The following is a 144179-nucleotide window of genomic DNA, read 5'->3' as shown; positions in this document are numbered from 1 at the left end:
GGTAGTTATAAAGCAATGGGAAGGGTTTATGCTAAATACAATACTGGCTTACAAAAACAGACCACCCAAATGGATGTTGCAGCAAAGGCAAATGTGTTTATTAGAAATATTTTCCATACATTAATGATAGTACAGCAGAAAATGACAAGCCCCTCTGTTAAAAGTTTGGGCGGCCACAATGAAAAACATTTCTGTTTGTTGGCTAAAAACTTTAAGGGCAAACTGCAAGTTCGAGACGAGGAGGCACTTGGACTGTTGTGGTCATGATTGAGGAAAACATCTACTCAAATAATTTCCAGACATAATACACTCAAAGGTAGATTTAATTAGCGGCAGAAATTGATGTTATTAAAAACTGGACATAAACAGAATTAGTATCTATACAAGTGCACCTGTCTCTACTCTGGTGTATTGAATTACATGAGAGGGACATTATTAGAGAATGAATTATCTGTCCATCTATTTTACGCTCCAATTATATTGGCAGGGCTGCTGGCTAATCCCCCGCTCGGTCAGGGATGTCACTAGAAGGGAAAGTGGTTCAGCCCTGTGATGAGAAGCTTTACGGACCTTTAACATCGATCTGAAACGCGTCAGACTTGCTGTTAAATTCTTCGTGGGTTAACTCAGTGATCAGAGTTGTGGTGACGCGGCTCTCCTCTACAGCTTGGCTTTGGCTGGCTGCAGCTGCAGGCTCTGGAGCTTCATGGCCATGCCCATGTTCCCTGTGATCTTCAGCTTGCCCTGGAAAAACGCCTGTGAATTAGAGAAGGGGGGGAAAACGTCACAAATCTGAATCAGGAGTGCTGTTCGGCCTGTGCGGGAGAGAACTACATGCTGCTAGATTCACGAGTTACCGTGAGAGATTAACTCCACCCAGGGAAAGTGGGGCAATGGCAACAACAGCTTATGAAATGTCAGGAGTGCGTGGCACAGAGAGTCAGAGGAGGGAGTGTGTATGGAGTGGAGTGACAGAGGAAACAATTTGACAGAGGTGGGAGAAGTATACAGATCATGTACTTCAGTAAAAGTAGAAGTACCACAGTGTGGGAATACTCTGTTACAAGTAAAAGCCCTGCAATCAAAATGTTACTCAAGTAAAAGTACAAAAGTATTAGAATCTGAATATACTTATGGCGCATTTGCACTACAGCGCGGAGCTCGCTTTAAGCGTGCCGAGCGGGGCCGTTTTTGGTTGCGTTTCCACTTGGCGTAGTACTATTTCACAGTTTTTCTGGCCCCATAAAATCGAGGTTCTTTCCGGGCCAACAAACAGGGCTGAGTCGGGCTGAGTATGCTAAACTAGAGAGAGAATCGCTGGCAAGGGGGCTACAACTACAACAAGATGAACATATTTGACCGTGATTTAATTGTAATACACGTTTCAAAATGATGCCGAAGTAACAACATACTGATACCGGTTAGGGAAAACCATGAATTAATGCTTTGACAAGTCTGCAGACAGACGGCAGGCGAAAAACCTTTTAAAATGTGTGTTGTCTAAATGGAGATCGGCTAAGCTAACGCAGTATATGCTCCGACCATCCACACTCACAACAACGGCCTACAGACATAAATAAACCAGCGACTGTATTCTCCATGACACAGACAGTCTGTGGTTTGTACTTGTTTAACTTTTGTCAAGTTTCTGAACAGATATGAGGAGCTGTGGCTCTGAGGGCTAACAGCTAACGGCTGTGTTGTTTTTCTGTGGTTCTCATTGAAGATGACGTCACGGCTCCGCCTACACTGCGTTACTATAGATACTGCCCCAGCTACTAAACTGTAATGGAAATGCGTCATAAAGTGAGCCTGGCCTAACAAGGCATAACGAGGCCGAGCCATACCGAGCGAGGCCATGTAGTGGAAATGCGCCATTAGAGTACTCATTATGCAGAATGGCCCATTTCACAATCATATATATTATATGTTTTGATTATAATTATTGATGTATTTATATTTATATATAAAGGTGGAACTAATTGTATTTACTTAATATACTGCTTGGTAGCTTTTGAATGTTACTCCAGATGTTACTAATGTCGTATTTAAGTGTTGATCATATTGTTTATCATTAATCTGCAAAGTAACTAAAGGTACTAGAGAAATGTTGTGGAGTAAAAGTACAATATTTACCTCTGAATTGTAGCAGAGTAGAAGTTCAAAGTAACATAAAATGGAAATACTCAAGTAAAGTACCTCAAAATGGTACTAATTGAGTAAATGTACACCACTGCAATTGAACACTCCGAGTGAGCAGAGAAATACTAACCCTTGCACCTCATAGGAACATTGATCAATGTTCAGTTACTTTGATGTGTTAATGCACATCACATACATTCTAGCAAAGGTGTGTTTTTACTGCTATTTTGAAAATAAGTCTATAATACAGAGTAGCAAAAATGCAGACACCAGAAAGACCACTTAAGGCAGGAATCCTCAAAGTCCGGATCCGGACCGAACCACAACTGTCTCTGGACTCTGAGCAAATGATACTTTTCATATGTATGATCTGTATTATCTGTGAGACATCGCCACAACGCAACGAGTCAAAATTCTCCGCTATGTCCACTGCAAACAGCGCTCTGCATGTCCGACTGTTCCACTGTCTGTGTGTATCCGTCAACGCATTGGTCCAATCACATTCAGCATCCCGTCAGCATTTTTTCCCCCCCTGGGACTCCCAGCAGCTGCTACTGAAGCCTTCCTCCTCATCACTCCACCGCAACCATGTTTTTTTTTGTGTTGCCATAAGTTATTCTCTCTCCGTTGGTACGCTGGGCTAATGCTAATGTTAATGCTAATAATACTAATGCCAGCAAATACAATGGCGGCTGCACAAAACTTTTTCAGAGTTTTACGGGGCGTGGTTTGCAATTCGCACAGCTAATCGAAATTGGTACTTTTTTCTCCCCAGGAGAGTACCACCTTTCTAGCAGGCACTAAAAATGGGGGTAAAAGTACTAAGTACTCTTTTTGGTGTGAACGCAACATAAGGGGTACTAACGGAACTAAGCGGGAAAAGTACGGGGAAAAGTACTCCGGTGTGAACGCGCCTATTGAAATATGGCCCACAAATTAAACTTGTGCATGTCTTATATTGCACTTCTTAAACATATGTGTTAATAAGCCCACATTTTCTAACAAATCTAAGTTTGAAAAGTAGTGAATGATATTGTTGAAGGCTTGGACGCAAAGAGCTACTGTGCTGCCCTTTTTATAGACTTATCCAAGGCATTTCATACTGTGGACTAGTGTTGCACGGTGTACCGATACTTGAAAGGTACCGCGATACCCTGCCGTTAAAAACGGTACGATTCCTCCGTTTCATTAGTATCGGTACTTTAAGAATGACGGGGAAAAGTACTCCCGTGAAAAAGCGCAGTTTTAATAAGAGCCGCGTGTGTTCAGCGCTATGCTTCCACTCCCTGCACTGCAGCCGTGCTTGCAGTCCCGCTCCTCTCAAGCACGTTCTAAGTCCCTCCCATTTCTCGTGCACGCGGCCACGTGCTAGCTGCCAGAGCATGTGAGAAAACGAGAAGCATGGCTGCAAGTGGGAGTGCAACTGCCGCTGCGCCTCGGCTTGTTGACAAAAAAGACGCCAGAAGTCTGTGAACGGGCCGTTCAGGTGTTCAGAGCAGAGCTCCCTGTCGGAGCGGCAGAGCGTGATATCGCAGCAATATTATCGTTGAGCAAACTTAACTAGCAAACTAGCATCACTATCTGCTAACGTTAGCGTTAGCCTTCGTTTTCTATTAGTTTTTTTCATAGGCTATAAACGGAGGTGGTATAAGTATATATCTTGTACTTGAGTAAAAGTAGAAGTACCCAGGTCTTGTACTTGAGTTAAAGTATTAGTACCAGAATGTAGGAACAATCCTGCAATCAAAATGTTCCTCAAATAAAAGTACAAAAGTATTATCATCAAAATATAGTTAAAGTAGCGACAGTAAAAGAAGAAGTACTCAGGTCTTGTACTAGAAGCACCAGAGTGTAGGAATACTCTGTTACAGTAAAAGTACTGCATTCAAAATGTTCCTCAAGTAAAAGTATTAAAGTAGCGACAGGAAAAGTAGTCGTTGTGCAGATTGGTCCATTTCAGAATAATATATATGATATGTTTTATAATGATTGATCATGAAAGTGTTCTCAAAGCTGGTGAAGGTGCAGCTAGTTTGAAATACTTTGTAGACTGCAGGGTAGCTGGTGGATTTACTCCAGGTGGAACTAAAGTCTGATTCAACACTTGATTATATTTCACATCATTCATCCACATCTGTGAAGTAACTAAAGGGATTAATACATGTAGTGGAGTAAAAGTACACCATGTACCTCTGAACTGTAGTGGATTAGAAGTACAAAGTAGCAAAAGAAACATTGAAATACTTAAATAAAGTACAAGTATCTACAAATTGTACCCAAGTAGTACTTGAGTTTATGAACTTAGTTACTTTACACCAGTGAATATAAAGATAGAAAGACTCAGCCTTGCACAGAGGCATGAAAATACATTTTAAAAATGCTCAACAGTGCTGCCAAAATGTTAAACTCACTGCTACACAATTAAAATAAAAGCTTTTATATATATTTATATTAGATGTGACTCTTGGCGTTTCTGTTATTATTAACACTGCTGTTTTAGTTGTTCTGACTGCTAAAATCATGTTATTCCTAATTTTAAAGCCGATATTCCGTGGGGTCAGGGGGCTCGGATCCTTGTCACCTTTTTCATACCTGATGAGTTTGCATCCCTGATTATATTTAAGACTTTTTCCCTTTTTTTAAGAAAAGTATCGAAAAAGAATCGGAATCGCAATTCTTGACTTGGTATCGGTATCGAAACCAAAATGTTGGTATCGTGACAACACTACTGTGGACCATGGTATTCTATGCCAGAAGTTATCTCATATAGGCCTGTCTGACCAAGCTGTTGGTTGGTTTGCAAACTATCTTTCAAATTGCAAGCAATGTGTAAAATTCAGCGGTCTCTCCTCAAGCTTTCTTAATGTGCCCAGAGGTGTTCCTCAAGGTTTGGTCTTGGGACAGACCCTTTTTACTATTTATATAAATTATGTGGGTCAAAGTATTGAAGCCTCTGTACATCTATATGCAGTTGATACTGTTGTGTACTGTTGTGCTAGCACTGTTGCCCTTGCATTTGAACGTCTGCAGTCTGCTTTTGACACTTTTCAGTCACATCTGATAATTCAGATAAGACAAAAGTCATGTTGTTTTCCAATAAGAAAAAGTTACCAACTGTTCTTCCCTGAATCATGTCTGCATTGCACAGCATAACCCCATTGAAGCTGTTAAAACCTAAATACTTAGGCATCACTATAGATGAAAATCTCTGCTTCAAACCACATATTGACAATCTCTTAAAAGGTAGGGTAGGTCATTATGGAGAAACCAGCTTGAGTGCGCTAGAATTTGAAAGTACGCAGCCGAAAAAAATCTGCCCCTTCCTTCAGACTTCCTTACAGAGCCCCTCCTCCAACACACACCAACGTGCACATGACCAATGAGGGCACGAGATAAGTTTGTGCACAGATGGAAGGCTGACAGGCAGGTAGGCCATCCAGTTATTTTAGCCGGGCCAGCTCAGATGATTGGTCGTGCTTTTTACAGCGCCACGGCTTCCACAGATGAAATATTTGTATGTATTTATTGTTCATTGCTATCGGGATGTGAAGAGCATTCCATGGAATATAACAAAAAGTGTTTCGGAAGTGAATTACCTACCCTATCTTTAAGGAAATTGAAATTAAAACCGGGATTCTTTTTTAGAAATAAGGCCTGCTTCTCCACAAGTGCGAGGAAACGGCTTGTAGCTGCCACATTTTTGCCATATCACACAAACAGTACAGCTATAGAATACGATCTCAAAATTACATCACTCTGTCCGTCCCCTCAGTACGCACGGTGCTTGGGAAAAAAGCCATATCATACTCTGCCCCCTCGACCTGGAACACATTTCAGCAGGAACTGACCAGTTTGATACCAATCACGGATTTTAAACTAATTTTAAAAAAGCTGGAGAAATCATCTGTGGGTGTTTGCACCTGCTATATCCGACTACTGTAAATTGATTTCAATGACTAATTTTTTTACAATGTTGTATCAGGGTATATGCAGGAATCCTGAAGTCACATTTAATACCTTTTAAGACCTTTTTTAAGACCCTTTCCATACATTGTAAGACCTCATCGCAACTTCGAGTTCTAACCGGTTACATTGGCGACACACTTTACCTCACATTTACTATATTGATTGTAAGATAGCACAACTAAACAGAGTGCAGACAGAATACTGAAGCCTCCTCTCCACATGAACTGCAACCTCTCTGTGAAGGTCAGGGTTAATGCAGTATGCTGCTTTGTTGCTTCTGTACTCTGTGCTCTTTCATTCCAGTAAAACTCCTCAGAAACCATTAGAAACCAGTATTTGACCAATAAACAAAACAATTGACAAAACTTTGAACTATGAAATATATTAAACTTTGGTGAGCTTCAGGACGTATAGGCACATAGGACGATGCTCTGACGTCATCCCCCTCACACATTTGTCATACGTTTACAAAAAACGATATATATATATATGTTAAGACTTTTCTCGTTCTTAATATAGACTATATTTAGGGTCAATATGTGTTGACCTTACTTTAAAATAGCAGATCTCTGTGACCGGATATAGTTTGGCTTAGACCCCGGCCCCACGAGGGGCCTCATACAGTAAAACGCAAATGCAAAAAAGTCTTCCGTTCACACACATTCGATTTATTAACGCGTCCGTTCACACTAGACCGCTGGAAACGCTGTAGTACATATGCCAGGCCTGTAAGTGGCGCTGCTGCCGCCACAAAATACACCAAAAGCAGCGAAGAAGACCCCGGAGCATGGTTGTCCTTCTGTTTATTCTCCGCGGTGGACGGCGTGTTCTCCTGCTGTATATCTCTCAGGTAGTCCACCAGCAGATAAACCCCCCCCCCCCCCCCCCCCCACAGAGCGGAGCAAGGCAACGAAACTTAAAATAAGAAGCAGCATTTTATGGCACGCTATGCATGGGGCCACCTTGAGGGGGTTTCCCTACATGTTGTTTCAGTAAATTAAAGGGTGTTTCATGTTGTCGTTGCTGTGGACCTTCTTAATACCTTGGAAAATGCCGTTTAATACTTTTTAATAGCCTTAATTTTCGCTAAATTGATTTATCAACTTTTAATACTTTTTAAGACCCCGCGGACACCCTGTGTATTTTAGTGTTGCCTCTGTGTTTAGTGCAGGCCCGGTTCCAAAACAAAATTACTCAGGGTGCATCTGAGATTAGAGAGGGTGCAGTGGTAAAGTGCTATTTTTATAAGTGTGGAGTGGACCTAACACCCTCTAGGGGGGTCCGGGGGCATGCTCCCCCGGGAAGATTATATATTTTTTAAGTTAAAAGCATCAATCTGGTGCACTTCAAAATGAAGAGATCTATGGATACTAGGGGTGTTGAAAATAATAGTTTCTACGATGCATTGCGATGCGGACGTAGACGATTCGGTCTCGATGCAGTGACGGAAGATAATCGGTTATAGCGTAGTAACGTTGCTTCCTGATATTCCGACCGCGGCTTTACTATAACGTTTTTTTTTCTGTCACTTTAATATCAAATCGGTCGGTGACGCAGAGATCAGGGAACATACGTGACAGCGGCACAGCAACACCAAACACGGAGCAGTCTGCTTTATCCACCAACACAAGAACACCAGTCCAGAACCCACAGCAGAAGGACCCGCTCTGAATCACTCCGTGTCGCTGCGGCTCAGAGACACAGACAGGGATTTATGTTTTTCAAAAATAATCGCGTTACAATCATGTCAGGTTTTTGGTGGATTTAATTAAGTCTTGGATTGCAAAGTATGAATGTCCTCTATCAATTATCAGACGATATATACGTGTGTGTAGTTTGTGAAGGCAGGAGGAAAAAAGCTTCCGCGATCACCGTCTCCTCTCCGTTCCTCCAAGCCCCGCCCCCTCCCTGAAAATAATGAGTGACAGGCTGATAGTGACACGATAGAAACTTTGTTATTCACTTAATCACTGAGATATAATGAAGCTAATTTAATCTCATACATTAATGGGATTTGTGTAACAGTAAGACAGAGAATGTGAGTGTGCACCCACATGCAGTATTTTAGTTTGTATATGCTGTTGTAAATACTCCTGTTGTCTGCTGTGTTCAGACTCAAGTCCTGTGTGTGATGCCGCAGCCACATTCAGGACATTCAGTGTCCTTTCTTAACAGAAGACTGTGGCTAGAAGCTGCAGCTCGACTGCAGAAGCATTAGCTTTATGTTTTTGAGAATAGAACAACTTCACACACGGAGGCTAGACCTATACAATTCATTTATTTTGGTTTATAAATTAATGTCAAGACATTTATGTTATTGATTTCTGAAGCACTTTCTAAATAATAAAAAGAGAGTTCATATGTATTTACTGCATGTATGCATTGATGAAAAATAAGCCATGTGCAGTAATATAGAAAATTGAGGATGCAACGCATTGGTATGAATCGTGATGCACCGTGATCCACCGGGATATCGAACCGAATCGTTGACAGGATAATCGTAATCGAATCGAATTGTGAGACCAGTGAAGATGCACAGCCCTAATGGATACATCTCTCAACACCCATATGAAACATAACTGTAAGCAGATTTACTATTTCTTTATGGATATTTCACAAATCACTGCCCTTTGAAGACCGAAATGTCTACATGCATAGCAGAAGATGGCATCTTTTTTACATGAATATTCCAGCCAATCTCTGTTTTGAAACCATGAGCTGTGTGAGACTGACCGTTGAGCGGCCCGACCAAGCAACGAGGCGGAGGCAGAACGTTCAAATATAACCCGGTGTGGGCATTTATTACTCCTTGTGGTACATGACACAACCTCAATTGCTGTCCACCTGAACACAGTCAACAGCCACAAGGATCTCACACCCACTACCTGTCCACTGACAGGGAAAACAGAGCCTACAGTAAATACACACACACTAATCAGGCCAATAAGACACAGGTGGGGGGGGGAGGAGACAACACAGGGCACCAGGTGAACACAATCACCAGACAATCACCAGCCACAGACAAAATGAGAGGGGGAACACTTTCAAACTAAACCACATGTGCAATATTACAAGGCCCGAAGCCGTCAGTCCACAGTGACGAAGTTACCTTCGTCACAAGCTGCAAATTAGCGCCTTACCCCACTGTACAGGCGAGTTGGGTACTTTTTTTAAATATACCTTGGCAGGCTCTGTTTTGCCGAGGTCCTCTGGCACTTGCGGGCCGCCGAGGAGTGGCGGTGTTTGGGGCAACGAAGACGGCTGCGGCTGCTCTGCCTCCGTGGGCGAGGCGGGCAAAGCCGGTGAGTTGGGCGGGAGGACGTTAGTGTCCAGGACAGTGGCCGCGGGTAACGTAATGTCCCCATGATCTGAACTGTTATTACCTGCAGTAGATGCAGTGTTACTGCTGGCGATAAGGGCTGGTTGTTTTAACCATTTTCTGATGTCCATCATTGACTGCTGTGTCAGCACCTTGCAGATGACGAACGCGCAGGGGCACAGGTCACGCGCACCTGACATAATAACGTTACTTACCGTTTAAATTGATCAAATAAATGCAGCAGACAATATTATTTAACCACAATTACAATTTATTTTATTTCAACTATATTCTTATTACTACTATTATTATTATTATATATGTGACCTGCTCCATCGAAATCAGTCGCATTGACCCGAAGACACATTTTGAGTTGTATACACTGTTGGAAAGAGGATATTCCTAGCTTTCTAATGATATCAGGATTGTTGTTGTACTCCAAATATTAAGCGAAATATGTCATATTATATAATGACTCTCACCGAGTCATCATTTTGAGAAAAAGGCCTTCAAAGTTTCCTCTTCTCTGGAATCCATCGATCTGATTGATTATTAGCGGAGCAAATTATCAAAATACTACGGAGGGAAGATATTTTCGTTTGGAGGGGAAGCTCGTGTGTGTGCGTGCGTGCGTGCGTGTGTAATTTTGCATTTGTTTCCCGGGGAAAACACTCACTTGCTGTGACGTTAAATTACTCCGTTCTCCGCTTGTAATTATGCCGTTACAAGCTTCAAAGCTGTATTTATCATCTGAATTTACCGAAATAAGTTTAAGATTCTGAAAGCCAAGACTTTGTTTAATTGAAATCAGATGAAAACAAACTGTAACGGACCCTGCCGTGTTATCTATGATTACTATAATCTTGCATTCATAATTTCAGCCGGAGGGAGAGGGGCGGCGCTGCGGAAGAGCAGATTGCGAGTGAGAGGTGCCTGTCTTCGTCACTTTACAAGCTTCAAAAATATATTTATCGTGTGATTTTGGAAATAAAAGTTTCATATTCTGAAAGCCAAGACTTTGTTTGTTTAAAATCAAACAAAACACCCGAACCCCGAAAAAATTGTTTTTTACGTAAATCCACGTTTATTTTGAAATGAGCCGTTGCGACTTCCGACTGATTTCGATAGAGCGGGTCACATATGTAATATTTTTCACTTTTAATTAATTAATTATTTTTTCACTTTTAATTTTTTTTTCTTTTTTTCACTTTTAATTTTTCAAATGAGGGTGCATAACGACTCAATTGAGGGTGCAATGCACCCTTATGCACCCCCGTAGAACCGGGCCTGGTTTAGTGTCCTGTCTGTCTGTAACTTTGTGTGGTAGTGTTACCACTGAACAGGTCTCTCTTGAAAATGAGACCTTGTGTCTCAATGAGATGTTACACCTGTATAAATAAAGGCTACATTTAAAAATAAAAATAAAAAGTTGATAAGAAAAAAGCTCAATAATTTATTTACATTTATTTCATATTTCCTCTTATTATAAGCAATCTGAAGCTTCTGTTTTAAGGAATGAGCTGCCAACAAAATAAATGAAACCCTATGGAAAGCTGTGATGTAACCTTTGTTTGATTTGTTAGAAAATTTAGTAGTTTGGACTCTCAACACTTTCCAACTTCCCCTACCATTTCTGGCTCTCAACAAATAGTCTGAAAAGGCTAAAATCCCAAAGTTCCCTCCAGAGGGAGTTTCTATCCCATACATTCCCCTCCTTAAATGTCCCAATTTGATTTGTTTCCTTCTGGTACAAAGTGACATCACTATGTAACGATTGCGCTTCTATTGGCTAGCGCACCAGACAGGGTTTCCGTTAGCCGGTAATTACCGGTTTTTAGCTGGTAAAATTTATTAAAAACCAGTAAATGCAAAACCTGCCGGTCAAAATGTCTGGTAATAATTAGGGAGGCTCCGATCGATCGGCCACCGGTCATTATCGGCCGATATTCACTCAGTTTGATCGGTGCTCTCTATAAAGGCCGATCAGGAGAGCTGGATCTGATCGATATGGACATAAACGCGAGTGAAGTATAACCGGACGCGAGAGAGAGATCAGATCAGCTGCTGAGTCAGACCGAGACACGCAGCTCTGCATAATCACCTGAAGCCCCGCCCTCTGTTTAGCGAGCTGCAGGAGCTGCATGAGAAACTGACGTGCTGTCAGGAGAGAGAGGGAGGGAGAGAGGAAAAGAGAGGATCCGTTTCTCCCGTGTTATTATTCAAATGTAATGTAAACTTTTGAATAATGTACGTTATCTACTACAAGTAGATTTTTTGAATGTAATAATTATGTTGTTTGTTGTTTGTGGAATAATTTATTGAAAAATGAATCTGAATTTTTCGATCTGTTACGATTATAAACTGAAGCAATATAAAAATGAGCCCCGTGAACTGAGTGAATATGAGCATATCTGCTCATAGTCCGGTAATTACCTGCTAACGGAAACTCTGCTACACAACTCTTATTATTATTATTATTATTGAAATATGACCGGTAAGTTTCAAATTTGTCCGGTAAAATAAATTCTGCCCGGACATTTGACCGGCGTGAAAAAATCCTAGCGGAAACCCTGGCACCAGAGTAAATAGGTTAAGTTGAGGTAAATGTATTTAGTTTATCTGTAGAAGATAGTATGAGACTTTTGTATGTTTTTGTATGTTTTCTAATAAAGTTAATGGTCATTTGTAAATGGAAAACTGTGCACATGAGAGTATAGATGGATATATAAAGACCTCTTAACATCTTGGTTAATAATCAATACTGAATGTTAGAAATTAGGCCGCAGATGTACAAAGTCTCTTTTCACCCTCTGTCTGAAACCAGAGCCCAGTCTGCTCTGATTGGTTAGCTGGTCGGCTCTGTTGCGATTGGTCAACCGCTTAGAGATGTCCCACCCTATCACGTACAATGGGAGGGACTGAGTTTCATTGCCTAGTCACTATGTTACTGAAGTAAATAAACGATTCCAATAAAGGCGTTTCAGGCAGAGTGTGTGGGAGAGAAACTCCCTCTGGAGAAAACGCAGGGATTTTAGCCATTGCAGACCATTTATATGCAGAAAAAACCTATATAAAAGGAAAGGGAAAACCCCAAAAGCATGAAAGGCCATCATTTTTTTTACTGAAAAATAAGGTGTAATTTTCATTAATTTTCTGTTAATGAGGTCAATAAATCCCAAAAAGGGCAGTGTGGGGGAAACTTCTGTGTAGCAATGCAGGAGAAGTCACCAATTCAAAGGAGACACGGGGAGAGCTGGAGCTTTGATGGCAAACACTGACTGTTTATTTGGAGCTTCGGCCAGAGAATTCACAAGACATGTCACGGGCCACGGACTGAGCACACGGTTGAGATGCCACAATCAATTCTGAAGAACTCTTCTGTAGCTCGAGGTTTTAACTAGTTCGGAGTGTAATAACCAACATTCTTTATCAGCGAGACTAAACTAATATGGAGCCTGAATCTAACTAGAGCTCTCGTCCATAGAAAAGAATGTGCGCCAGGGAACCTACGTCCCAGAGACAAGAAGGGCTTCTAGATGTCCCTGAACAATAAACTATCTCATGTCAGCTTGTGCTCGGTCATAAGCTGGCAACAACAATGCGCCCAAGCTGCCCCTCCTTAAGAGAGATAGCAGCAATACCTAAGGCCGTAGACCTATGCCATGGGAAAAGAGACAGTAAAGAGAGAAAACGATGAACTGGGTTGAAAGTTGAATACCTAATCAAATGATTCCCAAAAGGGTACAAAAGGGTTGACTGAAAAGGTGAATTACAGATTTGGGTGATTTCAAAACAGTCAACACCCCAAAAATCCTAATAGGGCCCCTTTAATAAATGAAATACTGACATGATAATACAAAAAATAAATTGTACAAGTGTGTGCCTTATCTGATAATCTGAATGATCAATACTATATACAAAAGAGTTTACTCAATACTCACAGTCTGAGGGTTCATCTTCCCCGTCATAAGGGACAACAGGTCAGTGTCTGACATGGAGATGGTGCAATCTGCTTTCTTAGCTGCAGGCAGAAACACATGTAAAAGTTGAAACACACGGGCAGGGCAGGGCAGGGCAGGGCAGGGCAGGGCAGGGCAGGGCAGGGCAGGGCAGGGCAGGGCAGGGCAAGTTTATTTATATAGCACCTTTCAACCCAAGAAAATTCAAAGTGCTTTACAAAAATGAAAGACATTAAGCAAATGGTATTTAAAAACGTCAGAGAGCCCCGATAGTGTTTTCCTACCTGTGTCGTTGTGGACGCAGCCTCTGCCGTTCTTCACGTCCACATACCAAACGGCCTCCTGACCATTGGGGCCGTCTTTTACCTTGAAGGCAAACACCCCCCCGATCTTCTTCACAAACTGCTCCCCTTCCTTATAAAAGAGAGTGAACAGACAGGCATTTAAAACAAGACAGGGGATCTTTCAATCAGCAGTCTACACAGATGATATGTTTTAAGCTGAACAAATATTGTGTATATTTAGAATACTTAACAGCTGAATATGTATCACATAATAAAAGGTAGGGATATGACCCAAAATCTGCCTAAAGAACTGAGAATCCGAAAAATCCACTTTCCACTCAACATTGACCTATGGGAATACAAAATTGGGACAAAATATTCTCACCACATGCATTTGCACTGCATCTAAAAAATGTGTCTGATCATTAGCCTGAGATATTAAACTCTAAACTAAAATCCATTCAGCTCTCAGGTTGCCTTTTCCTCATTGATGATGACACTTTATTACAGAAATAGCACCGCCATAGGACTCACGATGATTCTTGTATGATTGAGGTTGCAGAAAGTCAACTGCCTAAAAACAAAGACTCTTGAAAGAAAAGCATTGAGTCAAAATAACCTTGAATTTGTGTCTGCTTGTGTCTCCAAAATACACATAAGGCGCAGAGCTGGAAACAATGTATATGACTTGGTGCATGGATATTTGCTTGCAGAAAATGTATATGTGGTGGGCAACAAATTAAAGCAAACCTAGTGAGTGTCGGAGAACACATACCAAGGGATACAAATATAAAGCCACACAAGTCTGCCACAACTAACAACATTGTCTCTTATTTTACCTCCTGGAGCTTCTTGTTGATTTCCTGGAACACCATATGTGCCTTGAAGCCCTCCAGTCCGTCACTGGCACTGGTGTAAATGGCTTGAATCCTTGACGGAGACAAAAGGAAAGAAAGTCATAGGGTTAGCAACAAAAGAAAGTGATGAAACAACGGTAGAGAAATAAGGTTGAGGAAGACAACAAATGTTCACTGATATTTTTTAATACAGTCTTGTATTCTTAATAACTGTGTCTAGTCTTTGAATCACTTTAAAAACACACATTTTTATAATAGTTTTTATGTGATGTTATCACTGTGCTATCACTTAATTTTCTTTAACTCTCTCTGTTTAAGTTCCTAGTTTGTAGTTCATTTCATTCGCTGTGTTTACTCAACCTTTTCAGTTTACATTAACGTTACTTTTGTTTGGAAAGGTGCTCTATTATATATTATATAAATAAAGTGTGTAATTATGTTTAGTGTTATTATTATATGTGTACCCAATCTGGTATATTTATTGCAGGGATCTCAGTGTGTGTTCACCTTTTTCAATGTCAAATTATGAGGTGTTATATCATGTCATCAACTCTGAGGTGACACACGAGTCCAGTCAATTATCACTTTCACAAAATGGATTACGGAGCATTAATAATGTCGCCTCCACAAAACAGCCACATCCTGCTAGCCATGGATGTATAAGGAGAACTGCTGCTAACTCAGGATGACACCATGTTAGCACCGGTTAGCTTGCTGAGGAGAAGCTGTCACCGGACAACAAAGTAGCCGAAACCCGACTGTCACTGTGCTTTCATTCCCCAAACTGCTGTCAAGGAGGATATAATATCGAGAATGTACGCACAGTTTTACGTGATTTAAAAAAAGGTTACATCGTTAGTTTATATGCTAGGTACTTTGTAACCAATGGCTAGCTATGCAGTAATACATCACAGTACTGAGTTCATTGACTTCATAGCTAATTCCTGTGATGTTAACCGAGGACAACAAGGGTGACCTCAATAAGTGAGGGGTCACTTAACGTGTCAAAATTATATCCTACAATATTTAGTACTCTTACCTTCTTGTCTGTATTTCAGGCATTTTGCTATAACGTTAGGGAGACACACAGAGCCGCAGGTACAACAGAACGACAGCTAGCTTGCACTTTGCCTGTCTAGAGTGCAAACTACACTTCCGTGTTTCTTCCTCCTGTCACCGATCTTCAGACTCGATAAGTCAATGTCAGATAGATCAGTGAGTGTGGTACATTTTTTTTAAATTCTAAATGCTGGAGTACTTCTCTGAAGGACAAAGCCTTGAACTGGTTGATAAACTACTTGATTTTGTTGAGCAGAAACGTTATTCATAAGTGCAAGTGTTTAAAGGTTAAGCCTCATGTCAATAGATGGGAGAATGAAAACAAAATCTCCGAAATATCACCTCAACACATGAAGGACAATAACAACCTGAAAACGGCTTTCAATATTGGATTTATTAATCTTGCTTGAAAGGACCCTCTCCTTTTGTTGAATCAAACATTTATTATTTGAAGTATTGTTTTAATTTGATTCGTACTGTATCAACACCATTTCACTTTCTGGACCACATATAATTGTGCCTTTAAGTTTTCTAACTGAATCCTGTAATAAAAACATAGTTTGAAATACATTGCTTTTTACATTATTACGCACTAGTGGCCTTCTCAGTTAAAGTGTTTTATTTTATTTTTTAAACATAGGATTAGCATTGTTTTGCATTTTTAGCCATGCCACTTGAACTTACTTTCATAACATATCATAGACAACAACTAACATTTCTGCAAACCCTGCTGCTCTCTTTTTGTTGGATCTGTGGATGTTTCTAATCCTCACAAGAAGCAATTGGTTTCCATTCTCCTTTGGTATGTAATGGAGATCAATAAGACAAACTCTTGAAACTCTCTTGAGTTGTGCAATCCAGTGATTCTCAACATGGGGCCTCTCTGCATAGGGTCCGTGAAGAGTTTTAAGATTTTCATGAACATTACATTTTTTACAAAATGCTTATAGTTCAACAACTAATATGGACATTTTCAAATCTCAAATAGTTCATAGATCATTGTTCACTTTCAAATCTAACAAAATGGTATATTTTTTAATAACATTACCAGAATCTGTATACATTATTTGGCCTTTGTTTTCACTGGCAGGAGAGGTACTGATGCAATTCCTGTGGTTATTTCAAAGCCATATAGATACATCAGAGTTCTTGTAAATATATCAAAATAACTTCCTTCCTATGCACTGCAGTGTACACTATTTTCCACAGTTTTATAGTATAGCTATATGGATATTTTCAAAAAGGTTTAAGTGAAAACGGGGGAGGGGTCTGTTGTGTTATCTGCCTTTCAGAAAGTGGTGTAACCTGAGGTTGGGCATGGCAATCCTTGCTGCCAGCGGCGTTCACATTTTGAAAAATGAGTGCTGACCCGAGCATGTTCTATCACATAAAACATTACAATGCATAACTGACACAGAAACAGGTAATGGTTAACTGTTACCACATGTTCCAACAATGTTCTGTCAGTTAAAGTATACAGACAGTCGTACTTGACTGACAAAATGTGAGGGAATACATATTCAACATTTCCATAACTAAAGTGAATTCCTCTCAACAGCCGCTCTATACAGTTTACATTTCAGATTGGATTCAAAAACTGAAGATAAAATGAATAACTGCTGGATTTAATTCATTGAGACTGAATAATTGTGTTTCTTTACTTTTGAAAGAGGATAGTTTGGTAAATGAGTGAAGGTAAAACGTCAGGAAATCTCATCAGTCTGGTGGGTTAGCTGGGATCAGAAAGTGAAGTCAGGCGAAGCTATTCTGTTATTATTTAATATTCTGTCTGCTCCTCTTTCTGTAGTCTAATATGTGTGGCTTAATAAAGCTCTCAGTTTAGTGAATTTAGCTCTATAACAGCCACTAATCAGGAGAGGACTGCCCTCTGCTGGTCAGAAAACCTCATCATTATAATTAGAATAATATACTGCATCAGTAATGGATGGTTCACGGCCAGTCACCCATCATTTCAAGTTTAAAGTATATCTGCACAATGCATTACAAATGTTATAACATGTTCTTACAAATCCGTTGAGACTCAATATAATAGTATTCACAGACTACATACAACCCCAGCTGTTCAATGTGAATATGTTCGAATCATCCTAGTTCTTCATTGTTATGCCTGAAATGTAAAAGAAGCTCTTGCACAGTTATGTACGGAGCTCCTAAAGGGACATGTAAAAAAATAAAGAGAGAGAAAAAAAAAGTGTTGAGATAACGGCTTAAGAGACATAAAAAGAATATGAGAAAAAAAATAAAGTCAGGGAAACTTTTTTCTTGCCTTTTTTTTGTTTTGCTTTTTTTTTGTTGAGAAAGTTACCGGTGCGCCAAGGAGGGAGTGGAGAACACAGGAGACAACCATTTCATTGCAGACTGTTATGTTTACGTGGGGAAATGACAGTGCATACATTATTTGAGATATATTTCGAACTCAGACTTAATTTGAAGGACATTTCGGCCAGAGGGGTGTGTTTAAAAACGTAGCAGCCTCCGGTCACTCCAGGAGGCAGCGGGACGTTAGACTCTGAGAAGAGCAGCACCAGCGCGCAAAGAGCTTTTACGCACCACCCATGGGCGTAATTTCCACTGGGGACAGGGGAGACATGTCCCCCCCACTTTTCAAAATCCCATTTGTGTCCCCCCCACTTTTTAAATGTGTAGGGTTATGTTATTTAATTCTTTTGGGGGATCCAGCCCCTAGGATTCGAAAATGTTTTTGGGGTCTGTGTAACTCAAACCATGCTTAACTGTGTGATACACTGATGTTACCTCACATGCAGCAACTTTGTCTTGTTCTGCAGTTGAACTGCAGAAAAATTTAGTTATATTTGATGCACCTTTATTTTGTGTTGCTCGCTTGTGCATTTCTGTGCCAGCATGCTGTTTCAGGTCGTTTTCTCCACCGTGACCTATTGAAAACTCCCTCCGACACAAGGTGCAGAAGACCCGAGACAGATCTCCACTCACGGGCTTTACCCAACTGTGTTTTTCTTCCCACTGTATGTTGTAAGGCACCAGCAGGGCCGGCCCTGACCAATTTGCTGCCCTAGGCAAGATTTTAGCTGGCGCCCCCCCCCCCCCCCCCCCCCCCAAATGCAGACACTTACACTTACTATGACTCGCGCATGCATGGTTGTGGCATTACCACCAACACAGAAAGATATGGACACAAGATGTGTGCAACTGTATTTAGTTTCCTATCCATCTGAACATGATTTAACTGGGGGGGGGGACCTTACCTCCTCTAGGGGGGTCCGGGGGCATGCACCTCCGGGAAGACTTCTTTTTTTTTAATATTGAAGTTAAAAGCATCAATCTGGTGCACTTTGAGAGCAACATTAGGAGCTATATGGATATATCTCTCAACACCCATATGAAACAGAACTGTAAGTAGATTTTCTTTTTATTTATGGATACTTTACAAATCACTCCCCTTTCAAACTGTATTCTTGTTTATTAATAACAACTTTTTTGTACTGTCATATATTATTTTATACCTGTTTTTCACCTATTCTCTTATTTTTTTATAAAATGTAGTGGACATTTTTATTATATCCTTATATGCTTAAACCAAATGCTTCTCATTTCCTGTTTTCTTCCATCTACTCTACTTGGGGTTTATTCCCAGGCGCTTCAAGGCCACAGAGCTGCTTTGGCTACTGGGAGACTCACACACAGTCACACAAGAACGTCCCTACTCTGAGAACCGTTATGCTATCTACAACTCAAGGACAGAAGATGTCTAATAACAATGTGACCGTGTGAAGACAGATTTCTAACTTTCCCACTCCTTTCCTATATAAGCTTTGCTACCACATTGTATGGCGCACACTCACGCAGACTATGCTATGCTCTGTGAGACCTGTGTCTATTTTTTCATTGTATCTTATGTTATTTGAAGCTTCAAATAAATAACTAGAAAGACGGTTCTGTCTGATTCACCATTTATTTGTTTTGATCACTTTGACTTGTACTCTCCACAGTGTTGGGTCCTAGATTTCCATAACAAACTATAATGATCATATAAAGGTGTGCCTTTACCTCACTGAACTGAGGTTATCAGAGCCTCTCAGTCTTTCATGAGAGAGCTCTCTAAAGCTCTCCCCCCCGCGGACGCTTACACAGTAAATGCCAATGTTAATAAAAGCACACAGAAGCTGTGTAAGTTTTTTGGGAGTTTGATTTATTTTAAATTAACACAAATACAAAATTAAAACCTATAATTGCACACTACCATTATTTCAAAAAAATAACAATTTCACATAAACCTCTGGTTTTTACTGGGGCTGGGGCAGTTCAACTTGATTTTGGGGGGGTGGGGTGTGCCATAGTTTATGAGCGCTGTACGCAATATAGGCGTAGTTCTGTTAGTATAAGATAATAAGATGTACTTTGTTGATAACAAATCGGGAAATTGTGTTATGAAATTTTCGGCGCCCCCTATGGGTTGATGCACCCTTAGCATTCGCCTATACTGCCTATGCCGAGGGCCGGCCCTGGACACAAGTCTTTTCTTTTTAGAAGGGCCAGGGCCCAGAACCACATCCTCTCTCTTCTCCTCTTTCATTATCACCTCCTCCACCGGCAGCGCTCATTTTCCCACACGACTGAACAGGCTGACATGCCACACAAACAATGATGCCGCGACCGCGGCCCACCGGAGAAAATCTCACACACACACGTGCGAGCACTGTGCTTGCCCTGTCAACTGAGCGGTCCTAGCGCCCTTCCCATACAGCACACAAACACACAGCCAGACACACTGCATTGCGCGCAAACAGAAAAATATTTTTAATTTTTCCCTTTACACAGGAGTCCGGGACAAACAAAGTCCCGTACGGGACACGCCCCTTTTGGCTCAAATACGGGACGTCCCGGCTAATACGGGACGGTTGGCAACCCTAGCTAACGGAGATTAGTAGCTGTTTCAACAATAAGGCATTGGCGAGCCGTCAGGGCCCTCTAGGCCAAAACGTTTTTTTAAAAATATTTTTTTGTTGTTACATTTTTCATTAGTTTTACCAAAATATCTTGATTTAATTGTATTTCAAATAATATTTCCAAAGAAATAAATCCTTCGAATCTGCCTGTTCAGTTTCTGTTGGAATGTGAAGGGTTAAATGCTGTCTCTGCGAGTTATGTGAAGACGGAAGAGCTTGTTTGTCCCTCTCTACATTCACAGAGGGCCAGCTATAGTAACTCAACGAGAGAGTAATGTCAAATGACAGTACAATTGACCAATCATATCTTCCCTCTAAATGGGCGGGCTTTATTTTCGCGGACTTTATGACAAGTTACGCCCGCTGTGAGGTCTATGCAAGTGGTGCAGTGACGTGTCCTAAAACCCGGAAGTAAGCTTCGCTCGGATTCCCTCGACAGAAAGCAGTGGGATTTCTCCATAGGATTTTGGAAGATAGCTCGAAATAAGGTCTGTGGAAAACGAACCTGTTAGATAAATGCACGTTTTGTTCAGCCGGATAATGTCCACATGTCTACCCTACTTTTATTATTTTCGAATCCTAAATCTAAACGATAGATTTATGATCGTGGCTCACTTCAGTGATAGTGATGACATCGTTGCGAAATTATTAACAGAGTCATTTTCAAGATTGAGTTACAATGATAAACTGGAGTGGCAAAGGATCAGCTGAATGACCCGCAAGTGCTTCATCCAAAAGGACAGGAGGATGGACTTTGTGTAGTGATTTGATCAGGTAGGCCTAAGTAATTTTCAATGTGGGCCGCCGTGCCGACTTAATTCATTTGTAATTGTTACTTGGCTGTGGGTGCCCTGTCATGATAGGTGTTTATATAAATGGTGTTGTTTTGTGTGGTAGAGGGTCGCTGTCATTGATGCGTTTTGCACCCCGGGTCGCGGTTTTGATATTCCGCTGAAGTATACGCTGTGACGTAATATCTCTTCTTTTTTTTCTCGAGGGAAGGGGGGTCAGAGGGCCTAGGTAGAAAAGTCACGGCTCGCCACTGCAATAAGGAGAGGGAGAGCTCTTTCCTGTCGGATTTTGAGAGAGAGAGACGGGGGTTGTTGTTAGCATCTGGTGCTAGCTTGGAGCTAACGGAGATTAGAAGCTATTTCAACAATAACAGGGATGCAAACTTGTCACCTTTCGGCGAAATTCGCCGAATTCGCGGGCTGTTATGTGCCATCAAGACACGCATGGTGTTCTTTTTTTTTTAAATATTTTATAATGAAGCGCGAGCTGTGTGCTCGAGTCTTCCTGCCTGTCGGCTCTGCTCATGGATGTATAATAAGGCTCTGCTGCTCCGCGAAGATGGTCTAGCTTCAGCAGCTACATTACCTATGAGTGCGTTCGTTAATATTAACTGTGTGGTCCGGAGTCACTGTGGCACAGACTGGACCGCTGGTGAACAGCTGTTAGAAAGGGGCGTTCAGGTGTTCAGAGCAGAGCTCCCTGTCGGAGCAGCAGAGCGTGATGTGAACTGAAAAGTCTTTCTGTCGCAATATTATTTAAGGAATCGTTGAGCTAGCTAGCTGATGTGGTTCTGATGGCTTCATCGGTCTGCGACCTTCAGCACTCACTGGATCGGTTCGCAACCGAGTGTGAAGCGGCTGGGATGAGGATCAGCACCTCCAAATCTGAGGCCATGGTTCTCAGCAGGAAACCGATGGACTGTCCACTCCAAGTAGGGAATGAGTCCTTACCCCAAGTGAAGGAGTTCAAGTATCTCGGGGTCTTGTTCTCGAGTGAGGGAACAATGGAGCGTGAGATGGGCCGGAGAATCGGAGCAGCGGGAGCGGTATTGCAGTCGCTTTACCGCACCGTTGTGACGAAAAGGGAGCTGAGCCAGAAGGCAAAGCTCTCTGTCTACCGGGCCATTTTCATTCCTACCCTCACCTATGGTCATGAAGGATGGGTCATGACCGAAAGAACGAGATCGCGGATACAAGCGGCCGAGATGGGTTTCCTCCGCCGGGTGGCTGGTGTCTCCCTTAGAGATGAGGTGAGAAGTTCGGTCATCAGGGAGGGTCTCGGAGTTGAGCTGCTCCTCCTTCGCGTCGAAAGGAGCCAGTTGAGGTCGTTCGGGCACCTAGTTAGGATGCCACCTGGGCGCCTCCCTAGGGAGGTGTTCCAGGCACGTCCAGCTGGGAAGAGACCAAGGGGTAGACCTAGGACCAGGTGGAGGGATTATATCTCTTCGCTGGCCTGGGAGCGCCTTGGGATCCCCCAGTCAGAGCTGGTTGATGTCGCCAGGGAAAAGAAAGTTTGGGGCTCTCTGCTGGAACTGCTACCCCCGCGACCCGACCACGGATAAGCGGGAGAAGATGGATGGATGGATGGATGAGCTAGCTAACTAGCATACATTGTCACCATCTGCTAACGTTAGCTTTAGCCTTCGTTTTCTAATAGTTTTTTGTTTTTTCATAGGCTATAAACGGAGGTGGTATAAGTATAGATATTGGACTTGAGTAAAAGTAGAAGCACTCAGATCTTGTACTAGAGTAAAAGTAGAAATACTCAGATCTTGTACTTGAGTAAAAGTAGAAGTACCAGAGTGTAGGAATACTATGTTACAGTAAAAGTACTGCATTCAAAATGTTACTCAAGTAAAAGTATAAAAGTATTCTCATCAAAATAAAGTGAAAGTAGCGACAGTAAAAGTAGTCATTGTGCAGATTGGTCCATTTCAGAATAATATATATGATATGTTTTATAATGATTGATCATGAAAGTGTTCTCAAAGCTGGTAAAGGTGCAGCTAGTTTGAATGACTTTGTATACAGCTTGTGGATTTACTCCAGGTGGAACTAAAGTCTGATTTAACACTTGATTATATTTCACATCATTCATCCAGATCTGTAAAGTAACTAAAGGTATTAAATACATGTAGTGGAGTAGAAGTACACCATGTACCTCTGAACTGTAGTGGAGTAGAAGAACAAAGTAGCAAAACATTTAAATACTTAAATAAAGTACAAGTATCTCAAAATTGTACCCAAGTATAGTACTTGTTGAGTTTATGAACTTAGTTACTTAACACCAGTGGCTACCTATACAGATAGAAAGACTAAGCCTTGCACAGAAACATGAAAATACATTTTCAAAATGCTCAACAGTGCTGCCAAAATTATAAACTGACTGCTACACAATTAAAATAAATGCTTTTATATATTTCTATTAGATGTGACTCTTTAGCGTTTCTGTTATTATTACCACTGCTGCTTTAGTTGTTCTGACTGCTAAAATCATCTGTTATTCCTCATTTTAAAGCCGATATTCCGTGGGTTCGGGGGGCTCGGATCCTTGTCACCTTTTTCATACCTGATGAGTTTGCATCCCTGAATAAGGAGAGGGAGAGTCCTCTTCTGTGGCACTGAGAGAGATAACGTCAGCTCAGGGAGGTAAAGGACTCTAATTTATCTCAGTGGGTCTCCAAAGGTTTGGTCATCTATGTAAACAAATATTTTCATGTAGGCTAATATTAGTTGTATACAGTGGCGTTTTTATATGTACTGTTTGATGTTCTCATAAAACGAGTAATGATTACCATAGAACTTGGTTTAATAACCTTAATAGTGACGGAGCAACATTACATCCACATTGCAGTTATCACAACATTACTCGGATCCCGCCTGTCAACACACTCTCACTCCCTAAGCATCCAGGAGCGACGTTTGGTCAGTGTCCGTGGCGTCCAGTTGTGACGCTCCTAAGCTCCTTCAGCGTCATAAAGGGACGCAAACAGCTTTCAACTGATTGCAATGTATTCCCATCTGCGGCGGGATTTGACGCTCATGGAAGCACGGCATTCGTTTGTGTCGGCTGCCCTTAAAGGCAATGTGAGCATCCATTCCCATTGAATAACGGAGAATTGTACACCCGGAAGTAAGTATTCCTCTTACTGTCGATTGATTTTACAGTGATATCTGCACTACTCATCGACTAAAAAACACCAGATTATCCTTGTTAATTACACAACATTGATTGGTTTAAATTGTGTACAATGCTTTTGTATTTTTCCCCTTCGATTCGGAGAAACAAATATTTTTTCGGAGTAAAGGATGGCAGAAGACACTACACTACCCAGAATCCCCAGCTATCATTTAGGACTACACCATGTGCTCTGTTTGACAAACCCCATTTTTTTTCACCATTCATTCCAATGGCTGGCGTCTATGTCACGTGATCTTCAAATTTCTCCCTGCAGAAAAAGAAAACATGGCCGAACTTCGTTTTATTCTCGGTGGAAAATGCCTATTTTAAAGTTAGTTTGGCCATTAAAATGCGTTTTGATGTCATTTGATGCGAGAAATATGAGTTGTTATTTCAGATTATGTGTGCAGTGGATGTACATGATCTTTAGTTTGCTAGTTATTATGAAGATTACTTACAGGAAATCGCGACGTTTTCATTGTTACCAAGGTGGTTGCTAGGGACGCTGCTATCGATATTATTTCTGTTATGTTGTGTAACTGTTTAATGGTGTTATCTTTATTTCTACCCCCTTCCCCGTCAATGTATAGTGTTGGTCCACAGCGCAAACATATTAGTTTAACAAAATCCGCATCTAAAGATAGCCTACATTATTTTCCCCTGTGCAATTCCAGTCTCACATCTCACAGCACATCGTCATTAACAAATACCGGAAACAGACCGAAAACAGTTTAAAAAAATTAAATAATACTTTATTCCCGAGTGTGCTTGCTTTTCTCTTTGAAAGTCATCACATAACGGCATTGTAATACACGGTTCGGCTGCATTAAATATTACATATCTGCCGTAGTTCTGTATTTATAGAGCCCTGATGAGAAGACTTCTAGACAAACATGAGGAACTGAAAACGTGACGTGGATCATAAATATATCAGCCATTAAACAACATCTTACATTTCTTTTCACACAATACGTCTCCTTGCAGTATCAACACTAATTTGGCTGACTTTTATATTTGATCCAATTGGTAGATAGGCTGTATTTACACCATAAAGGTGCACAGCTGATATAAAGGGACACCTAGTGGTTAAAGCATGTTATTGAATTTCATTATTTGTATTATTAGATATTAATAGGATTCCTATAAAGTATATTCATTACTCGTTATTCTCTACTAATAGTTAATTAAAGACCGTACATACGAGACGTAACCTTCGGAGCGCACTCTCCAATCACAGAGCTTGAGGACTATCACAGGGTTTGTCAAACAGAGCACATGGTGCTTTCAGAACAAAGTAACACAAAACTAAAATGGCATTCATTTTTTTTAAATATGTCGTAGTAAGAGATTTATTTATTTTTCTTCTCAAGAGAGTACCAGAATGTGTATTTTATGTTAGTATTTCAAAAAATCTCCTGGGGGAGAATCCCCCCAGAGCCCCCTGCAGGGAGATGGGTCTGGATCGGTCTGGATCCTATGGTCTGGATGCAGACCGCAGGCAGGGGGCGGTTCCTATAAGGGGAGGATCCTATAGGGGGCGTTTCCTAAAGGGTTATGAGCCACGTGTTTACTTGAGAGTTCCTAGTCACCTGTTCTGTCTGTTAATAATAATAATGTATTTGTTGTCGAGAGGGTAATGGCGTAGCTCGTTTTAATCATACTTACGTTTAAGTCCTGCATCCTCCACAACTGCACAGTGCTGCATATGTTTTCCTATAAACAGACCAGTGCTTAAGTTATGGAACGCTGCGGGGAAAAGGAGTTACGCCTTCCTAATCAGCTCTCTCCTTCCGCTGTCATCGGACACAATGGGCTGATGTCTTTATACTTGAGTAATTTGTGCATACAAATATTGTGTTTCTAGGCTTTACATGTTATACAAAATAAACTTTTATACTTCTCTCATATATTTGTCCTTTTTTTCAACAGTGCTAACTGCTCTTTGTACAGCCCAGGATGCTGATGTAAATCGTATGGTCTGATTCTATTACACTGTTGAAAATTAAATAACCTTGTATTTTAATGTTTCAGATAGCAATGATTTTTAATAGCAATCATTGATGTAAGATTCAGAAAACTGTCTTGCCTGCCACATTTTGAAGGGACACATCATCCGCCTAGACAAGTACACAAAAACAGATACAGGTCAAGCTGTTCACTTAAACATTTGTACCGGGTAGATATGTAACTGTGCTAAAGGACAGACTATTACTACTTTAACACAGAATAACAGACAACAGGAGTCAAAGAATAGGCAAACATTTTTGCACTGTCATACACGGGAGCGTACCTACAGTCAGCCAGCCCTATGTTCCCTCAAAACTATCTTTACCCCTAGCCCCAAGCCTAACCCTAATTAACCCCACAAGGGACACTGATCTGTGTCTCTTGTTTTAACACATTGGAGGCCAGTCTAAGTGAGTGATTGTAATATGCGTGTATGTGTTTTAGTCCTACACCATGGGTTCTGAAATCTTCCTTAAAACACTTCCTATTCAGAGCAAACTCTGGTCCTTCTGTATAACTGTATAGCCGATTCTAAAAACACCTTCTAAATCCTACATAAGTGTTCAGAACAAGAGAATGGAGACACTTTAATCCTACTACTGCTGAATCCCACATCAACTGCTTCATTTATGAGCATCAATGAGTTCCTATAACAATAATTATAGTGTTATAAGCTGATTATAATACATTATAAGTATGATGCATAGCCAGTATTACCGCTTCATTTATTATGCTCTAATTCTTCCTTTGAATAAGATGAAGGTTTAAGGGGAATTTGTGTTATGCAATTATCTTATGTGTGTTGTTCCTTTCCATATATGCGTTGATGAAAAACACAGCTTTTCTCTCCTCATAAACAATATGTATTTATTAAAGCCATGTGGTGTACGGTACAGTAGTTTCCCTTATTTATAGGCTCAACTTATCCAAAGCCAAGTTATTCATCTTACCCCTAGACTATTTGGTCTGGAAAGAGGCATACAATTGAAAAATATCAGTTATCACTGGAGATTATGAGACAGGGTTTAAAATGCTATATATTTTTATCTCACAGAGAAGCACTTCATTATGGTTGGTTGAAGCGTATTATGGATCAATCACCCAACATCAGGGGACTGGAAGCTATTGCCTAAACTATTTCTCAATTGATTCGGAAAAGACCTTGATTTGAACAGAGATTCCTTCTTTCTATCAATGTGTCATTCAAAGATGGGCCAGCAGGCAGAAAGCAGGGGGTGGAACACTAAAGGAGCCGTACGGGAGATGAGGTTGGAAACCAGACCATTTGGGGATCTAAGTATATAACGGATCTTAGAGGAAATTCATTAATGTATCAACATTGGATTGACTCAGGTATAATTTGCATTAAAGATATGCCATAAACTTCAGGATAAAAGGAATTGGGTAAGTGAATTATTCATTACTAGAAAGGCAATCCCTAAAAAATGGCTCCTGCTTCTAAATAATAGAAGAAAAACCCAAAGATTACATTGACAATGTACACATGGCTCTGACAGGATGTAATTGTAAAACAATATACAAGCAGACATCATACTGTACATACAGACATACTGGGAAGCTGCCTCATAGTCCTGTTCAGTAAAGCAAGCTCACACCCTACATAAGAGAATGGAGACACTTGAGTCCTACTATTGTTGAATCCCACATCAACTAGTTCATTTGAGCATTAATGAGTTCTCATAACTATAATTATACAGTGTTATAAGCTGATTATAATACATTATAAGAATGTTCATAATGCATCAGACATTGGGTGCATAGCAAGTATTAGTGTATTACCGCTTCATTTATTATGCTCTGATTCTTCCTTTGAATAAGATTACATTGACAATGTACACATGGTTCTGACAGGATGTAATTTTAAAACAATATGAGCAGACATCATACATACAGACAGACGTACTGGGAAGCTGTGGTTGACAAACAGCAAGTCAAATAATGTATGGCAGCTACAGACAATTTCTCAGGAGGGGCAATTGCCAGAATTCAATTTTCAAATATGACTTGACATTCTTCCAAATATGTAAAACCTGTACAAATGGAAGCTTGTCCCTACTCCTCTATGTGCTGTGTGTTTGGTCACAGAGGAGACAGACCATTATGTTTGTTTCATGTCAATACTTGGGCAACTCAAGCTGCTGCCCTTATCTTGTCTCTGTTCAAAGTGGAATTTACACAGAAATAGCCAAATATATCTCTGGGTCTTAACACACCCCATAGTGAAATATATAGCCTAGTGTAAACCTTATACTAATAATAGCAAAATTGTCCATCTACAAAACTTGGATGATATTCAAAGATGATCAACAAAAGTTGTATAAGGTAGACAGTGTGTTTTTCTTTCTGAGTTCATGTTAAATATCAAAATTGATCTTTTGGTTGATGAAGTCAGAGATAATGAAATCTGGGCACATATTTTGTGGTTGCTGAATTAGAACACCCAATAAAATGTTTATGTTTAATGAAGACTTTCCTCTTTGTATGTACTGTATATTTTCCTTTGTACAATGTATTGGTATGTGCTATACATTTCATGTTTATTATTTGATGAGTATTGTAATGTTTCAAAAATAATAAATACGTTAATTAATTAATTAATCTTACCACCAGACACAACATGAACAAATGAATGATACACATCAGGACAGTAACTTCAACTTCAGTATTTTAGGTGTACAGAAACCTCTACTCATGTTGTTAAATGATATACAGCAATATCTTCCATAAAACGTAGTTGATTGATTTGAATAATAATTACTACCACTGCACAAACAGTAAAAAATGATATGCCTACAATTTATGAGTTTAATGTATCCTATCCTATGTTATGATAAACTATCAAATTGACTCTGTATTCATTATGATCTGTCAATAGGTCAATTAATTTGTCTTCTCTGTGGGTTGTATACTCTTCATTCTTTATGTAAATTAATTATAATTATTATTTTTCAAAGTTCGTTTATGATTCATTCAAAGCATTAAAATAAATGAGAAACAGAGCGTCATATACCTTTAAGAAATACGTGGGGGGCGGGGCTCATAACCCTTTAGGAAACGCCCCCTATCCTATAGGATCCACCCCCTTGCTGTGGTCTGCATTCAGACTCTATTGCCTGCAGGGGTTGGGTTTTTTTCAGCATGTCAACTCTTTCACTTGTGGGGAAATTGCAGGATTGGCTCCAGGTCGCCCTTTTTATTTACTACAAGACAAATGTGCCTTTTTATTTCATACAGTTCAATTTGGGTTGAGACAGGGAAATAATCTAAACCTCACGCGTGGCGTTTCACTGTCAAGAGGAGCGTGTATGTAATTACATTGCAAATACTGACTTGAGCCCCACCACTGTTTGGGTTAGCCCTACCATAGATTACCCAACAAAAATACTCTGGAGCCGCCACTGTATATCATCATATCATATAAAAATATTTTAAGTGATACTTCTGCTTCTGCTCCCCGGCTACAGGCAGCAGAGCCGTGTGGGAACCAACCTTCGCTTTAGGATTAAGTCGGACATTTCTTCGGTAACTCAGTGTTTGACCTTCTACCGGAAGTGCTTCCTGTCTGAAATCCATGGTTGCGAACATGTCTTTAATGAAGTTGTGTACACTGCCCAGGCTTCTAGCACGGTAAGAATACTTTTTGAACATGGAGGTCATAACTATATTTTTGCTCCATGTCGGTAAAGATGTTCTGCCGCTAACAATGCTAATATCGAAGCTAACAGACGTGTCCCTTCAGCCTGTGTTAGGTACAGCAGACTTGTAACAGTGACTGTATTGAAATGCATTTATATGTGTCTCTCGTTAAAAAGCGCTTAAAGCAGCAGTCGATAAGCAAATATGTCAAAGCTATAATACACTAAATGGCTGGGGACATCTAGCTAAGGTCTCTTTACTCAGAAATGCAATTACTTTGTACTATTGTCTTCCCTTGTCATGTGTTGGTGTTTATTATAGCTTGCCTATTTTAGACCATTGTTAAACTGAATCAATGAAGGACCATTAAGTGACAAGATTAGAGTTTTCCATTAGATTCTTTATTAGGCTATTGGTTTTTATAGCTTGTAATGTTTTTGTATAAAACATGAACTCTCTCCAATTCTGAAGTCTTAGTAATGAATATTCTAAATACTTTCTGTTTAGTGTCTGATCCCCTTTTCTAAAGCTTTGGATATGTATTCAAGGTCTCCCATATCACATATCTTCAATATGTCTTATGATCGTACTACATATTTCAACTGTTTGTTTATGAATGATGAATTGAAACAGGAAAAACATTGGCACCATTTATCTTGACCTGCTAAATGATGGTAAGATATGCAAGTGGCTAATAAAAACAATGCAAATCTATCAAAGGGCTGGTCATATTTTAACATTTACGAGCTATTTGACCAGCATGCAGATAAGATTACATTTTGCATCATGACACTAAGGTCTCATTTGGTATGTGTGTGCAGGTGTGTGTGCCCTGTGTTCCCGCGCCTCGGCCAGGCCTCTCTGCTCCACTCTCAGCCTCCTCAGCTGAACTCCAACCGGACGTCGGTGGTGCGCTGCGGCCGGCAGAAGTATGAGAGGGCGTTTCCTGTGATTTTAGTGCGACCTGATGGAGCAACAATCAACATTAGATACAAGAACCCAGACGCATCCTGATGGTGAGAACTCTCTGCTCTGGCGCTATACACTTTCAATATTTCTGCTCATGGCAATCCGATTGACCACACAGTTTCATTATTGGACATTTGTATCTAGCGGTGAGATATGAGTCATGTCGTGTGGTATATGTCAATAGGAATGGTTATATTACAATTAGGGATGCCCGATAATTATCTTGCGTGCGTGCGTGGGAGCTATGTGCAACTCAAGGCATATGCTCGAACCGGAGCTGCCTGGACGCTGCAATCATGTTGTGCACTATCCGAGCTGAGTGTGCTGACTTTTCGTACAATGTCCCACTGTCTGGCTTCCTGCATCAATTCAAGTGCTCGGCGCAGTTGTGGCGAAGTGTCGCTCCTCTGTTTTCATTTAAACAGCTCCTTATATCCGTTAGCGCAGATAGCTAGCACCAGATGCTAACAACAACAATGCATGTAAGGTCTCTCTCTCGCTCGCTCGGGCCAAACATACACACACCCTCCCGGTCCTCCAGATGGCCAGTCGGTGCCTGCCGGTGAGCGTGGAAGTGTGGTCTGCCACAAGCGGGGCTGTCAGCATCAGCTTGTAGATGGTATTTTAAACTCGATGCGCTCTGAAACTACGGGGCGGCCAAGGGGAAAAAATACACATGCGTTAATCGCGTTAAAATAATTAGTGGCGTAAATCTTTTTTTATTATCGGTTATCGGTATCGGTCTTGAGAAGCAGGAAGTTATCGGTATCGGTTTCAAAAACCCAATATCGTGCACCCTAATTACAATACATTGGAACAAAGTCGTTTTGAGTACCTTTAGTCAGTAAAACAAAAATGACATGCCACAAAGCAACAGTGAAATACAGCTCCAGAATAAGATCGATCAATCAATCAAAGTAAAAAAGGCATATATTGTCTAATACAAAGACATCCAAATGACCAAAATGATAATGTGAACGTATAAAAACAAAGATGGATCCAGGTGCATGTCAAAAGTCTTCCAGACGTAGCCAAAAGTCATGATTTAGACGTTACCTGCCAGGTGAGAGACAAAATGTCTGAGGACGATAACCCAGATGCTAAGCTAGTAACACACATGTGTGGGACATGAGAGCATACAGATTAAGAGAAAAATAATTAGGGAAGAGAGGTGAAAAATGTTAGACCAAACACTGTGTAACACAATTACTGCAGCATGCCTACTTATTGGGCAGTACTTGCCATTATGAATGAAACAACATCTTGCTTTATCACTTCCCATCCCAACCCTGGTATTACTGACAACAGCTCCAAAATGACATCCTTCCTCAAGATAATAGGATGAATTGTTACTGTGGCATGCCTGTCTATAAGTATGTTGATTCAGAATGTCATGATTCTGTCAGTTTATTGGATTTTCTCTGTGTGTTTTGAAAGATGCCAGTCAACCTGTCCACTCTGTCTGAAGAGGAGCGTCGAGCGCGACAGAAAAAGAGAGCCGTGAAGAAGACGAAAGAACTAACAGCAGTCGACTATGAGGACGACTTCACAGCAGACAAATACAGCAAATTCTGGAAGAAGAAATGATGAAAAGAAACAAGACATTGCAGATCAGAATAGAAGATTTAATTTGTCCATATAGTATGTTGTGATTGTATTGTATTATTGCCAAAAAGGACTTGGTATAAAAACAGAAATGGCGGAACAGTGACTCTTTCGTATGGCAAAGAGACATGTAGCGGGAACTCTGAATCCTTACAGTCTCAACAACCTGCCGAAGCTGGAATCCATAACATGTTAAGTCAATAAATTGGTTTGAAGCTGTGTATCTCGGGTGTTGAATTTATTAAAACTCACGGAATATTTAGAGTATGTTGATGGGCTTGATGTTTTGCACATGCCCTGATTGATTGATTGATTTTAAATACAAAAAGTATTTTTTTGTTACTTATATGGATGAAGAATCAGTTAATTTGACACTAAAGTGTACTTATTTCAGACCTTTACATATATTGTTGAATAAACCTTTCTAGCACAAAGGTTAGGCACAGATTCATGTTATCTCTTCACAGTCCAGCAGGTGACATTGATGCAAGAAAACTTGCCATCAAAATTACGTTTCTTGCATTTCATGGATGTGAGCCTGTGAGGAAATGGTAAACATGTGTTATTCAGATAGGGAAAAACTGAAGGAAAGGGTTGTAGAAATGGCAAAAGAATGGAGCCCAAAAGGGCTGTCGGAAGCAGTTTCAGGTTCAAAGGGCCTTGTTTAAATGTTTAACTTATAAAACGGATAGGATATACATAATATAGTTAACTTGTTTATTGTATTTGTATTTATATAAGACATTGGTCTTAATGATAACAAACTCCGACACAGAATGTGGCAGCATACACATCTAACGTTGGTTTGTAGTCCGCCATTAAAACTAAAGAAGAAGAAAAAGAAGACGTTTCTCGCGAGAACTCCAGATTGCGTCCTTGCTAAAGCCGAAATGGGGTACTGGGACATACCAGAGGGCACTGCCTGCGTCCAGAAAACATGGATCAGTACAAAGCTAGGCACAGCTTTGGGTAAATATCAGCATTGATAAATAAACTGCGAGTCAATGTGGCTGTGAACGCTGGGGCGCGAAATATAACGAACAGTAGCATTCATGTTTGAGCTAATGCTACCGCTAACGTTAGCAAGTTAGCCCAGGTCTTGTATCTGCTATGCAAGATGTTTTCAGGTCAACTTTCCAACCAAACTCTATGATAAACTACTTTGGTTCCCATAAGTCAATGTATAGGCAGTGAGCTAACAACACACATTTACATTGGAGTTATGTGGAGTCGCATGTTCATTTGACATCTAAAGTGGAACTTATGTGACTAAACTGATATCGGGTTATTGATAAATGAATTTCAAAGAAAACTTTGAACCAAGTTTTTGGTCATACTTTTGCCAAATATCAAACCTTTCCTTTGTAAAGACGACAATATAACGCTGAGTTTTTAAAGGCTTCTTATCACGTATACATCTCACCTTTCTGTCAGCTGGACTTACACCTGCACGTTATCTACTGTAGCCTAAATGTTTCTATATCTACAGTATGCCTAAGTATCTGAGATAGTTTCGCGTGAAAATCCAGTAGATCAGTCCGTCTTGCACCATGCTACGTTCAAAGTCACTTTGTAATACTATTAAAGACCTTGGGATAGAGATGAGAAGAACAATATGACTTCAAAGGTTTTCCTTTTGCTATAATAATCACCGCAATGAATTACAGTGATAGCACATAAACATTGTTTTCCGCATATGTATAAACACATACAAAAAAAAGAATAATTATTAATAAGTGTAGATCTTTCCCCTTTGTTTTAGAAGCCTCTTCTCCCAATATACACTGTAATATTCATATTATTGTGATGCATTAATGACTGATGCTGGAGTATTATTCCTGTTTTCAAGATGCATGTATTTTATTTGCATGCTTTTTGGATAAAGCAATCAGAATGGAGTTGGTGTTAAAATGACAAACAATGTCCAGTTGTTTACATGGTGTCATGCTGACGCTGACTGAAGAGCTGAAAGAGTACACTCAGCTCGATTAGAGTTTGACCTGTTCTTGGGACTTAAGGTCCATTTGACAAGCCCTTGAACCTTGAACTATTTGTTAAAGTGTGTGGTACTTTGTGTGTGTTTTCAGGCATGGTTGGTTCAGCCTACCACCTTGTGGCAGTCCAGCCTGAATCTACAATGGCAGGGCTACAGAGGGCCACCAACATAACTGTAACCATGGGTAAATATTCATGATTTAATGATTTAACATTTTAGAATCCGTCTGATTTAAAACACAAGAATAAGACTTCTTTGTGACCTCAAAAAAAGACCACCCATTATCACTGATGAACCCATAGCCGTTCAAACAGCAGTTGTCCCCTGTTCTCCTGCTGCTCACATCTTCAGTAAACCTCTCAGAAAGATGCTCGAGATGTCTATAGGTCAGTTCTTGACCAGGTACCTAAAGTCTGCTCCTTAAATATGTTTTTTTCCACCAGACGTTTGGTTACTAACAATATCCTCGAGCTGGTGGGCACCGAGAGGTTTTTCTTTAATTAAACGGCAGACAATTTGTGCTGTAGAACAGTGATTCTCAAATGGGGGTACGCAGACCCCTGGGGGTAATCTTAGTAAAAATAAGTTAAATAGAAAACACAATTTTATATAAAACATTCCTAGAACCACCAAGGGGGTCCTCATATAAACATGTCAAATGTGTGTATTGTATTTTATAGTTTTTCACAATAACATATTACTTAAATTGAAAACTCCTTGGAAAAATCTGTTTTATAAAAGTGTTGTTATTTTTTTTCATGCATAAAATGAAAATATCCTTAGTTTGTTGTAATGCATACCACGAAGGGAGTTAATACAATCACACACTGAGGGAACATCACTATATTGTAATTATTTATATAGGCTTTTTCGATCAAAAATGTTCGGGATCGGTCAGGCGGTACTTGGCTGAGAAAATGTTTCAAAGGGGTACATTATTGAAAAAAGCTTGAGAAGCACTGCTGTAGAAGATATACCACTTTGTTTTGGTTACTAAAATATTCTTAAAAGCAGAAAAGTCACATAATGACAACAACAGTATTTGGCAATAGGATATCAAATTGTAGCGTGGCATTCAGCCCAACATGAGATTACATTTCACAACCATCACTTCCGTTCCTAAGAGGCCGTGTGCTCTGGCTGTTATTTCACACTTGGTGCACCTGACATTGTGAGAGTTATTAAAAACTATTTTCTCAGACTGTAACTGTAGTGTGTGTGTGTGTGGTGTGTGTGTGTGTGTGTGTGTGTGTGTGTGTGTGTGTGTGTGTGTGTGTGTGGTGTGTGTGTGTGTGTGTGTGTGTGTGTGTGTGTGTGTTGTGTGTGTGGTGTGTGTGTGTGTGTGTGTGTGTGTGTGTGTGTGTGTGTGTGTCACCAGCCACCATGGGGGCGGTCTTCGGCATGGCGACTTGCCTCAGTGCTCAGGCTCGTGACGCTCCAGATGACCCTTTCAACTACTTCATCGGGGGGTGTGCCTCTGGGATCTTCATTGGAGCCAGAAGTAAGTGAAATCCTGACGCTTATTTAAACAGTTCTACCGATCCAGCAGCTCACCTAGCATTAGCATCACTGCAGCTACCTGTAGTTGACTATTAACATGACCCTGACAATCTGTTTCCATGCTGATCAATGTCCAAATCAGAATTTAAATGCAGCGTTTCATTTTGTCTTTGAAATAGCCAATACATTAAGGGATAGTTATCAGGATTTAGGGAAAGACAAGTGCACTGGGCGACATAATTATGGAAAACTACAATTTCCCATGGATGGACTACAAAAAGCACATATATATATACTTCGAGCCGTGCGTGGTTATGATCTTGTTTCATGCAGGCTATTAAGGTGGATAACTGTGAGAATATATTACTCCATTACCGAGGTTTGAATACAAATATAAGTGAAACTCAATGGTTACTTGCGCTCACCCTCTTTGTCAGCTTATTTATTGAAATGAATACCAATTAGTGTTATTGTATAAAACACCATTGAAACATGTTCGATTAAGGAAAAAAGCTTAAGAAACACCACTCGACTCAGGAAACACCTTGAAAGGTTGACTTATTTGATCATTTTATTGTATTTGGCGTTATGTTCCTATTTCGCCTTCTGGTTTAATAAACTATTGAAAGTTCAAAACATATAAGCTCTTTGGCAGGTTATGGCATAGGATGCAAAATGTTTCATAAGCACCGTAACGTATAAGTCTGTTGGCTCTTATCATGGCAGCCACTCGGGTTCTTTTGGGTCATTTCAATCATACAAGCAAAATAGACAATTCGACTGCAACCCAGTTATTGGAGTTATATGTTGGTTTTGGCTACACTCTATTTATTTGTTAATTCATTTGTTTATCGCCCTATATCCAGCACGTACCAAGCATGATGTAAGGTATCTCAAACTAATGACCTATTTGCAGTGGTGTAAAGTAACATTTACATGTAATAATAGTACAACGACGCTTTACATTTGGGAGGGAGGGTAGACAAACAAAACAAAAACAAAGCCATAAAGAAACAAAACAACTGGAACAGGGTGAGGGACTCAGACTCACGGAGGTATTGGGGGAGGGAGTTCCAGAGCTTCGGGGCTGCCACAGAGAAGGCTCTATCCCCGAAGCTCCGGAGTTTGGCCTTGGAGATGGAAAGCAAACCGGCTGAGGTGGATCTGAGGGACCGGGGTGGTTGGTAGAGGATGAGGAGGTCAGTGAGGTGGGGGGGGGCAGATGGTGGAGGGCTTTGTAGGTGAGGACCAGGAGTTTGTAGTGGATGCGGTGTGAAACGGGGTGCCAGAGGAGTTCTTTGAGGCCCATGTGATGCCATGATTTGGTGTGGGGGAGGAGTCTGGCGGCTGCGTTCTGGACACGCTGGAGTCTACTGGGGGATGTAGTGCTGATGCCGTAGAGGAGTGAGTTGCAATAGTCAAGGCGGGAGGAGATGAAGGCGTGAATGAGTCGCTCAGCTGCAGGGCGGGTGAGAGAGGGACGGACTTTGGCAATATTGCGGAGGTGGAAAAATGAGGGTTTTTTTACTGTTTTTTTTAATACATTTTTTTATTTACTCAAGTACTGTACTTAAATGTGACTAAATCAGATTGTTGTTCCACCTGGAGTAAATCCACCAGCTACCCTGCAGTATACAAAGTCATTCAAACTAGCTGCACCTTTACCAGCTTTGAGAACACTTTAATGATCAATCATTATAAAACATATCATATATATTATTCTGAAATGGACCAATCTGCACAATGACTACTTTTACTGTAACAGAGTATTCCTACACTCTGGTACTTCTATTTGACTTAAGTGCAAGATCTGAGTACTTCTTCCCCCCTGGTAATTCAACCAGTTTTAAAACTGTCATTACTGAATTGAAGTCTATAAAACAAACCAGTCTCCTCTGCTCTTCTTCTGTGTGTGGACCTTAACCCCCCCTCTGTGTGTTTCCAGCCCACAGTGCTATGACCGGGACGTCAGCCTGTCTGGGTCTCGGTGTGTTGGCCTTCTACACTAAAGTGGGCAAGATGGAGGGATGGAAGCTGGCAGGAGCTCCCGTACGATGAGCGGAAGATGCTACGTTTAACCCTGTTGTAAAAATTGTTTATGTAATAAAGTACTTCTGAATTGACCAGTTATTGATGTTAGTCGTATTACAGTAATATTCTACATTACACGTAGATTAAAACATATATGTAGAGTGACATGCAGTCACATGTAGGAGTTTCACATAGTGTGTGGGTATGGAGCCCTGGTCCTGTGTTCTGTAGCCGGCTGTAAAGATGTTCATTCATGCTGTAAAAGTGTGCCTTTTAACATGGATGGCCATGGAGATTGACAGCACACACCTACCCAAAGTGGAGCTAGCAAGAGATGTGTGTACACAGAACCAGTGGGAATACACATGTGTGCAAAACAAATTATCATTACAAAAACGCCCTCGTATGTAACCCTAACCCATCCTTAAATAACTTTTGCGGCAAAATTAACCAAACAAAAAAGTTCTCCAGAGGGAAAAATCAGTTCATCACATTAATTACTTTTTTATTTTCAGCACGTGGACTCGTGGTGAAAGACACTTTTTCCAGTTTCATCATGATTTTCAGATGTGCAGTTACCTCAACTTCACAACTGAAACTTAGGATAGCTTACGTTGTGTGAAAATGTCAGTCCTTGGAGCTTCACATATATGGAGATAACTTCCTGCCATAACTCCACAAACTAAACATCTTTTACAAATGCCCTTTGATTCACTAAGAAACATCGTGTGGTTTGCAAATACAAACCACCATCCACAAACTAATGCATTTAGTTTTGCATTAGGTATTCTGATTCTGAGTTGCAAATTAAAAATGTACCTATTTTTCCAGGTACTTTTTTCTAATAAATCATTTCCCAGAAACAAACAGGATTTTCTCACAAATATCCTGAGTGAGTCTTCACAGCAGCAGAGGGCGCTACTGAGTCATTTAAACGGAGGGGGGTGGGCAGAGCAAGTAACAGCCCTTGCCAGTCTGATGACAACGGTTTGTCTCGCGTTCCGATACCAGACTACATTTTACAATATTTGGTGAGTTTGTTGTTGTTTCCGGTGAAAAATATAATGTTAAATAAACTAAGTTACTGTTTTATGAGTAGGATGACATATAGCAGACCGCAGGAGCTAGCTTACACTAAGCTAGGCTAATTTTAATTTATATATATAATTGGTATAATATAACTCCTGCAGCCTGCTTTTATCATCCTACTCATAAGACTTTTTTTTCAGCAAAAGACATTACACTAACACATTATCCCCCAAAGAAGAGATACAGCAAACTTACAATAAAAATAAATGAATACTTAAATTAACAAGGGCGTGTGGCGCAGTGGGTAGAGCGTTGGTGTTCGGATCAAGGGAGCACAGGTTCAAACCCCACTGCAGTCAGCATGTCGTTGTGTCCCTGAGCAAGGCACTTCACCCCAAATTGCTCGTGTGGGCATTGCCCACAGTATTGAGTATGTAAGTCACTTTGGATAAAAGCGTCTAACAAGTAACATGTAATGTAATAACACACACATATACATGTTGACAGTGTTCGCTGTCAAAATAATTCAGAAGAGAAAACTCAAATCAACATTACACACCTTTTCTTTCTCATCATAGGTCGGAACTAACATGGTGGAGTATTTGGAGCAAGCCAAATCGTCCAGGTCGTGCCCGTTCGTGCTACTGCTTCAGGATGGGATGCTGTGCTTTCAAGCCTTTGTTGTGATCTCAGGCAAGGCTATTGAGACTGAGACGGCTCTCGCAGCTGTGGATACCTGTTTCAAGAGTTTTTATGTCTTTGACATAAACTATACAAATCAGTGTTTGCCTACTTGGTAATTTTTACAGGATGTTGTTTATGAACTCGAGGGAACTGTTTCCCCAGCAGTGAAGTTCCTGAAAACGCAAATACATGCTTGCAACTAGACTGGCCTGCATCCCCCCCACCCATCTCTTCCTTTCTCTCTCCTCTCCCTCTTGTTCCACATCTCTCCATTGTATCAATAACCCTTGTGTGAGGAACTGGGAATTTTATTTTTTGATGTGTTTTGATTCTGTGATTTGAATTTTAATAAATCATTATTGTTACATTGGTGTGAGAATATATTTGATCAAGAAAACAACCGAAGGATCAGAGGTGAGTAAATGCATCACACAATTGTGATAATTTTGTTAAATTGATGACTATCAGTTGTGCCAATGAAATGTCAATTATAAAAGGGAACAACCCATTATAATTAGTAATAATTCATAATTAATTATACATTAACAACTAAACCCAGCAGTGTAGTCAATGTGAACCCTTCATTGGGTTATATAACCAACCCAATGTGTTGGGTACTATTATATAACAAATTGGGTTGGTTATATAACTTATATAACCAACCCAATTTGTTGGGTTAAATTAACCCAGCGTGTGTTCTGTCCAATATTTAACCCGCGCTGGGTTGGGAAACTACCCAGATTGGGTTGTTTTTAACCCAGTCGTTTTAAGAGTGTAGGGAGTAAAACTCTAAAACAGAAAATACCTCCCCAAAACGCCTCGTTGGAGATACGTCACTGTCCATTTGATTCTTCCGGGAACATCATGATGTCATGTCGTCCCCGGAACGAAATGGACCAATCCGTGGAGTCGTTACGTTACGTCCGCGGAGCCGTTACGTTAAGCCCCCGCTGATTGGTCCAAATTGACCAATCCACGGACTTCCTCACACACTCAGTGCAGGCAGCTCTGCTGATTTCTCCTCCCTAACTGCAGGCTGATAACAGACAGTTGGGATCGCGGCGAAATTCTCTCTGCAGACCCATTCTCACAGCGTTTATCAACCTTTTTCTTCCTCAATATCAAGCCACACTTATTGTTTTTACTTCGGCTGTGACTTTGTGTGTGCTCAGGGTGAGTTTGGCTGTGTTTCGCTGTGTATCGCTAAACAAGGAAATCACACCTCCACGGAGCTTAGCGCGATTCACAACGTCCCGACTGGTCCCGACCAATCGGAGCACACTGGGCTCACATGGAGGGGGGGGGGGCAAGAGCGACAACGAGCCGTTTATTGGAGAGAGTGAATACACATACTTTACAGAGATGCTGTATGCGAAACCAATGTGAGTTTGGAAAATTGCACAGTATAAATCTATTCTAGTAGACCTCAACAATTGAATTATGATCAGTGGAAATGGCCATGACATGTGACCTTTAACAAATCGTATTAAATAATCTGATGACAGAACTGTAAACAGAATAGCTGAAACTTTAACAAACTAAATAACTCAGTTACCTTTAATCATTAATCCATGTTTGTATAATTGAGTTAACTCTGTGTGTTTCTGCTAGCATACATAACACCTGACGTGGAAAAGTTACTCGTGGACGGGGCTACAGACTACAGAGCTACTAGAAAGACAGTCGAACCCGGTACATTCCTCCGTCTGAATGTGGTGCATTTTTGCTAAATGTTTAGACAAATTGCTCGTGTTACCGCCCTTACATGCTAAACACTAGTGCTGTAGCGACGCGTCGACTTCAAAATATCGTCGATGACATATTTCCGCGTCGACGCGTCGCTACACACGTGGGTCACCCAAAGCAACAAGCAGTTCGCAATCGCACTTCAAACACAATGGAGACTGAAACGGCTACCACCTCCTCCTCACAGGATTGCGCACGAAGCCCTCAAACGAAAACATCTCGCCCTAGGTCTTCAAAAGCATGGGAATATTTTAAAGTTAGTCCAAAACGCAAAGATATTGTCATTTGCAGTCTTTGCCAAATGGAGTTGGCATATCACACAAGCACAACGGCTATGTTGGAACATTTAAAGCGGCAGCTAGCTGTGGTGGCTACCATTATCAGCTAGCATTTGCTCTCCGATTTTTACATAAAAATGGAATTATGGATTATAAATTCAATCATTTTTTTATACATAGACGTTAAAAACCTATGGATTAACCGATTCAGCCGCGTTTTTTCTCATTTTAATGCCATTGAACACGTCTTTTGATCAGATTGACAGCTACGGTGGTGAGACGATCTCCCTAGAAGCTCTGTAAAGGTACGTGATGACTGTATTTGCTTCCCCTGTCGCGAGTCCGAATCACTCAGTGATGATACTATATACCTACATAATCTGTGGAGTCTCAGCTTTAATCGGATATCTTGTATGTGCAGCTACGATGAGTAATAAGGGTACTTTTATCTTGAGTTCTGTGCCAATGTCCGTTAGCATTTTTCGCTCATGGGTCATTTAGATGCTTCTTATGAGACTTGTGTTTTGTTTTGGTAAACATGGTTTGTATCGACAGTTAGCTGAGATTATTGCCGTTAATCTGGTATAACACATTAATAGGTTCTTAAATATTAAGATCCCCAGAGACACAGTATCGCGGAAAAAAAATGTTTTACATTACGTTTTTTATTAATTGAACAACAGAAAAATAATCGTTAGATTAGTCGACTAATCGATCAAATAATCGCCCGATTAATCGTTTTCGAAATAATCGTTTCCCCCCAGCACTACTAAACACTCTTGGCAAGGAGCATTGTCCACCTCAAGACGGGTAACATTTAACCACACCTTGGAGCGCTTCTCTCCGCCATCCCCGCCGTGTGTTGCTGCATGTAGCAGCTGCGTGTGTGTAAACTGCCCCGCCCCCTCGCACACAGACGGGGGAGAGAGAGATCTCGTCTCGATTGGAAAGATCAAAAATACACCGAACATAGACGCATTTGTTTGTCTTTTTGCATGTTAGAAACGAGTTGGCGACAATAAGACTGCGAGATAATGTTTGTGTAGCAATAATACATGACCTTTCTCAACTCGCTACTCGGAGGGAAGTCGCTGTCATATGCCTTGTGAACACTCCGATAATGCCTCTCCACGTTACCTTTCTTTGGCAGAGCGACGCTTGCTTTACAAATAAGGCAAATAACCTTTGAATGTGACATCACAACAAAATATTCTTCCTCCCATTCTGGGTGGAAGTGGTATGTCTTTAGCTTCTTGCTCGGTCCCGCATTCATTTTGTTGTTTGTCTCTTGAACTTAATTTGAGTTTCGCCGGCACTTGACTGATTTTGTATCGCTTTGCATTCTGGGTTAACAGACTGGAAAGCGATAGGTCGCTTTTTCTGTCAATCAAGTAAACTCCTGAATTAAGTGGCAGGGAGGCCAAGGAAGGAGGGATCAAAACCTGTTTTGTCTATTTTAACGGAGCTGGATTTTTTTTTTTTATAAATGACTCGTGATCTACCAGCATTGCCCCCGGTCGACGTACTGGACACCTCTGCTCTAGCGCGTTCTCACTACACACAACACGGAACCAACTTTTGTCTTATGATGTTAGCATAAGCACACATATTGTATAAATAAGTATGTAAAAAGGAATAGTAGATAGGATTACTTAAAATATAGTACCTTATATTTCATCTTTTTTCCCTTTAGACCCTTGCGGTTTATTCTTAAAAATCCTTAACCTTACACACCCCCCATTTTCCCTATGCTGGTCTATGGCCTTGTAGAGGGTAACGGGGTACAGAGTCGCTTAGATAAGCGGGGGAGTGCATCTGACGAAGAGATAGGTTGTTGTGCTCCCTATCTCTGTTTCTTATCCTATATCTAATATAACTGCTCGGGTCTTGATAGATTGAGTGGGGAAGTTCATGAGATCTTTCTAGAGGGTTATCAAGAATAACTTTTATCCAATGACCTTTTCCCTCTCTGTCTGTGTCTGTGTATTCTCTTGTTCCGATTAACCCAGCCAAATCTTTTTTCTTGTTTTGTATCTATATCTACGCCGGGATCCGGAGTCGAGGCTGATCCTCTTGCTGTAGTCCTGTGTCTTGGATCCTTTATCCTGAGTTCTGGATTAAGTCGTGACTGAACCTGTCTCTGTGGTCCTGCCTTGGGTCTCGTCATGCTGCTTCCCTGATGGCTTCCACAGGATTGTAGCTGACATCCTCGTGGATTCATCTTCTTATTACAGACACATGCATTTCCTAACATTCGGTCTATATGCTGTAAAATGTATTATCTCTTCGATTTACACACAGCATCTATTGCACGTCTGTCCGTCCTGGGAGAGGGATCTCTCCTCTGTTGCTCTCCCTGAGGTTTCTCCCATTTTTTCCCCTTAAACTGTGGGTTTTCTCTGGAAGTTTTTCCTTGTACGATGTGAGGGTCTAAGGATAGAGGGTGTCGTTTTTCTCATACTGATATTCTGAACAATCTGTGCTGTTGTATTTGCTGTAAAGTGTCTCTACTGTAGGCTATTTTTATTATATGTACAGCACTGTGAAGCTGACAATTGAGCGGCCCAGACCAAGCAAGGAGACAGAGGCACCACGTCCCAAATATAACCCGGTGTGGGCATTTATTACAGCATGAACACAATACACACAGCCTCAATCCTGCTGCTGCTGTTCACATGGGCACAGCCTGCAGCCACCAGGATCTCACACACACTACCAGCCTCAAACAGACAGGGCAACATACCCTAATGTAATTACACACACTAATCAGCAATTCGACACAGGTGGGGGGGAGGAGACAACACAGGGCACCAGGTGCACACAATCAACAGCCACAGCCATGGGGGAAGGGGAACACTTTTAACATGAAACCAGGAAACCGAGACAGACAAACTAGTTACATAAATTACATATATTCCCATGCTTCCTGTGCAATGTTTTTAGTGCTATATTACCTGTAACGGAGGCCGAGATCTATGGGCCCAGAGATCACCTCCGTTACATTTCCTTACCCCTCTCCCCAGGAAATACAATGTCTTAGGAATCTTGGCTTCCTCAGGGGGGGCCGTGAAGTCGAAAAGAAGCTTCCCTTTCTTCCTCTCCATGCGCTCCTGCTGGTTCTGCGGTCTGACGTGCTCTCTCTCCTGACGGACCTTCTCGGCTATCTTTGCGCTTCAGTTTTTCCCGCTTCTTCCTGCGTCGGAGGTGCCGGTAAACGTGGAACTCCCCGCTGCCTGCACCGGCGCTGGAACCCATCACCTCCCGGACGAACTCCGGAGTTTTGGCAATTATCAAAAGCTGCGACTCCTTTCCTCCAGGTTTCCTTGGTTTGTTATTCTGCTGAGTGTGCGCCGCCATCTTTCCAACCGTTCTCAATGCTTCTGCCTTCCTCTCTTCTTCCCTCTGTAACCAGAGCTGCTCCTCTTTCTGCTCTTGCACCAATCTCTGGTTCTCCGCCTAGATCTCTGATGCCTCAGTGGCAGAGCCAGCGCCCGTCGAGCCTCCAGCCAATCTGCCGTCCTGCCTCCGGAGTCTCCATTCCTCTTCCCGTGCGAACTGCTGCAGGAGTGACCTCATCATCTCCCTCAGTTCCTCCATCCCTCTCACCTCCTCACTTGGTCAATCCCACTTCTGACACCAATTGTGAAGCTGACAATTGAGCGGCCCAGACCAAGCAAGGAGGCAGAGGCACCACTACCAAATATAACCCGGTGTGGGCATTTATTACAGCATGAACACAATACACACAGCCTCAATCTTGCTGCTGCTGTTCACATGGGCACAGCCTGCAGCCACCAGGATCTCACACACACTACCAGCCTCAAACAGACAGGGCAACAGACCCTAAATACACACACTAATCAACAATTCGACACAGGTGGGGGGGAGGAGACAACACAGGGCACCAGGTGCACACAATCAACAGCCACAGACATGGGGGAAGGGGAACACTTTTAACATGAAACCAGGAAACCGAGAGAGACAAACTAGTTACATAAATTACATATATTCCCATGCTTCCTGGGCAATGTTTTTAGTGCTATATTACCTGTAACGGAGGCTGAGATCTATGGGCCCAGAGATCACCTCCGTTACAAGCACTTTGGCTCGACCAAAAATCGTTTATAAATGTGCTATATAAATAAAACTTGATTTGATTTGATTTGATTAAACACCGTGGACCTAACCTAGGGGGGCATGCTCCCCCGGGAGGATTTTTTTTTTAAATATTGAAGTTAAATGCATCAATCTGGTGCACTTTGAGAGCAACATTAAGAGATCTATGGATACATCTTTCAACACCCATTTGAAACAGAACTGTAAACAGATTTTTCTTTATGGATATTTTACAAATCACTCCCCTTTTAAACTGTATTCTTGTTTTGTCATACAGTATTTCATAACTGTTTTTCATTTATTCTCTCTGGCTGTCCATCTCATAATGTTCATATAGAAACTAGCTGTCAATAGGAATATTATTCAGAAGAATTAGACTTTCATGCAAAAATCTGTCACAAAAAGTGGTTGCACATTTAAATTCAGGTGTTGTTATGGCAACGTCAGTGGCCAAACAGCCACATTTACTGCTGCAAATACGTTCAAACCATAGACATATAAAGAGTAGACGCCGCATTGGCTGCTGGGGCGCAAGAAATACGGCCGCTATCTTGGACCGGTCATCTTACCCATATTGTACAGACATTCTACCCATAGACAGCAGAGGTTCTAAGATGCCAGAGCACTGTGCGGCGTATTGCTGTGCAAATCGGCGGACGATTGCGAACAGGGGTCGGGGGATTACTTTTGACAAGTAAGATTCAACATTATTATTGGTTGTATTTTGTAAATAGAATATTATTGTACTGTATTGATGTCCGCCAGCGAAATCGTAGCCAGCAAACATTATGTTTATGGCCAACTGAGACTTTAGAAATCATATGCTGCTGTAACAAGTGAATTTCCCCGTTGTGGGATGAATAAAGTAAAATCTAATCTAATTTATCTAGGAAAAAGAAGGAAGAAAATAAGCTTGACCTCCTTCTTAAAATGTTTTTGTGTTGACTCTCAAATCTCCCGTTTTTATTTTGAAGGTTTCCCAAAGACAAAGATATGAGAAAGAAGTGGGAAGTTGCTTTGAGGAGGGAAGGGTTCACTGCAAGCGAGTCATCCGTGATTTGCAGTGAGCATTGTAAGCAGGACGAGTTTGACAGGACAGGACAGATTGTCCGACTCAGAGATGGTGTTATTCCCTCCATCTTCAGCTTCCCGGTTCACCTCCAAAGAGTAGGTGTATCATCATCATAAGATTAGCATTCATAAATGTAAATATTCAATTATCAATAACAGGGCAGGGTGAAATACCTATCCCTGTGTGTGTGTGTGTGTGTGTGTGTGTGTGTGTGTGTGTGTGTGTGTGTGTGTGTGTGTGTGTGTGTGTGTGTGTGTGTGTGTGTGTGTGTGTGTGTGTGTGTGTGTATATATATTATATATATATTCTTTTCAAGTATTATGCTTCTTCACTTTAGCCAGAAAAGGGCAGGACTACGTCTACTTCCAGAAAAGCTGAAGAGAGCCTGTCTGTGGCCCCCCTAGCTTCAACCTCACACTCACAACCTCAGCCTAATGATGTGAGTATTTCTGTTTTCAACATCATATCATAATGGTCCTAGACAAAGTCAAATCTCTCTTGTTTGCTGCCACTCATATTAAACACACTCACAAATAAACCCATACACACACAATTGAAGACATGTTGAACATGCATTCCTGGCACACACACACACACACACACACACACACACACACACACACACACACACACACACACACACACACACACACACACACACACACACACACACACACACACACCACACACACACACACACACACACACACACACACACACACACACACACACACACACACACACACACACAATGCTGGCAGTGGCTTTGACAGGTGATGACTATAAGAAAGAATGTGGGCCATACTCTAGTTGTGTCAAAGTGATGTGTGTGAAGTGAAACATCACTCAAACCATGTTCATCCCTCTTATAGGATCATAGCTATGTCTCGCCTGCTTCTCCTACTGCTCTTAAGGCCAGACTCAATGAAGCTTTAGCAAGAGTGGAGAGCGAGAGAGGAAGAATGTCATGGCTAGAGAAAAGAGGGCAAAGACCACAGTGAGGAGTCTTTTTGGGGATTTGAGGGAAAAGAACCTCATTAATGAAGAACTCAAAGAGAGGCTTGATTTCTACTCAGGTAAAATGAAATTAGCACTTTGAAATTCATGTACATCTTACTCTTACACTCTTTATTAAACTCCTTTGTTATTATATGAAGGGGACTTATAGAGTTTGCCCTCACACTCCATCTACATGGTCCAAAGGCATACAAATACCCCAGAGAGACTAACAATGTTCCCCTCCCTCATCCACATACATTACAAAGGTAGTCTTAATGTTGTTCAATTTAATTTTTGGAAATTACGGTTGCAAATACGTTAAATAGCTACTTCTCAATTTTTTTACAGGTGGCAGTGTTCGGTGGATGCCAAGCCTGGTAATGGGCAAAACTTACCGTTGATTGACGCGCCATGTCAGCGGACTGGTAGCGACACAAACCGTTAGCGAACAGTTAGCCCCGCAGTCATCCGGTTCGACCTGACTGTGACTGTGTGACTGACCCAAGCCTCGTTGTTCTGATAGCTCCGCCCCTTCGCTCCAACCCCCCTCCCTCCCCCCACATCTACAGGTGAAAATTACTTTTGCGACACATTTATCGCTAGAAGTGTAGCAAAAGTCAAGACCGCAGATTCGTCGATTTATACTGCCACAGAGCAGATTCGTCAAGTTGTAATGACTGATTTGAGAGGTTGTAATAAATAAAGTTGCAGTTGTAATGGAAAATATATTTTAAAAATATGTATTTTTCTGCAAGTGAACATTTCATCACTCAGTTCATTTTTTTCTACAAGCTTTTTTTTTTTCTTCTGTGACTTCAAATTTGGTTCACAGTTACGTGGATATTTTTTACAAGTGTACATTTGATTCACAGTTACGTGGATATTTGTATACAAGTGTACATTTGGTTCACAGTTACGTGGATATTGTATGTAAATGTAAGCACACAAGCTCAGATTTATTTTCTGCAAGTGCTCACATCAGGTTTTACACGCGCTCACATTTTGCACCATATCTACCTTCATATTTACTGACATTTACATACCTTGTTTACCTGGCTCAAGTTGACTTGACCACTGGAGAATTGTCGTCTTTTTTAAGAAATGTTTTTCTTATGTCCATCTTCAAAAACTCTGAGTCCGACTGACAGTTTATTTTAAACATTGTCACAGCTCACAGGATAGATACCTGTCAGCCAATGAGACAGATGTTTATTTCCATTCAACTCTCTGGTTGGTCTGGTGTCTTGCCTCTGTTGCATTCGGGAAATTACACGCTGCCGTCCTCTCTAGTGTCATGATGAGGTTCAGGTAAAGCACGGTTAATGCATTATATTATTGACTCAATAATATAATACATGACTTTGAGAGTAGGAAATCTAGGCATATTAAGAAAACAAAAACAATTAATTAATTAAAAAAAAAGTTGTCTTCCCCCTTATGCACCATGACTCCAAATAAAAAGTTGATTTGCAATGGAAACATAAGGAACCATCAATCGAACCTAACTAGCTGACAGGTTTCTCTTTCATGAAAAACACAAGCTTTGAAGACTTTAAACACGATATTACGCAGAAGTTGTAATCAAATGAAACCACTCAGGTTCACAGGTTGATAATAATAATAATAATAATATATTTAATTTCTATAGCGCTTTTCTTGAACCCAAAGACGCTTTACATTTGGGAGGGAGGGTCGACAAACAAAACAAAAACAAAGCCAAAAAGAAACAAAACACAACAGAAAAGCAGTCAGGAGGAAGTTGGTTGAGGGGGGGGGGGGGCTTATGGATACAGAGTTGAAGAGGTGGGTTTTGAGTCGGGACTGGAACCGGGTGAGAGACTCAGACTCACGGAGGTCTTGGGGGAGGGAGTTCCAGAGCTTCGGGGCTGCCACAGAGAAGGCTCTGTCCCCGAAGCTCCGGAGTTTGGCCTTGGGGATGGAAAGCAAACATAAGTAACAATAAGTGATAAGTGACAAGAACAGCAGCCAGCAGAGTTATGTTTTATAATTTAATCTATTTCAACATCATCATCATCAGATCTGCATATAATAATATAAAAATTAGATTTTTGTTAAAGACTGCATCCACAGCGCTGTATAATGACAGCTGCGGGTAACGAGGTTGCCTGGCAGCCAGATGGCCACCTCGACCTCTGATCATTGATGACATGATATCCTGCGGTGACCGGCCAGTGTCCATCATCACCATCATCACTGGGCCTTTACTGTGTATATCCATCGTTGGCACAGCTGGTTAGGTGCTTTCAGTCCAGAGATGTGTTCTGCTATCACACTGTCTTCCTACATTCAGAGTTCTTGTGGAGGCTGAAGCTGGTTATGTCTGTGTGATCACAAGGCCCCTCTTCCTCTGGATGAGTTTGGAACAGATGCAAACTGCATATTTACTACAACTATAACCAGAATAGAAATCACCATAACGTGGCATCGAACTGGTTCCGGAGCTCCATGAAAATAAGTCTTGGTCCATCTTGCCTTGGTTTCAGTGTTGTAGATAAAAACATGTGGTTAAGACTGGTCCTGTGGGAAGGCTATGGGGTATATTTGGTTGTAGTGTTTCACAAAGTGGACCTCCAGGCCCTCGCTGATGTAGTCCGGCAGGTCAGAGAAGTCCTTCTTGTTCTCTTCTGGCAGGATGATGCAGGTCACTCCAGCACGACGGGCCTAAAGGGAATATGCAAAATCCAGGTCAAACTATTGAGAAATACTAATTCAAAAATGTAAATTATATCTTTAACCTGAGAGAAGTGGGGTTGAAAGCTTTTTATGACAGGTTGTCAATTCATCCAAAATCTTAGCCTACAGAAACATCTGTGATTGGCTCAGCTGTTTCAGGGCGTTGAGATGATTGATGTGATTGGCTGGGTGTGTCTTGTACTTACCGCAATAGTTTTTTCTTTGATGCCTCCTACTGGAAGTATTTTGCCAGTTAGTGACACTTCACCTGTCATGGCTACGTTCTGACGCACCGGCCGGTTGGTTGCCAGGGACAACAGTGCTGTGACGATGGTGCAGCCGGCGCTTGGTCCGTCCTTAGGAGTGGCTCCCTGGAAATAAGTAACAAGTGTTGTTGTCAAACAGATAAGATGAAGCATTGCTGCCAGCTACTGTGGATTTGTAATACCATCACAGGATTTTCAAATCAGGTCAATCTGAATAATCTTCCGCCCAACGAAACTCCTATCAAATTGTATTTCTACAACACTGGGTCCAGAAAACATCTTAAGCCAAGTAAGATCCATCTCATGCAAAGACTGCTCTCTACTGACCTTGCTCGCCTATAAGTAATGATAGCACGGATGCACCGTTATGAGTGAATGAAACTATCAATAAATATTCTAAATTGGAAGAAAAACAAAAACAAATATTAGACATTCGACTATGAAAATGAAACCCATAATACTAAGATGTTTTGTCATAGTCTCCCTGTATGCTGACGACCTAGGCCTCTTTTTGTCTAACCCCGAGCAATCAATAACACACACCAACTCCCGCTTTTAAACTCTGTTGCAGACCTCTCAGGCTACACGTTTGATTTGCAGCTGATTCACTGCTGACAGTAAGAAATATAAAGGCTTTAAAACAATTGCTTGGTATGTCCTTAATCTGAAGATTGTGTGACTTCCACACTATGTACAAGGCAGCAGAAAGAGTGATTTTGGCCATGGCTAATGAAACGTTGGTGTCTACATGGAGATAAGCCCCGCCTCCTCCCTTGCGCTAGTTTGAGAGACGCCAGTAAACACAAATCAAACTTGCGTGATGAAATGCTGCACAAATAAAATGTATTTACCTGCTACTTGTCGCTAGTAATGTATCAGTAAGAATGTGGAAAGAAAACTAAGAACATATAGTGCAGTAGCAGTTCTCCATGGTTACCTCAGGGACATGCAGGTGCAGGTGGGAATTGACCAGGAAGTTATTTTCTGGTTCCTGGTTCATCAGGAAGGCTCTGGCAAAGGTTGTAGCGATCTTTGCACTTTCCTTCATGACTTCGCCCAGCTGACCTGTAGAGGAACAACAGCACTTTAAAGATGCTCTGTTCAGCTGAACATAACAAACCCCCCCCTGTACAATGACTCACCGGTCAGCTCCAGAGAGCCCTCTCCTTTAGGGTCAGAAGGGCGCCGTAGAGAGGTCTCGATGAACAACGTCGTCCCCCCTACAAAAGAAAAGGCAGACCTTCAGCATGTTGTACCTTTTATTGGCATTGGTTTGATGTGTGAATGTGTGTGTCTCTCACCCATAGAAGTCCAGGCCAGCCCCATAACCACTCCAGGTGGCGTGACGTCATACATTCGATCCACTGTGAAAATGGGTTTACCCACGTAGAGCTGCAGGTTGTCAGGGGTAACGGTCACCATGGTTTGTTCACCGCTCACAATGGAGAACGCCACCTTACGGAACACCTAAGAAACGGACGGAAAAGGTAAAAAAAAAAACACTGGAGGATGTGCCATTGAATAAGCAATTAACTTAAACTTAAAAACAACTCTGCATTAGAAAATAGAGTACCATCAGTGTTCACTAAAATAATGTATTGTTAAGGTTTTCACAGTGTCAGCATCAGGGACCGGGTCAACACAGCACCTTCTCAAGCGCTGCACCCGACCTCTATTTTCTTAGTGCTACACCGTTTTAGCAACTGTTGGATTCATATTTCACCTTTTGAGAAAAGCGCCGGTGACGTCACACGGGAAATATGAGAAGCTTGGTGTTGACTGTGTCTTTTAAATAGAAGCCGTCATAACAAAGACCGGAAGGCCGGTATGTGGAGCAGATCAGCCGGGGGGGGGGCACTGAGGGGTTGCTGCCGGTGAGTGTTTTTTACTTTCATCTTCGTTCGCAGATCATGATCCTATAACAAAACGCTGGGAGATGCCCAGCACCCTGCCAAGGCGCTCTGTGGACACGGCCGTAAGATGTGTGTGTTCACAGAGAGGACAGGCATGCCTATCATAGTGTGTAGCACGAGTTAGCACAATATAAATACATTGGGGTGAAAATTGAACACAAGCGGTCAAAACAGTATAAAAACTACTGTGAAAATTAAGTAGGGCCTCCCTGATAAGGGTGGGGACTTTTTTTCAGTCTGGGGTCCCGAGCGAACTTTGGGCATCACATTCTGATTGATAAATGTTGATGAGGTCTGTGATCGTATTCTGGCTCTGAAAACAGCTCGAGCAGAAGAAGCATCTTACCTTTTCTATTTGTTTCTGCAGGTTCCTGACTCCAGACTCCCGGCAGTACTGCCTGATCAGCAGACTGAGGGCGTCGGGGGAGATGGAAACCTTTCCCTCAGTCAGACCACACTGAGAGCGCAGCTGAGGGACCAGGTATTGCTGGATACACAGACAAAAAGTGATGTAGTACATTTTCTACAAACTACTTCTTACCAAATCTATGAGAAAACACCACCACCGTCATGACAATGCTATAACACTGACCAACAGCACCAGGCAAAATAGCATGAAATGAGGAACTATGAATATATATCCGTTGGTGTTACCTCAGCAATAGCCAGTTTCTCCTGGGCCACATATCCAGACACATTGATCATCTCCATCCTGTCTCTGAGGGGCTCTGGGATGGTGTCAATCACATTGGCCGTGCAGATAAACAGAATCTTGAATGGAGCAGACGAGAGAGGCAGGCTTACACAACGTTGACCCTTTCACTTTGCTCTGAGGAAACCTCCACAGGAGCTTCACTGCGCACTACGGAGCAGTGACTTGGGACATGTACACAAGAGGACACGCTTTTACCTTTGACAGATCTACAGGAACATCCAGGTAGTGGTCCAGGAAGTTGGCGTTCTGTTCGGGGTCCAGCAGCTCCAGCAGGGCAGAGGATGGATCGCCCTGGTAACCGCGCCCCATCTTGTCCACCTGGTAAGGGATATGTTGGGAACCAAGTTAGTGTTGCTAGGGATTCAAGGGAGTCATTTGTCAATGTTGTTCTATTTTGACATGCAAAACGCTCAATATCGATAAACTTGACATAAACAAGGTCCTGTGGTGAGGATGCAGTGTTTCAGGGCTCTGCAAACAGTCATTGACTCCCGCTCCCGTGCTGCTGAGAGCTAGATAACTGACATGTTATACTGACCTCGTCTATGAGCACCAGAGGGTTCTCGGTCTTGGTTTTCTTAAGGCACTGGATAATCTTCCCTGGCATCGCACCGACATACGTTCTCCTGCAGACACACCCACATCACATGTAAGATAAAGCATGCCCCCATATTTCATTTTCAAGGGACTCACATCATACTGTGAACTGTATGTGGATGATACATATTGGATGTAATTATTCTTGCACAATATGATGTTAAATCCACCAGTAAGGCAAGCAGTAACAGCTGTTGATGAAACATTTACTGAATAAGCAGCACATTAACTCGCAGTAAGCTTGCTGTCCCCTTTTATCAACAACCAATATGTTTCACGCAGCCATACCAAACTCATTATGCTAATACTGTGGCTAATTTGCAAGCAACCAGCTTCTGGTCCTGTCATCTCTTAACCACAGCTTTAGCAGAGAGGAGGAATTTAAATAATTTATTTCGTAGCCTGTACATGCTCGTTTATAAAAAGACACAGCCTGCTCTTTATTAGTTAACATATTAGAAATACATATATTTTCAAATGATGTTATTTCAAAATAGGTTACATGTTACTTTATTATAGCGGAGGTGTAGTCTTTCTTAAAATGTAAAAGAGGACAGATAATGCTCATTTTCAGGTTTATATTTGCATTGTGTGTCTCTACTGGGACGTGTCTCCATGCTTTAATGTTCAAAAAGCTCTTTATTGTTCTCATACTGCCTGTGCTGCAGCACCTCTCGTCACCCTCTAGAGCCCAGTCTGCTCTGATTGGTTAGCTGACTGGCTCTGTGCAGAACATTTACATGCACATAAACCTATATACTACAGAAAAGAGAAAACCCCTTAAAGCATGATGGGGCCTCTTTAACATTTTGCCTTTTCTTAGTGCATCTGTAGTTGGAACTCATCACATCCAGTTATTTCTAGTCCTTATCCAAATGCTCCCCCATTGAATGACCCAATCCTGCCCAGAGAGGGAGCCATGCGTGTGACACTGACAGTGTAAGCCATCATTAGGACGTTCCGTAATAATAAAAGCAGTTTAGCGTTCCACACCTGTGTCCTTTGATCTCGGCCACATCAGTCATGCCTCCCACGCTGAACCTGTAGTACTGCCTGTTGAGGGCTCTGGCTATGGAGCGGGCGATGGAGGTCTTTCCTACACCCGGGGGCCCGTAGAAGCACAGGATCTTCCCCTGGGTGGAGCCCCGCAGCTGGCTCACTGCGATGAACTCCTGCAGAGAGAGAGGAGGGCATGCTCATCTGCATCAGAAAAAGCTCTGATGTGTGGATATGTTAACGTCTTTTGGATGCTATGTGTTTGTGTGTTGCTAACCAAAATGCGCTTCTTGACATCATCCATCCCATAATGGTCTTCCTCCAGAACGTCTTTGGCTGTTGCCAGGGATAGGTTCTCTTCACTGTAGGTCCCCCAGGGCATGCTGGTCAGCCAGTCCAGGTAGTTACGGGTTACACTGAAACACAAAGCAGTTGTTGAGGTTGGTTTGTTTATCCTCATTGGTCGTTTATATTGACAGAGCTACAGCGGCATACTAATGATGAAGCTAAGCTACGTACATTTCAACATTAAAGCTTCCCTGTGGAATCTTTTTTGCAATAATGACCCGTTTACATGCATCCAAGTTCTGTCTACTGTGCGTGTTTCTCTCTCAAACACACCCTATGTACCCTGGCTGCACGATTAAAAAAAAAAAAGTATTTACCTGAAATTATTTATTGATTTATTTACCTGAAATTGCAATATAATACTTCTCTTTTTCATAGAATAAGTTATTATGGTGTGATTTTTTTTAAATAGGATCTGTACCGAACATCAAAGGATACAGTTGGTAGGCAGGAATACCTCTGCAACTCCACAAAACTTTATGAAAATTGTATTTTAATTAGGGCTGTCAATTTAACGCGTTAATAATAACAAAAAAATAACGCCACTAATTATTTTAACGCGATTAACGCATGTGTATTTTTTTTCCTCGGCCGCCCCGTAGTTTCAGAGCGCATCGAGTTTAAAATACCATCTACAAGCTGATGCTGCTGACAGCCCCGCTCCTGCCGCCCGCTTGTGGCAGACCACACTTCCACGCTCACCGGCAGGCACCGACTGGCCATCGGGAGGACCGGGAGGGTGTGTGCAGGGTTCATACACTTTTTCACCAATGATTTTCAATGACTTTTCCATGACTTCTCAATGACCTTTACCTCATTTTCCATGACCAAAAAAAAATGACCACTGAAAATAGTTTATTTTAACATGGAACAGGAAAATAAGGTCTGCATATGAAACATGTAGTGCCTATCTAAAAACAAATCCAATAGTAGGCTTACTAGCTTCTACACGCTGAAGCAACTGTAGTCAGGGATGCAAACTCATCAGGTATGAAAAAGGTGACAAGGACCCGAGCCCCCCGACCCCACGGAATATCAGCTTTAAAATAACAGGATGTTAGCAGTCAGAACAACTAAAGCAGCAGTTAATAATAACAGAAACGCCCAAGAGTCACATCTAATAGAAATATATAATAGCATTTATTTTAATTGTGTAGCAGTCAGTTTATAATTTTGGCAGCACTGTTGAGCATGTATTGTCATGCCTGTGCAAGGCTTAGTCTTTCTATCTTTATGGCATCTGGTGTAAAGTAACAAAGTTCATAAACTCAAGTACTATACTTGGGTACAATTTTTAGATACTTGTACTTTATTTAAGTATTTCAATGTTTTGCTACTTTGTTCTTCTACTCCAATACAGTTCAGAGGTACATGGTGTTCTTCTACTCCTCTACAGTTCAGAGGTACATGGTGTACTTCTACTCCTCTACAGTTCAGAGGTACATGGTGTACTTCTACTCCAATATAGTTCAGAGGTACATGGTGTACTTCTACTCCAATATAGTTCAGAGGTACATGGTGTACTTCTACTCCAATACAGTTCAGAGGTACATGGTGTACTTCTACTCCTCTACAGTTCAGAGGTACATGGTGTACTTCTACTCCTCTACAGTTCAGAGGTACATGGTGTACTTCGACTCCACTACAGTTCAGAGGTACATGGTGTACTTCTACTGCACTACAGTTCAGAGGTACATGGTGTACTTCTACTCCAATACAGTTCAGAGGTACATGGTGTACTTCTACTCCAATACAGTTCAGAGGTACATGGTATACTTCTACTCCAATACAGTTCAGAGGTACATGGTATACTTCTACTCTAATACAGTTCAGAGGTACATTGTGTACTTCTACTCCTCTACAGTTCAGAGGTACATCTACTCCTCTACAGTTCAGAGGTACATGGTGTACTTCTACTTCACTACAGTTCAGAGGTACATGGTGTACTTCTACTGCACTACAGTTCAGAGGTACATGGTGTACTTCTACTCCACTACATGTATTTAATACCAGCTACCCTGCAGTATACAAAGTCATTCAAACTAGCTGCACCTTCACCAGCTTTGAGAACACTTTGATCAATCATTATAAAACACATCATATATATTATTCTGAAATGGACCAATCTGCACAATGACTACTTTTACTGTCACTACTTTCACTATATTTTGATGATAATACTTTTCTACTTTTACTTGAGGAACATTTTGAATGTAGGACTTTTACTGTGATAGAGTATTCCTACACTCTGGTACTTCTACTTTTATTAAGTACAAGATTTGAGTACTTCTACTAAAGTACAAGATCTGAGTACTTCTACTTTTACTCTAGCACAATATCTATAATTATACCACCTCCGTTTATAGTCTATGAAAAAAACTATTAGAAAACGAAGGCTAAAGCTAACGTTAGCAGATAGTGACAATGTATGCTCGCTAGCAGAAAAACGTTTCAGTTCACATCACGCTCTGCCGCTCTGATCTAACAGCTGTTCACCAGCGGCTCAGTCTGTGCCACAGTGACTCCGCACAGTTAACGAACGCACCGTAGATAATGTAGCTGACCCTCATCCCGGAGCAGCAGAGTTCAGCCGACAGGCAGGAAGACTCGAGCACACAGCTCGCGCTTCATATATTAAAAAATAACACCATGCGCGTCATGATGGCACATAACAGCTCGCGACCGCAGATTATTTCGACGATTAGATTAAATGTAAATTATATTTGACGCAACTTTAGTTACATTTCCATGACTTTTCCAAAACTTTGGGAAAAATATTGTTTTCCATAACTTTTCCAGGGCCTGGAATTTGCATTTTGAATTTCCATGACTTTTCCAGGTTTTCAATGACCGTACGAACCCTGGTATGTGTGGCCCGAGCGAGCGAGAGAGAGACCTTACGTGCATTGTTGTTGTTAGCATCTGGTGCTAGCTAGCTGCGCAAACGGATATAAGGAGCTGTTTAAATGAAAACAGAGGAGCGACATTTCGCCACAACTGCGCCGAGCTCTTGACTTGATGCAGGAAGCAGACAGTGGGAACATGATTGCAGCGTCCAGGCAGCTCCCGTTCGAGCATATGCCTTGAGTTGCTCATAGCTCCAACGATCCAACACGCACGCACGCATGCATGCATGCATGCAATGTTGATGAATTGTGCAACCACTAGCAAACCTGCTGAGAAAAGTGACTTCCTCAAAACATTATGAAAAAATAAAGCATTTCAAATCTTCCTTGCCAGTCAAAATTGAATGTAGGATTTATCACATGTAATCATGTCAACACCTGGAATAGGGTGAACCCATTTGTAACAATTAGAATATAACAATACAAAAACAAACAAGAACTTACGAATATAAACGACACTTTAAGTTTACCTAGAGAGGTAGTCATGAAGTATCCAGATGGAAGTCAACCAAATGACAGAATTATTCAAAGACTGTCTTACACTGATTGGACAAGAAATACACAACACCCACTTGAACTCTGAGGAGTGGTTGTCCAGCAGCCCCAGTTTGTTGAGCTCTTCGTTGATGACGTCCATGATGTGCTGTGGGACCGTCCTCTCTTTGAGCCTCTCTCTGAACTTCTCCTCGATGGCTTCTTTGTCCTCCTTCTCCAGACCCAGCTCCTGCTCACACACACACACAGATTACACACATGAAGCTGCAGGTCTGAGGAACACAGTGACGGACAGACGGACGCTCTTCTCTACCTTCTTGATGATCTTGAGCTGCTCCTGCAGCAGGTACTTCCTGTGGGTCTGTTTGATCTTGTCCTCCACCTGTGAGCAGAGCAGGGACACACATTAAGGAGTGAGGGGGGTGCAGCAGAGCGGTGTATGAAGCCTCCATGTTCAGTGACGAGCCCCTACCTCTCGGCCCAGCCGCTGCTGCAGTTTGCTCAGCTCGTACTCCTTCTTCAGCAGAGACAGAGCCTTGTACAGGCGCTTGGGGATCTGCAGAGACACACAGCAGCTTTCACAGCATGTACACTTGACACATCAAGAAGGTATTATATTAGATTCAACTTCATTATCATTGCACTGGGACAACTAACTGCAGTTCTAACCAGAAGTGCAAAAGAAGCAGCAAAGTGCAGTTTAATTTATAGGTATAATTAAAGTATTTATATTTGACAGATACAAAATATCCAAAGTATATACAGTTTCAATAGGTCACAAACACTATTAACACAACTATAAATATTGAATACACTATAGAGATGTATACAGTATAATGCAAAAAGTATTACATTTTATTTTAGAAATTCTACTTTTTTTCACACATCCTCGTATTTATCCTATGTTTATAGTTTATCTAGTAGCAGTAGGTTAGTCTGCTACAGTGAGACTAACTTATTCTGTGTATATTTATATTGTGTATTTGTATTATGTGTACTCTATAGATATATGTGTATATAAACTTTATGTATACTGTTTGTTTGTTTATTTATATTTTCTTTACTTAGTTTTTACTTACATTTCATTTCATTGTACAAACTTATAATATATCCATTTAGCTGTATCTACAGAGTGTGTGTGTGTGTGTGTGTGTGTGTGTGTGTGTGTGTGTGTGTGTGTGTGTGTGTGTGTGTGTGTGTGTGTGTGTGTGTGTGTGTGTGTGTGTGTGTGTGTGTGTGTGTGTGTGTGTGTGTGTGTGTGTGTGTGTGTGTGTGTGTAGATATAAAACATGTAAATAGAAAAGCTGCAGTTCTTTATCAGAAGACCAGAAGTGTATTGGCAATTATCCCACTTAAAACTGTCTCAATAACTCAAACTGAGCCATGTGTATTTTTGTTCAATTGTGGAATGGGCTAAATGCTGCCCCTAGTGGCCGATGGGCTCAACGAAAAACTGGGCAGCAATAATCCATTTGTGATTATGCACATCTAAATAGATTGTTTCCGTTTAGGATAGAGTTGTGGAAGTGTAACTGGCTGGTTTTGCAGCTTCATTGTATATGCTCACATGCACATACTCACATTGGTCTCCTCCAGGACGTCCTGCAGCTCCTGGGACTCGGCTCCTGTCAGAGCTGCTCCCATGTCACTGAGGTAGATGGGATTATCCACCACTCTCTGCCCAGCCTGCATCATCTGGAGCACCGACTCTCTGACACACACACACACACACACACACACACACACACACACACACACACACACACACACACACACACACACACACACACACACACACACACACACACACACACACACACACACACACACACACACACACACACACACACACACACACACACACACACACACACACACACACACACACACACACACACACACACACACACACACACACACACACACACACACACACACACACACACACACACACACACACACACACACACTATATTTTAGCATCATCACCTTTGGATTCCTTCCTGCTGATCTGAGACTTAATCAAATACTCACATTACATTCTCACATAGAAAGGCAAATTAAAAGTTACATCGAAATTGCCTTAAGAACATTAAAGGCTAAGTGCGAAATCTGCGAATAGCAAACTAAAGAATGTTAATTTAAAAAAGCGAGGTCAGTGTGTAAATGCATTACTACAATGATGTTGCCGTACTGTGCATACAATTCTCCACCTGCTCCATTTTATTGAATTGTTTTTGTATTCATATTTTTCTTTCTATGTAAAAATAGGAACAGGCTAAAGTGTTACTATGTTCGTATAAATCTAAATAATCACAACCAAAATGAAAATGTATGACAGATTGTGACAGATAGTGCAGTAAGGAGTCAGGACGGACCTGTAGAGTGGGTTCAGAGCGATGATGTCCCTGATGGTCTTCACTATCTCTGCGGTCAGCGCCTGCACAACACACACATCATACACACACACACATCAGATTAGTTTCTTCCTCTTTCCATTTCCCTCCTGTTGGTTCCCTGGAATGTGAGTTCTGTACCTTGACTTCCTCTGTGACGGTGAACTGTTCGTGTTGAATGTTGTCCACCTCCACCATCAGGATGTCAGAGGAGGACAGAGGCTGGAGCTCTGGAGTCACGTCTGCTTCTGAAATCTGACAAAAAACAACAACCGAGCTGAAATCACAACCTCATATGAACTACAATTCATCATCATTGAACTACAGCTAACGTCTAATGATAAGTAAGTAAACACTACAGTTATTTAGGTGACTTTCCCCATTGGATAAAGCACTCTCATTGCCCTTTCGTGGCTTCTCTAGAACAGTTTCTGAAAAATGTGGATATGTCTGAACGGAGAGAAAGAGCGACCTTTTTATTTGTTTGTAATTCTTTACTTGACTTCTTTGCTTTAAGTGCTGATTTGATAAGACACTTCACCCCAAATTGTTCCTGTGGGTACTGCCCACAGTATTAAGTGTAAGTCGCTTTGGGTAATGTAATTGCATTTATATATTTCATTCAAAGGTGTTATTGTCTTAATTAATTAACTTATGTTTTTAAATATTGCAACATATTTTTTGCCCTCACAAAGGGACTTATATACACAGATGAAAATGATATAGACAATAATACAAAAAGAAAATATAGGGAATCCCTTTCCCATGCCACCCGTCCCCCCCCTTCCCACCCATCTTGCCATTTCACAGAAAATCCTACCTGATGTTTGTTAGCAATCGTCTGAGTTCATCTATCTATTATATATGTTATAGCATAACAATGTATCCACATAACATCTCATCTGTTTAAACTGAATTGAGATTAACTCCTAATAATCTACACTTGCACCAAGGTGTGCGTATATGTACAATCATCATTTACATGAATGATATTACCCGACCAGCAGCTCTTTGAATAGCCTCTAATGTTTCCCCCTTAGCCTTATTGGCAGAAGTGATTGACAGCTCTGAGATTAGTAGGTCATGGAAGGATGATATCCATTGCTTAATAAATAAAGTATGTGGGGGTTTCCATCGTATTACAATTCTTTTTTTGGCTGCTGTTAGACCAGCGAAAAGCACCCTTTTCTGATGTTTCTGTAGATCAAGAGAAGAATCATCGTTCAACAATACAATACTTGGGAGACCGGGTATGTGAACTCCAATAATCTCAGATACAATGTCAATAACTTGTTTCCAGAACGTTCTTACTGCAGTACATTCATAAACCATCTGTACATATGGGGCTTGGAATCATCCTTAATTGACAGCATTTTCTGGTTGGCAGGTAATATCTGTGTATCATTTTATACTGTATCAATTGGTGATTGTGGTTACGCGATGTTAAGGAGATATTATTCTATATTCTCTTCCAATCAATAGTATGCGTGTCATTTTTTAGATCTGCGTTCCATACTGCGGAGATGCCAATATATCCGGTTCATTTATCTTGCAGCTTTTTATATATATATATATATGAAGTAGTGCCGATCACACTGTCAATATGACCTTAACTAATTGATGTGTTGGCAGAGGTTGATTCCAAGGAACTCCATATGTGCGCATGGCAGTACGTAGTTGCAAATAGAAAAAGAAAGAAGAGCCAGGCACATTATACGTGTCTTTCAATTCTTGGAAGGACATCAAGTTGTTGTCGTTGGTTATGTCAGAAAGATAATCCTCGGGTTTGCCATTGTGGGAGTTGGATTGCTTTTTTTCAATCCAGTTTTTCAAGGCTCGAAGCGTGAAGGAATAATAATAGAGCTCGAGATTGGGAACATTAAGGCCTCCACTGTTTGTGTCATGTTGTAGAACTTTGTATCTGATTCTTGGGTATTGGTTTTTCCAAATATATTTTGAAATCCTATTCTGAAGTTTGTCCCAAAAACGTCTGGTGGAGATAAAAGCAACATACTAGCTAAGAAATTGACTCTTGGTAGAACATTCATCTTTATGATTGAAATGCGTCCTGCAAAAGAAATTGTTATATTAATCCACTTTTTTAGGTCATCTTTAATTGTTGTATACATTCTTTTGTAGTTCTTTGCTACTATTGTGTCTAATGAGGCATATATATCAATTCCCAAATACTTAAAGTGTTGGACAATCTGCAATTCTGTATTTAGGTTTAGTTCAACCATGGCACTATTGAGGGGTAAAAGACATGATTTATTCAAATGGGTCTTGTAACCAGATATTGGGTAAAGATATTTAACAGCTTAGGAAGCGTAGTTGGTACCTCGTCCAAGTACAGTAGTAGATCATCCGCATATAACGAAATGTTGTGCTCTGTCTCTTTTACAACTATCTGTTTTACTTCTTTGGATAGTCTTATTTTCTGTGCAAGCGGTTCTAGAGAAATTGCAAACAGAAGCGCTGGAGACTGTGGCTAAGTGGATAGTGTGCTGGACTTCGAATCAGGGGGAAAGTTCAAATCCCACTGCAGTCAGCATGTCGTTGTGTCCCTGAGACACTTCACCCAAATTGCTCCTGTGGGGATTGCCCACAGTACTGAATGTACGCAAGTCGCTTTGGATAAAAGCGTCTAACAAGTGACATGTATTACATGTAATGTAATGTAAAAGCGCAGCGACAGGGCAGCCTTGCCGTGTGCCAAGTAGAATTGGAAATCTAGGTGACCACTGATTGCCTGTCAGAACCATAGCACTTGGATTATTATATAGGATCTTCAACATAATCATACATTTTTCCCCAAAACCCATTATTTGCATTGTATGCCACAAAAATGGCCATTCTAGCCTATCGGAAGCTTTTTCAGCATCAACTGATAATACGGCGCAAGGCGATGTTATGTCTGCTGCTAAATGAATAACATGATCTCCTGATATTATCTGATGAGAATCGGTTTTTCATAGAGCATGTTTGGTCATAATGAACTAATGTTGGAAGGACTTTCTCCAATCGTCGAGCTATTACTTTGGCCTAAAGTTTGATTTCTGAATTTATAAGTGATATTGGTCTAAAACTTGTGCATACATGTGGGTCTTTCACACAGTTATAAAGGATTTCAGATTTCAAGTTGTACATACAGTATGTGAGTGGTGAGTTCAGGAGTCTCCAGTCTTATTGCCTTTGTGATAAAAAAAATGATCCCAGAGTCTGGTGGTCTTTGTGCGGAGGCTAGCCGAACAGCACTCAAAGCTTAAATCAATGTTTGCTGAAGAAATACACTCATGGCCACACAGCTCAAATCAGGCTATTTTGACCATGGACGATGGAGGTCAAAGATGGAGAACGTGTTGTTGTTGTTGTTGTTGTTGTTGTTACATACTGACAGCATGTGTAAAGGCTTCAGATGTCACAAACCTTTTCCTGGACCTGCTCCGCTGCAGGGGCCGCCGGGTCCTTGCGGTTCTGTTTGGATCTGCGTCTGGGTGTTGTTTTGGGTTGGGACTCTGTCTCAGACTCGGACAACACAGGGGCCGCCTCCACCTCCTCAGGCTCCACCTCCAGCTGTTTAGTGATCCGGATCCTGACAAAGGATAACATGTAAAGAGCAGAGGTCCACACAAGGTACGGGAACTGTTTGCCATGTAAGAAAAAGTCTATACATTTTCTATCCAACCAATGACTACGCCCGTTTCTAACCTGCGGTGTCCCATGACGATCATCCTCAGCTTGTCCCCCAGGTCCTGCATCTCATGGATCTGGACAAAGGTGCCTGTAGAGTAGATGGAATCCAGAGACTCCACCACATCTGACTCATCACTGCAGGAGACACAGACGTGTTGTTAGCCCATTTCACAGGTCACTGCACTCATTGATTAGTCTTCATGACACACTGCCCATTAAAGTAGATCCAAGCAGATACAAATGATGGATGAGATATATTTAGAAATTATCTGCAGACCTAAGATAAGATGAAAACAAGTCCTCCAGGAAGGAATCTGCTTGTATGGTGCATACATCGACACAGTAAGAGAAATTAAATTATAAGAAAATAACCAAAAATAAATATACTAAAAAATAACTACTGTAAAAAATGACAAATAAAAGACAACCAATTATATTTTCTGTTCTTAGTTTTTTGCATATCTAGATTTTGTGTAAATATTTCTCTATATTTTTTAATGTTTTTTTTATAAAAGTGATATTTTATTCTTACAATTAAATGTATATTACTGTGTCTATGTATGAACCACACATACACCAAAGCAAGTATGTGTATGTGTGAACCTGGCTGGCAATAAACCTGTTTTTAAAGATGATTCTGACTCTAATGAAGCCCCTCTAATGTCACAGAAATGTACTCTCTTTCAAAAACAGTCTGACTGTTAACCCCTCCCACATTACTATGCGTTACATCATGTGAGCCATTCCTCTTACAAAATATAACCTGGCAAATTATACAGTATCATTTTGCAGATTTATGTTCAATAATACTTATTTTGAAAGTGCACGACTCTTTCACTTTAATTTCTGATTTATTGCACATATTTAATTAGTCATATTCTTGCAGTACTTATTTTTTGAAATTTGTTTATATATATGTAGTTATTGTAAACATTTATTTTATATTTGTAAATGTAAAAATAGTTTATATACTTCTTCTATATTTGCTCCTTTTTAAAACCTAATTCATCTTATTGTGTTTACATGTGCACCAAAGCAAATGTGTAAATAAACCTGATTCTCACTTCCTGAAGCTGATTCAAAATAAAAGTCTCCTATTGGCAAATCGATCCAAAGCTTTTATTGTGAAGTTGCAACAAAAATAAATGTTGAGCATACAGACAAGCGATCTAGGGTTACGTATTGTAACCCAGCTTCTATGAGTATAGGCGCAGCCCTCTAAGGCTATCGCTATTGGGTAAACCCCACTGCACGTGTGCAGCACTGACAGACTTATTCCACGCCCACCTATGACGTGGGCCCCACCTCCAGGCTCACTTCCGTATAAATAGGAAGTAGGCCCTACAATCCGCTCCCACAGCTTTTCTTCAGCTATTCGCGGCACCAGTGGGGCCCGAACCTTAGAGGGCTGCGCCTATACTCATAGAAGCTGGGTTACAATACGTAACCCTAGTACTATTTCGTATAAGGCTTCGCCCTCTAAGGCTATCGCTATTGGGTTAAGGGCGAAGCAGGATGTAGTCTACGCCCCACTGGTTCCGTCCGTTACCAGAAGCACAAAACACACCTACTCAGTTAATAACCCATGTCCATTTCGCCGTGCGTAAATGGAGCATCACGTTCCCAGGGAATATAGCATTAAAAAATGAATATTTCCCCATCAAGGAACGAAGGTAGGCTTACTCGGGCTACCTGTCGTTTAAAAAGTAGAGTTTTTTAAGTCTTACTTGTTAAAAACGATCAAGAGAGGGGAACAACGGCCGCGTTCTACATGCCGACAGGCAGGAGAGAGGCCTGCAATTTGGAAAAACCCCGATATTCCTCAATCTGGAAGGCTATTCAGTACTGAGTGTGTCAGAGAGGAATGGGAGACATCCCTCAAATAAAAACGAATAAACGAACAGGGTGAAGACCAAGATGCAGCAGTGCAAATGTCTTCCACTGTCATTCCTCCGTGCAATGCCGTAGAAGTAGATATTCTCCTGGTGCTGTGCGCTTTAATGTTTTCCGGGGGATCCAACACAGAGGAAACATACGCCTGTGACACCGCCTCACCCAGCCAGTGTGACAGGCGCTGTGCAGACAGAGGCTGCCCTAATGAGCGCTCTCTGTAATGCACAAACAGACGCTGGGATTTGCGTAACGCAGCCGTGCGTGTAACATAGCATGCCAGCGCGCGCACGGGACAGAGGAGATGAGATGTGGCTTCCTCCTCTGATGTGTGAGGAGGAGGAAAGAAGCCATCCAAGGTTATCACTCTCGATCTGAACGAGTTTGTGATCACCTTCGGCATAAACGCCGGGTTCGGGCGTAACACAGCTGAGCTGCCATCTCCTTGGATCTGGAGACATGACGGAGCCACAGAGAGAGCAGACAAATCACTCACCCTGTTAGCTGACGTCAGAGCCAGGAGCAGAGCTACCTTGGCTGACAGAAACTTCAGGGGAACCTGATCTAATGGTTCAAAAGGAGCTTTACTTAGTGCGTGCAGCACTACAGCCAAATCCCATTGAGGCGCTAAAGCGCGTGATACCGGTCTGAGTCTCTGTACTCCTCGCAGGAAACGTTTTGTCAGCGGGTGACTAAACACCGTGCTGACCCCAAACCCTACATGGCATGACGAGATGACAGCCGCATACGTTTTTATCGTGCTATGGGCCAATTTCCTGTCCAGCAACAGCTGGAGAAATGACAGCACGAGAGGCAGGGGACACGCCACGGGGTCCACGCCTTTTCCTACACACCACCGTTGGAACGCCGTCCATTTGGTTGTGTATAACGCCCTGGTGGACGCGGCTCTAGACCCTGAATAGTCCTCACAACATCTTGAGAGAGGCCGAGCCCCTCTAAGTGTTCCCGTTCAGGGGCCATGCCCACAAACGTTGGCCTAACACTGGGTGCCCGCTGATTGCTCCCTCCACCTGGGAGAGAGCATCCCTCCGCTACGGAATTTCCCACGGTCTCCCTGACAGCATCCGCTGCATGCAGGGAAACCAGGACGCTCCCGTGCGTTCCGGGGCTATTAAGACCGCTATCAGTCGCTCCTCCTGCACTCGGTCGAGGAACCGAGGGATCAGAGGGACTGGTGGGAAAGCGTACAGTAACACCCTGGGCCAAGGTCTGTGTGCGAACGGGAGAACCAGCGAGCACACTGCGCGTTCCCGCGAACAGATCCACCTCTGCTGTCCCGAACCTGCTCCACACTTGGGAGACCAGCTCGGGGTGGAGGCTCCAGTCCCCTTGTCGAGAACCTCCTCTGGACATGAGGTCTGCCCCTCTGTTCAGCTCGCCGGGAATATACACTGCTCTGATCGAGAGCATGTGTGTGCGCGCCCAGCACAACAGCCGCCTGGCTGTGTCCAGCAGCTGCGCTGATCGTACACCTCCCTGACGATTTATGTAGGCTGCCGCCGTCTTGTTGTCTGTCCGAATCAATACATGATGATTCCACAGCAACGGGGCAAAGTGCTGAATTACTCTCCATACGGCGAGTAATTCCAGCGCATTTATATGAAGGGACATGTGCGGCGGCCACTGCCCCCCCACTGCCTGCGACATGCATGTTCCCCCCCACCCTGAGAGCGATGCGTCTGTAAACACCGAGGTGTGTGACGTCACTCTGCCGAGGGGAACCTCCACTGACAGGATGTGGGGATTTTTCCAGTAGGTCAGATCTAACCCTACGGATAGCGGAATGCACACCCTGCGTCTCCTCTGACGCACGGGGTCGATGCGCAGGCGAATAAACCACCTCTGAAGTCTCCGCATGTAAAGGAGACCCAGGGGGGTCACCACGTGACCAGCTGACATCATGCCCAACAGCTGCATCACGGAAAGGGCTGTCACCACCCTGCCGGGTGTGACGCGCTTGAGGAGAGCTGTCAGATTCTCCACTCTCCGCTGTGAGAGTCGTGCTCTCATGCGGGCTGAGTTGAATTCCATTCCCAGATACATGATGATCTGGGAGGGAAGAGGACAGCTCTTCTCCCAATTGATTATGAAACCCAGGCTTGACAGGTGAGATACGAGTTGTACCGTCTGTAAAGCAGCTTCCTCTCTGGAGCGAGCCAGCAACAGCAGGTCGTCCAGATAAAATAACACTCTCATCCCTCCTCTGCGTAGCGGCTCCAGCGCCGTCTCCACACACTTTGAAAAAATGCGTGGAGCCAGGGAATATCCGAACGGCAGTCGATTGAACTGGTACGCTATTCCCTGGAAAAAACGCAGGAATTTCCTATGTTTTGGGATGATGGTTATGTGGAAGTAAGCATCCTTCAGGTCTATAGAGGTGCACCAATCTCCCTGGTGAACACACTCCATTACCTGTTTGATTGTCAGCATGTGAAACGGTCTTTTCCGTATCACTCTGTTGAATGCTGACAGATCTAGGATGAGTCTCATCCCCCGGTCTTCTTCGGGATAAGAAAATAACGGGAGTAAAACCCCCGATTTTCTTCCCCCTGAGGAACCCTGGAAATCGCACTTTTTACCAGGAGTTCCTGCAGCTCCGTCTGGAGCGCCAGGCACTGTTCTTGGGATGACAGAAGTGTTTCCTGAATCCCATTGAACTGCAAATTGCAGAGAGTACCCTCTGCTGATCAGCCTGCTCATCCATCCGTCCATTAAACATAGCCGCCTCCACTCTGAGCATCGCTCTGAGAGCGGGCGTACTTGTTTTTGTTGTGCTGTGGTAGTCATGGTGACTAGCCATGCCAGAGCCCTTGCCGCCGTTGCTCGTGACGCAACCCAAGGGGGGCCCCACCCTGAAGGGCTGTGAAGGGGTCTCCACACGCTGCATCACACCCCGACTCTCATCCTGTCTCTGTTTATGAGAAGGCTCATAAACAGGACCCTGAGGCGGGTTTATGCTCCAACTCGTGGAGGTGTGTGCAGTGTTTTTCACCTCGTGCGTAATAGCCGCGCTAGGCTTAATACGACTGTGTGTAGGCACAACTGAGACAGAGGAAAAATCGTGCTGCTTGTTACCCGAAAGGATAGAAGCGGCCGATTTAAATGTCAAGCCCTGCTGTCTTATAACCGACTGGTTAAATACAGCGAGCCTAGCTGTTTGCTAACCGTTCGATTAGAAACAGCTGGCTCCACCAGCGAGTCCCTCTGTCTATTAACCGACCGGTTAACAGCAGATGGATTATGCAACAAGTCCCGCTGCTTTTTAATCAATAGATTAATAGCAACCGGCCTGACTAGTGTGGGGGATACGTGAGACACAGGTGCTACAGACACACTGTTGAGATTTGAATCATTTTTATTGACCAATCTCTCTTCCCACATAACCCCCCCCAAAGAGTCATCTTCTGTTCTGCTTCCTCGGAGGTTCTCTCGGAGGAGCAGACCAGGAGCGGGGGTTCTTCCTTCCCCTCCGACTCACCGCCTGCAGATCCTGTCTCTGCGGCGGAGGAGCGGAGCGCCTGCAGCTGCCGAAGGGCGGTGCTGACGCCGTTGCTGCTCTCGCTGCCCGCTCTGCCCCCGTTGAGACTGTAGCGGGGGCTGCGGATGCTGTCGTTGCTGACGCTGCTGTCGCTGCGGACGTTTGTCCTGTAGCCAGCTAGCATGACACCTTATGTCGTCTGCTTGCTCTGAAGCAGACTTCATACCTTCCACCATGGCATGGAACTGTGGTCCAAATAGTCCGTCCGGACTAATTGGAGCCTCCAGAAGATCTTTTCCTGCACCCTCCGGTATATTCCCCTGCTGTAGCCAGGGATACCGGTGGACCTGTGTCGCCCATGCCGCAATCCGCGCCTGCGAGACTGCGACTGCTGCGCACAGGGTGAGTGCAGTACTGGCCGCCTTGCCTATCTCCTCAGCCTCCCCTGAGGACATAGTTTTAGACTGCTCTGACATTTCCACCATGGACTTTGTCAGCAACGCTATGTTATTTGCCGCCGCTGACGCCTGGAAAGCACACTGGTGCATCCGGTCCGTCTGTTTGGCGACAAACCTGTCTTTGGTGGCAGCCAGCATGGGTTGCCGTCCGGAAACCGAGCTGGCCTGCCTAGCCCCAAAGAATGCCGTGAGGTTCGGCTCTAGTGGAGGCACGGTCGGGAAACCCACGTCCGTGAGTCCCTCCACTCTCGTGAGAGGCACGTATGTCCCTATCGGAGACCTCATGGCTCCAGGGTCCGCTGCCGCCCCCTCCTGGTACTTCCTTATGGCCGGGAAGCGTGGCCAGACCGGGTCCCTCCTGACCCTGTGTACCCGGGAGAACACCCCGGACATATCATCCGGCGGCGAGCTCTCCCGAGCTAGGGGAACGGGGAGATTTCTCCAGGCGGCCGCCTTGGATATGATCTCTGGCAGTTCCAGGAGAATCCCGCCAATCGACGGCAATGCCGTGTTGGCGGAGATAGGGATCACGGATCATACACCGGACCTACACCGGTTTCCCTATCTGTCTCCTCCGTCCGGAGGGGAGAGATAATGGGGGAATCCCCCGTTGATCCCTGTATAGAGGGGACGTAGTCGTCCGACTCGTGCCCTCCACTCTGATCCAGAAAATCAATGGCTTTGTCCCCGGAGTAGTCCTCCCGGACGTGCCAATCGTCCTCGGCAGCTGCAGCAGCGAGAGCGTCCGCTCTCTGCTGTCTGAGGGCCAGCGGGAGACGGGCACAATGCGAGCATGATACCCTGGGAATGAGAGCAGCGTTCGCATGCTCTATTCCCAGGCAGGACTCACACTGTGAGTGCCTGTCAAAGCTCATGATGTAGCCCGACCCGCACACGAGGCAATCCCTGACGCAACCTTGACTTTCCTGTCCAGTCTCCATGTTAGAAAAACAAAGCTTTTTAGGAGGAATCTTTGTTTTTCAGAGGTAGCTCTCAAAAGAACCGTTTTTGCCTGTCAATGCTTCTGCAACGGAGTGCTGAAGAAAAGTAGGAGCGGATTGTAGGGCCTACTTCCTATTTATACGGAAGTGAGCCCGGAGGTGGGGCCCACGTCGTAGGTGGGCGTGGAATAAGTCTGTCAGTGCTGCACACGTGCAGTGGGGTTTACCCAATAGCGATAGCCTTAGAGGGCGAAGCCTTATACGAAATAGAACCAATTAACACTGAAGTTTCACACAAAAAAGTGCTCAAGCTCCGACCATCAGTGATCACAGCAGCCATGTTTCCACTTGCCTATCATCTTTCTTCAGGAAGACTCCGGCATACGGCTGGGCCAGACGAACCTTCCTCCTCAGCAGCTCCATCAGCTCTTTGTTCTTCACCTGAAAGCAACAAACACGCACTGCGACTCAGCACTGAAGACACACACCTAGGAGCTTTGGTCTTCTGCTGAAATATCTGATGTACCCAACATGTTTGGTCATAATAGTCTCCATCCACAATACATTTTCTGTCTTACACATCTAATCAACATATTTTCCATATTTAAAGAAGCTGTTTGTCAGAGATGCACTCCTTTCTAAAATGTGAAACGTTCAATGAAACAACTAACATGTATTTAACTCTGTAATCCCAGGTTTCAAAAACGTAATGACATCTCAAAATTTAAAATACTAGTAGGAGAAGAAGAGGAATATTGCTACCCTTTCAACATGCCACATCCTGAGGGACAGACACACACTTTGACATGAGAGACGAGTTATGCGTCTGCCTTCACAACATGAGGGAATCTATCTGAAATGCTCAATTTACATGTCTTTTGTTTGATTTTTTGTTATGTATTATGTGAATATGTGTTATATCCTGCAATATAATGATTTATGTTAAGGGGAATATTTTAAGGGTATTTTCCAAATGAACATGTAAAGATGCTATTGTCGTTGTCATATTTGTAAAATGCATTGGCAAATGGCAATAATGTCATTATGGTCATACCAATAAAGCTATTTAAATTGTAATTTTAGAGAGACAGATACATATGAGAGAGACAGATAAAGAGAGACATATAGACTATGTAGAGAGAAAGTCAGATATAATATGAAAGAGACACATAGAGCCATTAAGATTTTGTAGGTCTCCCTTGAAAAAGAGATCTATGATCTCAATGGGACCAATCTGGTTAAATAAAGGTTTGAAATGAAATGAAATGAAAGATAAAGTAAGAGAGAGATGATGAGTTTTCCTCCACAGATTACATGTTGTTGTGTGGTTGCATCATCCCGTGTCCTTGAACGCAGCACAGTCCCTCACCTCTATGATCTTGATGAAGCGGGGGAACACCGGGTTCCTGCTCACAGCGATCAGCGGGACATTCGGAAATACCTCCGGGACCATCATGGGGGTGAGAGCCGTCATCTGTGGTCCATTATACGGTACTCCCCCTTCTCCCCCGGACTCCTCTCCCCCAGAGCCGGTACTGTCCCCTCCGTCCCCGGAGAACCCCGCACCGCCGGCCCGGTTCCCGTACATCCTGTCCTGGACCCAGTAAGGTGGAGAGTTCGCTGAGAGTAGCTCGGTCCGTCCATGGAGAACAGCACCGACCCGCATCCAGCGGTGAGGTCTGACGGTCAGCCTGCAGCCAGCTGTCATCGCGGTGCTGAGCGGAGAGCTGGAGGAGAACCGGGGGGGCTGGAGCCGGCTCGGTGCGGGTGTGTCGGTCCACAGGGTCCGACTGATGCCGCTGCTGCTGCCGGGACATTTTAATTTCATTAAACTAGCCCAGTTTCTGTGGAGCTGTCCAGCAGCGCCGAGCATCTTCATGCAGGTCGCCATGTTGATCTGGAGCTTTCTAGCGCACGTGACATACCTTCTTCCGGCAGCGTTTGATGACGTCGGTTCACAAATGTTTTTATGCAACGACTGCTAGAGAATGTTTTGAAGGTTAATTGAAAAGTTTGAGGTTAGCCAGATAAATGGTTTACCAATAGCGCAGGGTGGCACATTTGTTATGTTATTCTATACCTTTATTCATACTACTCAAAATCAAATTACATGGAAATCAGCCAGTTATTCCCCCTGCACATCCGAACCCCCATACAAGTAGGACAAATAGAACAATAAACATTATTCATATATTTAAAGCCTACAAAATAAATGTCCTGTTTGAGCATTTCAAAAAATATGTTAATATACTATGACAGGCAGATGTTTTTGTCTCTCATCTCTAAAAAACTGAACTTTTCATTTTGAGCTATCTCTATTATTTGAGAACTTGTTTTAGTAGCAGTCGTGTATATTTTATGTACTGTTCTAATCATTTGAATAAAAACAAAACAGTATTCACTGTGTAGTTAAAACAACCTATTTTCATGCCCTTGGTGGTGTTACTAACTTGGTAATGAGAGGTCAGTTAATACACATGGGCTAACTTTACCTTGTGCAAGGTCCCATGTCATGGCCATTTCTACTGATCATAATTCCATTGTTGACTTGAATAGATGTATACTGTGCAATGTTCCAAACTCACATTGGTTTCTCATACAGCATCTCTGTATAGTCTGTGTATTCACTCTCTGTCCTAAACGCCTTGTTGGAGCTCCTGCCCCCCCCCCCCCCCTCCCTATGAACCCAGTGGCCGTCTGTGAGACAGTGAGACACAGCGAAACCCAGCCCGAACACACACACACACACACACACACACACACACACACACACACACACACACACACACACACACACACACACACACACACACACACACACACACACACACACACACACACACACACACACACACACACACACACACACACACACACACACACACACACACACACAGCCTGGCTGGGAGTTTGAGTGTGTGCTCACACACCGACTCACAGCCTCGCCGCGTCCCGCCGTCCCAGGGAGGAGAAATCGACGGAGCTGCAGCTGAGAAAAGATTGAGTGTGTGTGTTTGAGGAAGCCCGTGGATTGGTCCATTTGGACTTAACCTAACGGCTCCACGGATTGGTCCATTTGGGTATGGGCACGTCACTGTACCCAGGAAGAAAACAATGGAAAAAGAGAAATCTCCAACGAGGCGTTCTGGGACAGCATAGACAGGTCTTTTCTGTGTTAGAGTTTTACTCGCTACAGGGTGTACTTTGAGGGTTTGTGGCTCTGCAGACCGTTTACATGCAGAACAAGCTTCATAACACACAAGGGGACGGGTAATAACCGGAAAAGCATGACATGGGACCTTTAAGTTGCTGACACCCTCTTGCTGGTTCCTATTTAACTGGGGGAAATGTAGACGGGTCGATAAAATCCCTTTAACCACCTAAACTGTGTTTCCGATATGTTGAAAATATGTCTGAAACCAGAGCCTAGTCTGCTCTGATTGGTTCGCTGGCCGGCTCTGTTGTGATGACTTTTAGAGATGTCCCGCCCCTCAGCCTTTCACGTACAATGTAGAAATATGAGTGTGAGATAGTGATGTCATTATGTTATGAAAGTAAACAAAGGAGTCTAATGGAAGTGTTTTCAGGCAGGGGGGGGGGGGGGAGAGAACCTCCTTCTGGAGGAAACAGGGATGTTAGCGTTTGCAGACCAATTACACGCACACAAACCTGTAACACACTACAGGAAAGGGAAACCCAAAAAGCATGATAGGGCCGATTTGAAGGTTTGCATTATGAACATCTATGTTTACTTGCTAGCAGGCCCCGTCTTACTTCAGTTAACAACAACAATCCATGCTTAATACATTTATTTATTTGGCCATTTACTTACAAATAAATAGTTAAAAGTTCAAATGTAGAAATGTAAAATGTGTAACTGTTCTCTCAGTCGTCATCCTCCTCCTCCGGGTCGTCTGTGTCGTCCTTCTCTTCCTGGGCGGCCTGCTCCTCCTCTAAAGCTTCCTTCAGCACCTGCTCCTCCTCCACCGACGGGTCCAGGGCCTCTGTGATCTCCGGTCCACTGGGATATTCTTTCTGTGGTAGTGGGGGGACGGCTTGGCTGAACCCTTCCCCTGAGTACTTCAGACCCCATCCAACGTAAATGTTCTCAAACTTCCTAAATGAAGAGACAGAGCATGGTTGTTCAGAATAGCAACATAACCTTCAGGAAACCCAGAAAGTAGGGGGATTCAGATCTTTTGACTTACTTTCCGGAAGCGTATGAATATGCCCCTGGCCAGAGGTTAGAGCGCAGCACAGCTAGAGCGTGCTGAGAGGTGAGGACGGAGGACATCTTGGAGGTCCAGGGAGGAATGTTGAGCATTTCTGAGGGACACCAATATTACAAATACTTTTATAAACTCATTAGGCAATGAGTAAAAGTAGTAATAACACAGTGTAGAAATAATCTGCTACAAATAAAAGTACTGCATCCAAACTATTGCTTATTTAAAAGTAATGCCATCAAAATAAACTATATGTACCAAAACAAAAGTATTATGCAAAATGTTTTTTGTAAAAAGTGAAATATTTCCCCCAAACTTGCAGTTGAGTGGAAGTAGAAGTGGGTCTCATGGATATGAGCAGCACTCAGGGAATATAACCATTAAGTGTGGGAGAGGCGCTGAGTGGGTTGCTCTATATAGTACAGCTTTTTGATAACTGGGTTATCAGGACCAAATGTTTGTGCACTTCATGATAAATTGAGCTTTTTCATTTTTGAGCTTTTTCATTTGATTTATTATTATTTATTTATAGTTCCAAACATTTTTGGATCAATAAATGTTTTGATGAATCGCGTCAACCTCAGCGGCTTATGTTGTTCCTTGAATGTTGGGTGCATTTGTGTAATGTCCCTCTGCATCTCTGTGTGAATATGCTCACCACAGAAACAACATCAGCTTCAAAGCTTGATAACCTGGTCCAAAGATATGTTTGGGCTAGAGGATACCTTTATTGATCAATGTGGCGTTGACGTGGGGGGACAGAGGAGAGGACATTGCCTAATGAGTTGAAGAGTACTGAGCAATGGAGATCGTGTATGGGTCGCCACCTCTAATCTGATATATTGTGATTTATCATCTGGCGGGGGACAACAGCTGGAAACTAGCCACGTTGGCTAAAGCTGCCCCATTGACTGTTTTCTGTGACAGTTGATCAATGGGGACTGTCCACGACACTACGAGCTATTCAGAGGCCCCCAAACAAGAATATTCATAACAGAAGCAACATTTTCTATATTATTGATATCATTTAGCTTACCACCTGTTAGCTGAAACCTTCTGTATGTGTTTGCATGTGAGAATAGAGGAGGAGGCAGCAGCCTGTGGTGCATTTACAGCAGCAGGGGAAGTAGCAGATCCCCAGTGAAAATGAAATCTCATTAGGTTTTGCAGAAAAATGTCCAAAGACAAACCTGCATCTTGGGAGAGGGGTGTGAGCAGAGGGGGTCCAACTTCTGGCTCAGGCTCATCAGGCTCCTCTTCCTTCTCCTCACCCTCTCCTTCCTCATTGGAGTCATCTCCTGGTTTCACAGCAAGGTTCACCCACGTACAGCGACCCTAAAGCAGTCCACACTCAGGCATTAATTATTACAGCTGAGAGAACGCTCCATCCACCTGCCTCCATCAGACCTACCTGCTGCAGGATGTGCTGAACATGATGCACCCAGGTGGACAGAGAGTCGGCCATCTCAGCAACCGGAACACCCTCAAAGTCTGGATTCACTTCGAAGCTGTCCCGAGGGGCCTCGTCTTCCTCATCACCTTCCTCCTCCCCGGCCTGGTAGAAGCCCTGGGGGCTGACCTGAGTGCCAGCAGAGATCCGAGCGATCTGCGCTCTCAGGTAGTTGGCTTCGTTCCCGGGGAAATGTGGGTAGCTGACTATGGGGGTGTCCAGCGTCCCTGTGAAGAACTTACGGATCTGACGAGCACCGGTGATCTGTGCGGGACTGACTGAAGGGAGCTTCACCCAGGGAAGACCGGGCTCTTTGCACACATAAAAAGCAAACTTGTTGGCACCTGTTCCTAGGGCCTCCTTTGGCACTGTTGGGGGGGGTCTATAGGCGGATTGAGGAAGTGGATTCATCTGAAAGCAAAGCCCCCCACAAGACCACAATAATTACAGATCAAGACGAAAGGATGGAGCTTATTTAGCATTTGCCACAAACAGTTAAAACAAGAGAAATCAGGAAAGATGAATAAACATACAGATGAATAAGAAAGAATGAAGAGGATCTGTTACATTGATTAAAAACGTTCCCCTTCCTCACCTCCTTCTCTACGTCTCTCTCCTCATCCTCTGCTGCTTCCTCCGTGCTCTCTTCCTCTTCCTCCCCCTCCCTGTACTCAGCTTCAGCCACGATGTAGCTGCTCTCTGTCCCCAGGATCTTGCCCCACAGTCGGCAGCGCGGCAGCCCCTGGCTCTCAACAAGCTGCTTGAGTGCGAGGAAGACCCTCTGCATCTCCTCTCTGCCCAGACCCACCCCAGCCTGCTCCAGGTAGAAGGCAACCTCACTCACATTAGGAAGAGGTGTGTCCATCTGTTGAAGAACAAGAAACAAGGTTCAAGATTACATTGATATATATTGTAGTATCATGTGCAAATGTTTTACTTTACTTTCTTATGTTATATAAATATCTTTATTTGATTTGATACAACTTTTGATTGCAGATTTTGTCTTAAACTTCTTATTAAGTTTATATACATATTTTATCTTTTATTGGACATTTTACTTTAACTTCCAATGTTTAAATAAATATTTGTATTTTATTATTGCACTTTTCTTTTTACTTCTTATGTTTATGCTAACTTTTTTTACTCCATTTTATTTGAATATTTTATTGGACATTTCACTTCCAATTCTCATGTTTATATAAATATATATATATACACTTTTAAATCTCTTGTATTTCAAAAATGGTTGCGAATAATTGTAATAATATATGAAGGTAGATATGGTGCAAAATGCGAGAGCGTGTAAAACCTGATGTGAGCACTTGCAGAAAAATAATCTGAGTTTGTGTGCATACATTTACACTTGTATAAAATATCCACATAACTGTGAACCAAATTTACACTTGTATAAAATATCCACGTCACTGTGAACTAAATTTGAAGTCACAGAAGAAAAAAAAAAGTTTTGTAGCTTGTTGAAAAAAAATGAACTTAGTGATGAAATGTTCACTTGCAGAAAAATACATATTTTTTAAATATATTTTCCATTACAACTGCAACTTGGTTATTACAACCTCTCAAATCAGTCATTACAACTTGACGAATCTGCTCTGTGGCAGTATAAATCGACGAATCTGCGGTCTTGACTTTTGCTACACTTCTTGCGATAAATGTGTCGCAAAAGTAATTTTCACCTGTAAATGTGGGGGAGGGAGGGGGGTTGGAGTGAAGGGGCGGAGCTATCGACGAGGCTCGAGCATAGACTGTATATGTCACACAGTCACAGCCATAGCACGTCGAACCGGATGACTGCGGGGCAACGGTCCGTGTCGCTACCAGTCCGCTGACATGGCGCGTCAATCAACGGTAACTGCCCGTCCACACAGCGGCGTGCGTTGACGCTTGCCGGCGGGCGTGTCTGAAACTCGACCAACAACCAATCACATGAATCTCCCGCCCCTGACACACAACCAGCGGTTTGATTGGCCAGAGCTTGTACTGGCATATGATTCAATTGGCTGACGCTTCTGCCGAGGCGTCAAAAGTTGAACATTGCTCAACTTTTCCAGCGAGCCACGCCAGCAACGCTCCACGTCGCTTCCCGCGATGCAGTTCGGCGAAAAGTGACGTCACCCCATTCAAAGTGAATGGTGAAGCGTCAACGCACGCCGCTGTGTGGACGGGCCGTGAGTTTTGCCCATTACTTGCCCAGTATTACTTTGAATATTATTATTGTGATTGAGGATTAAATCCGCTTTGAAGACCACCGTTTTATATCATGCAGTTTAGCGGCAAAAATAACGTCAGTTAGCAAGCTAACGCTAGCTTTGTTGAGTTTATGCTAGCTAAACAAGTAGTGGTTGTAGTCTACAGCAGTAATTCATATTAGCCTACTGCTTTGGCACTAACGGTTGATAACCGTTTACGAAATTAATACCAATTGAACTGTACAGAAATAATGGCAAGTTTTATAATTATCTTGGGCTCCTGCTGTGTTTTTAAAGCCTTTGTAAATTATCCATGATATTTTCTATTTAGAACGAAGACTTCAGAATCGTAAAATCCCTTAATGTGTGTATGCAATTGTGCTAAATTAAACTCTGGAATCAAGCAAATATTAATATGTTTGCATGACATTATTTATATTTTGCCATCACTTAATTATACGTTTAATACATTTAAGTCAAGCTAAGGTACATGGGATGGTAGCTAGTTAGTACTCTTACCTGTGATGCCTCCCCCAAACAGCATAATAACCGGACTGTATCTGTTACGATTATTGTGTTATGTCACGTTTTCTATGTCTTGGTTTGGGTGTTTTGCTGTTCTCCCCGTCATGTTTTCCTCTTGGTATATTGTCTGGTCCTTTTCCCTGTGTTTTTTCTCCTGTCGTTAGTTTCCCTGGTGTGTCTAATTTCCTGATTGTTTTCACCTGTCACTCCTTGTGTGTCTCCTGTGCTCATCAGTGTCAGCCCCACCCCTGATTATTCCCACCTGTGTCTAGTTACCCTGTGTTTAAATTCCCCTGTCTCCCAGTGTTCAGTGTCGGTTCGTCTTGTGATTTGGCTTGTCCTCGGTGAGTGTTCTGTTCTGTATTTGTAAGCATAGCCTTGGAATAAAGGAATTATTTTTACGTTAATCTGCATTTGGGTCCTACCTGCTTCACACATCGTAACAGTATCATTAAAACTGCAAGTACCAGTTCTAGATCCACACAATTCAAGAGACAAAATGTATTTAAAGACCAATCTTTATTTGAAGGTGCCTCTTAATCTGAGATATTAGTTATACAGTATTAGTATTGACAATCTAAAAAAAACTGAGCAACTCAACAGTCAACTTTATATTTCTTATTGTCTAAAGCATTTATTATTTTCATTTTTCCCCTCTCATATTCAGTGTGGACAGATTGAGACAGCGTGGTCTTCAGAGGGCTGCAGAGACTTCAGGGAGAAACCTCCGTGTGATGGAGGTCCTGTCTGTTGGTTTGGAGAGGACTGAGGGTCTTTCCTCAGCGAGGAGGACCAGGCCTGATGGAGGATCCCATGCTGGGCATAGCTGATACCAACTGCACAGGCCTAGTCTGTCACTTTATTTGACTAAATGGGTTTACTTAAAAAATTTGTATTAACCTTTGGTTCACATTTCAATAAATTGTATTTGTATTGTCACTCCTTTCGTCCATTATTCTTACTGAAAATGTTAGATTACACATTCACATCTGACTGAAGATTGGCCCCATTTATTTGTGATGTTGCAAACTCTGCGGTACAAGGCACAAGTGATGTGAAGCTCATAAAGTGAGGCAAATATAAATAATCAGCTGATGGAGTGTAGATGTGGAAATAGATGCATCCCATCAACTGACTATGTTTTTCGCCACACTTTATAAGCCTGACTATAACCACCCCTTCTCTGAGGTGCAGGCAGCGTCACAAACAAATGATGGTCCTGGTAGACTACAAAAATATTCGGTGTACAGATCTTTGTTTTCACAATAAAAGTAGTTTCTTAGTGAACGTCCTGTACTGGTCTTAAAATCTCATAACATCAGCTTTTAATGTTCCTCTTGGATGTTCTTCTTGACCCTCAGAGAAGGAGAAAATGTCGTGTCTTTCAGGCATGTCCTTTCCTAACAAAAATGACAGGAAACATAAAACATATTATTGCAGAACAAGTGTGTTATTTATGAAAGCGGTGTGTTTGTGTGTTTAGGGGCTGTAGATATAATTATTTTGTAATTGTAATGTTTTTCTTTATTTCAACAGTGAGCTACAAAGACAATCAGATTATGAATGAACAGTATGAAGTTCATCAACATTGAAATATATTTTATTATCAAAATAATATTTAACTGATACAAGCGTAGTGCAACTGTAGAAGCTTGCTCTGTTGTCTCACTGAAAGAATAACTTTTACCACGTTTTTACAGACAATATTGAGAGATAAATAGTAGCAGTTCTCTCTGTGTTAAATATCTTTGCCTTCAATACATTACATTAGAAAGCTGACAGTCATATTGCTTGTTAACATCTAAATGTAACCGTTTGCATGGAAAAAAAAACTCAACTTCATTGATGTGTAGGTGATCTAGTATTTAGTATTGTTTAATGGAATATATATCAGTATATTAAAGTCAATATTTCGTTTATTTAAACCAATATCTTTCTTGATTCTTTGTACAGTAAAAGAGTATTTGTACCTGTGCTGAAGTTCACTGCTGTGAAGAATCCAGTTCTGTCTCTCACTCTCTGGTCCAGCCTGTCTGCATCACTTGGACACCTTAAACAAACAGATATATATGTAAAGTACCATGTGTACAAACAATATAACTGATCCTCTTCTGTTGAACATGTTGGATTGTGTATTGTCCGAGTCAGGGTCCTTTTTATTTTACTGTAACTTTGGAAGTTGTGTTACCAATGCTTACTGTTTATTTGATACCAATTTGGTAATGCAATTAATAAAAACAACAAGGTTTGGGTTCGTTCTTCAGATGACTGTGACGTTAACGTGTAAGCTCAATAATGAACTCCAGCTCAACCAACCATATTGTAATATCTAAGTAATCATCTTGAAATATGACATTAATAATTGTAATATACACACATCTTATTGTGAGGTTGATTTCACATACACTACTTCGACGTTAGCTAAATAGAAAATAGCATAAACTCAACAAAGCTAGCGTGAGCTGGCTAACTGACGTTATTTTGGCGCTAAACTGCACGATATAAAACGGTGGTCTTCAAAGCGGATTTAATCCTCAATAATAATATTCAAAGTAATACTGGGCAAGTAATGGGCAAAACTTACCGTTGATTGACGCGCCATGTCAGCGGACTAGTAGCGAGGTTTCTACCCATGGGTGCAATAAATATTATTATCGATATAGTTAGATTCCACCTTCATGATTATGAATCTGTGAGTGAATTGTTTTCTAACACAACCCTTTTATTTATATTAGGTCTTAAAGTGTTTGCATAAATTAGGGCGTGGTCACGTTGATGGACATGTACATGCCTCACTGTCAGCTAACAGCAAATTGTCCACTCTGCTAGGCTACAACCAGAGCCATATAATAGAAGAGTTACGACAATGGAAGTCCAAAAACGGTTATCGTCACGTGGTTCATGTAGACGAGGATCGTTCCCCGGAAGTTCATGGCGGGCAATGTGAATGCATTGATAACAGGAGATAGAACTACGATTTTTGGTAATTATTAGTGAATAAAGGTTTTGATTTGCAATATTCATACAACAAATCGATATGTGTATGTATTTACATCAATATGTTTTAAAAAATAAAATAGAATTTGCTAATATTAAGTGATAATATTAGGATTAGTGTGAACAACTAGTTTACATGTTACTAACAGTGCCTTGGTTAAAGAGCCTGTTGTTGTTTATTTATAGCTTTGAATTCTTTAAAACCAATATTATCTTCTTAAACTTGTATGGTAGTCAGGAGCATCACTTTCTAATGTTTATTGATATATTTAGCGGGAGGGGATCTAAAGTAATGCTTTAAAATTCAGATTGGATTCATTTCTACCATTTTCTTAAATTCATGGTAGTTTCAGTAATCCCATGGTAATTGAGGACACAAGTTATCTAAATGACTAATGTCATCTTTATGGCTTTCAGAAAGGACAGGAGACCGACAGGTGACTATCAAAGGACTAGCAGCAGCAGCAGCAGCATGATGATGATGATGTTAAATGTGTTGTTTTAGGAACATCCATTGCAAATACATGGAATTCAATAAACATTGAATAGCATATCATGCAGTTTGTCTGTGCCTTTTCCTCCGTGTTGTCCTGGTTTGCTGTGCTGCCTCCTAGTCGCCACCATGGTTTGCTGTGCTGCCTGGAGATGCTCCAATCGCTCAGAGAAAGGAGTACGAATGTACGGCTTCCCCACTGACACAGAGCGGAGGAAGCAGGAGCAATTTCACGACCAACAGCAAAAAAATATGTGATTTATATACAAACACTGCATTTGCACTTTTTCACAAAACGAAAACTACACCATTGGGAAAGCTTAATGTTTTGTTTAATACAAAAAAACAGGGAAAGGCTTGAAAAACACAGAGTTGAGACTCAGGGTGCAGGGTGAGGGTCTCAGTGCAGGTATTCAGGCTCCATTTAATCCCCCTCTGGTTCTTGTGCTGAAAGAGGGAGTAACAGACAGGAGAAAGGGTTATACACACCTATATAGCACACCTATTGGATGGGAAATTGCCTTGCGGAGATAAGGTGTGGTCTCTGTTCCCAACTGAAGTTATGGAACTTTATTATTTGTGAGTTTAACAAAGTATGACAAAGCGATAGTGTGAAAGGTGACACAGGTATAATAAGTATGAACTCTTAGTAACAAAAGTAATATTTCTTATTTTTAAGTGGCATAATATTTTAAATGTTCAAACATTTACAGTGCCATGTCTTCTACTTACATTAGTCTCAAATATTGAAGGAAGAAGGGAAGGGATCACTGCCCTCCACCTGCCAGCACTCAGCCAGAGGAGCGCAAACAACAAAAACAAGCAAGGTGTCCCGTCATGTACCTGGAAGTTTGGGTTGGCAAAATGGAGTAAGAGAGGGACTTGAAAAACCTTGGTGGCTCTCTACTCATGTTGTTACAGTTGTCTTGGTTACAGCTCTCAAGTTTTTTTTTGTGCCATTTCCACATCTTTAGAAAATATGAAAAAATTGAAGTGAAATCGACCTCTTCTCTGGAGAACAAACTTTGATTTCTCTGTCTTGGGAGTTTGCAGTCTTGCAGTTTTGCTCCTCCACCTGTAACATCACTGCCCCTTCACCTGCCATACAGTAGGTTACTAACAAGATTACTTATATAATACATTGATAGAATACATGTTTAGTATGCTTACTTATATAAAACAGTAGTATTAAACTTACCTTGTGTTTTCACTCTCACTTAAGTCCCTCTCCCTTTGCCATCAATCCAAAATCAGCTGAGCTGCAACATTATACAGACAGGTAATAATCAACATAATCACAAGGACACAATATGGCTCTGCTAAAAACACTCACTCTTACACGCACCAAAGTTATATTTATCTAATATTTAACTCCCTCCACCCCCGCATACAATCCCGTTTAGAAAACCCTCTTCTATAATTCAACAACGTTGGACCAAATGACATTAAGAGAACGGAATTTACAATTGAAAGGCTGTTCAACGTGTGTTGCTAACTTGCTTCGGTATCCTAGCTTGATCTGTTATCTGTAAACGTTCCCTAAATCTACTAATTTAGGGATAATCCACTGACATCCTTTAATACACATGTTCATTTGAATCAGATGTACTGATAATATCCGCAATATAAATCTTTAAACTTCTTCTTACCTTTAAAAGTCCGTCACGAACGGTCTATTATGCTGCAACTCTACAGCTCTACTAGCCTTGGCGCTAACTTCCGGGGAACGTTTGAGAGGCTCCACGATCCGCCATTGCTGTAAAAAAGTGGTCCATTGGAGTGACCGGAGATGTCATAACGCTTCTATTATATGGCTCTGGCTACAACCATAGAGGCTACAATGTTAGTTAGTCATAGTACTGTACTTGACCCTTTAGCTTTAGCCATGTTCGTGATGATTGTGCCTTTTAGGGAATATTGTTACAAATACCAGACAATTCAAATGTCGTGCTGTGCGCTTGAATGTACTAACAGAACTTCCAAGAAGTCTAAAATTATAATATTATACATGTTAACCCCGTTCGCAGGTGTTTGTGTGCTTGGTAGCTTAGCTTGTTACTTATTAGCCAGCTAAGGACGTAACCCTTTATGCATACATATACATTTTAGTTTATGATTCAGCCTTGGGTAAGACTTTTATAGTCTATGGCTATGACGCCCATAATGCTAAACGGGAGCAAATGTTAATAGGGGACCCAATTATCCCAGTGGTGGCCGCCGGAGCTAATGGAGCCGCTGGGGGCTAGCTCCAGCCGGCGTCACGGAGCTAGCCCCCAGCGGCTTCATTAGCTCCGGGCGGTGGAGTACGTCTTTTCTCAACGTGTGAATGACAAGCATTAAGAATAACAAAATATAGCTAATTCTCTTGCAGATTGTCTCATTTGATTATGAATGTAACGTTTATATAGGGGAACGACACTGTTAGCAGTAACTTGGTATGCATGTATTTCATGTTAGCTTAGCTTCTTAGCCTGAGCTAGCTCTGTTTACTTCCAGTTCGGAGGCAGCAGGTCCCGCCTCGGCTCCGCCTCTTTGCCCTTATTTGGAGCAGGCGGGATTAGACTCTGACGTCACAGTCAAGCCGTTAGTGGCCGACTTCGCCTACTAAGGGCTTCACGGCAACTCTGCAGAATCCTATGGGTGACGTCACGGACACTACGTCCATTTATATATACAGTCTATGGTAGCGACACGAACCGTTAGCCCCACACTGCCCGCAGTCATCCGGTTCGACCATTCTTTCACACACAGTGACGTCACGAGCTACCCACAATGCAACGCGCGCCATATATATATAAATACGCCATTTTCCTGGAGGTGCTAATATCCTGGAGGTGCTAATATAAACAGCTAGCTAACATAGCCAGGCAGAGCGCACTAGGTTTTTTTTCTGAATTAACGACCGAAGAAATCGCTGCATGTCTTCGGATTACATCTCTGGATTTGAGGGGTGTGCTTTAGGTCGTTACCAGCGTAAACTAGAGCTGTGTGGGTTGTCCGATTCCCCTTACAGACTGCCTGCAATGGATGTATGGAAAAACGAAAAACGACTCTCGAAAGTGGCCTTCGGTCGATTTTGGCAGCATCTACGTCTATCTTCTGGAAACACCAGGTGAATACCCCACTTGTCACAATAATATTATCATGCTAATGCATATATGTGGTATTTTAGAGTTGAATATTGATTAAGGCAATAGACTATGATATTCTGCTTGCACCTCGCGTGAAATGGCGCATACCGGAAGTACGGTGTCGCCCTCGGCCCAAAACCCGTATGTGTGTGTGAAAGAATGGGTTCGACGTGACTATGGCTGTGTGACTGACTCGAGCCTCGTTGTTCTGATAGCTCCTCCCCTTCACTCCAACCCCCCTCCCTCCCCCACATCTACAGGTGAAAATTACTTTTGCGACACAATTATCGCAAGAAGTGTAGCAAAAGTCAAGACCGCAGATTCATCGATTTATACTGCCACAGAGCAGATTCGTCAAGTTGTAATGACTGATTTGAAAAGTTGTAATAACCAAGTTGCAGTTGTAATGGAAAATATATTTAAAAAATATGTATTGTTCTGCAATTGAACATTTTATCACTAAGTTCATTTTTTTTATACAAGCTACAAAACTTTTTTTCTTCTTCTGTGACTTCAAATTTGGTTCACAGTGACGTGGATATTTTATACAAGTGTACATTTGGTTCACAGATACGTGGATATTTTATACAAGTGTAAATGTATGCACATAAACTCAGATTTTTTTCTGCAAGTGCTCACATCAGGTTTTACACGCTCTCGCATTTTGCACCATATCTACCTCCATATAATACACCCAAAAAGCTTTTAGAAGGGTGCAGCATAGAATAATGGCTTCTTGGAGAAAAAACATGATTGTAAAAACATTTTAAATTGTTCTAAAATGTATGGATGTGTTGTTTACCTATATATAAGACAGAGGTATGGAGGGCTTGTGAGCCAATAGTATGAGGAGATTAGCATCACATGGTATCTGTTTGTACTCAGCGATGAAAGGATATTGTTGATTTAACTGCGTGACCTTGGCTTGCAAAATTACTCATCCTACTATGGTGATGACATGACCCCCTCTGCTCCCCCTCTAAGCAATACATTTTTAAAGTAACCCTCCTAACCCTAAATGTGACACACGTGAGCCGAATTTCCCCTCAGAATCACCAGGACAAATGTACAGTGTGGTGCATGCAGTACCAGTTCCTCCTCCTGGTCAGCCTCCTCTGGCCAAGAGAAGAGCAGGCGCTGCTGCTCAGCCAGCAGCTCAGCAGCTGTGGTCTGAGGGAGGTCTCGCAGGGTGCTCTGCTTGTCTTCAAATAAACCCCGCTTCACTTCCCGGCTCATGTCCTCAATCACGTCCACCGCATTATCAGGGTGTTCATCCATCACCTTCATCAGCACCTGGCTGAGGTGGTCATACCTGTTACATTCAAATGAAAAAAGTCAGTGAAGGCTTCCTGTGCTTTTGAGAATATCTTGGTTAAGTTCAGCAGCAATTCCATCACATCATGTAGAACAAAGTGAGCACTGGACAATGATGTTATTCACAGAATAAGCAATGTATATCTCCTAAATCTCTCCAAACCTTTGTCAGACTATTTTCACAGGATATAATCAATGGTTAAGATCAAATGACACCTACTGTATCTTACATTAGTTGTTACGAGGAACATTTGTGGTAAAAAACTAACTTTCTGCGAGTCAAAATCACGATCAAAGACTCCAATAAATTGAAGGGTCGCAGCATAAACGATGTCTTCATACCTCTATAAAAACACTTTAAATGACATTGGGTTAAGATGAACACACTGAAAAATCCAGATTTGATTGCATATAACAAATTAAATACATTTATGTTTGATTTATCACATGGTTTATCAGTATATAATAGACTGTAGTGCCGAGAGATATGGAGTCAGAGGCGGTGCAAGAATAGCAATTTATTTACAAGCTGCAAAGGACATGTTGTCGGGTCGCAGCCCGGGTCGACAAGAGAGCGAGCCAAGAGGGCACACCTATTTATAGGTAACCCATAACATGTCCGTGTGGGAACAATAACCGCAACTGTAGTTCCAAGTTTGAATTATGTCCCAGTGGTTAAATAGGTGGTCACCACACAAGCCCCCCCAGAATTCAAACATGGCAAAAAAATATATCCCCACGTCCGTGGAGGAAACATCACAAGGGCCGAGGAGGGTGGGGCCGCAGGTGAGGACCGGGCCATGGAACGGGCCACGAAAGGGGGCCGCAGGAGAGGGCAGGGGCCCTAACGAGGGCACCCACACCGGGGGCGGGCCGTCGTAAGGGGGCCGCACTAGGTGTTGCGGAGAACCCAGCAGGAAAGAGGGCAACCCGGCCGCAGGCAGACGCACAACGGCGGCGGGCATGAAGTCCTCGGCAGGCGTCGAGGTATCCCCGGAAGAGAGGGCAACCCGGCCGCAGGCAGACGCACAACGGCGGCGGGCATGAAGTCCTCGGCAGGCGTCGAGGTATCCCCGGAAGAGAGGAGCAGTCCCCCCGGGAGGAAGGAGCACAACCCGGCCGCAGGCAGACGTGCCGCGGCGGCGGGCATGAAGTCCTCAGCAGGTGCTGAGGCATCACCGGGAAGCAGGAGAGGCCAGACAGGGTCCCGGAGCGCGCCACCCATGGGCCGATGGAGCATGGGCGACGTCCGGAACTGTCGAGGCGAGAGGGGGTCCAGGAGTGCGCCACCCAGGCGTCGATGAACGTGAGTGGCGTCTGGATATCCCCGGAAGGCAGGAGAGGCCAAACAGGCTCCGGAGCGCGCCACCCACGGGCCGATGGCAGCATGGGCGACGTCCAAAACCGTTGAGGCGAGACGGGGTCCAGGAGTGCACCACCCAGGCGTCGATGATACCGTGAGTGGCGTCTGGAACCGCCGTCGAGGTGGTGAAAAAAATGAGAGTGTCCACATGAGGTCAACCGGCTGGTCGAACCTCCTCTCCGGCACCGGAAAGAATTGTCAACAGTCAGATGTTAACAGAAATATGTCGACAGCCGTTAACAGCTAGCCGTTAGCTGGCTGCCATGGGTAGCTGCTAGCCGTCGTTAGCCCCTCGTGGTTAGCCGCTAGTAGTCGTCAGCTAGCGCAGCCAAGACGTGCAGCCGCACGCCCCGAAGAAACAAGCCCACGAGGTAGCAATCGGGTTGCTGGTCGACCCAGCAGGTCGTGCATCGACCCCCTGTTGAATGGAAGGCTGATGCGGGAATGGCGAGCAACGTCCCAGCTCTTCTGCGGGGCGTGCACCGAGCCTCAGTCCGCGTGCCGGTGGCAGCCACGGACGATTCCAAAACATCCCCGGCATTTCGAGAAAGAAACTTGAGTTCCTTTTGCCGTGTTCGGGTCCGTCCCGGAAACTTCTCGAGACTTGTCAGGGTCACCAGTGTAGTGCCGAGATATATGGAGTCAGAGGCGGTGCAAGGAAGGTACAAGAATAGCAATTTATTTACAAGCTGCAAAGGACATGTTGTCGGGTCGCAGCCCGGGTCGACAAGAGAGAGAGCCAAGAGGGCACACCTATTTATAGGTAACCTATAACATGTCCGTGTGGGAACAATAACCGCAACTGTAGTTCCAAGTTTGAATTATGTCCCAGTGGTTAAATAGGTGGTCACCACAAGACCTACTTTAAACATATAACATTCATTTTAAACTATTAACATAAAACAATGACATATTCTTAAATTAGTTGTGGCAAATATAAAATGCTAAAATAACCTGTTTATACAATATTACAAGTTTAAGTGGAACCTTTTTATTTAATGCTATTTTTAAACAAGATACCGTGATATGATTTGTAATTTGATAACGTGAATAGCTGGGTTTGTAAAATGTACAATGTAATGCAGATATTCGTTATTAACCCTATTCTGTCCGCTCCCATCACTTGTACCCTACCAACCGAAGAAGCTAGCTAAGTCACCGGCTAGCTAGCCACTAACACTAGTCTATCCCATAAACACGGTACTCACAGGTTCAGTTTGCTCTCGGTGCTGCTTTTCAACATGAAGCTCTTTAAGACGGCAGCTGACTTAAGTCTCTGCTCACTTTTGGCGTCGTTTCCATCCGTACTTTCCATTTTTCTTCTCCTCCGTGTGCTTCGGAACTTTTATCTTCAAAACACTGTCTGACTGTCAGACTAACGGTATCTAAAAGACGTTGACACCCTGGAGTTAACTAGCTTAGCATTCACAACGATTTAACAGAGGAGACCCAAACTTTACTAGTTTCCATGGTTACTGTAACAGAGTGGTTGCCAAGCTCGCGCGCCACCTGGAGACTACCGGTAAGAAACAAATAATATGGGTGGTCATGATGTGGTCCAGGCAATTAGCTATCTTTTGCAATTTGATCTCGTTATTTTTATTTGATCTTGTCCATTTACTGGATTTGACTATCATTTTTGTCCTCTTATATCTCTATCCTAAGACCCTGATCTGAGTTAATCCTCATACTCTTATTTATGTAGTCTTGTGACTGCTAGTAAATGAAGGACATTATAAATAAAATCTCTGTGCCTTATGCGTCAAATGTATATATATATATTTAACAGTTGTTACTGATATTATTACCATGCACTAGTGACCATTTCCTTCTTTTCTTGTATGTATGTTTTTGTGGCTATTGTTTGCATCACCCTCGCTGTTGTGGGTGGGGGGAGGGTATGTTTGTTGTTTGTACTGTGATGTAATAAAATGCAAAATCTGAATAAAATTATATATTAGAAAAAAAGCGTCGCTATGCCTGCAAAAAAAGAAAGAAACAAATAATATAAATAAAATATAAAATAAAAACATTACACAAAATTGAAGTTGGTATCTCTATACATTTGTATGGTTAAGTCATAATAGGTTATTAAAGCTAAATTCAGCTGAAGGGATTTATTTGACCATTTCCGGTTTTCATTTCATTATGTGAATTCAACGTAAAGAACAGATTAGTTTGTATATTAAGAATGGAGAACCATAAGCTTGACACCATGATGTTACTTAAATTGATTGATGTGAATTAAAGTGGATCATGCAAGATAAATAAAAAACGTCCCAACATGTACAGTATACAGTCTATGGTCCCAACCTGTAAATCTACCCTGTATCAGGTGTTTTCTTTAAAGTGTCTCTAATCATACAAAAACTGGGACAATATAATCAGTCAGCCCAGGTAAAAAAAGGCATACATTTACAGATCACATAAAAATACCCATATACCTTTGTGCTCAGAGAACTTGCTCTAGTCTATAGGCTGAAGAGATACATTCACAGGACTATAAATACATGTATAAAGCATTGTGTTTATTTTACATACATTACACACTTGGATAGAGTCAAAAATCCAAACCTGTTTTCTACAGCTATTTAGTAACCAAGCAACCATGAGAGATGTAGGTTTCACTCAAATGTTTCACCATTAGTCTCTGGAGCAGATTCCAGTTTGAGATGATGTTTCCCTGCAATGAGGGATGTGTACTTCCCAACAAACTGCAAATCCACAGTAGAAAGAGGATAGATCTTTGTCTTGTGATAAATAATCCAAGCAGAATGCACTGACAGGAGGCCTGGGTCAGAACCAATGTCCACACTTACACATGCAGCCAATACTGATCACAAAAAGCTCTCAGATAAAACAATATGAGCAAAGTGGAGGTGCAAATGATAGTGCGGACATGTATGCTGTGGCATCTTGAAGGGGGGGAAACAAAGAGTGCTCTCTCCTCATCGTTACCATACACCGCTCAAAGTGACAGCACCAACTCTGGATGCTCTCAGTTCCATACTTTGTACTGTAAAGCTTCCTCCCACAGGATCCTATCGTTGTATTGATGCAGCCCTGAGATGTCCAGCTGTCTCTGCTGTACAAGGCAATACAATAGAGTGGTGCAGTAATGAGTCCAAAAACCGGCATTATACCACTTCCAGTTCACTCATCTAAAAGTCAGAGGTGTTTTGCATGTGTTTTTGATTAGATGCCTGAAACAAGGCCAGCAGTAAATACAAGCTTCAGTGTTTAATCTACAACATAAAATACGTCAGTAAGTATTCAACTGGTGAACCTCTGAAGCTACGTGTCGTCAAAAATCTGCAGTTGCTAACAAGCAACTAAATGATATAAGTTAACATCATCATGCTAACATTAGCCACCTTTAGCTTACCAGGGTTTGTGGATAGTCATGAGCCCCTGATATATAATGTTAGTTTCTTTGTTTCTGTAGTTCGCAATAACACTTCAAAACGCGTCAAAGTTGTGTAAAGTGTGGAGATTATCCTGCTGAGTATCATATATGTGTGTGCAACTGATTTTCTGCAATATTCCCAAATCCAAAAATTGCTCCCTTAAGGTAGCCCCTTGCGATGCTAACTTCGACCTCGGCCAACAGAAATCACATCATCACTGCACCACTCTAGTACAGACAGCATTAACTTGTTAAATAAGCAATTTCAGTAAAAACATTTTTTAAGTAACATAGAACTTTTAACCCTGTAACCTGACCAGTTCATCTGCATACTGGAACTGCCCACTGTTTTCATACTCCAGCATATCCAGAGCCACCTCGCAGCTCTCCTTCACCACACGTTCTCCGTCATCACGGAACTGCTGCAGCACGGCCAGACACTCTTCTTTGCCGATGGAGCCGAGAGCCTCTGCCGCCTCGTGACGGACCATGGGGCTCTCCCCGGAGCGCTCCAGAGCCGCACGCAGGGCCGGGATCGCCGCCGGGTGCTGCATCTGACCCAGCACATAGCCGATCTCATGACGGAACAAAGCGCTGGAGCACTGCAGGCCTGGACACAGAGACGTTCAAAGTAAAGTTTAAAGCCACTGTAAGGCAGATCATACACACATATTCTGGGGCTGCCGAGTTCTTAAACCCTTATGAGATGTCTAAATAACATATACTTTATTGAGCCCAAATTATTTACATTACGTTTGCAAGAAAAAGCATATAAATTAAATGTGAATGTAAAATCTAGTGTGTGAAGAAAAGTCCAGTTATAAGCAGTGTTGGAACTAACGCGTTACAAAGTAACGCGTTACTGTAACGCCGTTATTTTTTACAGTAACTAGTACTCTAACGCATTACTTTCTAAATTCAGTAACTCAGTTACCGTTACTACATGGTGCGTTACTCCGTTACTGCGTTCGTTTTTTTATATAGTCAACAGCCGGGCGAACAGAGATGAGAACTGTACTTAAGTACAGTACTTGAGTAAATGTACTTAAATACTTCCTGTGTCACATGCGGAGACGGGCTGTGGGCGTGTTTGTGTTGTTTACTAACAAGACTATCATGGCGGCGGCGGAGCTCAAGTCTAGTTTCTCCACCTGGAGATATTCTCACTATTTCACTTTTGTCGAGCACAAAGAAAAGAACGTTTCTGTTAAATGTAAGTTGTGTCCTGGCGGGTCAAAGAGCCTATCTACTGCCCAAACCAGTCATTCACATCTCTTAAAACATCTGCAAAAACAACATGCTGGGACGAAGCTAGTAGCTAAGACCACAGAGACTCAGCCGACGCCACTCCACCTCCACCTGCACCTCAGCAACAGCGGCTGGATTTTAACCAAGGGACTGCTAGCCAGGGAAAAGTCGATAAAGCCATTGCACGGTATGTTGTAGAACACATGCAGGCTATTGCTACAGTGGAGTCACCCGCTTTCAGGGAGCTAGTTAGCATGATAGCATGTCCCGGCGGCACACGGCATATGGGACGGAAAACTTTTTCCAACTACCTGGAGAAAGAATATACAAAAATGTAAAGCCAGCTAATATCGATGCTATCCAGATTGCATATAATGCATGTCAAGTTGATCAACAGATTGTATTATTCTCCAATGCAATAACAGTACTGAAATGAAGGCTATAAGGGCATTAATATAATGGGAGCCCTTTTTTTAAGTAACTAAAACGTTACTTTTCACAGTAACGCATTACTTTTTGGTGTAAGTAATCAGTAAAGTAACTGAGTTACTTTTGAAATGAAGTAACTAGTAATGGTAACTAGTTACTGGTTTTCAGTAACTAGCACAACACTGGTTATAAGTTATAAGTCCAGTTAACAATCAGAGAAGTTCTAAGTTATGATATAAATGTCACCGGTGTCTCCTTTTACCTGGGCAATATGGGGTTACCAAAAAATGAACACTATTTTGTTTTAATCTTTATGACAGCTAATAACCATAACAAGGCGGTGGATCTGTAAGCAGTCTCTCACTATCGACCAATGGGTAGTCATAATTATGAAGTATGACTGTTAGTTTAAGACTGGAAAAAGACAAAGGTGGCCCTCTGGAAAGATGGGACAGGGCTGCACGATTTGGGAAAATAATCTAATTGCGATTTTTCTGACAGATATTGCGATTCAATTTGCGATATTTGTTTTTAAGCGACCCAACGCAAGTTTATTGAAAAATGCGGCCATATCTCCGGCTAGGAACATCGCATCAACGCGCTCCCGTCTCTAGCACCCCCGCAGCACGAGCTACGAGTGAAAGAACTAAACTTACATGAAACTTCCGTTGGGTTGCTTTAAAGTCAAGCTTCAGTTTAAGATTCACCCTGTCATAGAAACATGTGATGGAGCATTACTAACCTGACTCAGATGGTTTGTTTCACCAAACCATCTAAAGCTCTATTGTAAGCCATTTGGAAAAGTATTTCAAAAGCACTTGGCAGGTGATTGGATCAATCTGTCTATCACCTTCTATCATGGGCCACTTCTGATTGGTTAACAATGGCTGGTACATGTGGAGCACAGCACTTCTGATTGGTGTGGATGACTGACACACAAGAAGAACAAAAAAAACTAAAACAATTTTTTTTCTAAAACTTAAAAAGAATCGCAGGCTTTGCGATTTGATAATTGCATAATTTCAAATCGCGATTTCGATTTAAAATGGATTAATCGTTCAGCCCTGGACACATACCTCACAAAAGGGTAACTTTATGATATATTTTGGTTAAGGAAAACAGTGATTGCTACCATAATATTGTCTGATATCCTACTCAAGACCCATTGGTTGTAGCCGTGTTTTAAAATTGTTCGGTTTTTATTGTTTCTTTGTAGTTGTATTTACTTTTTTCTGTTTCCTTCTAGCTTAACTAGAGCAGCGGTTCTCAAACTGTGGTACTGCAGGTGGTCCGTGGAAAAAAGCTAAATAAAATCCACTTTTTATTATCAAGGATTTTCGGGGACCACCTCATATGTGACCTGCTCTATCAAAATCAGTCGCATTGACCCGAAGACACATTTGAGCTGTATACACTGTTGGAAAGAGGAGATTCCTAGCTTTCTAATGATATCAGGCAATGGGGTAGTGGTCGTTGGGCTCATCGGACATTTATGAGAGAAAATCTCTAATGTCCGAGTGTAAGTGAATGCACCACAAGCCTTGTAACCCCGGCCCTGGCGCGAGCGTGGAAATATGATTGGCGGCGATTTCATTTGAACAGGACGGCGCAAAACGAGAAGCATCCGGACCCAAGTAGACGGAAGGAACGAGGTATTTGTGGTCTACAATGATGACAGAAAAGAGACTGTCAAGTTTGGCTGTCCTCAGCATTGAATCAAAACGCACTAAAGCTTTGGATCTTAATCAGTTTGTGGGGCGTTTTGCTGAACAGAATGGTAATCGCCGCATCATAACAGTGATTGACAGCTGATAGGAATAATATGATTGTTAATATTATCATATTAAGGCGAGACACGGCAGGCAAAACCATCGTTTTTCAAGTCCTGGTCAATTTTGAGATGTTGTGCTATTTTGACTATAACATGTTTTCTTTCAGGCTTTTGGAAGGAAAACGAACAAAATACACATTTAAGTGTTTATTTTACTATAGTTTGTCTATTTGCATCTGTAGATTTCTCCTAAATTCACCAAAAGTTAGCATTCTAACATAACATAAAGTACCGCGACCGCTGTGTGCACCATGTCAACAGAGATATCGTTGGAAAGCTGTGTCTCTCCTGCACGATCTCATCAGATCCAAATATGGTCATTTCCTTTGTATCAGCAACCAATCGTGAAAGCACAAAGGGGTCTTAAACCAAGAAACGAAATCTCATTGGCTGGTGTCAATTTCTGACAACGTGATTCGTTCAGATGCGTCACGTGGTGTGCTAAAACACTTCCTGGTTAGCTTTCCGCTAGAAATTGAAATCTCAAAATGGCAAAAGAACAGCGAAAAAAACGTTCACAGAGAAGACGACAACAATTTTCACTTGCACGAAGCAAGGTTAGACAAAAACAAATGACCCCGAACATGAAATACCTTCACGGAGTGCGTCGATGCGCAAGCTGTCATCCAAAGAACAGGAGGGTTTAGTTAGCGCCTCACTGCAATCTTTAAAGGTCGTTTTCTCAAAATGAGTTTTTTCACCTACTCTGAGTTCGAAATTTCAACTTCAGTAGCACATAGAGACACCAAACCTTCCAGTTACATTCCTATCAATATTATGAAGGCTTTTACAGAAGGGTTTGTTCATATATAATTCATAGCCTGAATTATACAACATTGTATACCTAAAAACATGGCAGAAATGGATATTTTAGGGCTGTTGACAGTATTTTCTGATTTATGGAGTGATAAAAAGAGATATCCAATATCCCTTCTGTAAAAGCCTTAGATACTAATATGACTACAAAATGAAACAAGACTTTTGAATCTGGCTTTATCCAAAGTTCAGATTTCGATTCCTGAAATGTTTTAAAATATGTGCATATTTAATGAGATAATGGATAATTTGCATATTTAAACATGCTATTTCAGAAAACTTGTAATAGAAAAGACAATTGCCTTATTGTAAGTAATTAACTGGAGAAATTTCTAGCTGATACCTTTAAGTTAAAAAAATTACCCTATTCACCTGGGGTGTCTCGCCTTAATGCAGACAAACATCGATGAGACAGTTACTTAATGTACTTATTGCAGCAGTCTGCATACATTTGGTACCCCTGGTCTAAGAGTGAAACAAACTAATTCAGTTATTGTCCAGTTCAAATGCATTCAATTATGTCTGCCATCTTATATATTTCTATTTAAGGCTTTTCTGATGTGCCACATTAATGTCACCTATGTTATTGAGTTGAAATATCAATATTGTGGCTTTCCAAGTTAACATTGATTGATATGACTGCGATTACATCAGCATACTTCTGCCAGGGCCAGGGATGCCACCCCTCAAAATCTCCTGCCACCACCCCATGAATATTTTTCTAGAGCCACCCCTGAGTAGGCTATATGTTTCGTTTCGTTTAATAAGTTAATTTCAGGACAACTTGTGGCGTTGTTTGGGATGACCTAATTAAAATACCGTCCGCCGTCCTCTTTGAGAAACATACACAACGCAGACAGACACCGGTCACAAAAGTATCAGATAGGCTTCAATTTAATTTGATTGTCTATGATTAACTATAAACAAATATTGGCGTTTTAACACTACGTTTATATATGTACTTATTTGTATGGTTTGCATATGAGGTGGTCCACGAAAACCCTTGATAATAAATAGTGGTCCGCATAAAAAAAAGTTTGAGAACCCCTGAACTAGAGGGTTATGCACCCTATGTGTGTTACTTTGATATATTGTATGCAACTTTATTCACCTTTGTCCTAAAGTGTATTTGCTACTGATGTACTTATTCATTGCTACAGTACTGTTTGTATTCTATTTTTTGTCAAATCTGGAAATAAAAATAGAGTTACAAAAAGAAAAAGTCAGTCAGGCGAGACAAACACTGCAGAGAAACTACATATTATTAAAATGACTAAAACAGCTATGTTATAAACATTGATGCGTAGATTAAACTACGATTAAGTGGTAGTATTGTTTCCTACCGTCTCCCAGTGCCAGCACAGCCTCCTCGTCGCCAAGGTTACGCAGTGCGAACATGGCACGGTAGCGTTCAAAGAGTGGCTGAGTCTCATCCAACAGGGCGATGCGCAGCTCTGACACACTCTTCCTCTCTGCCGGGGGGGCGGGGTCCACAGAGCAGTAGGGGTTCTCATCTGTGCTCCCATCGTCCAGCTGCTTCTCTCCTCTGGTCTGCAGCCACTCCAGACGACGCACAGCCAGCTGACACGTCTCTGCTACCTGCATTTACAATAAGACTCACTCTTATTCCTTCATACATTAGCTTTGATTGACATGTGTGTACTGTTTCAGGGACAAGAAACTCAAGCAACACACATAGAAATGGAGGATTAGAGTGAATGAATTCCTTGTTTAGCTCACATTAAATGAAATATCATATAATTTAAATAACTCCAGCAATGAAACAGCCTTGATTCTTGTCTTCCAATGCATATTTAATTGAGACCCTAAAATTAGAGAAATCATCAAGTGTTTTTAGTATTTATTCGCCTGATAGCAGTGCCTTGCTAGTAACAGGATACCCGTTATATCTATCACAGGCTCCGCCCTCTACTGGACTCTATGGGTACTACCTTATCATGCAAGCATTCACCTACTGAGATTTCTATAGATGTAGCCGGCCCCGGGGCGGGCCTACCTGAATGTGCGCGCATCTCACTTCCGTATAAAAGGAGGCCCCGCCTCCTGACCATCATCCTTTAGTCTTCAGCGAGCGGAGGTGATACTAGCACTGAGTCTGAGACGTTTTAAGGAGAAAGGAAAGCGAAAAGTATTATCGAAATGTAGCCACTCCTGGAGCATCGAAACTGCCCGTCGTGCCAGTGTTTCCAGTGCCTGGGGCAGGACCATGCCGAGCAGGGAACGGGCCAGACACCGGCCTGCGTTGCCTGTCGCTCGATCACCGATGCTGAATCGCCGGCATCGTGCGGAGCACTTCTGGAGGAAAATCGGCCCGCAGATGATCCGGACCTCGAGGTGGTAGAAATGGACGATCTGGAGGACGTGCCATTTGAGTTCACTCTGCCGAGGGACCGCGTGGTCGACTTCGCGGAGGGGGAAGATGACGACATCTCCTTGTCCGACACCCCCGGATCTGATGGCCAGGAGGGCCCAGCACTCAGGTCTGCGCGACTGGACTTCTCAGCGGTGATGACCCAGGCGGCGGAGCGTGTAGGCCTACCACTCCTGCCACCAAGGCCTATACGCCACCTTAGGCAGGGGTTTACGGCCCGGTGCTTCCGGCGCAGCCGGCCTTCGTCTCGCCCCTGTTGCCAGACATCTGGCAGTGTGTGGAGGCGACATGGCGGCGTCCATTGAAGGCGAAGGCCTCCATAGCATCCATGTCGGGCATTATCAGGGTGCAGGGCCGATCAGACACAGTGTGTCCTGGCGTGCCACCCCTCGATGAGAGCCTGGCGGCCCATCTGTTGCCGCGATCAGCTGGTTGGCAGAGGTGAAAAAACCTCTGCCCCCGCTGCCGAGAGGCCCTGGAATATTTAGATAAAATGTTCAGGCTCGGTGCACAGATGGCGGCTGCGGACAATAATCTTGGTGTGTTGGGCGTCTCCATGATTACTCCTCAAGCAGACGGACCGCTGCATAGGTCAGATGAACAATCTGATCCATGGAGTGGCCGCCGCAGCCGGGCGGGTGATGTCCTTGGCCACAGTAGCGTCACGTCATGTGTGGCTGGGACTCACCGCGCTGTCAGTGGGCATCAGGCCCCCTTCCCGGGCGTAAATGCGCTTACATTTCTCCGAACCCCTGGAGGGTCGCGGGGTGACGTAATACACTCTGGGCCCTTACAGGGCTGGAGGGCTCCCCTCGCCTGCCTGGGGGCAGGAGGGGGAGATCCCTCCATACTATAGTCCAGGGGTCTGCAACCCCTGCCGCGTGCCAATGCTGGCACGCGGCACCGTAACCAGTGGCACACTAGGAATAAGTGTGCAAAATATTAAAATTGTATTTTCGGATCCTGAACGAGGCCGCCGCCAGAGGCGTCTCCCCGTTACCTGCAGAAGGAAGCCATGCACGCAGCGCAGCTCCGCTCTCTTTATCTCCAGGTGACTTTCTGCTGCTTTCTTCCGTGGTGCAGTGCTGATCGTTTCACCACGGAGGAAAGCACTTCACTAATTGCAGTACCCATAAGGAGCTGTACAAATGCCGCAGTTTTTGCGTGGCTGTGTATTTAGTTGAAAGCCCAATGGCGATCTGCTCATCTCTCATCGAAATAATATGCTCCAAAGGGGCGGACTGGCCATCTGTGTGTTGAACTTTCCTGTCGGCTCCCAGACCGTAGTCGAGGAGGGCAGAAGCAACAAGCTTCAGGTTCAATAACCCACTTTAGCTTAAATGACTGGAGAGAGGCGAGCTCTTCTCGGGAGGCCGTTGCATTTATTTAGCTGTTCTTCTGTTTCACAAAATACATCACAGACCTCTGTTTTTCTGCTTCCTCGTTTCACTTCCAGAAACATACACACGTTCTCTCACTGTCGCTCTACCATCCACAAACACACATGCACAAGCCACACCCCCCTCTCTCTCTTAAAGGGACAGCGATCTCATCTCACTCTGCATGACCCTAATATCATAACATGTGTGCTCTGGAGAATCACAGAACGGACGATCGTCCTTATTATGCCGTTTAAACCAATTATTTAAATGTGTTTGTTAAATTCTGCATCATCTAAGTTGCGCTGACAGATCCACACACTGCTCCCCCGCCCTCCTGCTGATAGTTGACAACCGAGGGAGAGGTGAGTGAGGCGCAGGGGCTGCTAAAGCCGGTCAGGGACAGTGAGGTGGAACGGTGTGTTGGACGACAGTGCGTGCATACATCGGGGCTGTGAGAGATATAACGCCGGGTTACGTATTGTAACCCTTGTTATATTAACACAGGCGGAGCCCTCTAACCTGGGGCACCGTCTGTCCTATACCGCTCGCTGAAAAGTGGTGTAGGATGATGGTCAGGAGGCGGGGCCTCCTTTTATACGGAAGTGAGATGCGCGCGCATTCAGATAGGCCCACCCCGGGGCCGGCTACGTCCATAGAAATCTCAGTAGGTGAATGCTTGCATGATAAGGTAGTACCCATAGAGTCCTGTAGAGGGCTCCGCCTGTGTTAATATGACAAGGGTTACAATACGTAACCCGGCGTTTTGTTCTTACCTCTATGACGGGATCCTGACTGTACTCTTTCAGTAAGTCCAGAACCACAAGATCACCAATCGCCCCCAGAGCCTCTCCTAGGGACAGACAGACACACAGAGTTCTAATGCAGCTCAAGCAGTTGTATGTCTATTACTAACAGCAAATACATGTATTATTTTCTTCATACTGTGATCATCTGAACATTTTCTGTTGCTGAAAAGGCTGTTTGTCTCGTTTCCGTAAAGATTTTAGGTTGAAGATGCAGCTTAGTACTGTAGTAAAGTGCACATTTGTGTGTGTAATTTTAGTATGTGCATTTTTTTTTTTAAAGCCCATATCTAGATCACGAAAATCTAAAAGAAATGTGTTTTTTAGCATGTTTTGGACTTTGGTATTTATGAAATCCATGCTTGTGTTTGTGCATTATGACTGATGAATCACAAGCATGCACACACATTCATCTGTGAGGCGGGGTAAGAGAATAGCACAGAGCATGACAGTGTGTGTGTGTGTGTGTGTGTGTGTGTGTGTGTGTGTGTGTGTGTGTGTGTGTGTGTGTGTGTGTGTGTGTGTGTGTGTGTGTGTGTGTGTGTGTGTGTGTGTGTGTGTGTGTGTGTGTTTACCTGCTTCATGCCTGACCATGGGATCCTGCTGTGTGTCTTTGAGTACTGCAGTGAGGGAGGGGATGGCGCTCGTGTCCTGCATCTGTCCCAGGCAGTACGCCAGCTCGTGCTTCAGCAGGGCCGACTCATCACTGAAGGCCTTACTGATCCACTGCACAGCCTCAGCACCTGACACACAGGACCAGACATTACACTCGCTACTAATTTGAAGTGCCCATCCTAAACACTTTTGATAGTGTTTGTACAGTAATTCATACACATAATTGATATATGGAAATATTAACCGATCTGTTGGCACAACATAACATGAAAGGGGACACAATTAGCTATACTTGAGAGCAGGATTATATAGAACAATACAAATGATGTTTGTGTCATGTGTGTGTTTTGGGTTCCTGGGTCATTTTATTTATTTGAAAAGTTAAAGAGATCCTATTTTATTTTTCTATTCATTTAGTAATGTGATCATTTTTTGTGTGAGCTAGTATTGGCATCTCATAATACTCTCATGTCTTTTATGTGTATTTGAAAAAAAGTATGAGAGTTAATGGTGAGCAACAGAGGGTAGATGTGTGGCTATAATGATGTTGCTCTAATGTTCCAGTCATTAGGCAGGGCGAAACACACGGTTCTCTCTGACTTCCCCTCAGGGAAACACAAGTAATAATGTTTCCCTCAGCAATTCCAAAGGCTGTTAGACCTAAAGGCCTCTTTGGGCACTTGTCTCGTGCTAAAGTTTTTAATTGTTAATGCAATTTCTTCTTTTCGACTACTTAACATGTTCATGGGTGTTTGTATGTTTGGTGGACATGTGGTACCTCCCAGGTTCCTCAGGGTGAATAAGGCTCTGAAGCGGCGGGTCAGGCCCACTGCTGGGTCCACCAGAACCTGACCTACTGCGGTCACCGTCTCCACACTGGTCATACTGCTACACAGGGTTTCTGATGGAAAGGAAAGAAGTTCATTTAGCCGCTTATTCTTATTGTCACCACTTATTCATTTTAATACTTGTGATGTGAATAAACATACAAAATATATCTATTCTCTCTTAAGTACAAGGTCTGAGTACTTCTTGCACCTCTGTTCATTTAGAACTAAGCCTTAGTGCATCTTTAAATATCACTCAAATAAAATACTGTACATACCCATCAATTGGTTGTTGCTCAATGGGAGAGGTCCCTATGTCTGGCTGCACTTACTGTGTATCTGCCATATTCTGTTATATGGACTGTCCATAGCTGACATAACATATGGGCTGCCAGCCACGTTTCAGGCAAAACCAGTTGTGTTATAAAAGGCTGACCGGACAGAAGCTAACTGTTAGCTTCATGAGTTACGTAACCTTCACATAAACATTGTATACAAGTAGCTATACAACAAATAATTCACAAATAATATCCGCATTGTGGAACGTTACTTACCTCCACAGTCAAGAGCAGACTTTAGAAACAGCTACACCCGCACGCTTACTGCAACTTCCGGTAAAAGGCACGTACATCCGGGAGACTGTTTTTCAGAATAAAAGTGTTTTACTCATAGACATATAAAGAGTAGACGCCGCATCGACCGCTGCTGCCTATTGGCGCTGACGAGCCGTGGGGCCGCCATCTTGGACCGGTCACCCGCTCCACTCAGTGTAATCTGTCTGGCAGGCGCAATGAAGTGTCAGCGCATTTTATCAATCATAACTTGCTGAATACAAAACTGATTTTCACGGGGGGGGGGGGGTTCTGCAAACGTCATATATGTAGGCATGATACCGGACACATGATTCGGCGTATTTTAATATTCATAGTAGGCTTAACAGCAATAGAATATTCTGGTATTTGATAGCCTATGTTATGTATGATAGGTATTTTGCAAAAGACACACGATATATAATATATACACACACACACATAAAAAAACACTAATGGTCTATATATGATAGAGAAGCATATTGTGTAGGCCTATACTCAGCTATTTTAATAAGTTGAAAAATGAAGAAACAATAATACATTATACATAGACAGAAGTTATATATCAGTAAAAATGAATATCTATGTCATAAAAAATGAAAATGTACTTCTACATCTATATAAAAAATGTAAATGTTCAAGTTAAACACAAGAACATGACACCACCCCGCCCAAACCATATTTACACAAAGTTGCTCATGACACCCGAATGCCCCGTGCATGCGGCTCCTCCAAAGCATGACTGAGAACCTCTTTCTCATATCTTTGTCTTTGGGAAACCATCAAAATAAAAACGGGAGATTTGAGAGTCAACACAAAACATTTTAAGAAGGAGGTCAAGCTTATTTTCTTCCTTCTTCTTCCTAGATAGATTAGATTAGATTTTAGATTTAGATTAGGACCCTTTGTGTTTCAGGTGACAAAGACTTCGTCAGGTAATATGCAATGGGAGCCTTCCAATGTCCGTGTAGGCCAACCACCATGAACACAAGAGCCTCAGTAGCAGCATCGGTCTCATTGTTTCCATCACCCATGTCTACAAAAGCAGACATTGACTGGTTATGTGGATTATATTGCACATGTTTTCTGATGGCCATGTCATCCAACATGAGTGAAACACATCCATATTTAGCCTGGTCGTCCTGGCATCTTCTCTCCAGCATATCCAGCATCATCTTGTTCAGGCCAGGCTTGCCATCCACCGAACACAGCCACCTGTAAAAAAATTGAGAAGTAGCTATTTAACGTACTTGCAACCGTAATTTCCAAAAATGAAATTGAACAACATTAAGACTACCTTTTTGTTGTAGTCTCTCTGAGGTATTTGTATGCCTTCGGACCATGTAGATGGAGTGTGAGGGCACATTCTCTGTGGTCCTTGGAGTACTCATGGCCCTGCTTTGCCTTCAAGTCTATTTGAAGATCTGAAATTGTATGAGAAAAAATTAATAAGTCCCCTTCATATAATAACAAAGGAGTTTAATAAAGAGTGTAAGAGTAAGATGTACATGCATTTAAAAGTGCTACTTTCATCTTCCCTGAGTAGAAATCAAGCCTCTTTGAGTTCTTCATTAATGAGGTTCTTTTCCCTCAAATCCCCCAAAAGAGTCCTCACTGTGGTCTCTGCCCTCTTTTCTCTAGCCATGGCATTCTTCCTCTCTCGCTCGAGACTCTCCACTCTTGCTAAAGCTTCATTGAGTCTGGCCTTAAGAGCAGGAGAAGCAGGCGAGACATAGCGATGATCCTAGAAAGAGGGATGAACATGGTTTGAGTGATGTTTCACTTCACACACATCACTTTGACACAACGAGAGTATGGCCCACATTCTTTCTTATAGTCATCACCTGTCAAAGCCACTGCCAGCATCATGCGTGTGTGTGTGTGTGTGTGTGTGTGTGTGTGTGTGTGTGTGTGTGTGTGTGTGTGTGTGTGTGTGTGTGTGTGTGTGCGTGTGTGCGTGTGTGTGTGTGTGTGTGTGTGTGTGTGTGTGTGTGTGTGTGTGTGTGTGTGTGTGTGTGTGTGTGTGTGTGTGTGTGTGTGTGTGTGCGTGTGTGTGTGTGTGTGTGTGTGCGTGCGCGTGTATGAGTGTGCCAGGAATGCATGTTCAACATGTCTTCAATTGTGTGTGTATGTGTTTATTTGTGAGTGTGTTTAATACGAGTGGCAACAAACAAGAGAGATTTTACTTTGTCTAGGACCATTATGAATGATGTTGAAAATAGAAATACTCACATCATTAGGCTGAGGTTGAAGCTTCTGGGTCGTCCTGAGGGGCCACAGACAGGCTCTCTTCAGCTTTTCTGGAAGTAGACGTAGTCCTGCCCTTTTCCGGCTAAAATGAAAAAGCAGAATACTTGACACACACACACACACACACACACACACACACACACACACACACACACACACACACACACACACACACACACACACACACACACACACACACACACACACACACACACACACACACACACACACACACACACACACACACACACACACACACACACACACACACGTCACCCTGCCCTGTTATTGATAATAGAATATTTACATGTATGAATGCTATTAGCTTTATGATGATACACCTACTGTTTGGAGGTGAACCGGGAAGCTGAAGATGGAGGGAATAACACCATCGCTGAGTCGGACAATCTGTCCTGTCCTGTCAAACTCGTCCTGCTTACAATGCTCACTGCAAATCACGGATGACTCGCTTGCAGTGAACCCTTCCCTCCTCAAAGCAACTTCCCACTTCTTTCTCATATCTTTGTCTTTGGGAAACCTTCAAAATAAAAACGGGAGATTTGAGAGTCAACACAAAAACATTTTAAGAAGGAGGTCAAGCTTATTTTCTTCCTTCTTCTTCCTAGATAGATTAGATTAGATTTTACTGTATTCATCCCACAACGGGGACATTCACTTGTTACAGCAGCGATTTATAAAGTCTCAGTTGGCCATGGACATAATGTTTGCTGGCTACGATTTCGCTGGCGGACATCAATACAGTACAATAATATTCTATTTACAAAATACAACCAATTATAATGTTGAATCTTACTTGTGAAAAGTAATCCCCCGACCCCTGTTCGCAATCGTCCGCTGATTTGCACAGCAATATGCTGCACAGTGCTCTGGCATCTTGAAACCTCTGCTGTCTATGGGTAGAATGTCTGTAGGATGACCGGTCCAAGATGGCGGCCGTATTTCTTGCGCCCCAGCAGCCAATGCGGCGTCTACTCTTTATATGTCTATGGTTTTACTCACCAACTTTACTTAAAATAAAACACACAACACATACTTTTAAGAGTAATCGTAAAATAAAAATATATAGAGGAAAGTTGTATCAAAATATGTTGTAATTTTTCCAGCCAGCATGAGATACAAAATGTCATGTTTTAGAGTAGACGACAATTAAACCAATAAGTGACAACACTCCAAAAAATCCACTAATGTAAGTATCATTTGTTATTTATTTGTTGTAACAATGCTTCTTGGATATACATCTTATTGGAAAGCCTGTTTATTTACCTTTCAAATGGTGCCATATGTATGAGGAACATGCATTTTTGGGATGACATATATTATATATATATATATTTATTTGTATCATCTTGTGTATGTATGTTGTATGGATATTTCGTGCAGATATACATTTATTATACTTTTTTTGGTAATACCGCTTTTATTATGAAAGAATATGTGGCGGAAGTGTTCTTCGTGTTGCTGCTGGCGGGACTCTAGCTTGACTGTGGTCCTCTGAGCGGCAGCGTGCACGGGTCGGATGAGAGGGGGAGAGGAGACAGCTGGATGTGGGATTTAACTGAGACACCTTATCCGTCTCACAGCGCGGTACTGTCGGCCTGCAGATCAGCGGCCTGCCTGCTCACCGACCTGTGGTTCTTCCACGCCCCCCTCTCCATCACTCATCCTTGATGTTCTGCTGCCCTTCTTCCTCCAGCGGTTCTTCTGTTCTTAGGATGCGACGGGCCCGCGCTGCTCGTCACAGTGAGGAAACATCCTTCAGCCGCTGTTCTGCCTCCCGGTGCCTGGCTCCTCTTCAACAGATAGATGGGGCCATCGGGAATATTTAGCCTGGGTTAGAAGATTTAGAAGGCGTCGTGCAGCCGGGCAGGCATCACTGTGGGAGTGTCCTCCATCCTCCATAAGGTATGAAACAACAACAACACGTCTGCTCCTGAGGCTGCTGCAGGCTGGATCAAATCTGTTTTCCTGCTGTTGTGTGATGTGGCCTGCAGCACAGTGGACATTGTGTCTCACAGAGCAGGAGACACATGGCTCCATTGTTGGCTGCTGTCAGTCCATCTGTCACTCACTGTCTGCTGTGCTTAACGTATTCCATGCTGCACCGAGCCTGGCTACATTGTATCAAATGTCTTCAAAATAGATTGCCAAGAATATAAACAATATGTGTCATCATTGCTTAATTGCATTTTAAATTCAAATACATTGAAACCACATTTAACACTCAATTGCTAATTGATAAGGTATACCTGCACATTCTCATACAGCCTTGCCAAAGCATTTCAGAGTTTTAATATGAATTTCTGTTGGAAAGGTGAAGATGTAAATGTAATAAATCATGAGCTTATTTTTGAATGGTTGGGTTGTACTGAACTATATTGTATTGAGAGGTGCTTATCATTTGTTATCCTACTTCCATACATTATATCATCATCAGATATCATTTGGTAACCATAACTAGGATCTCACTAAACCCGAGGATACAAGTCAACATCAACGGCCTAATACAAGCACTTTATGGCTGAACTGATGGGGGGCTTGAGACTTTACCTAATAAAGTGTATTTAACAGGCCCCATCATGCTTTTTGGGGTTTTCCCGTGGTATAGTTTTTACCCACACACCCCCCCCTGCCTGAAACGCTGCCATTAGACTCATTTGTTTACTTCTGCGACAAAGTGACATCATTATTTAACACTCACGCTTCTATTGGCTAGCGCTCCAACACATTGTACGTGATTGTGGCGGGACTTCTCTACGTGGTTGACCAATCACAACAGAAACAGCGAGCTAACCAATCAGAGCAGACTGGGCTCTGGTTTCAGACAGAGGGTGAAAAGACATGTCACAGTAGAGGCACACAATACAAATATGAACCTGAAAATGAGCAAAACAGGGCTCCTTGGACATGCAAGTAAATTGATGGTACAATAAGAAAAGTATGAATGAAGAACTAATGAATAAATACATACATTTCCTTTTCTTACTTTCTCATGCAAACGTGTTCATATAATTAGGCTGCCTTTGTATTCAAGATATACACGTTTTATATTTCTAGTGGCTTAGTATAACATCAAATATATATTTCTGGTTTATTTTCATTTATTTATTTCCTGGATGGCTTTTTTGTAAGGGCGTCCTGTTATATTTGTATATCCTGTTATGATTGACAGCTGCACTTCAGTTGAAGTCAGATATTAGAAGTAAGGGAACTCAACTGAATAGTATCCCTAACACCTGATTTGATAGAGACATGTTTCTCCGTTAAAACAGAGGAAGGCCTTGATGATGGATGCTTGTATCCATCGTCAATGCCTCTTGCCTCATGGTTCCTATGGCAACAGTCATTCACAGACAGAGACACATATCCAAAAGAGCTTTAATCTGCAGCCGTGTCACAACGAGTGTGTAATCCCTGTAGAGCTGCTGTTACCACACACTTCACTTGATAGGATTCATTCTTTCAGTCAAGTGTGTACTCAAATCAAACAGCAGCGTTACTGTGGCACAAACACATCTGGATTTGTATTATTTATTTAGAGTCTTTTTGTACAGGCAAGAGAACAAACACATTGAAGGGGCCCTATTCTGCTTATTGTCAGGTTTCATAATTGTATGGATGTGTCTCCATGCTTTAATGTTCAAAAAGCTCTTCATTGTTCTCATACTGCCTGCCGCAGCACCTCTTTTCACCCTCTGTCTGAAACCAGAGCCCAGTCAGATGATCAGACAGGTTAGACACACACTTCCTGCAGGTTTGTGTGTCTGCTTGTTTTTACTGAAACCCTAATAGACCTGTGAACGTACACTGAACAAAAATATAAACGCAACACTTTTGTTTTTGCTCCCATTTTTCATGAGATGAACTCAAAGATCTAAAACATTTTCTATATACACAAAATAACCATTTCTCTCAAATATTGTTCACAAATCTGAAACAATCTGTGATAGTGAGCACTTCTCCTTTGCCGAGATAATCCATCCCACCTCACAGGTGTGGCATATCAAGATGCTGATTGGACAGCATGATTATTGCACAGGTGTGCCTTAGGCTGGCCACAATAAAAGGCCACTCTGAAATGTGCATTTTTGCTTTATTGGGGGGGGGTCTGAGGGGGTCCGAAAACCAGTCAGTATCTGGTGTGAGGGGTAGGATTAGGGGTAGGGTTAGGGTTAGGGTTAGGGCAGTGCTTCTCAAAGTGTGGTCCGCGGACCACTGGTGGTCCGTGAGCACCCCCTAGTGGTCCATGAGTATATTGGTAAAATTTCACATTTGAAATTAATTAATTAATTAAAGTTTTCCGCACTCTCGTGGGAATATCTCCGCAATGGAGCGAGCTTAAGTTTCACTTTCGATTGCATGATATAGCCCAGATAAATACCTTCACACATGTTGCCACTTGTTTGTATCATTTTCAGGCGATTTGTAAAAAACGATGTGTTTTTGGATATTTGTGGAGTTAGGTGGTCCGCGAGTGTTTTTTTATTGGTTAAGTGGTCCTTGGTATGAAAAAGTTTGAGAAACACTGGGTTAGGGTAATGTTGTGAATCGAGTGGCCTGTGTTCGTCGTCCATAACATACGCCTGCCCATACCATAACCCCACCACCACCATGGGCCACTCAAAAGTGTTGCGTTTATATTTTTGTTCAGTGTATTTATTCAAACCCCCTTTGAGGGAAAAGGATAGGAAATATAAGGTAGCTTTTCCCAATATGGACTCCATGCTGCTGTGTTGTTATACCTGACATGAGCAGATCCAGGTTCAGTGGCAAGAAGTCCATTCCATCAGATTCTCTTCTCCGGTGAACATTTGATTTATAAAGTCTGTTTGAACCTAGGTGCGTGCTTTTAAAGGGCTGCTTCCAATTCTTTCATTCCTGCTGGATCTCATCACTGTTTTAATATTACTGAGCCCATTATCATTAGCATATTATGACATATGTCTTTTTCATTCTGTAATATCCTCGAGATAATTGCACACAGATGCCCTTCCGTACTTCTGAAAAGGGACTGTGCAGGAAAGCTGGATGCCTCTGTATGAAACGAGACAAACAGCCTTTTTCTAAAAGCTACAATGTGCAACACAAAGCAGAAGCACTTACCACGAGAGGTTTTAATCAAGGGAGACAGCTCGGCCATTTGAGCAGGCTGTAGAAGGATAGCACTGGGTCTCTATCGCCCACTGATACTATTGAGTTATAATAATAATACATCTATACTGTCCATTGTCCATACTATTAACATGGACACATGCTAGAAGATAAAGAACGTTGACATGTTGTGCACATGCATACACCTGTATTGTATGTGTATACAAATTGTAGGTTGTCACTGCATGGCTTTCGTTTTGTTGAATGTCTTTGTCCCAGAATTCCTTTGTTTGTTTGTCACATTCTGCGCATAAACAAAAACCAAACACTTGTGATTGATGGGACGAATATTTGACATCAAAATAAACTAACATTCAGGTTTCTCTTTTTTTTTACTGTGTATGTATTGACTTAGTTTGTCTATACATGTACTCTGCAAAATAAACTCGTTAACATACAGTCAATAAAACAAGGCAACAACAACGTGCCTTTTTGTGTCCCCAAAATCATTTTTTTTTCTTTTAAGAGAATTTCTAAATGAGCTCAACCATATCTGTATTTCTTGTTTAGTATCAGCTGACATAAAGTAATAAACAAATATCAGCTTTGAACAAAGATTAAACACAGATAACACAGAATTGTATTATTTGGCATTATCAAATCAACATCATGTCTCATCAAAGTCCAGCGTAAGGCCCTGCCATAGAGGACAATAGTAGATGCCTACGGGAGCCTTAGGATTCAAACACAACACATCCACCAACGTGTCGTGGCAGATCTGTTGTTAGAGGTTGTCTCTTAGTAGTGAATTCAACTTGTGCTATATATTTGATTTGACTCCATGTAAAGCTGACCTGTGTTCTCTCCAGCCCCCCCCCCCTCTGTGGCAGTGATGGTGGTGTTCCCTCTGCTTCCTCTCTGCGTGCTGCTCCTCTCCCTCCACACTCTGGGTGGAGCGTCTCCTTCCTGTCCTGTGAGCTGCCGCTGCTACAGCCTCACAGTGGAGTGTGGCTCCACTAGCCTGAGGGACATCCCCAAACACGTCCCCCCCTCCACACAGGTAGCTGCCCCCACTCATCCACACACAGTTCACCATCAAGTCTTCATTCTTTGGAACATTCTCAACTTCTCTCTCCTTGATCACTTTCCCAGAAATGGAAACGGAATGTCAAACAGTTCGTTAAAGTAGATATATGAATAAGTCTAATACATCTTCTGCTCACATTTGTCTTTACAACATTCAATACAAAGTACATCTAAACATAACCCAGCTCTAAAAATAAAGATACATATTCAGAAGCCATCAATTATTATGAAGGTTTTAGGATAAACCCTAACTCTCCCTCCGTCTCTCTTCCTCTTCCAGACCATCTTCCTGCAGGACAATGTGATTGGTCAGATCCGTCGTCAGGACCTGACTCTGTTGAAACACCTGCACTACCTGTACCTGCAGGTAACACACACACACACACACACACACACACACACACACACACACACACACACACACACACACACACACACACACACACACACACACACACACACACACACACACACACACTCAAGGGACACTCAAGCTGCTGCTACACTTTATTTTATTCACTAAAATTAAGCACTTTTAAGATGCACATATTTTCAAAAGCTATTTTATTTATTTTCTCTATTTTATTTGTAAATGCAGCCCGAGAGGAACATTACACATATCCACAGTATTTACTGTATATCTGTATAGTTCAATGTTAATAGACAATACATATTGTTGTTTTTAAATTGTACTTCCTTTCTTTGATTGGCAGTCAGTTGTTGATTACATGCAGACGTTGATAAAGCTACAGGTCACTTCAATATATGTCACACTAATTCATAAAGCAAGTTAGACATTGTGATGTTCCGGACCTTTGCATGGGGACATTTTCTCTAACTGGACCTCGTTGAATTTTAGTTGAATACCCCTGGTCTACGGGATGGGAGTGAGAACGTGTTGCACACACACACACACACACACACACACACACACACACACACACACACACACACACACACACACACACACACACACACACACACACACACACACACACACACACACACACACTTTGATTTATAGTAATTGACAGGTAATGAAAAGCATTTCCCATTTTTCAATCAAGCATTTGTGAAAGCCTCAGGGCGTCTGTTTTTATGTGTCCCTAACACTGGGGTCCCTAACACTGGGGTACACTCCGTGGAGTTGAGATGGAAAAAACAAACAAATAAAGTTCCAGTCAGTATTTTACTGTGGGTTATTTGGGTTATTCTAACCAATTGGGATACAAAGTAGATCCGTGTCCAGGCAGGAACAGGAGAAGCAAAGGAGAAAAGGCACACGTTTTCAAACATTATGGTCTGGTTCCTCTTCCTTCAGAACAACAGCATCTCAGCAGTGGAGCCTGGCTCTTTCCAGAACCAGGGTCAGCTGTTGGAGCTGGCTCTGAACGGGAACCGGGTCCACCTGGTGACAGCTGACATGTTCCAGGGACTCGAACATCTGCGCATTCTTTACCTGGCAGGAAATGACATCACACGCCTGCTGGACTACACCTTCCGTGGTTTACAGGTAAGGCACGTGTGTTATGTTCATTACATTGGACTTGAACTTAATCTAAAGCTGTGCAAGATGCCCGTCTCGGCTCAGGACACTATGAGGCTCGGCTGATACGTAGAGTTCCTCCATGTCTCCGCAGCGCCTGCAGGAGCTCCACCTGCAGCACAACAGCATCGAGATGTTAGCGGAGCAGGCTCTGGTCGGGCTCAGCTCTCTGGCTCTGCTGGACCTGAGCAGGAATAACCTCCACACCATCGGCCCCGCCACCCTCAGACCTCTGGTCAGCCTGCAGGTGCTGCGCATCACAGGTGAGCGCCACACACAGGAGCAGCAAAGTCATGTGTTTTTCTTTATGTTTCTTTGACAACGATATCTGGACAGCATTCTATTGCTTTTGCTCAACAGACTAGCTCAGCCTTTAGTCTTTTATATATATAGATATATTTGGGCTAATTTGGTTCAACACTCACCGGCAGCGACATTCAGAGTCCGCTTGAGTGGTATGCTTAAATAAGTGGGCTTTTAGGTCTTCTTATGCTTGCTAGTGTTCTTAAGACAGGGCCAAAACCAAGCTTCTCCTCCAACTTCTACTGTGATGTTGATATGTCTCCCACCCCCTCCAGAGTCTAGCAGCTGTCCTGACCCCCCCCCCCTGACCCCCTGTCCTCTGCTCCGCTGTAGACAACCCGTGGCGCTGTGACTGCGCTCTGCACTGGCTGAGGAGCTGGATCGATGAGGAGGGTCAGCGGCTGCTCAGCTCTGCAGAGCGGCGCCTGGTGTGCACCGAGCCCCCCCGCCTCTCCCACCTCAGCCTGGTGGAGGTCCCCCTCAACAGCCTGGTGTGTATCCCCCCTCTGGTGCAGCTGGAGCCCAGGAGGCTAGCTGTGCGCCTGGGAGAGAGCCTCAGGGTGTCCTGCCACGCCTCGGGGTATCCTCGGCCTCAGGTAGGGAGACTTTGAGGAGACTGTGTAACCCCTTACTCGTAACTCACTGTCAGACAGACATAAGAGCAGAAAGTACATTTCCTCAAGTATTGTACTTTATTTCCCCTGCTTATTTATACTTTTACTCAACGACAATTAAAAGAAAACATGTTGTACTCTTTACTTAACACTAGAACCGCCAGGGGTCGCTGTATACCTAAAACCGCCAACGGGTCAAATGTACCCGCTATTAGAATGCATTGATTTTCACGGTACAATGTTATTTTGATTAACACACGAGAACACCGGGTTAAGAGCGAGTTTTGATCGCAGTGATGAAACATATACAATATAATCTGTGGACTCTCAGCTTTCATCTGATATCTAGTTTGTGCTGTAGTATAAAAGATCGCTACCGTGAGTTATGTGCAAAGTGTCTCTATCTCACTCTCCATCCATCTATATCTATCTATCTCTCTCTATCTATCTATCCCTCTCTCTATAAGGAACCGCAGTAAACAACAGGCGTTGCTATAGCAACGCGTCACGTCATTGTCTATTTTCCTTTGGATAGTTGAGTTTTCTGGATGTTCTTTCTGGCTTATGTTTAGATTTTTCTGCATTAAGTACTTTCACACTTTATACTTTAAAGAGGCCCTATTACGCTTTTGGGGTATTCCCCTCCCTGTAGTGTGTTACATGGGTTTGTGTGCATGTAAATGGTCTACAAAGGCTAAAATCCCAAAGCTCACACCAGAGGGATGTCTTTTACTTTAACTTCTTTTTACATTGTGGTATTAGGTATTAGGTAAAGGTCCTACATGCTTTAACTGTTAACTGAGTCCGATTGTCTGATTATGTATAAAATAATGAATCACTGCATGACTTTCAGGTGACATGGAGGAAGGCGTCCCAGGGTAAGGTGGTGCTCTCCCCCAGAGGCCTGGTCCAGGAGCTGGGAGCAGGAGGAGGTGGAGTGGGTGGAGCCGAGGAGCCGTCAGAGGAAGGCAGAGTCAGTCTGCAGAAGACTGCCGGCGAGCGCTTCGACCCCGACACCGGCAGCGGCATGCTGTTCCTCAGCAATGTGACCGTGGCCCACGCAGGTTTCTACGAATGTGAAGCCTGGAACGCAGGGGGCGTGGCCAGGGTGACCTTCCAGCTGGCCATCAACTCATCTACTTCCTCGTCTACCTCCTCCATCTGGGCCTCGTGGTCCCAGGTGTCCTCGCCGTACTCCCCGTCCTGGCCCCGGCTGAGGAGCCACGGCTCGGCGGCGGGCTCAGATGTGAGCCGGGAGCCGCTGTACGCTCTGGGCAGCATGGCCTTCAGCGCTCTGGGGGCTGCCACGCAGACGGCTATCGCTGCGGGCATCTCCCTGCTGGCTCTGACCGCCCTGCTGCTGCTCGCCATGATCTACAGCCGCCACCACCAACCAGAGAAGGAGGCTGAGGCAGCTGAGAAGGTGGGTGTGTTTGTCTGTACTGAAATTGACACTTGTGCTTCTATTGGCTCGCGCTCCAACACATTGTACGCAATAGGCTAAGGGGCGGAACATCGTTTAGCGATTGACCAAGCACAGCAGAGCAGGCCAGCTAACCAATCAGAGCAGACTGGGCTCTGGTTTCAGACAGAGGGTGAAAAGAGGTGCTGCAGCACAGGCAGTATGAGAAAGATAAAGAGCTTCTTGGACATTAAAGCATGGAATCATCATCAAAAGACAAATATGAACCTGAAAATCCTCACATTTCCTATATTTAGATGTTCCTGTGATTTTGACCCTGCAGGAGGAGAGCATCCTGTATGTGAACGACTACTCCGACGGCCCCACCACCTTCGCCCAGCTGGAGGAGTACCGAGACGAGCGCGGCCACGAGATGTACGTCCTGAACCGGGCCAAGCCCGTGCTGCCTCCTGCCCCCCCCACAGCTGTCTCCACCACCAACCTGGGCTGCCCCGCCCCGTCCGACACCTCCAGCCACACCCTGTCCTCGGGAGGGGACCAGACAATGAGTCCCACTCTGGCCCCCAACAAGAAGCAGCCGCAGCAGCAGCAGCCGCAGCAGCAGCAGCAGCAGCAGCAGCAGCAGCAGCAGGAGGGCGACATACGAACCATGAGGAGGATGGCGGGGGAGGGAGGGGAAGCCGAGCCTGTGATCACATCAGAGGCTGAGGGGATGTTTCTAAATCACACAGGCCTGTTCATGGACTCTCAGATCGCCTATGAGATCCACTGCTGAAGGGGGGGGGGGGGGGGGGGGGGAATCCAGGGCAACACAGAGGCTCGACAGCAAAGCCTGTCACATCTTATCTTATAATGTCAGGGATCTACCAGAAACGGACACAAAGCACAGCTCTCAATCTGGTTAACTAAATCAAAAGCACTTTTCAAAGGACACACTGTGACCTTGCACGTCAACACAACGGTAGTGAGTAGGCCGGTGCGTAGGTTGCCGTACAAATACTCTACACTCAAAGACAAACGTACCTGGACTCAAGTATGAACCAAACTGCACACTTGTACATGACATTTATCAGAAAACATTAACCTTTATTGTGCAAGAGTTAAACCTGTCCTCTGCAGATGTTGGCAGGGTGAGTAAGACCAGAGGGTACAACGTTAGCAAGAGGGGGAAGTGATGAGCATGTGTTTTATAATGATTGTTATTGCCTGGACATGTTGGAGTCAGACTGTGCACCTGCCGAGCGGCTGAAGGCAGTGCAATGCGTCAGCTGAACTTTGTAACTATGTATTTAAAAATGTTCAATCATTACAGAGAAATCTTAAAGAGTGTTAATCTCCCAATAATTAAAAAAGACTCAAAGTTGGCATGACTTTATAGTGTGGTGGCTCCCTGCAAATGAAGAACACATGTTCACCAATTTCACAACACATGGTAGGGAACACACAACCAAATACAAGGACACCAAATGTTTTTGCCAATGTAAATTGTGGAAAGAAGCTTCCCTTTAGTCTGGTGGTACAGCAGCGGGGGATGTACAATGTTACAGCAAAAGGAACATATTAAATAGAAAGGCAAGCACATGTTAAAGAAGCCCTAAAATGCTTTTTGGGTTTCTCCCTTTCCTTTAGTGTGTGATAAACGTCCCCACCCCTGCCTGAAAGGCCCCATTGCAATGCTGTGCAATTTACTTCCATATAATAATGACATCACTATGTAACACGTGTGCTTCTATTGGCTAGCACTCCAACAAATTATACTTAATAGACTAAGGGGCGGGACATCTCTTAGCTGTTGACCAATCAAAAAAGAGCCGGCCAGCTGACTGGGCTCTGGTTTCAGACAGAGGGTGAAAAGACCTTTTGGAACATTAAAGCATGGAAACAAGTCACAGTAGAACCATGGAACAGTTATAAGCAGCAGCAAAAAGTGTATATTGCACATAAACTAGTACACTACTATTGAAGAGATGACTGTTCCGAGTGTAGTGGAGTTGCAGCCAGTAAACTAAATACATTGTAAAACAGTAAATATTTCACAGTAGTGTTTTTCCACATCAGTGTGCTATAGTCCGTTCCGGTGTGGTGGTCCACCAGGGGTATCTCTCTGTGAGACCTCGTGGGTGCAGCCGTCCGTCACTTAAGGAGTTGCACAGTGCACATGGGCATGCTGTCCAACAGTGATGACAGCTTGGCCATCATTCTCCTGTCTCCCCGCACTCCAAAATACCTCAGTGTCCTCAGCAGATAGAGCCTGCTCTGTCCTTTCTTCGATAGAGCAGTACAGTAATCCGGCCAGTCCAGTTTATTGTCCTGATTATTAACCTTTGGGCTCTTTGCAGGCACCTGTTCTTCCAAATATCACTGATGCTCTGTATGTGGGTACCAACAATGTTCTGGGCACGTTTAATCTCCCGCTGCAGAGCTCTCCTGTCCTGCGCACCAACCATGCCAGTTTGTAACGTTTCCAGTCAGATGCTTTCTATTCATCCTCTGTAAAAGTTGACAATAACTTTTGACTGATTAAGCTTCTTTTTTTTACAAGATATGTGAAAACCATGTCAGGTTGTTTCTGATTCTTATTTCCAGGACCATCTCTCCCTTTTTTATGAAATCAAAAATAAGCATCTTTGTTTTGCTGACGTTGAGTCAGTCAGTGCAAGTTTGTAGATTTTCCCTCTAGATAAAGTCTCATTGTGGTCGTCAAATCCAGATCTTCAGCATCCTCCTCATCCTATCTCGTCAAATCCAGATCTTCCCCATGCTCTTCATCCTATCTCTCCATGAAATCCAGATCTTCATCATCCTCTTCATCCCATTTACATCATCAGTGGTCAAACTGGGCAGAGGGCAGGTTTCATTTTCTACTTACAGTTGCACCTCTCCCTTAAGATATATATATATATATTTCGATGATGTTGAAACGCCAAATACTATTCAAATTCGCTCCTGTTCTTCTGCGATACAGGGATGCACATTTACATTAGCATATTCCATTATTCTGCAAAAGAAAACATTGTTTTCAACAGAACAAATGAAGTGCATTCCTGTAGCATTTCTCTGCTTTTCTAGGAGGAGGAGGAGGAGGAATGTAAACCAAATAAAACATAAGTGTGGATGTATGCTCACACCTTGTTTGCAGCGTTTGAGAACTCAAACTTCTATTTAAAAACTGTACTCAGTTGTTTTTGTCAAACTGGTGAAGATGTTATTTTTAAGTTTGCAGAGCAATGATAACAATAACTGGGATTTAAGAGCGTCAGTGACATCATCTGTCTTCTAGGATGAATAAACTATTAGATATTATATATTTTCCCCAAAACTGTGTGAGTAAAGGTTTATAAAAGAGAAATTAATCTCATTGACAGGATGAAGATTATTATGATCTGATTGAGTTTACTTAATTGAATATGTTGTACTGAACAGGACCCAACAACAAAACTGATCAGACCAGGGATACAGTGGATACATATATATTCATATGTAAACATATCCACACATTGTATTAAATAACTAACTAAAATGTAACTATGTGCATACAATATTATAACAAATCAATATCATCTCCTTCCTATTTTTATGCCATATTCAGGCCATGACAAAAGTGTCAGATTAGAGTCAGTCCATTTTTTTTAATGTGTGAAATGTTCCCAATAATAAAAACCAATTGTAAAAATAATATCAAATCTTTGTCCATCTCATTTTCTTTAAAGCTAAGAGAGATGTAGTTTTCCCTTGGATAGATCCTTGGTCTTCTCCTCCGTGTATAATCTACTTTATCCTTTCAGAATAATATAATAAATGTACATACATGTATATAATATACATACAATCCACATATTATCTAATTTCCAGTCTAAATCACACAATTTTTTTTAAAGAATAATGTATTGTCTCATGCAGCTAAAGTCGATCCATTCCTTGCATAATGTCTTAACAATTGGCAAATGATCAGAAACCACTGGTGTTTAGTGCTGTAGCCGTCGACGCGTCGACTTCAAAATATCGTCGACGACATATTTCCACGTCGACGCGTCGCTACACACGTGGGTCACCCAAAGCAACAAGCAGTTCTAGCTGTGGTGGCTACCATTAGCAGCTAGCATTTGCTCTCCGATTTTTACATAAAAATTGAATTATGGATTATAAATTCAATCATTTTTTTATACATAGACGTTAAAAACCTATGGATTAACCGATTCAGCCGCGTTTTTTCTCATTTTAATGCCATTGAACACGTCTTTTGATCAGATTGACAGCTACGGTGGTGAGACGATCTCCCTAGAAGCTCTGTAAACGTACGTGTTGTGATCAATCAATCAATCAATCAATCAATGTTTATTTATATAGCCCAATATCACAAATGTTACATTTGTCTCAGTGGTCTTCACAGTGTGTACAGAATATCAGTATGACAATACGACACCCTCTGTCCTTAGACCCTCACATCGTACAAGGAAACACTTCCGAAGAAAACCCAGTTTAAAGGGGAAAATGGGAGAAACCTCAGGGAGAGCAACAGAGGAGGGATCCCTCTCCCAGGACGGACAGACGTGCAATAGATGCCGTGTGTAAATTGAAAAGATAATACATTTGCAACATAGGTAGTCCAAATGTTTGGAAATGCATGTGTGTATAATAGGAAGATGAATCCACGAGGATATCCATCCAGGACCGATGATCCACAGGATCATCCATGACTCCGGATCCCGGCATATATAGACACCAAAAAGAAAGACATTTGGGGAAGCTGGGTTAATCGGAACATGAGAGTACACAGGTATAGACAGCGAGAAGGAAGAAGTAAGATGTCCCCCGACAAACTAAGCCTATATCAGAAAAACTAGGGGCTGAATCTAATCAGCCCTAACTATAAGCTTTATCAAAAAGGAAGGTCTTAAGCACACTCTTAAAAACGGATAGGGTGTCTGCCGCCCGAACACAAACTGGAAGCTGATTCCACAAATGTGGAGCTTGATAAGAAAAGGCTCTGGCTCCCATTGTACTTTTAGAGATTCTAGGAACAACCCTGAATTCTTGGAACGCAATGCCCTAGTAGGACAGTAGGGTATAATGAGTTCTTTAAGGTAAGATGGCGCCTGCCCATTAAGGGCTTTGTAGGCGAGAAGAAGAATTTTAAATTCTATCCTGTGTTCTATAGGGAGCCAGTGTAAGGCAGCCAGAACAGGAGTAATGTGGTCCCTTTTCCTAACTCTGGTTAGTACACGAGCCGCATTATTTTGAATCAGCTGAAGCGACTTGACTGACTTCTTGGTACTCCCTGATAATAAAGAGTTACAATAATCCAGCCTAGAAGTAACAAATGCATGGACTAGTTTCTCTGCATCGTTTTGAGGCAAGATATGCCTGATTTTTGCAATGTTACGTAGATGGAAGTAGGCGGTCCTTGAAATTGATTTTATGTGGGCGTTAAAGGATAAATCCTGATCAAATATAACACCAATATTCCTTACAGTCTCACTGGAGGCCAAATTAATGCCATCCATAGTTAGTATATCTTTAGATAATTAGTTTCGTAGATTCTTCGGGCCAAGTACAATAACTTCAGTTTTGGTCGTGTTTAACATCAAAAAGTTTAAGGTCATCCACGTTTTTAAGTCCTTAAGGCAGTCTTGAATTTTATTTAGATGATTAATTTCATCAGGCTTGATTGATAAATATAGTTGAGTATCATCCGCATAACAATGAAAGTTTACAGAATGATTCCTTATAATATTGCCTAACGGAAGCATATATAATGTGAACAAAATAGGTCCGAGCACTGAGCCCTGTGGCACTCCATGGCTAACTTTGGTTTGCGTGGAAGATTCATCGTTGACACGTTCAAACTGAGAGCGTTCAGATAGATAGGACCTAAACCAGCCTAAAGCAGTTCCCTGTATGCCAACTAAGTGCTCTAGTCTTTGCAATAGGATATCATGGTCGATAGTATCAAATGCAGCACTGAGATCGAGCAAAACAAGAATAGAGACAAGTCCCTTGTCTGAGTCTATTAGAATGTCATTTGTGACTTTAACCAGAGCTGTCTCTGTGCTATGATGTGTTCTAAAGCCAGACTGAAAATCTTCAAATAAATCATTGTGTTTTAAGTAATCACACAACTGTTTTGCGACCGCTTTCTCAAGAATTTTTGAGAGGAACGGAAGATTAGAAATAGGTCTATATTTGGCTAAAACCTCTGGATCGAGGTTGTGCTTTTTAAGAAGCGGTTTTATCACTACTTTGAATGATTGTGGAACATAGCCTGATAATAAAGACATATTCATAATATTTAATAAAGAAGTGCTAATTAATGGAAAAACTTCCTTCAACAGCTTAGTTGGAATTGGGTCTAACATGCACGTTGATGGTTTAGAAGAGAGAATCATTGAATGTAATTGTTCAAGGTTTATGGCTGAAAAGCATTCTAGTTTACTATCTAGTGTAATATTAGAACTTACGTTATACTGGTCAAAAGCAAGAGGTCATTAATTTTGTTTCTAAGAGTAACAATTGTATCGTTAAAAAAGCACATAAAATCATTACTACTGAGTGCTATGGGAATAGAAGGCTCAATCGAGCTGTGGCTCTCTGTCAGCCTGGCTACAGTGCTGAAAAGAAATCTTGCATTATTCTTATTCTCATCTATTAATGAAGAGTAGTAGGCTGCTCTCGCTTTACGCAGTGCTTTCTTATATTCATTGAGAGTAATATGCCAAATTAAACGAGATTCTTCAAGTTTAGTGGAACGCCATATCCTTTCAAGTTGTCTAGACTTTTGCTTTATTTTGCGGGTTTCGGCATTATGCCATGGAGCTAATCTATGTTGTTTTATTTTCTTCTTTTTCAAAGGAGCAACAGAGTCTAATTGTATTCGCAGCGCATCTATAGCACTATCAACAACATGATCAATTTGGGGTGGTGTACATTTTGTATAAGTGTCCTCCCCTACATGCAGACATGCTATCGAGTTAAGTATTGGTGGAATCTCTTTCTTAAATGTGGCTATAGCACTAACAGATAGGTTTCTGCTGCAAGAGCTTTTGACTAATGCTTTGTAGTCTCGTAATAGTACTTCAAAAGTTACTAAGAAATGGTCGGATAAAGCAGGATTATGCGGTTCGAATAATAGTTGCTCAATTTCAATACCATAAGTCAGAACAAGGTCGAGAGTGTGATTATAGCAGTGGGTTGGTTTATTTACAACCAACAGAATCTAATATAGAGTTAAATGCAACAGTAAGGCTATTTTTATCATCGTCAACATGAATATTAAAGTCACCTACGATAATTACTTTGTCTGTTTTAAGAACCAAAGTTGATAAAAACTCAGAGAATTCTGATAAGAATTCTGAATAAGGACCTGGTGCACGATACACTGTAACAAATAAGATTGGCTGCAAAGTTTTCCAGGTCGGATGCGTAAGACTAAAAACGAGGCTTTCAAAGGAGGTATAATTTAATTTTGGTTTAGTATTGATAAGTAAACTTGAGTCAAAGATTGCTGCAACTCCACCTCCTCGGCCCGTTCCTCGAGCAATATGAGTGTTGATATGGCTGGGTGGAGTGGCCTCATTTATGCTGACATATTCTTCATGTCTCAACCAAGTTTCAGTGAGACAGCATATATCAATATTATAATCTGATATTAAATCATTTACCAATATTGCTTTAGATGCTAGAGATCTTATGTTTAAGAGACCACATTTAATATTCCTGTTTTGTTGCACTGTAGTAGTTGTTACATTTACTTTTATTAGGTTATTATGTATGACACCTCTATTAGGTTTTACCTTAAATTGTCCTTGGGCAGACACACACACCGCTAATATTGGGTATTTTATTGGGTTCGGGATTCCTATGGATGACTGCCTAGGAGAGAGCGCAGAGAAGCGTGTAAGACTGCGACTCCGCCTCCTGGTCTCAACTCCAGTTTGTCATGGATTAAGTCCACAAAGCCCTGAAATGTTTGCCGAAATGAGATCTGCACCTTCCAAAGTAGGATGAATGCCGTCTCTCTTAATCAGACCAGGTTTTCCCCAGAAGGCTGTCCAATTATTTACGAAGCCCACATTGTTTGCTGGGCACCACCAAGACAACCATCGCTGAAATGATGACATGTGGCTATACATGTCATCATTGATCAGATTGGGGAGGGGACCAGAGAAGATTACGGTGTCCGACATTGTTTTAGCATAACTACACACCGACTCCACATTAAGTTTGGTGCATTCTGATTGGCGTAAACGAACATCATTACCACCGACGTGAATAATAATCCTACTGTATTTACGTTTATTTTTAGCCAGCAGTTTAAGATGCGCCTCAACGTCGTCCGCTCTGGCCCCGGAATGCATGTGACTGTGGAGGCTTCGGTCTCTAAATTCACGTGTCTCATAATAGAGCTACCAATAACCAGAGTTGGCTTCTCAGCGGGTGTCTCGCTGAGTGGGGAATATCTGTTAGATACGTGAACGGGTTGGTGGGGACCTGCGGGTTTCGTGTTATGCCTCTTCTGAACGGTCATCCAGTGTCCCTGCTGCTCGGGAGTTGCCGGGGGACGGCTAAGAGGAGCTACCGTTGGCCGGTCCGCACTGGCTAATATGGGCTTTACTGTAGCTGAGTTACTTTCTAAGATGCGGAGCCGGGCTTCTATGGCTATGATTCCCGCCTCCAACCTAACAACTATACTACATTTAACACATGTATCCTTACCAGTAAAGGAGGCCGGAAAGTAACCAAACATGAGACAGGAAGAGCAGGAAATAACACCCGAGGGTGGGGAAAGAGCCATGGCTAGCTATCAAGCTAAAGTAGCTACCGTTAGCAAACCCGAAAAGAGTGTAGGCAACTGTGGAGTTACAGTCACTAAGAGAAGGAGAGTTGTGAGTGCTTAAGCTGTAGTAACAACCCAGTCTCACGGCATTTCGTGTTCACCAACACGATTTTTAATCTATTGATTCGTGTTCACCATCACGATTTGCCCCTTTTTTTCGTGTTGCACAGCACGATTTTAAAAGCAATGTATTTCTACTGGTAACGTGTTTCGTGCCTGCAGGCTGCAGCACGTCTTTTTCTCCGGTCGGGTCGTGGAAGACCGGAAGCTGTGTGGTTCATAAAAACATGTTCTTACTCAATATCAAGCCACAATTATTGCTTTTATTTTAAATCGTATAATTTCGGACTTCTGTTGCCGTCTGTGAGGAAAATAAATGGGGCTCAGAGCCTCAGGATACTGAAATCTGTATTTTTAAATATGTTTTTCCTTCTAATTTGTTATTCTTTTCAAAATAACACACTGTTATTTACTCACCAATAACACACAATTATCCTTGCTTTTATTTATTGGTTTAATTCCATAATCTCGGGCTTTTTTGGTGTCGGTCAGGAACTGAATTTCAAAATAAAAATAACCGGAAACAGACGTAGGCCTATAAGGGACATTTCGAGCATCATTGCGATTGTCAACATTTCTGAGTTTAGGATGGCCGAAGACACTACACTACCCATAATCCCCAGCTATCGTTTAGGACTACAGTTCCCGTAAGGTTACGCAGAGCGTCAAACAGCTGTGTGAAATGGAACGAAACCACGCCAGACTATCCAAAACTGGAATCGAACACCCCTCCAGAACTACACATGCTGGCTATTGTGTTTCGCAAAATGTTCTATGGGACGTCTCTACTGAACATTTTCGTTTTTCCCACAATTAGAAGTTGCCATTATTAAACACATTGGTGTTATCAAATGTAAAACATATAATTAATAAATGGGTGAAAATCACATGTGTCCATAATGCGCAGCATTATATTAATGCCGTATACCCACATGACAGCTCATTGCTACTTTGTAATTCTACTCCACTACAATTCAGAGGTTAACCTGGTATTTTTACTCCACTGCATTTATTTGAGTTACTTTGCAGATTCTGATTAATTATGTGAAATATAAACAACCCTTAAATCAGACTTTAGTTACACCTGAGTAAAATTCAGGTAAGGTGATTGTCAAGTGCCAACAATCAGGAGAGATATTTGATAGTTGGTGCTTGAGAAGACTAAACATGTATCTGCAATTGACATGAATGGAAACAAGTAATAAAGTATATTCATTACTCGTTATTCTCTACTAATAGTTAATTAAAGACTGTATATTATGGCTATTTTGCACATCCCTTTCAAGATTTGCAAAGGTTTATTGACATATCATACACAACTACGGTGTAGTTATGCAATGAATGAAAAACTTGGGTCACAGGTTCCTCAACAGTGCATTACAAGACATCTATCAATATGTGTGTACCTCCACCATTAAACTGTCATATTCTGCACATTTCTTATTCTATCTACATACATAAGAGTATAATTAATGTGTATAATATCAGTTAAAATAAGTGCTTCAACATAGTTAACATTGCAGGAAAGCAATATATTAGACGTTAATTACTTTGTCAGGCTTATTATTTAATATTTAATGTTTAAATAAAGGTTAATCCGTTTTTCTGTTTTGCACCTCCTCCTATTAATATCTGTGCACATCTTTATATATACAGTCTATAGTGTACATCCTGCACTAAACTGTTTTATTGTAGAGATCACTTATAGTATCTTCTTGATTTTTTATATTCTATATTTCTATATTTATACTTTCCCCCTATGAAAGTATGTACTCTTAATATTTTTTTAATGAAATATAACACATAAAAACAATAATTCAATAATGTGCTTTAACCACTAGGAGGTGCACACAAGGTGCACACAGCCATAATAACTTTGTATTATTAGTGTGTATGTACAACATCTGAAGATGTATAGTTTTATGAATGCTTTCACATCATTTTACAGCATATTGCTATACTATTTCAGACTCAGTATTTACATTCTTACATTCAAAGAAAATCAGTAATATCTTTGAAAACTACAGTCCTTTTCTATCAGCTGTGCACCGTTATGGTGTAAATATAACCTATCTATGAATTAGATCAAATGTAAAAGTCAGCCGAATTAGTGTTGATACTGCAAGGAGACGTATTGTGGGAAGAGAAATTGAAGATGTTGTTTAATTGTTGATATATTTATGATCCACGTCAAGTATTCAGTTTCGGCGCCATTTCTTCCAGTTTTTGCAAAGGTCTTTGGGCTCTCTAAATAAAGAACTACGGCAGATCTGTAATATGTAATGCAGCCGAACCGTGTATTACAATGCCGTTATGTGATGACTTTCAAAGAGAAAAGCAAGAGCACTCGGAATTAAATATTATTTTATACTTTTAAAATGTTTTCCGGATTTCATATAATATAAACACCAAATCCCAGCATGCATTGCGGCTAACACATCCAATCAGCGAGCTTAAAACCATAGCTGAGGATCTTGGGTAATCGCTCGAAATGCCTACGTCTGTTTCCGGTTATATTTATTTTGAAATTCAGTTCCTGACGGACGCCAAAAAAGCCCGAGATTTTGGAATTACACCAATAAATAAAAGCAAGGATAATTGTGTGTTATTGGTGAGTAAATAACAGTGTGTTATTTTGAAAAGAATAACAAATTAGAAGGAAAAAAAGATTTAAAAATACAGATTTCAGTATCCTGAGGCTCTGAGCCCCATTTATTTTCCTCCCAGACGACAACAAAAGTCCGAAATTATACGATTTAAAATAAAAGCAATAACTGTGGCTTGATATTGAGTAAGAACATGTTTTTATGAACCACACAGCTTCCGGTCTTCCACGACCCGACCGGAAAAAAATACGTGCTGCAGCCTGCAGGCACGAAACACATTAGGCTTGTTTGAGACACATTGCGGCTCGCCTCGAAAGTAGACGAGAGTAGCCGATCACAGCCGGGGGAGGTGTCAAAAAGCTCGTCTTAAGTCGGACAGCTCGGACTCGGAGTCGGCTTGATTGGCTGGGTTTGCAATGGCGGAAATTGCGTTGGCGTTTTTCGTTGCAGATTAAGTGGATGCAATAGAAATGCTCCTCCCTCTTAATGTTTGCAAAACTGATAGGTGGACAGACTACAAATGATCAGTCCCTTCAGATCCGCACACATGAAGCTTAATGAGCATGAATTGAACAGACCTGCTGCTGTGTTAATTCATTAGCTGCCACTTTAAGCTTTATGATGTGTACAACATGGATGTAATTTGATTTAATCTTGCTATTTTAAATGATGTATTCAATAAATAAGGTTAAACCAAATCATTACATTACAATAGATTTTATTTTAATGATTTGGTTTAACTTAAAGAGAAACTTTATTGTTATTGCACATATTACAGGTACTGAGACAACGAAATGCAGTGTAGCTTCTAACCAGGTGCAACAAGCAGTGAAGTGGAAAGTAATGTACACAATCTACAGAATAACATTTAGAATGAATTGAATGATGAATAAACAGTGGGGTATGAATACACTTGATATCAGCCTGTGAGCAGTATGAACAGTGTGTATGAATATGCTAAGATATATAAAGTATGAAAACGGTAAGCAGTATAGTATAAAATATATAGATATTAATTTCATGATGATAAACATTGTGGAACAATGATGAAAAATGGGAATGGATGTGGCGACGTAAAACTGACACAAAACAACAACAAACTTTTGCCAGCCAATTGGAGAGTTTCATCAGCAGCACGTGGTAAAAACCACCAATGAGCGCTCAGCTCGAGATACCAGCGAGCCGTTTCCCATCAAGCATTTCGCTTCCGCAGCTCGTGGAGAGCAACTGCGCCAACTCACCTCGCCTCGCTCTCAAGGCTGCGGGCGTCTTTGTCCCGCAAGATTTCAAAGTCTCATGTGGGCGAGCCTCCAGAGCAAGTCGGACAAAATGACTAACCATCATGCAACGCACTAGCAAGACGTTGATCGCAACTGCGCAGGTCTGCGCAGGTCTGCGCAGGTCTTGCTTGTCTCAAACAAGCCTAATACCAGTATAAATACATTGCTTTTAAAATCGTGCTATGCAACACGAAAAAAAGGGACAAATCGTGTTGGTGAACACGAAATGCCGTGAGACTGGGTTGGTAGTAACGTGTGATTACAACGTCAGGCAGTTGCCGTGATCAAGAGTTTTAAAACGATCGATTAAGTTAGTAGTTATACAAATGCCACTTTCATCACATTAGTATGAAGGAAGTCCCGCCCCTTTTGACCGGAAGTCCCACCCATTTGACCGGAAGTCCCGCCCCCACTTTCGGCGGAAGTCCCACCCCTTTCGACCGGAAGTCCCACCCTTTTCGACCGGAAGTCCCGCCCCGTACGACCGGAAGTCCCGCCCCGTTTGACCGGATGTCCCGCCCCCACTTCCGGCGGATGTCCCGCTTCCGGTTTACAAAATAAAATTAAAATTAAAAAAATGAGAAAAATAAAATGCCGTTGTTTCAATCAATTAGTATGCATAGGATATATGTCCCGCCTCCTAACCACTTCCTGTGCCCCTAATCCTGTATACAGTATTGAATGTAACTTACAAATACTTGCAAATAACATGAAATTAATCAAAGTAAAGCATCTAAAAAAACATATATTTAAAAAAAGTCAGCCTCTCTGTTTTTGCGAACAGTTTGAGACACGTCAGGACATGAGGGGAGAGACCATATGGAGGCCGAGGGGAGGGGGGGAACACACACACACACACACACTTTCCCCGCCCCTCACCCCTCTCCCATTAGAGGTTGGCTAAATAAAAGCCAGCGTCTTATGGTCACTCTTCAATATTTTTCAAGTCGAGAGAAAATGGCCAAGAGACGTCTTGATATGAGTTTAATCAGCGAGACACCGGTGACAATTTACAGCCATCCGTTGGGTGCTCCAATCAAGAAACGAATGCAGTTTGTATGCTGGGTTCAGACGCCTACAGCCGAAGATATGCTTCAGTCTCCTCTGTCTTGAAGGCATTCTTAAGCACATACACCCAGACCCACTGGCAGAGGAGGTTGCACTGGTCTCCTGCTCTCTCCCAAATGGAGCTTTTCCCTCTTCAAGCTACCTAACTTCACTCCTTCCACCTTTGAATTCCATGCCGTCACTGTGACCCATCCTATACAACTGACCATTGTTGTTCTCTACCGTCCACCAGGAGCCTTGGGGGACTTCTTGGATGAATTAGATCATCTCCTCTCACACATCCCTGAAACTGGCCCTCCCGCTGTACTTCTCGGAGACTTCAACCTCCAGACGGGGAAGATAGACGAACTAACATCTCTGTTAACCACCTTTGCTTTCTCACTGTCTCCGTCCCCACCGACTCATAAAGCTGGCAATGTCCTCGATCTCATATTCTCAAGGAACTGCACTACTTCTAACCTCTCTGTAAACCCGCTCCACACCTCCGATCACTTCTTCATTTCATTCTCTTTACCCCTTTCCAAACATAACAAACTAATCTCTTCTCATCCTGCACTTGTCCGCCGTAACCTTCATTCCCTCTCCCCCTCTACCTTTGCCTCCTCGGTGCTCTCAGCCCTCCCTTCCTCTGACTCGTTCCAACTCCTGCCTCCAAACTCTGCTGCACAAACTCTCCTCTCTACTCTCTCATCCTCTCTGGACTATCTCTGTCCTCTCACATCTCGGCAGGCTCGTCAGTCCCCTCCTGCTCCCTGGCTAAATGACGCACTGCGTGCTAATAGAACCGTCCTTAGGGCAGCAGAGCGGAAATGGTGGAAATCCAAACACCGTGACGACCTCCTAACCTATCAGGCTCTCCTCTCCTCTTTCTCTGCTTCCATCTCTCAGACAAAAAGCACTTTCTTTCAAGATAAGATCCAATCTTCCTATTCCAATCCTAAAAAACTATTTTCCATCTTCTCCACCCTCTTGGACCCCCCCAAAGCCCCTTCCCCCTCCTCCCTTCTGTCAAGCGACTTTGTTAACCACTTTGAAAAAAAGGTTTACGACATTCGCTCTTCTTTTTCTGACTCACCCCTACTCACCGCCGGATCACCTGAGCCACCTTCAACCGGCACACTAACCTCCTTTTCCCCTCTCTCTCCAAGTGAGGTTCTTACCCTCATTACCTCTGCCCGCCCTACCACCTGTCCTCTGGACCCTATCCCTTCAAACCTCCTTCAGACTATCGCTCCTGATATTCTACCGTTTCTCACCCATTTCATCAACACTTCTCTAACTTCTGGTCACTTTCCAAACAGTCTCAAGGAGGCGAGAGTAAACCCTCTCCTGAAGAAACCCACTCTCAACCCGTCTGATGTTATAAACTACAGGCCTGTCTCTCTCCTCCCGTTCCTGTCTAAAACACTTGAATGCGCTGTCTTTAAACAACTCTCCTGTTATCTCCATCAGAACAACCTTCTGGATCCGCACCAGTCTGGTTTCAAGGCAGGTCATTCCACAGAAACTGCTCTCATTGCTGTCACTGAGGAACTGCACACTGCTAAAGCAGCCTCCCTCTCCTCTGTCCTCATCCTGTTGGACCTGTCTGCTGCATTCGACACGGTGAATCATCAGATCCTCCTTCGCACTCTCCAAGAACTTGGAGTTTCAGGCTCTGCACTTTCCCTCCTCACCTCATACCTCAAAGACCGCACCTACAGGGTTACTTGGAGAGGGTCTGAGTCCGACCCTTGTCAATTAACTACAGGGGTCCCTCAGGGCTCTGTTCTTGGTCCTCTCCTCTTCTCCCTGTACACAAACTCGCTCGGATCTGTCATTAGCCCGCATGGTTTTTCATACCACTGCTACGCTGACGACACCCAATTAATTCTGTCCTTTCCCCGCTCAGAGACCCAGGTCGTCGCACGCATCTCTGCTTGTTTAGCTGACATCTCTCAGTGGATGTCCGCTCATCATCTCAAGCTCAACCTTGACAAAACTGAAGTGCTTTTCCTTCCGGGAAAAGATTGTCCCTCTCTTGACCTAACTATCAACATCGGCCCATCTGTTGTTTCCCCGACTCAGACTGCAAGGAATCTGGGTGTTATCCTAGATAACAACATGTCGTTTACTGCAAACATCGCTGCTACAACCCGCTGCTGCAGATACACGCTTTTCAACATCAGGAAGATACGCCCACAGCTGACCCAGAAATCGACGCAGGTTCTGGTCCAGGCTCTCGTCACCTCACGCCTAGACTACTGCAACTCCCTCCTGGCTGGTCTACCTGCATGTGCCATCCGACCTCTGCAGCTCATCCAGAATGCAGCGGCTCGTCTGGTCTTCAACCTTCCAAAATTTTCCCACACCACGCCGCTCCTCCGCTCCCTCCACTGGCTTCCGGTAACTGCTAGAATCCACTTCAAGACACTGGTACTTGCGTACCATGCTGCGAATGGATGTGGCCCTTCCTACATCCAGGACATGGTTAAACCGTACACCCCAGCACGTGCACTACGCTCTGCTCTGCGAGGGGGGACCCAAGTTCCCATCAGCAAAAACACGTGGGTTTGCTATCCTGGCTCCAAAATGGTGGAATGAGCTCCCCATTGAAATCAGGACCGCAGAAAGCTTACACACCTTCCGGCGCAGACTGAAAACTCATCTCTTTCGACTCCACTTCGAGCGATAGAATGACTAACAAAGAACTGCTAACAGAGCACTTATATACTAATAAAGGACTGGCTTAGCCAGTTGAGCAGCACTTGAAACGATTGGCTCTTTGAAACCTGATGTTCTTATATGATTCTGTTTTCCTCAAGGTTGTGTCTTCCTGGTCGAATGTACTTATTGTAAGTCGCTTTGGATAAAAGCGTCAGCTAAATGCAATGTAATGTAATGTAATAAATGTAACATTAGGCTATGCATAAAATAACCAAACGATTATTACATTAACTAATTTGAACAGTAATTCACATCATCATCTCATAACAAAATAAGCTAAGGCAACTATTTGCATTCAGTGACTTGATTTTTTAAATGAAAACCAGGGATATCTTTTGTTTTGCGGTCCATATCTCATTAAAAATATCTAATGTTAGTAACTATTAAAGAAAGAATGGGGACAATTCTGTTTTAATGTAGTTTGACCATTGTAACTGCTGTGCAGACATACTGATAAAATAGGGCTTCTAACTAATTACCTTAAATAAAATCACTAATTAATTAAACCAGTTCAATACGCATTATTCTTATTCTTATCATTCTTTATGAGCGCAGTAACGGTAAGGTATCTAATTACTTATTTATCTAGTATTCCATCACATAATAACAGAGATGGTCAAACTGAAGTAGAGACATGGCAGAAATCCTACAATGAAGCGGGAACAGTGAAGGGGAAGTCTCTTTGAAGAAGGTTTTAATAGTTTAAAGATCTTAATGCCCCCTTGATCATATCTTTTTTTTTTTAAAAGACTGTTTCTCTAAAAGGCAAGTTTTGTGATTTTTAAGACTTTTTACAGACACTCGGCAGATTTGTGTGTAATTCTCTCACAAAGGAACAGTAAGTCTCTTACTTTTTTTGATAGCGTTTTTTATGTATGACAACTTTACAACTGGTAGAAAGTTAAGTACTTTTTCTGAGCAGATTTTCTTTAAGACTGTGACTCTTAACACACCAACCCCCCGAGAGACAGACATACTCATCCCCTTTTCAACGTATTTTGTTTTTGTCTTTCTCGCGTTTTTTTTTTCCATTATATTTTTGGAAAAAACGACATAGTGATTGCTAGCAAAAATACAACATGCAACTAATACATTATACAATATTACGACTTTTTGCGATACTTTCAACACAATATACTTGTACCCTTTTTTTTTGTGTAGGACTTCAAGATATTTTGCATGTCATGCATAAACACCGTGTCATCTTTCTTGAAACTGACGTGCTGTCCGTTTTACAAACAAGTTATGTTTATGCTTCTTCATCCTCTGAATGTTCCTCCCCCGTCCCTCTTCCTTCAGCCATCACAACAACAATCAAGGTGGATCTGTGAAATGAAACACCTCTTCCCAAAGCGTGACTACCCTATTGAGGGCATGCGTCTAGGGCAGTAGGGTCTAAATCGATTGGCCAGATATACTAACATGCAGAACGTACGGTATGTTTGAAAAAGACTAACCATTTATCCAGTTCAAGCTGTCTTTAAGATGTGACATCGCGCTCTGACTATTTCCCGTAAAATCGTGACAAACTATTACTTGTTCTTACATTTGACCTCTTGCTGCTTGGTTGAAAATGATAGATGAAAAAGAACTTTTTTAAAAAGAGTCAAACAGCGAGGGACATTATACTGGTGAAAAAAGTCTCAATTATACACTGACTCCCCCCACTCAACGCAATAAGTCCCACCCCACTCAGCAAATCATCTAAAACGAAGGACCCCACCGAGACGACCATTGAAAACTAGCCATGGATCTGAGAAAAAACAAGTCTGATGTAGCCTACCCTTATTATCACCAGCATAACGGATATGGGCTTAATGACTGGATGGTACAAAGTAGGGGAGAGGATGTTCCCGAAGAAGAGCTCTCCTCTATATCATATCCATGTAAGGTCTTTAGGACAAAAGAGGACCATGATAACATGACATATGAAGAATATCTTTCTTTAAAAGATGGTATTATAGATAACCTTTATAGAAACAGTATATCTCATGCCACTCGCCAAGATCGCAAACGACAATTAGCAGAAAAGAATAGAAAAAGTAAAGAAAAACGAAGAAAAAGAAAAAGCAACATGAAAAGGAGAAGAAAAATTAAAAGCAAACGCAGAATGCGAATGAAAAGAAAAGGGACCATAGGACGGAAAACTAAAAAGACAAAAAGAAGGAAGGTGAAAAGAAAAAGAAACAAAGTGAAGAAATGTAAACTAGAGGATGGTGTTGTAGAGCCATTACCGGATCATAATAATCTTATAGATCATCTCCCGCTAACCGACTGCTGCGAATGTGTTGAACAAATACCAAAAGCAATGGCAGAGCTTTGCTTCAGTATAATGAGAGAAAAAGCTCGATACTGTGGGATTGCCCAAATTGGCGACAATGCCAGAACATGTATTAAAAGACTGTTGGAGGATCTCTATTCTAGTATCGGTTGTCATTACATCGAAGGATACGCCAAAACGTGTGACGACATAGACAAAGCTTTTGAAGACAATTATATGGTACCTGTCCTTACAGCTAAACAAATCCTACGCCAGGTATTCAACAGACCACAAGAAGCCCCAGAAAGGATTACATTCAGAGCTAATAATGGAGAAACCGAAGAAGAAGCAAAGCAGATTATAATCGTTGCGGGTGAAAGGATAGAGAATTTGCATGTGATGTTAATGCATTTATCTGATATGAAAAATGCATTCGTATACTTCCAAGAGACCCCTAAACATCTACTTGGGCAGTGTGAATTGAACGATAAACCGATCACTGTAAATGAAACGCGGAGAGAAGCAGCAGTGCAAATCGTTAAGTCTATTACCTTGTATGCACTACGACATTAACTTGGTAAAATGTAATGTGTTTTTCTGAAAATGTGTTGAATGGTGTTTTCAATTAGACAACCATTACAAAATGAAAATGTGTTTTATTTTTGCTTTCATATATAGTAATAGTGTTGTAAACAAAACATTTAAAGTGGTCCTGGAATCTTCATTTTTCAGAAACATTCTGTAACATTACCGAAGAAATGACACTTACTCTTTTTCTTGTGTTACCAAGATACTTTTAGATACAGTTTGGTGTCTGAAAACTGAAACTGGTTGAATATGAAGTACTTTATAAGGAATTCGGATTCTTTTAAAGGCAGATTTTGGCTTTTTTTCTCTTGCCAAGATACTTTTAGACACACTTTGAGGGATGCAAAACCTTAAAACTAGAAAATGAAGTACAGTCTGATTAGATTTTTTCTTAAAGACTGTTTCTCTAAAAGGTAAGTTTGTGATTTTAACAATTTTCCCTGACACTTGGCAGTGTGTAATTCTCTCACAAAGGAACTGTAAGATACACTTTTTATGTATGCAAAACCTTAAACATTTATTTTTTTTGAAAATAAAATACTTTGTCTGAATACATTTTCTTTAAAGGCACTTTTTTTTTATTTTAACGCTATTTCAGTGGAAAAATCCAGTTTTGTTGACATCAAGGCTTTTTTCTCTTTTCTTGTGTTACTAAGATACTTTTAGACACACTTTTATGTATGCAAAACTTAACAAATGGTAGAATATGAAGTACTTTGTAAGGAATTCGGTTTCTTTTAATGGCCGTTTTTTAAACACTTGTTCAGTTAAACAATGGGTTTTTTTATTTTCTGATAAACTTACATATTTTAGTTATTTTATGTTACCAAGATACTTTGAGATAGACCCTGATGTACGCAACACTTAACAAAGGGTATAATATGAAGTACTTGGTAAGAAAGGGGTTTTTCTTTAAGGGTGCAAAACTTTAGAACAGGGTAAAATATAATATAGAGGAGAGCTCTTCTTCGGGAACATCCTCTCCCCTACTTTGTACCATCCAGTCATTAAGCCCATATCCGTTATGCTGGTGATAATAAGGGTAGGCTACATCAGACTTGTTTTTTCTCAGATCCATGGCTAGTTTTCAACGGTCGTCTTGGTGGGGTCCTTCGTTTTAGATGATTTGCTGAGTGGGGTGGGACTTATTGCGTTGAGTGGGGGGAGTCAGTGTATAATTGAGACTTTTTTCACCAGTATAATGTCCCTCGCTGTTTGACTCTTTTTAAAAAAGTTCTTTTTCATCTATCATTTTCAACCAAGCAGCAAGAGGTCAAATGTAAGAACAAGTAATAGTTTGTCACGATTTTACGGGAAATAGTCAGAGCGCGATGTCACATCTTAAAGACAGCTTGAACTGGATAAATGGTTAGTCTTTTTCAAACATACCGTACGTTCTGCATGTTAGTATATCTGGCCAATCGATTTAGACCCTACTGCCCTAGACGCATGCCCTCAATAGGGTAGTCACGCTTTGGGAAGAGGTGTTTCATTTCACAGATCCACCTTGATTGTTGTTGTGATGGCTGAAGGAAGAGGGACGGGGGAGGAACATTCAGAGGATGAAGAAGCATAAACATAACTTGTTTGTAAAACGGACAGCACGTCAGTTTCAAGAAAGATGACACCGTGTTTATGCATGACATGCAAAATATCTTGAAGTCCTACAAAAAAAAAAGGGTACAAGTATATTGTGTTGAAAGTATCGCAAAAACTCGTAATATTGTATAATGTATTAGTTGCATGTTGTATTTTTGCTAGCAATCACTATGTCGTTTTTTCCAAAAATATAATGGAAAAAAAAAAGGCGAGAAAGACAAAAACAAAATACGTTGAAAAGGGGATGAGTATGTCTGTCTCTCGGATAGAATGATATCATAAAGAATGATAAGAATAAGAATAATGCGTATTGAACTGGTTTAATTAATTAGTGATTTTATTTAAGGTAATTAGTTAGAAGCCCTATTTTATCAGTATGTCTGCACAGCAGTTACAATGGTCAAACTACATTAAAACAGAATTGTCCCCATTCTTTCTTCAATAGTTACTAACATTAGATATTTTTAATGAGATATGGACCGCAAAACAAAAGATATCCCTGGTTTTCATTTAAAAAATCAAGTCACTGAATGCAAATAGTTGCCTTAGCTTATTTTGTTATGAGATGATGATGTGAATTACTGTTCAAATTAGTTAATGTAATAATCGTTTGGTTATTTTATGCATAGCCTAATGTTACATTTATGTGCTTAAGAATGCCTTCAAGACAGAGGAGACTGAAGCATATCTTCGGCTGTAGGCGTCTGAACCCGGCATACAAACTGCATTCGTTTCTTGATTGGAGCACCCAACGGATGGCTGTAAATTGTCACCGGTGTCTCGCTGATTAAACTCATATCAAGACGTCTCTTGGCCATTTTCTCTCGACTTGAAAAATATTGAAGAGTGACCATAAGACGCTGGCTTTTATTTAGCCAACCTCTAACGGGAGAGGGGCGGGGAAAGTGTGTGTGTGTGTGTGTGTTCCCCCCACCCCCTCGGCCTCCATATGGTCTCTCCCCTCATGTCCTGACGTGTCTCAAACTGAGGCTGAGAGGCTGACTTTTTTTAAATATATGTTTTTTTAGATGCTTTACTTTGATTAATTTCATGTTATTTGCAAGTATTTGTAAGTTACATTCAATACTGTATACAGGATTAGGGGCACAGGAAGTGGTTAGGAGGCGGGACATATATCCTATGCATACTAATTGATTGAAACAACGGCATTTTATTTTTCTCATTTTTTTAATTTTAATTTTATTTTGTAAACCGGAAGCGGGACATCCGCCGGAAGTGGGGGCGGGACATCCGGTCAAACGGGCGGGACTTCCGGTCGTACGGGGCGGGACTTCCGGTCGAAAAGGGTGGGACTTCCGGTTGAAAGGGGCGGGACTTCTGCCGGAAGTGGGGGCGGGACTTTCGGTCAAAGGGGCGGGACTTCCGGTCAAAAGGGGCGGTACTTCAGGTCAAAAGGTCAACAGGGGCGGGGCGACCTGTCACATCCCATGCATACTAATGTGATGAAAGTGGCATTTGTATAACTACTTAAGTTAATAAGCTATCAGCAACAGAACAGGCACACGGGATACCCGGAGATGACAACAACAACAACAACAACCGGAAGTTACAACATGCTCACCGCAATAGGTTCCTCCTTCCGCAACCAGCTGACACTCAGCTCATCAATGTGTCCCTGAAGAAGACTGTCTGTATAATAAGATGACTGTATTTGCTTCCCCTGTCGCGAGTCCGGATCACTCAGTGATGATACTATATACCTACATAATCTGTGGAGTCTCAGCTTTAATCGGATATATTGTATGTGCAGCTACGATAAGTAATAAGGGTACTTTTATCTTGAGTTCTGTGCCAATGGCCGTTAGCATTTTTCGCTTGTGTTTTGTTTTGGTAAACATGGTTTGTATCGTCAGTTAGCTGAGATTATTTCCGTTAATCTGGTATAACACATTAATAGGTTCTTAAATATTAAGATCCCCTGAGACTTTGTTTATGAATTGAACAACAGAAAAAATAATCGTTAGATTAGTCGACTAATCGATCAAATAATTGCCCGATTAATCGTTTTCAAAATAATCGTTTCCCCCCAGCACTACCTGTGCCCGAGCAGCCATGCAGGTAAACACAGTAGTGAGTACATCAGGCTCCACCTTCATCTTTTGCGCCATGTCCACTGCATTGTTCCCCCCCCCCCCCCAGATATTATTGCAGATCTTCTCTTAGCTACTCTAGTCTTGACACACAACAATTACAATTATAAAAAACAGACTAACTCTGCCAACAGTGACAGTTTTCCAACTTTATAATCCCCAAACTTCAACAAGTGCTCCAGTCCCAGCTGTGTGCATCACTTTTTAGTGTAGTTTTTGTTTTGAGCTTCTTGCAGCATTTTGTTTATGCAGCGCTTTTAGTAAATGCTTTGCATGTTTTGAAGTTTTTCTAAAAGCTGCGCATGTGTTGTCAAGTTGGTAAAGATCGTTTTTGAAATGGCAGTGTTTTTGACCGTTGTAGTGTGTTTGCACCTGTCGGCCACCGTACAATGGCCATCTCATTGCATTAACTTATATATTAAAATGGTCTTTCAGTATGTGTTACTGTTGTATTACTTCTCGTAAAGGCTGCAACATGCTTCTCCAGGCTGCATGCATCTCAATGAATGAATGAATCAATGTTTATTTATATAGCCCAATATCACAAATGTTACATTTGTCTCAAATCAAATCAAGTTTTATTTATAAAGCACATTTATAAACGATTTTTGGTCGAGCCAAAGTGCTGTTCATATAATAAAAATAGCCTACAGTAGAGACACTTTACAGCAAATACAACAGCACAGATTGTTCAGAATATCAGTATGAGAAAAACGACACCCTCTATCCTTAGACCCTCACATCGTACAAGGAAAAACTTCCAGAGAAAACCCACAGTTTAAAGGGAAAACATGGGAGAAACCTCAGGGAGAGCAACAGAGGGGGGATCCCTCTCCCAGGACGGACAGACGTGCAATAGATGCTGTGTGTAAATCCAAGAGATAATACATTTTACAGCATAGGTAAGGCAAGGCAAGTTTATTTATATAGCACATTTCAACACAAGGCAATTCAAAGTGCTTTACAAAAATGAAAGTAGTATTTAAGAAACATATTATTAAATGATATCTAAAAACACTCATTTAAAAGCAATGATATAAAATGGCATTTTAAAACACTCATTTAAAAGCAAAGATACATGAATCACAGTTCCAGTGCAGTGTGAGATACACACATCTGAACGAACCCCCCTTTGGAAAATTATAATCTGACCCCATGACACCTTTTAGTTTTCGCCGAAAGTATTCCTCTTTTTTATTTTTAAATGCACATAGTTAAGTTTACCTTGTCTTTCCAGGACTTTTTTGGTATCCTCCGTGAACCAGGGTCTTGAAACCAAAACGGAACACGTAGGGGACTTTAACCCCAATAATGATTTTAACTACCTTTGGGCGGCTCAAGGCATTTCAAAGTGCTTTATAAAAATGAAAGACATTAAGAAAATGGCATTAAAAAGCAAAGATAATAAAAGTTACAGTGCAGTTTAAGATATGAATATATCAATTAAAAGCAGCGGCAAAAAGATAAGTCTTCAGCCTGGATTTAAAAGTAGTAAAAGTTGCAGCGGACCTGCTGGTTTCTGGGAGTTTGTTCCAGATATTTGGAGCATAATAACTGAACGCTGCTTTTCCATGTTTAGTTCTGACTCTGGGGACAGAAAGCTGACCAGTCCCGGAAGACCTGAGAGATCTGGATGGTTCATAATTTAGCAGGAGGTCAGAAATGTATTGTGGGCCTAAACCATTCAGTGCTTTATAAACCAGCAGCAGTATTTTGAAATCTATTCTTTGACACACAGGAAGCCAGTGTAAAGACTTCAGAACAGGAGTGATGTGATCCACTTTCTTAGTGTTAGTGAGGACTCGAGCAACGGCGTTCTGAATCAGCTGCAGCTTTCTAATAGATTTTTTAGTGAGACCTGTGAAGACACCATTACAGTAGTCCAGTCTACTGAAGATAAAGGCATGGACAAGTTTTTCCAAATCCTGCTGTGACATTAGTCTTTTAATCCTAGATATATTCTTTAGGTGATAGTAGGTAGTCCAACTGTTTGGAAATGCATGAGTCTATAATCAGGGATGCAAACTCATCAGGTATGAAAAAGGTGACAAGTATCCGAGCCCCCCGACCCCACGGAACATCGGCTTTAAAATGAGGAATAACAGGATTTCAGCAGCCAGATCAACTAAAGCAGGTAGTAATAACAGAAACGCCAAAGAGTCACATCTAATAGAAATATATAAAAGCATTTATTTTAATTGTGTAGCAGTCAGTTTATAATTTTGGCAGCACTATTGAGCATTTTGAAAATGTATTTTCATGCCTCTGTGCAAGGTTTAGTCTTTCTATCTGTATAGCCACTGGTGTAAAGTAACCAAGTTCATAAACTCAAGTACTATACGTGGGTACAATTTCGAGATACTTGTACTTTATTAAGTATTTCAATGTGTTGCTACTGTGTACTTCTACTCCTCTACAGTTCATAGGTACATGGTGTACTTCTCCTCCACTACATGTATTTAATCCCTTTAGTTACTTCACAGATGTGGATGAATGATGGTAAATATAATCAAGTGTTAAATCAGACTTTAGTTCCACCCGGAGTAAATCCACCAGCTACCCTGCAGTATACAAAGTCATTCAAACTAGCTGCACCTTTACCAGCTTTGAGAACACTTTCATGATCAATCATTATAAAACATCATATATATTATTCTGAAATGGACCAATCTGCACAATGACTACTTTTACTGTCGCTACTTTCACTATATTTTGATGAGAATTAGGGATGTCCCGATTTTTTTGCTCCCGATCCGATTCCGATCATTTGATTTTGACAATCTGCCGATACCGATTTTTCCCGATCCGATCTTTATGCAATGCATTAAGAGAAAAAAAAGGTAACAGATAACGGCTGGTCATCCAACGCGATGAATTCAGCTATCTTGGCTGTTATTTTGTTGGCCTTTTCACTGTTCTGGGGCAGTTTCTCTTTCCTTTTAGAAGTCTCTGAAAGTGTCGGTTGTTTCAGTGCCGTTACCTGAGTGGCCGCTGTGTACTCGTCGTGTTGTTGTTGGTGTTTGTTTCTCAGGTAGCGTATTAGATTGGTCGTGTTGAACGTAGCTATGTTCTTTCCACCACACGGAACCTCTGCCTTGCAAACATTGCATCTGGCTGTTACACTGCCTTCGCTTTCAATTTCATAATACTTCCAAACTCCTGACATTTTCTCTGTCCCGACTCCCGAGTCACCAGCTGAACGTAGCCTCTCGTTAGCTTACTGCTACTATTAGACCCTGTGCCCACTCTGTTGCCAGATTTCAGAGAAATAAGCAACCAGGTCTATGAAAACAAGCCCAAAGAAAGCAACACATACATGATGTTGTGTAATTTTAAACCAAAACTAAGTCCTCAGGATGACTTTAAGACGTGAACATGGTCATTTTTGTTTTGTAACATTAAATAAAAAAATCCCGATCCCCGATTTTTTTCTCCCGATTCCGATCTTTTGAAAATCACGTGATCGGCTCCAATCCCCGATCACGTGATCGGATCGGGACATCTCTATCTATAAACTGCCCATATTGTTCATGTAGAACAGTGTTCACGTAACTCTGCACATTGATTTTATTTTTCATTGAATGTAACCATTTCAATAAGGATAAATCTATTACAGGTTGAGGTAGCAACCATGGTGGAACAGCTGATAACAACAGTGTGCAGAGTTTAAAGCGATCAAGTCATATTACAGGATAAAGGAAATACAGTTCAAACTGCCGTTGCAGGAAAGACGGCCGGCCAAAATCACCGACTGTGTGAACGTGAAAATGAATAGAATATCACCTTCCATCTTCAGAGCAATCTGACTATTATAACATTAGCGTTAAGAAAGCTTACTTAAATATCTGCCACAACATAGGTAACCGGATCAAAGTAACATTACGTAGCCTACAGTCCGCGGCACTGTGACAGTGCAGACGTCGATGTGTCCCATTATCATTCATATCACATCATATCACATCATAATGTATCATATACTTCCTTATCCGAGTCAGCTTCTTGAGCCGTATCTGGCCGTACAACACTCAGTGTCACATACTGTATGCAGAAGTATTATTTTAAGCAACATATTAAGCTGACGAAACAATCGAGTCAAATGTAATTTAAAGTCAGATCCACTCGTGTCCAGTGTTGGGAAAGTTCACTTTCTACATGAACTAGTTCAGTTCACAGTTCACATATTTTAAAATGAACTAGTTCAGTTCATAGTTCATAATTCAAAATGTTGAACTAAAGTTCATGGTTTCAAAAATGAACTAATTTATAGTTCATAGTTATTTTTTCAATACGTTGCTGCGAGCTATTATTTGTCTCCTGTACGATGTTAATGGGCCATTTCAATGTTTACAATATCCTCAGAGGGCCGTACAAGTTATTGACCTCTGCTTAAAAAACTAAAATCACAGCCCATTCATTTCATTCTGTGCAAAGAAAAAGCAACCTCTGAATCCAGATATCTTACCATGACTCGCGCATGCATGCACGTGCAGGGTGTGGCGTGACCACCAAAACAGAAAGATAATTTATGGACACAAGATGTGTGCAAATGTATTTAGTTTCCTACAGTATCCATGTGAACATGATTTAAGTGGGGGGGACCTAACCTCCTCTAGGGGGGTCCGGGGGGCATGCTCCCCTGGGAAGATTTGTTGCACTTTGAGAGCAACATTAGGAGATCTATGGACACATCTC

The 144179-nt window shown here is 42.2% G+C and overlaps 7 protein-coding genes and 1 pseudogene across 7 annotated transcripts; 3 read left to right on the top strand and 5 right to left on the bottom strand.

The window, feature by feature from the left end:
• Positions 1–70: 70 nt before the first annotated feature.
• On the bottom strand, positions 71–15703 carry scp2b (sterol carrier protein 2b). The gene is made up of 5 exons (XM_034081173.2): positions 15567–15703; positions 14510–14600; positions 13671–13800; positions 13369–13448; positions 71–756 (listed from the first exon to the last, which is right to left on the bottom strand). Exons 1-5 carry the CDS (start codon positions 15587–15589, stop codon positions 661–663), a joined length of 420 nt encoding a protein of 139 aa, XP_033937064.1. The 5' UTR covers positions 15590–15703; the 3' UTR covers positions 71–660.
• A 13945-nt stretch (positions 15704–29648) lies between these two features.
• On the top strand, positions 29649–32963 carry mrpl55 (mitochondrial ribosomal protein L55). Its single transcript, XM_034081418.2, is given in 5 exon segments — positions 29649–29835; positions 29997–30159; positions 30990–31159; positions 31162–31184; positions 32575–32963. Coding segments are annotated over 4 exon segments (399 nt in total). The 5' UTR covers positions 29649–29835; positions 29997–30103; the 3' UTR covers positions 32725–32963.
• A 617-nt stretch (positions 32964–33580) lies between these two features.
• Positions 33581–38361, top strand: LOC117445648 (NADH dehydrogenase [ubiquinone] 1 alpha subcomplex subunit 11-like). The gene is made up of 4 exons (XM_034081419.2): positions 33581–33711; positions 34830–34922; positions 36117–36239; positions 38184–38361. The coding sequence occupies exons 1-4, from the start codon at positions 33633–33635 to the stop codon at positions 38294–38296; spliced, it is 408 nt and encodes a 135-aa protein (XP_033937310.1). The 5' UTR covers positions 33581–33632; the 3' UTR covers positions 38297–38361.
• An 11819-nt stretch (positions 38362–50180) lies between these two features.
• lonp1 (lon peptidase 1, mitochondrial) lies at positions 50181–74329 on the bottom strand. The gene is made up of 21 exons (XM_034081410.2): positions 73370–74329; positions 72353–72441; positions 65228–65347; positions 64946–65111; positions 61661–61774; positions 61502–61563; positions 60705–60834; positions 59596–59679; positions 59437–59505; positions 59201–59352; positions 55652–55790; positions 55372–55550; positions 54320–54407; positions 53977–54099; positions 53721–53837; positions 53413–53553; positions 52455–52620; positions 52296–52373; positions 52091–52218; positions 51094–51258; positions 50181–50875 (listed from the first exon to the last, which is right to left on the bottom strand). Exons 1-21 carry the CDS (start codon positions 73889–73891, stop codon positions 50720–50722), a joined length of 2988 nt encoding a protein of 995 aa, XP_033937301.1. The 5' UTR covers positions 73892–74329; the 3' UTR covers positions 50181–50719.
• Positions 74330–75794: 1465 nt separating this feature from the next.
• rsph4a (radial spoke head component 4A) lies at positions 75795–92118 on the bottom strand. Its single transcript, XM_034081315.2, has 7 exons — positions 90915–92118; positions 88119–88341; positions 78272–78541; positions 77638–78087; positions 77417–77561; positions 76209–76326; positions 75795–76117 (listed from the first exon to the last, which is right to left on the bottom strand). The coding sequence occupies exons 1-7, from the start codon at positions 91019–91021 to the stop codon at positions 75886–75888; spliced, it is 1545 nt and encodes a 514-aa protein (XP_033937206.1). The 5' UTR covers positions 91022–92118; the 3' UTR covers positions 75795–75885.
• A 95-nt stretch (positions 92119–92213) lies between these two features.
• dohh (deoxyhypusine hydroxylase/monooxygenase) lies at positions 92214–104091 on the bottom strand. Its single transcript, XM_034081316.1, has 6 exons — positions 104010–104091; positions 103407–103529; positions 102589–102756; positions 101984–102060; positions 98780–99035; positions 92214–93722 (listed from the first exon to the last, which is right to left on the bottom strand). The coding sequence occupies exons 2-6, from the start codon at positions 103510–103512 to the stop codon at positions 93412–93414; spliced, it is 918 nt and encodes a 305-aa protein (XP_033937207.1). The 5' UTR covers positions 103513–103529; positions 104010–104091; the 3' UTR covers positions 92214–93411.
• Positions 104092–107813: 3722 nt separating this feature from the next.
• On the top strand, positions 107814–117151 carry LOC117445853 (leucine-rich repeat-containing protein 24-like). Its single transcript, XM_034081745.2, has 8 exons — positions 107814–108218; positions 112274–112464; positions 112771–112857; positions 113812–114003; positions 114131–114299; positions 114673–114935; positions 115807–116376; positions 116699–117151. The coding sequence occupies exons 2-8, from the start codon at positions 112297–112299 to the stop codon at positions 117149–117151; spliced, it is 1902 nt and encodes a 633-aa protein (XP_033937636.1). The 5' UTR covers positions 107814–108218; positions 112274–112296.
• Positions 117152–124310: 7159 nt separating this feature from the next.
• Positions 124311–125167, bottom strand: LOC139433799 (uncharacterized; annotated as a pseudogene).
• Positions 125168–144179: the final 19012 nt, after the last annotated feature.

The sequence above is a fragment of the Pseudochaenichthys georgianus genome, chromosome 4 (genome assembly GCF_902827115.2).
Source record: "Pseudochaenichthys georgianus chromosome 4, fPseGeo1.2, whole genome shotgun sequence".
Lineage (NCBI taxonomy): Eukaryota > Metazoa > Chordata > Actinopteri > Perciformes > Channichthyidae > Pseudochaenichthys > Pseudochaenichthys georgianus.
The sequence above is the reverse complement of the archived record's forward strand: the minus strand, read 5'-3'. Positions and strand labels throughout refer to the sequence as shown.

Coding starts and splice junctions, on each gene's coding strand:
- rsph4a (XM_034081315.2), bottom strand. CDS start 91,021: ATGGAAAGTACGGATGGAAACGACGCCAAAAGTGAGCAGAGACTTAAG. Junction 77,562..77,637: donor TTCAGCACATCCTGCAGCAG/GTAGGTCTGATG, acceptor GGACTGCTTTAG/GGTCGCTGTACGTGGGTGAA. Junction 76,327..77,416: donor ACCCCTCTCCCAAGATGCAG/GTTTGTCTTTGG, acceptor GGTGTCCCTCAG/AAATGCTCAACATTCCTCCC.
- lonp1 (XM_034081410.2), bottom strand. CDS start 73,891: ATGGCGACCTGCATGAAGATGCTCGGCGCTGCTGGACAGCTCCACAGA. Junction 55,551..55,651: donor ATGTCAAGAAGCGCATTTTG/GTTAGCAACACA, acceptor CTCTCTCTGCAG/GAGTTCATCGCAGTGAGCCA. Junction 53,838..53,976: donor TTCCTGTAGATCTGTCAAAG/GTAAAAGCGTGT, acceptor GCTCCATTCAAG/ATTCTGTTTATCTGCACGGC.
- LOC117445853 (XM_034081745.2), top strand. CDS start 112,297: ATGGTGGTGTTCCCTCTGCTTCCTCTCTGCGTGCTGCTCCTCTCCCTC. Junction 112,465..112,770: donor ACGTCCCCCCCTCCACACAG/GTAGCTGCCCCC, acceptor TTCCTCTTCCAG/ACCATCTTCCTGCAGGACAA. Junction 116,377..116,698: donor AGGCTGAGGCAGCTGAGAAG/GTGGGTGTGTTT, acceptor TTGACCCTGCAG/GAGGAGAGCATCCTGTATGT.
- dohh (XM_034081316.1), bottom strand. CDS start 103,512: ATGACCAGTGTGGAGACGGTGACCGCAGTAGGTCAGGTTCTGGTGGAC. Junction 102,061..102,588: donor CATGGTCAGGCATGAAGCAG/GTAAACACACAC, acceptor GTCTGTCCCTAG/GAGAGGCTCTGGGGGCGATT. Junction 93,723..98,779: donor TGTGCTGGCACTGGGAGACG/GTAGGAAACAAT, acceptor CTCTGTGTCCAG/GCCTGCAGTGCTCCAGCGCT.
- LOC117445648 (XM_034081419.2), top strand. CDS start 33,633: ATGGGGTACTGGGACATACCAGAGGGCACTGCCTGCGTCCAGAAAACA. Junction 33,712..34,829: donor AAAGCTAGGCACAGCTTTGG/GTAAATATCAGC, acceptor GTGTGTTTTCAG/GCATGGTTGGTTCAGCCTAC. Junction 36,240..38,183: donor GATCTTCATTGGAGCCAGAA/GTAAGTGAAATC, acceptor GTGTGTTTCCAG/CCCACAGTGCTATGACCGGG.
- scp2b (XM_034081173.2), bottom strand. CDS start 15,589: ATGCCTGAAATACAGACAAGAAG. Junction 14,601..15,566: donor CCTGAAATACAGACAAGAAG/GTAAGAGTACTA, acceptor GTCTCCGTCAAG/GATTCAAGCCATTTACACCA. Junction 757..13,368: donor GGAAGATGAACCCTCAGACT/GTGAGTATTGAG, acceptor TCTAATTCACAG/GCGTTTTTCCAGGGCAAGCT.